The sequence below is a fragment of the Pelophylax lessonae genome, assembly GCF_965119305.1.
Source record: "Pelophylax lessonae genome assembly, chromosome: 1".
In the NCBI taxonomy this organism is placed as follows: Eukaryota; Metazoa; Chordata; class Amphibia; order Anura; family Ranidae; genus Pelophylax; species Pelophylax lessonae.
The window spans coordinates 430,282,733-430,426,911 of record NC_138768.1 but is presented as its reverse complement, the minus strand read 5'-3'; the positions used below and the strand labels follow the sequence as shown (position 1 = coordinate 430,426,911).

Sequence of the window (144,179 nt, the reverse complement as noted above, 5' to 3'; positions counted from 1 at the left end):
CTTAATGTAGCCAAGAACCCATTGATCGACACTTATGCTTTTTAAGGAGGAACTCTAACTTTTATCCTAAGGTTGATACTGTTTTGCATATTGTACCACGATTGTACAGTCAGGACCAGTGGTTTCAGGATTTTAGGGAGACATGTCAAAAAAGCCAAGAAATTTCCAGTCACAACTTACCAACCAGCCTGCAACCAACCAAATTAACCTGTCTAACAGTTTGCATTAAAAACAGGGGTTTAGTTGCACACATTTGCAAATACATGCGTAAGCTGCAGGCCCCGGCAAGGCACCCTGATATCTGCAGTCCCTAACTCTACCTTTAAAGAGTCTCCACAGTGGGAGCACATGTATTCTGATGGATAGATGGAGGACAGGTGATTGGAGAGAGCCCACCCCTCCTTAAAGGCGTAGGCACAATGGCAGCAAAGGTGTCAGTGCGTTGCCTGATCAATATAACAAAAATACAAAAAGTGGTCACTTCCCCCACCTATAACTGGTCTAAACAGCAAGGAGCACTGAAAGGGCAAACACATCAAAAAAAGCCAAGGAATTTCCAGTCACAACTTACCAACCAGCCTGCAACCAACCGAATTAACAGGGGTTTTGTTGCACACATTTGCTTACGCATGTATTTGCAAATGGGTGCAACTAAACCCCTGTTTTTAATGCATACTGTTAGAAAGGTTCATTTGGTTGGTCGCAGTCTGGTCGGTAAGTTGTGACTGGAAATTCCTTGGCGTTTTTGACATGCGTTTGCCCTACCAGTGCTCCTTGCTATTTAGACCAGTTATAGGTGGGGAAGTGACCACTTTTTGTATTTTTGTATTTTAGGGAGACAGACTGGCCTGCCACAACTCATCTCTGTTTCCCCTTTATGCCTGAGCACATAGGTCACATTTAAACCATTTAAGTTGGTTGAATTATGCTATTTATCATTTGCATGTGACTTTGTGCTATACTGTTCTATATCAGAGTTGTTCTATTTTTAACTACTCGGTTATACTATTACTGTTTGCTTCATGATAAAAAGTCTTTTAGTAAACATACTTTCTGGTATACTACAGTTTGTGTCTATTTACTGCTGTGTTCATAATAACCTTATCACGTACTCACATTAACAAGTACAGAACCAAACATACTCAAGCGGCTCCTTCCATATTTGAGGGATCCCTGTAAAAGTGGAGAATCACTGTAGTAGTAAGAGCTACTAGTGATCGCCGCTGTCTTCCAGGTCCGGTGCTGAGCAGATGTCCCAATGCACTCTAACTGCAGGAGGCGTTTACTTAGCATTGCCACCATTCACAGAACAACTTGTATTTTTTCAAAGAATACAAGGTGGCCTCTCATTGGATAAGATGGGGATTGTGCTGTCACTGCCACTCCTCTCCACCTTGTCCCATCAAAGTACAACTTGTATTCATTGAAAAAATGGTGGCCAAGGCAAGGAAGCAACCCATTGTGGTGTGCAGAATAGCAGCCAAGCGGCACTGTACCTGGAAAACTGCATTGATGGCTGTAGTACAGTACAGTGACTCTCCACTTTCAAAGTGGTCCCACAGGTATAGAATATGTATACAAAATGTAGATATGGAGCAATGTGACTAAAAAAAAAAAACATATCTGGAGTTCAGCTGCCCTTAAATACAACTATAAGGGTAGCCATAAATGCGCCAATTTTTCAAATTAGCCAAATCTGAACAGGCTGTGTATTTTATCCTACCCCCTGCTCCATCTGATTTTGACACTCTCCTTATTTCCCATAAGCTCTGGTCTGTGGGTGGGCCTTGACAACATAACATGCAATGCAAGGCTGTTAACCCAGCGCTCAACAAATCCCAAGCACCAGGTCGCCATGGCGACTTGCGTCCTGGGACCTTGGCTTTTGTCATCCCATTCACTGTTGGCACCAGGCGCGAGCAATTCGTGATTATCTATTTCTGGGTAGGGGGCATGCATGCGTGCCCACCCGGCTGCAGTCTCACTGGCTCCCTTACATGCTGATCACCGAGTCCCAGGCAGTGATTCATGGCCGGGAGTCACCGATCGTCATAGCGAGTGACAGGAAAGAGATCTGTGTTGTAAACAACACAGGTCTCTCTACTGACAGTGTCGATGTGCCGTTTTTTTTGCCTCCCTTCAAATCAGGCAAAACTATCACATCCCTTAGTAAAATAGTGCACAGTTAGTTACATTACACTCCCTAGGCACACAGTTAACCCTTTGATTGCCCTAGATGTTAACCCCTTCCTACTCAGTGTCCTTAATACAGTGACATTGCATTTTATTAGCACTGATCACTGTATTAGTGTCACTGGTGATGTCAGTATCAGTTAGCCAGTGTCAGAATGTCCGCTGTTCTATAACAGTCACGCCATAAGTCGCTGATCACCACAATTAATAGTAAAAAAAAATTCCAGTATACCAAACCAATTAATATACACTTATTGGGATTTTTTTTTTACTAAAGACATGTAGCAGAATACATTTTGGCCTAAATTTATGAAGAAATTCTATTTTTATTTTATTTTTTTATGGGATATGTTTTATAGCAAAAATTTAAAAAAGTATTAATTTTTTTTTAAATTGTTTATAGCACAAAAAAATAAAAAACACAGTGGTGATCAAAACCACCAAAAGAAAGCTCTATATAGCGCTGCATAAACTGTTGGCACTATATAAATCCTGAAAAATAATAATAATCATCTAAATTTCATTTGTGTACAGTGTTGCATGACCATGCAATTGTTAGTTAAAGTAGCGCAGCGCCGTATAGCAAAAAAGCTTTGTTAGTTAAAAAAAAAAAACTGGCTCCTAACTTTTTTTAGCTGACTTCTTGATTCAAAGAAAATTTGTCAAGCTCTGTATTGATGCTATTGTAACCTCATTGTATATGGTGAGGATGAGCATGCAGTCCCAGCCTGAAACACCTTGGAGAGGATGCTAGGAGGGACTGGTCACATGGTAAGACTGAGCCTGCCAAAGCCAGGAATAGGGTATTTCTCCTTCTCTGTGTAGACTACATGAACATTTAACCCTTGCATTGTAAATCGGAGGGGGACTACAGAAATTATTGTTTTTGTCACATTCCCTGAGTTCAGCTTTTCAGGCAATTTGCTTCAAGGGACAAAACGCTCCTATGTGAACAGGGGCTATTAAAAATGAATGGGGTTTTGCTTGTTGAGCGTTTTGAGACTTCAGAGATAAGCGTTTTACAAGCTGAAAAACGCTCAGGTGTGAACAGGGCCTAAAGCTTTTTGTAGAATAGCGATAGTGAGACAGTTCTAGAACGGGGTCAACCATTTGTTGCTATGGCTATAAATACTGTATAAACAAAATGTTATATATATATATTTATATATACTGTATATATATGTATATGTATATATATATATATATATATATATATTTACACACACAGTATAAACTTTTTCTTAATGGAAAAATAGCACTTATTTTAAGCAGATGATTTATATGCATTGTCAGATTGCCTAGGCATAATATTGCAAAGCTGGTTGCTTCTCATGGAAAATATCTACTGATACATTTCCCGTGCTCTGGCAGTTATTTTTATGGGTAAATGCTGGCTCCTAGCTTCTCTAGATGTAATGTTTTATAAAGCACAGCTCATTTATTTTTGAAGTCTGCTCATTAAACAGTTCAATTTTTTTCCTCAAAGAGATATATCACGAAAAGCTGAAAGAACCACTTGACTTCCGGAAGTTTTAACCCCCTTCATGACCAGGCCACTTTTTGAGATACGGCCCTGCATTAATTTAACTGACAAATGTGTGGTCATGCAACGCTGTACCCATACAAAATGTATCTAATTTTTTTCTCCACACCAATAGAGCTTTCTTTTGGTGGTTTTCCATCACCACTGCGGTTTTTTATTTTTTTGCACTATAAACCAAAAAAGATCGACAATTTAAAAAAACAAAAAAAAAACAATATTTTTTTGAGTTATAAACAAAAGAAGACTGACAATTTTCAAAAAATATATATATTTTTATTTCTGCTATAAAACATATCCCTTAAAAAAAATTTAAGAAAATCCAATTCCTTCATAAATTTAGGCCAATGTGTATTCTGTTACATGTTTTTGAAATTAAAAAAAAAATCCTAATACGTGTATATTGATTGGTTTACATGAATGTTATAGCGTCTACAAACTATGGGATATACAGTATACAGGAATCTGTATTTATTTATTTATTTTATACTGGTAATGGTGGCAATCAGCTACTTAGTGGGACTGCGATACTGCGACGGACATTTGGACACCAACTGACACTTTTTGGATACCAGTAACACTAACACAGTGATCAGTGCCAAAAATTTGCACAGTCGTTGTACTAATGACACTGGCTGGGAAGGGGTTAAACCTCTAGGGTGATCAAAGGGTTAAATGTGTGCCTAGCCAGTGTGTTGGTGTACACAGTGTGCTGTTTTTACAAATGGAAGAAATGGATTCTAGTCCCTGCTTTGCAGGAACACAGAATCCATCCCTTCCCCCTGTCAGAATGGTGATCTGCCTTGTTTACATAGGCAGATCGTCTTTCTGTGTTCTTTACGATTGATCAGTGGGTGCCAGAGGACATCGAGTGCCTGGCATTCGTTTATTGGCTTCTGCTGTGAATATTCAAAGCAGAAGTGGAGCGCCAGCGCACAGCTGCCACCCTGTAGCAGTAAATATGGCTGAGAAATGCCAACTACAAGCTTTCTCTGCACTCAATTTTTTAATATAAAAGTAATTTTCTTTGACTGTACTGCAGTTGAAACATACCTCTCAACTAAATCCAAGGATTTCAACAAAACCCTACAGATCCAGGCTGAGATACTATATGTACAATATAGTGTATATGGGGTAGGAGTCTGTAAGTGCAGGGGACAGGGGTGTGCAATGCACATTGTGCAAGAGTCAGAAGTACATAACACAAAGAGTGCTTCAGTAAGTGTCGATTTTAGAAATACATAACATAGAGTGCAGGGGTCCAGGGTATGTAATACACAGAGTGCATGGTCCAGGGTGTGTAATGCAAAAAATACGAGGTTCAGGAGTATGTAATGCAGTCAGTGGCAGAGGTGAGTGCTGCAGTCATTGGCAGGTTTAGAAAAACAAGACACACATACTGTGACTGTGCGTTACATACTCCTAAACCTTAAATTCTGTGCAATACACACCCTGAACCCTTGCACTCTGTGCATTACATGCCCCTGACCCCTGCATTCTGCATTATGTATTCCTAAACCCAACGCTGACTACAGCACTCTGACTATGTATTATTTACTCCTGACCCTTGCACTCTGCATTGTACACCCTTGCACTCTGCCTTAAAGACTCCTGCACCATTTACACTTTATTCTAAAACACATACTTCTCACCAAAGCGTTTATTGTGTTAACAGTTGCTGGTTACTAAGCAGTCCCTGGTTGCCTTAATAAAGTTCTTCTTTAAGGCAAGCTCAGACCAGGTGTTAGCTTTTTGTCTGTTTTCAATGTGCTGAGGTTTTTGTGTGTCTGTAAGACTCTTGCTTGTGCCACAGCAATCAAAGCATATTTTATAGGTACAAAGAAGCCTGAGTTTTGTTTAAAAATGCCTATTAAGTCCCTCCCACTGTCAATAACAGGTTTGCCACACCCACTGTTCACTGCCGCACATTGCTAACACTGCATTACTGCTCTCCCTGGGGTGCCCAAATGTGCTTATGTTTTTTAACCACTTGCCGACCCGCCTCCGTACTTATACTGTGCAGGTCATCTCTGTTACCTGAAACGACGTACATGTACGTCGTTTCATGTAGCTGTTAGTGGGGGCGCATGCACGCGCCGATTAGCTGAAGGGGGAGCTAATTGGCAGGTCTGACGAATGCAGTGTCTGCCGGGCACCCCCAATCGCTCCCCATGGAGACAGAACGGTGGCCCACCAATGTAATTAAGGCAGACCGCTGTTCTGTCGGTGATGAACACAGGGATCCCGTGTTCCTAAATAGGAGTCTCTGTGTTCATCTAGTAAATACAACCCACACACAGTTAGAAAGCATCCCCTAGGCACACATTTAACCCTTTAATCGCCCCTGGTGTTAACCCCTTCCCTGACAGTGTCATTAGTACAGTAACAGTGCATATATTTTTAGCACTAGTTACTGTATTAATGTAACTGGTCCACCCAAAAGTGTAAAAAGTGTCAGTTAGGTGTCCGATATGTCTGCCGCAATGTCGCAGTCCCTCTAAAAACCGCTGATCACCGCCATTACTAGTAAAAAATAAATAAATAAAAATTACATAAATCTGTCCCCTTATTTGTAGAGGCGATAACTTTTGCGCAAACCAATCAATTTCCCAATTATTGGGATTTTTTTACCATAAATATGTTTTTAATTTTTTTTTATTGGGAATGTTTTATAGCAGAAAATAAAAAATATTGTTTTTTGTTTTTTTTCAGAATTGTCGCTTTTTTTTGTTTATAGCGCAAAGAAGATGATCAAATACCACCACAAGAAAGCTCTATTTGTGGGATAAAAAGGACATCAATTTTATTTGGGTTCAATGTTGCAGGACCGTGCAATTGTCAGTTAAAGTAACGCAGTGCCGTATCGCAAAATCATATCGTATCGCCTGGTTATTAAGGGGATAAAACCTTTGGCCCTTAAGAGGTTACAATTCAAGCAACACCCCTAGTGCTAAGGAAATTTGTCCTCTACTAGCCACTGTAATTTGACCACACTCACTTTTTGCCACAGGGAGCTTAGTGAACTGCAGGACACTGTCTCATTGAAGTGTCTCTCATTCTCAGTTTCTAGACTTGGGAAGTACAGTATGTTGAAAGTCCAGTAGACTTCTGCAGTTGGAGACAACCTGTTGGTAAAGTTAGCTGACTGTATGTGTTTTGTACTGGATACCTCTGCAGGAGAGCTCTACTGTACATATGCTGTGACAGGAATGCAATGTGAAGAAAACTTGTCATGAGGACAAAGACAATGTCATTTCAGACTTTGCCTTATGAAAATGCTAGTTGTCTGGCTGTGCAATTGGCTCTCTTGCATGTGTGCTTTCTGAAGTACTGAACTGGAAGAAACATGAAGAGAAGTATGAAGATTTTGCTTTTACAACCCTGATCTGCATTCCTGTTCCATGTTGATGAGTTAGTAAGCACCGAAGCTGCTAGGACAGCCTAAATAAAAAGGTATTTGTCATTTTCACAAGAAGGTCAGTGATGGCAACCTCACTATCTTTCACATGACAGCTTTGCAGTAAAAATGTTTATTTTAAAGTTAGGGCCACGAAAAACTAGTCCTTGGAGTGGTACATATGTTGTGGACACAGGCAAAGCTGCCCTTTATTGCAACCTGTCACCACACCACATACACTACTTGTGCAGCAAAGTGGTGTGCACCAAAGCACCAACTATTTATCCTATGTAGCAGAGCGTCCCAGAGAGAGTCAGGAAAAGTCCTGTTCGGGGTTTATACATCACCCAGGCATCTCTCGTATACCTTTAGGGATCTCTGATCCATGATCCAGTTCAGATCTTGCTCCTCTTCACCAGGCCAATTTAAACTCACCTTAGACAGACAGCAGGGCTCTCTCAGCCTGGGAACACAGACAATGTTTGTCTAGGAGAGCAGAAGGTTGGTAACACTGTCAGTGTGTGTCTTTGGAAGCTGACAAGCTGTAGGCTTGCTCAGTCTGTGTTAGTTAGGGACTACATTGTGTGTAGTAAGCGCCGGGACACGACTAGGCTTTTGTTTATTATTATTATTCCTGTTTGTTTTCCTTAAAGCACTGTACAGCACCTGTGTATAAACTTGTATATAGCACCAATAAACACCGCACTGTTTGTCACTACCTCATAGGATTTGGTATCTGTGCCTGAAAGACTGCTCATCCCAGGGAGCTTTGCACCTGCTACCTGTTCCCCAGCTTAGCTTACATATGGTGGAGGATGCGGGCAGTGGTAGTAAGTTACTACTTAAAGGGCCAGTACCTGGAGTGACTAAACATGGAGGAAATCCTCAAACAGTTGGTGTTATCCAATGCTGCACAGCAGCAAGGCAACGCTGCACAGCAGCAAGCGAACTCTTTGATTCAACAACAGATTGGTGCTGTACAAAATCAAACCCAGATGATGTTTGAAAAACTGGCAAGTGCTGCAGAAGCAGACAGAAAGGTGCGGGTTGAGGTGATGCAGACACTTGCACAGGAGTCTGCTGTGAAAACAGAAACAGTTAGAGACCGCTCCTCAGCCATCCATGTTGGTCGCTTCCTGTCCAAAATGACTGCTGATGACGACCCAGAGGCCTTTCTGGTTACATTTGAGAGAACCGCTGAGAGGGAAGGCTGGCCCAAAACCCAGTGGGCAGGATTGATCGCTCCCTTACTTACTGGGGAACCGCAGAAGGCCTATTACGATTTGGAGTCCGTGCATGCAGGAGAGTATGAAAAGGTCAAGCAGGAAATCATGGCGCGTCTCCGTGTCAACTTGGCCGTTCGAGCCCAGCGGGTCAACAGCTGGTCATTCCGAGATGAGAGGCCCCCAAGATCACAGATGTTTGACCTAATCCACCTGGTGCGAAAATGGCTACAGCCGGAGTCCTTGTCTGGGCCACAAATAGTGGAGCGTGTAGTCATGGATCGGTTCCTGAGGTCATTACCAACTCCTTTGCAGAAGTGGGTGAGTCAAGGAGACCCCAAGTCGGCGGACAACCTGGTGGAGCTTGTTGAGAGGTACTATGCTGCAGAGAGCCTGGTCACCACCCCTACAACCACACGGACTTTCCACCCAAAGCCACGGTCTCCACAGGCAACCGGTAAGACTGTTCCAGGGGAAGTGGGTGGTCAGCTTGGCAAGGAGACAGGGGGGAGGACTTTTGGTGCCAGAGTTGAAGTTTGGCGTCCCAAACAAGGGAAGCCACTGCCTGTCAACAAGCCTAACTGGGGTAACATCAGGTGTTTCCGTTGCCAGGAACTGGGACATGTTGCAGCAAACTGTCCGTTGACAGATGAACCCATGCAGTGTGACATGTCTTTTAGAAGGCAGTCTATGTTTGCTGCTGTTTCATGTGCTGCTGCGCCAGGTGTAGGAAAACACATATGCCAAATGACTGTTAATGATAAGCCTATTGCAGCCTTGCTGGACTCAGGAAGTCTGGTGACTTTGGTTAAAGCAGAAATAGTTGAAAATGTAAATTTAAATGCAAAAAAAGTTGCTGTGATCTGTGTACATGGTGATACTCGGGAGTATCCTATAGCTACTGTTCGCTTTGAAACTGATTTAGGTACGGTGACCCATCCGGTCGGACTTGTGCCCCACTTAGTGCACGAGGCCATCATTGGTAGAGACTTCCCTAAGTTTTGGGAACTGTGGGACCGTCCCGACTCGGTCACCGTAACTGACTCAGTGGCGGAGCCAGAACTCCTGGCCTGCACCGACCCTATGGGTTCAAGGGATTCCTCTCACGGTTCCCCGGATTTTCCTTTCTCTGTTATGGCAGGAGAACGGGAGGAGCCTGAGGAAGTCCCCACAGCCAGTCAAGGTGGACAACCTTCTGCTGACCCTGAGGGTACATTGGAGTTTGCTGATCTTAATGTACACAAGGAAAACTTTGGTACCGAGCAGAGAAAAGACCCTACCCTTGCCAGGGCCTGGGAGAATGTAGTAATGGTTAATGATGTACCTGTCGAACCAGGGGACAGGCCCTGTTTTCCTTTTTTCAGCAGCAATGAGGATTTATTGTATCGTGTATATAAAAAGAACGATAAAATTGTTGAACAGTTGATGGTCCTTAAGCCTTACAGACGAGTGGTGCTGGAATTGGCTCATGGACACTTACTAGGAGGTCATTTAGGGGTTGAAAAAAACCACTGAAAGGGTGTTACGTAGGTTTTACTGGCCTGGGATACAGAAAGATATTGACAATTATTGTCAATCTTGTCCTGTATGTCAGATGTCAGCCCCACTACCCCACTTCCGAAGTCCTTTAGTGCCCTTACCCATTATTGAAGTGCCCTTTGAGAGGATCACCATGGACCTCGTAGGTCCACTTCCCAAGTCTGCCCGGGGTCATCAACACATTCTTGTAATCATGGATTATGCTACCCGTTACCCCGAGGCAGTTCCCTTACGCACTGCATCCGCTAAGAACATTGCTAAAGAGTTGTTCATGGTGTTCAGTCGCGTTGGGATCCCTAAGGAGGTCCTTATGGACCAGGGCACCCCATTTATGTCACGAATAACTAAAGAATTGTGCAAGTTATTTAAGGTGACCCAGTTGCGAACCTCCGTATACCACCCTCAAACTGATGGCCTTGTAGAACGCTTCAATAAAACATTAAAGAGTATGTTAAAAAAGGTTGTGGACAAGGATGGAAAAAACTGGGACTTCTTGATTCCGTACTTGATGTTTGCCATCAGGGAAGTACCCCAGTCATCTACGGGATACTCTCCGTTCGAATTACTGTATGGGAGACACCCTCGGGGACTCTTAGACATAGCCAAGGAAACCTGGGAGGGGGAGCAGACACCCCACAAAAGTGTCATTGAGCATATCGCTCAAATGCAGGACAGGATTGCAGCGATCATGCCTATGGTAAAGGAACACTTACTGCAGGCCCAGGCAGCGCAACAGAGAATATACAACAGGGGAACTAGACTCCGGGTTTTCTCACCTGGTGACAGGGTCCTGGTGTTAGTTTCCACTGTTGAGAGCAAGTTCCTGGCTAAGTGGCAGGGTCCCTTTGAAGTATTGGAAAGAGTTGGGGAGGTCAAATTTGTTAAAGCCCTGGAAGGATAGGCTGGCCTTGACTGCACGGTCCGTCCCTGTAACATCTAGGGGCCCCTCTGGTCCCTGAGGTCACGATTCCAGACACCCTGTCTTATTCCCAAAAACAAGAAGCTAGAGAGTTCCTGAAAAGGAATAGAGAGAAGTTTTCAGAGTTACCTGGTACGACTTCCAGGGTTCAGCATGATATTGTTACTGAACCTGGGGTCCGTGTCAAGCTAAAACCATACCGAATTCCCAAAGCTAGGAGAAAGGACATTAGTAACGAAGTAAAAAGGATGCTTGAGCTAGATGTCATTGAGGAATCCAATAGTGACTGGTCAAGCCCCATCGTTTTCGTCCCAAAACTGGATGGTACTTGGAGGTTTTGTAACGACTTCAGAAAACTCAATGCAGTGACAAAGTTTGACACGTACCCAATGCCCAGAGTGGACGAACTTATAGACAGACTTGGCAAAGCCCGCTATCTAACTACTTTAGACTTGACCAAAGGATATTGCCAAATACCCCTGACTGGTAGCGCCAAAGAAAAGACTGCGTTTGTTACCCCAGAGGGTTCATTTCAGTATAAAAAAATGCCTTTTGGGTTGCAAAATGCCCCTGCGACATTTCAGAGGGCCATGGACAGGACCCTAAGACCTCACCGACAGTATGCAACTGCCTCTCTGGACGATATAGTGGTACATAGCACTGACTGGGAGTCTCACTTGCCCCGTGTACAGGCTGTTCTGGATTCCCTCTTCAAGGAAGGTTTTACAGCAAACCCAAAAAAATGTGCCATTGGTTTAGAGCATGGGTGTCCAACCTTTTGGCTTCTCTGGGCCACATTGAGTGTAGAGAAATTTTCTTGGGCCGGTTATAAAATATATACTATAGTTAATGTATATAAGTAATAAAATGCTGCCGCGCCCTTCCCGCGCCACCGCGCCCCCCACACTAATTTAACACAACTAGAGGATGATCAAATGAAATGGAATCAGTATACAGAGGTTTACTTCTTCTGAGAGATAATAAAGGATCACTCTAACCACTATGGCCACTTCAGTGATTTGAAGTGGTCATGGTGGTAGGAGTCAGAAACACTGCACATGCTCCCCTCCCCTCTGAGGCAGCCTCTGCCTACCGTTAGTTGGAAGCTGTTGTGTCCGTGCCCCTGACCCGACTTCCGTCCTCCCCAGCAAAAAAAAAATTGTCAGGGGGCAGTGGGCAGTAATTGCCTGCGGTTCCGGGCCGCATGCGGCCCTCGGGCCAGAGGTTGGACATGCCTGGTTTAGAGGAAGCCAGGTATTTGGGCTACACTATTGGTCGTGGAGTCATTAAACCGAAGTTAAACAAAGTAGAAGCCATCCAAGAATGGCCACGTCCTGCAAACAAGAAGCAGGTCAGAGCCTTTCTTGGAATTGCAGGATACTATAGGAGGTTTATCCCGAATTTTGCAACTCTAGCTGCCCCACTGACCGACCTTACGAAAGGGAAAGAATCAGTAATGGTGAAATGGTCCCCAATAGCAGAGGAGTCTTTCCAAGTCTTAAAGAAGGCTCTTTGTGCACAGCCAGTGTTGTACTCCCCTGATTTCTCCAAGGATTTCTTGGTTCAGACGGATGCGTCTGATGTAGGTATTGGGGCAATATTGTCACAGGTACACAATGGGGAAGAACACCCTGTGGTGTACCTGAGCAGAAAGCTTAATGAACACGAGAGAAAGTATGCAGTCATTGAAAAGGAATGTTTAGCCATAAAGTGGGCCTTGGACGCGCTAAGGTACTATCTGTTAGGGCACCAGTTTGATTTTATAACTGACCATGCTCCTCTGAAATGGATGGCCCAAAAGAAGGAGACCAATAGACGGGTGAACCGGGGGTTTTTGGCTCTACAAGATGACTCCGTCACTGTAAAACACAGGCCAGGTGTTGAGATGGGGAATGTAGATGCCCTGTCCCGTGTTCACTCCTGTTGGGCCACAGGTGTTCCAACCCTGGGGTTGAAACAAGGGGGGGGGGGATATGTAGCAGAGCGTCCCAGAGAGAGTCAGGAAAAGTCCTGTTCAGGGTTTATACATCACCCAGGCATCTCTCGTATACCTTTAGGGATCTCTGATCCATGATCCAGTTCAGATCTTGCTCCTCTTCACCAGGCCAATTTAAACTCACCTTAGACAGACAGCAGGGCTCTCTCAGCCTGGGAACACAGACAACGTTTGTCTAGGAGAGCAGAAGGTTGGTAACACTGTCAGTGTGTGTCTTTGGAAGCTGACAAGCTGTAGGTTTGCTCAGTCTGTGTTAGTTAGGGACTACATTGTGTGTAGTAAGCGCCAGGACACGACTAGGCTTTTGTTTATTATTATTATTCCTGTTTGTTTTCCTTAAAGCACTGTACAGCACCTGTTTATAAACTTGTACGGAACCATGAACCAAACGTACAACAACAGATAAGTGAAAAAGAAGGCTTTATTGAAAATCAAGCTGTAAAGCAAAAGTCCAAACAGATGGCGAAACCGAAGCAGAGTCCTTGCGAAGCCAGAGGTCAGGAACCAGGAGGGTAGTCAGACGAAGCCGGGATCAGGAACCAGCAGGGTAGTCAGACGAAGCCAGGATCAGGAACCAGCAGGGTAGTCAGACGAAGCCAGGATCAGGAACCAGCAGGGTAGTAAGACGAAGCCAGGATCAGGAACCAGAAGCAGCAGCAGTCTTAGAAGCATGTGAACACAGGAGGACCAAGCAAGGAACTGAAGCCACAGACCTCCTATATATATGAGCTAGGCATCCAGCACCTCCCAGTGGGAAGGAGGAGCCGCAGGGTGGGAGGCTACAAGAAACCCAGAAACCAAGATGGCCGCCAGCACATGTCAAACGAAGGAGAACAGCAAGAAGGTAAGACCATGACAGTACCTCCCCCTCAAGGGCCCCTCCTCCGCGGAGTAAAGAACGGTTTCTGAGGGAAGCGTGCGTGGAAGGCTCGGAGCAAGGCAGGAGCATGGACATCTGCGGAGGGAACCCAGGAACGCTCCTCTGGACCATAACCACGCCAATGAACCAAAAACTGCACCCGACCGCGGACCAGGCGTGAGTCCAGGATATTGCTCACCTCATACTCCTCACGATTGCCCACTTGGACCGGACGAGGCCGAGGAACCGAGGAAGTGAAACGATTACACACCAGTGGCTTCAACAGGGAGACATGAAACACGTTGGAGATCCGCATGCCAGGAGGAAGCGCAAGGGCATAGGCTACCGGGTTTACCCTGCGAAGCACTCGGAAGGGACCAACAAAGCGAGGCGCCAGTTTGGGAGTGGGCACTCGAAGGTAGAGGTTGCGGGTGGACAACCATACACGGTCTCCGGCCTGGTAGGAAGGAGCAGGCGCTCGTCTGCGATCAGCCTGGAGTCTCTGGCGCTGCGCAGAGACCTCAAGGGACTTCTGGATCAGAACCCAAGAAGCACGTAGGACGGAAAGGTGATCCTCCACAGCCGGAATATCCTGGGGAGAGAATACCTCCGGTAACACGGCAGGTTGGAACCCATAATTGGCCATGAAGGGAGACGTCCCAGAGGAAGAGTTCACCGCCGTGTTCCTGGCAAACTCAGCCCAAGGCAGGAGGTCAACCCAATTGTCTTGGTGATCGGAGACATAGCAACGAAGGAATTGCTCCAAGGCCTGATTGGATCGTTCTGCGGCCCCATTAGACTGAGGGTGGTAGGCCGAGGAGAAGGAGAGATGAATCCCCAACTGGGAGCAAAAGGCGCGCCAGAACCTGGACACAAACTGACTCCCCCGATCCGACACAATCTCCTTGGGCAAACCGTGCAACCGGAAGACCTCCCTGGCAAAAATCGTGGCCAACTCCTGTGCAGAGGGTAACTTCTTGAGAGGAACACAGTGGCACATTTTGGAAAACCGATCCACAATCATGAGAATGACCGTATGGCCTCGGGATGCAGGGAGGTCCACAATGAAATCCATCCCCAGGTGAGACCATGGGCGCTCCCCGGTGGCTATGGGTTGAAGAAGGCCCAACGGAAGGTGCCGAGGGGACTTACTCTGGGCACAAACGGAGCATGCCGCTACATATGCGGCGATGTCGGAACGTAGGGAAGGCCACCAGAACAGACGTGAAAAAGCCCAGGACAGCTGATTCTTTCCAGGATGCCCCGCGGTCTTGGAGTTATGGTAGGTTCGCAGCAACCGAGTGCGCAACTCCTCAGGCACAAAACATCTGCCGTTGGGTCTCCCAGAGGGAGCACCAGATTGAGCCGCCAAAATCTGCTCACCCAGGGGAGAGGTCAGGCTGGTGCGAATGGCGGCCAGGATCTGATTCGGAGGTATGACCGAAGTCGGAATTGACTCCTCCCTGGACAGGTCGGAGTACTGCCGTGATAAGGCATCCGCCCTGATGTTCTTGGAACCGGGTAGGTAGGAGACCACGTAATTAAAACGTGACAAGAACAGAGCCCATCTGGCCTGACGTGGTGTCAATCTCTTGGCCTCAGAAAGGTAGGTCAGATTCTTGTGGTCCGTCAGGATGAGGACCGGAACCACCGAACCCTCGAGCAAGTGCCTCCATTCTTTAAGGGCCTGCACGATGGCCAATAACTCCCTGTCACCAATCTGATAGTTGCATTCCGCGGAAGACAGTTTCCGGGAGTAAAACCCACAAGGAAGCAGAGGACCCTCTGGTGTTCTACGCTGAGACAGAAGGGCGCCTACTCCCGTCTCAGACGCGTCCACCTCGAGGACAAAGGGCAACCCAGGGTTGGGATGCGACAGAATCGGAGCCGACACAAAGGCGGACTTTAGAGCCTCAAAAGCTCGGATGGCCTCGAGCGGCCAGACCTGGGAATTACTGCCCTTCCTGGTCAGATCCGTGAGAGGCTTGGCTAGCATGGAAAAGTCCCTGATGAACTTCCAATAATAATTGGCGAAGCCCAAAAAGCGCTACAGGGAGCGAAGACCACTGGGCTGGGGCCACTGTAAGACAGCCGAAACCTTCTCAGGATCCATGGAGAACCCCTCAGCGGAAATGATGTAACCTAAGAAGGTTACCTGGGATCGGTGAAATTCGCATTTCTCAAGCTTACCGAACAGCTTGTTCTCTCGTAACCGTTGCAACACTCGTCTGACATCCAGAATGTGGGTCTCCATGGATTCAGAATATACCAAGATGTCATCCAAATAGACCACCACACACTGCTGCAACAGGTCACGGAAAACATCGTTGATGAATTCCTGAAAGACTGCGGGCGCATTGCACAACCCAAAGGGCATAACCAAGGATTCATAATGACCGGTCATGGTGTTAAACGCGGTCTTCCACTCATCGCCCGCCTTGATCCTTACGAGGTTATATGCCGCCCTCTGGTCGAGTTTGGTAAAGACCGTGGCCCCTTTAAGGCGATCGAACAGCTCGGAAATCAAGGGTATCGGGTAAGCGTTCTTGATCGTGATGCGATTGAGACCCCTGTAATCGATGCAAGGCCTCAACTCACCGCCCTTCTTTTTCACAAAGAAAAATCCAGCCCCTGCCGGGGACGAGGATTTGCGAATGTGTCCGCGTGAAAGCGCCTCCTTCACGTACTCCTCCATGGCCTCATTCTCCGCTACCGACAGTGGATAGACTTTGCCACGAGGAGGAACGGCACCAGGTTGTAACTCAATGGCACAATCGTATGGGCGGTGCGGAGGTAGGGCAACCGCGCGCACCTTATCGAATACATCCCGGTACTCCTCGTATTCAGGAGGCAACAGAGATTCCGAGGAAGTACACAGCAACTTGACAGGCCCATGGATGCAACTAGCCCCACACTGCGGTGACCACGAGAGGATCTCGGCCGATCTCCAATCGAAAGTCGGATTATGCTTCTGGAGCCAGGGGTACCCCAAGACCACCGAGTAGTGTGGAGACGAAATAACCTGGAAGCAGACCGACTCTCTGTGAACGGCACCAATGGCTAACCCCACTGGAAGGGTCTCATGAGTCACGTGTGGCGGCAGAAGGGGTCTGCCGTCTATCGCCTCAAGAGCCAGTGGAGAACCTCGAGCCTGCAGAGGAATGGAATTGGCGGCAGCGAACACACTATCAATGAACAAACCACCAGCACCAGAGTCCACCAACGCCTGGGTCGTCACCGAGCCCCCGACCCAGGAGAGGACAACAGTGATCAGTGGTTTGTCAACACGGGAAACCGGGGACGAGGAGACTCCACCCAAGATCTGCCCCCGACAGGATCTCAGGTGCGAGCGTTTCCCGGACGGTTCGGACATGCCAACCGAAAATGCCCACCGAGACCACAGTACATGCATCGGCCCTCGCGTCTCCAGAGTACCCTCTCCCCCTCGGACAGGCGAGCAAACCCCAGCTGCATGGGTTCACCCCCAGCCAAGTCATCCCCAGGAGGCGTGGGAGGAGAGGGAGGCACGGGTGGGACAGCAAAGGTAGGCGCCAATCTGTTAGGAGGCCTCCGCAGACTCTCCTTAAAGGAAGGTCTCTCCCTGAGTCTGGTGTCAATCAAAATCAGGAAAGAAATAAGAGACTCGAGCTCCACTGGTAGGTCCTTAGCTGCAACCTCATCCTTCAAGGCATCCGAGAGACCATGAGAGAAAGCAGCGACCAGAGCCTCATTATTCCAGCCCACCTCTGCTGCCAGGGTACGAAACTCAATGGCATATTCAGCTACGGATCGTGAACCCTGCCTGATGGACATAAGGAGCTTCGCAGCAGAGGCAGCACGAGCCGGCACATCGAATACCCTCCGAAGAGAAGCAACAAAACCCGGAAAACTCGGCAACCACCGGATTGTTGTTCTCCCATAAAGGGCTGGCCCAGGCCAAGGCCTTGTCCGAGAGCAGCGAAATTAGGAAGCCCACCTTTGATCTCTCAGTAGGAAAGGCATGTGGCAGCAACTCGAAATAAATGCCCACCTGGTTAAGGAAACCTCGGCACTGAGTTGGCTCTCCCCCAAAGCGCTGTGGAAGGGGGGCAGAACCGGTCATACCCCAAAACACCGCAGGCGCAACAACAGGTGTCGGGGTAGACTCTGGCGCAACAACCGGAGCGGCAGTAGGAGCGGGCCCAGGAGCGACAACCGACCCATCGGCAACAGGAGCGAAATGAGCCGTGCGTTCAAGCAGGGTTTGCAACGCCACGGCGAACTGACCCAACAGGTAATCCTGCTGATCAAGTCTGGCAACCAGCGTGAGTAGCGAGGATGGCCCTGTACCGTCAGAATTCATGGCTTGGTCCTAATGTCACGGAACCATGAACCAAACGTACAACAACAGATAAGTGAAAAAGAAGGCTTTATTGAAAATCAAACTGTAAAGCAAAAGTCCAAACAGATGGCGAAACCGAAGCAGAGTCCTTGCGAAGCCAGAGGTCAGGAACCAGGAGGGTAGTCAGACGAAGCCGGGATCAGGAACCAGCAGGGTAGTCAGACGAAGCCAGGATCAGGAACCAGCAGGGTAGTCAGACGAAGCCAGGATCAGGAACCAGCAGGGTAGTCAGACGAAGCCAGGATCAGGAACCAGAAGCAGCAGCAGTCTTAGAAGCATGTGAACACAGGAGGACCAAGCAAGGAACTGAAGCCACAGACCTCCTATATATATGAGCTAGGCATCCAGCACCTCCCAGTGGGAAGGAGGAGCCGCAGGGTGGGAGGCTACAAGAAACCCAGAAACCAAGATGGCCGCCAGCACATGTCAAACGAAGGAGAACAGCAAGAAGGTAAGACCATGACAACACTGCACTGTTTGTCACTACCTCATAGGATTTGGTATCTGTGCCTGAAAGACTGCTCATCCCAGGGAGCTTTGCACCTGCTACCTGTTCCCCAGCTTACACCCCATATTGCCATAGCAGCCATTAAATCTGAACAATCCCCCTTAATAAATATGTTAGTTAAGCCTTAGGAGAGAAGCAGAGGTCCTGCATGCACAGGTAGTAGGGGCAGAGCAGGTTCGGCAGGACAAAACAGTGGTCGGACAACACCATCTAGAGCCAGGACACATCTGCCTTTTCTATCCCAGAATGGCTGTGCTATATAATCACAGTACACGCAGGAGAGAAAATGTCACACACACAATGCCTCCTGCGCTTAGGAAAATGGCCCCTCCGGATGGATGAGCTTATGTCTTCATTGCCCTTAGAAACGGGTAACCATGGTCTTGCTGCCCTCAAAGACTTAGGGAGGTCTAACACTGCAACTATACAAAACACACAGAGGGTGCATTGAATTTACAGTGATCTGTGATGCGCAATTTTCTGTTGCCTTTGTGAGTACAATACTTATCGTGTTTTTATTCAATAAATTATTTGTCTCGGGATAATGCACTAGGTCAGTGCGCCCTCTGTGTGTTTTGTATAGATACACGCAGGAGAGAGTTGAGTGCTCTGCCTCCAGAACATTCTTTTTCTGTATCCGCTACAACATCTGCAGCTTCTAGTAACGGGGGAGGAAGTCTCACAGGGGTTTCAGAGTCTTAGGATATGCCCCATCAAGTGAGGTAAAGGGTCATGTGACCACACTGAGGGTCAAGTGAAGGCAAGTTCTCCTACACTCACCCTGCCATCTCCATCAGCAAACCTCTGAAGGCATGTGTCTTTTCTGCGGCTACTGCAGCCAAGGAAAAAAATAGCCCCAAATCACCCCCATGCCCAACACCTTTTAGCCAGCTTCATGATACTGCTGGCTTTGCAGCTGCTCCTATTCCAGCTGGTGAATCAGTCCCCTTGTGCGAGTTTATGGCCTATTCTATACCAAAGTGGCAGATACTTGCCACCATTTTTCCTAGACGCCCATTACTGCCCTCCGTTAGCATGCAGAAGATAATATGTCTGTGTTGTTGGCTGTCAGTGACAGGGCACACATGACAATGTAGATGTGACCCAGTAGGTATGTGAAGGATGTTACACATCCCTTCACAGCACCCTGGGTCAATCTTGTGGTGACTGGGAAGGATGCAGGATAGGGCTCACCGCTGGAGCTTGTGGTGCCGCTACAAGCCTTGCCCTATCACCAGATGGCACTGTCATCCTCTGACTCCTTGAAACAAGTAGACCCCCCCCCTCCCCAAAGCTCCCTAGAAAATATGCAACATGCCAGGCTAAATGCTGCTATGCTGTGTTGCAACTCATATGCCTGAGTGAAAGGAGCCACTCTGGGCCAAAGATAGCTGATCCCATGCCATCTTCAGCCAGACAAGTTAATGTATGACAATGGCACTAACCTGCTGGCCAACCTTCACCTTGAAAAAAAAATCACAGCTTGCTTGGATCACGTCTGCAATCTTGTGATTATGGTACAAGAATGACCTCTGGGGAGCTGGGATTCTTTTTACAACCTCAATGCCTCATCATTCAGGACGTGTGCAGAATTTTTTTCACCTTTAAAAGCAACCATAATGTTAGACTGTGAAACAGCGGGTATTGGTGATATAATCTTTTTCATGTTTCTTCTGGAGCAAAAACGTAATTGTAACTGAACCTGCCGACTCACACTGTACTTGTGGTCTTGCATCAGTCATGGACATATTCCTTGCAGTCATGGACATATATCCCACATTTTCCCAGCTGCCCTCATACAAAGCTAGCCAACAACTTAGCTCATACAAGTTTTGGAACCTTCTCCTTTATTGAACAGTTTCACACTCAATTTATGCACACATGAGCACATTCCCCTCCTGATCAAATTACTACACACAGGTCAGGGGTTGCCTGACTACATTATCCTATGCAGATGAAATTGTATACAGAAATAGAATTAACATATCTAGAGAACACCCAACACAGTGTATTTCCACTCAGCAACTAATAGAAGACAGTGATTCAATCAACCTGAGGCAATTAAGTAGCAGACGGCCATCTTTGAGCTCCTGCAATACAATACACAAACAATAGGTCTAAATACAGAACCTATTGTAGATAACAGGTGAGTACATCGGCATATTCAACGATGTCTGGAAGACAGGTGGTTGAGCTGATGATATTAGCATATTGTCTGTCTTTCATTCCCAGTGACACTGAGTACTGTCACAGTCATGGCAGGAGGTAGAGTAGGACTTTCTTATGCCTCCGAGCCAGCAGGATTCTTTGCCTACGGTCTTAATTTTTGTTATTCTTGGCTAAGGAGGAATAAGAGAAGGAGGGTTGGGTGCTGACGGTAAGGAGAAGGAAAAAAAAAGGCTAGCTTCAAGGAGACATTTCAACCATCTCAAACCCCAGGAGTTGACATAGGGTGAGGTGAGATTGTTGGGGACAGTGGTTTCCTAAGTGATGCTGCAGGCAATTTGTGATGAATTTGGTCTTTTATGGGTTAATGCCTGTTCAAAGACCCCGGGATACAGGTCATCAAAGACAAGGACTTCTGTTAGGTGGTTACCCTATACAATCCCAGATACAAAGGTAAAATTGCCAGTATACTTGCACCATTCCAGAAGGAGCCCAAAATTAGGCACTTTGAGGAGGTGCTAAGTAAGAGCCACTTTACCGCATAGCCTGATGATGACAGGAACCCCTCTGATCAGAGCAGTGGTGGCTATGGCTGCCTCAGTGAGTTTTTACAACCCCAATGATCAGGCTCAGCTGCAGGCAGCACCTGAACCTTAAAATTGCAAAATTACTAAAAACATCAGGTCCAAGATGCAGACACTCTCAGAAGGACCCCATAGACTATAGGGTGTGCAGACTGGAACACTGGCAATAGCTTGCAAATCATTCGCCATAGCTTCTGACTTGCTGTCGAAGAGGGCCATCAGTGCAGAATGAGCTTTTGTCATGGAGAAGTGAATCTGCCTATCTCCTGACAGTGTGGACTGGCTAACTTTCATTAAAATGAACCAGTCTTGGATTAGCAGTGACTACAGAACTGCTGTTGCTGATGCTACAGACTAAACCTTTAATCGTAATGGAAGTGCCCAGCTCCCCATGACCTTTTTTGACAATAGCATGTCTATTAGCCTTGACAATTGTCAGCACCAAGAACTTTAATGGGATTTGCTGCTAAGTTTGGGTTTCACTAGTTTAAAACAGGATTTCATACACCTCTCCCCCCCCCCCCCCCATAAATTTTGCCTATCCAAAATCCACACGAGGCTACCTGCATTGTTTTTGCATGGTTACTTCACAATAGCAATGAAAAGGTTGTTTTGGGGGAAAAAAAAATCAGTATGCAAGATTTACATGTATTTTTTTTTTTTTTAAATCAGATATTTTTAATGAAAACTAACATCCTCCATACAACATCCATGTTCACAGCACTAAAAACTAAAGTTATATCATTGTCCATCACATTAATGTATGAACTAGAAATGTAATGCATTTAACGTCAGGACCTTGACTGAGAACACAGACTTTCCCATATCAAAGAATAGACAAAGTACAATGCCCTTTGTATCTGCCAGCATTTTTTTCTAAATTCAAGACAGAGCTTTATTTATTGAATTAATTTAATGTGATTTATTGGCATAAAAATTATTCTGACTAATCACTATAGCAACCATCTCCATAGAAAAGAGACCTCTCACTGTTACATTTAAAATTACTAACAGGGTCCTTTAGATAGGCGTACTGAACAATACATAACTGTATTTAACTGTCTTTATGTATATGCATGTTATTGCTCCAGATTTTGCCATGGTATTGTTCTGATTTTCATGCTTGAAGATGATAAAAGGTAGCCTAATATGACTAAAAATTAGCTAGATCTAAATGGCTTGCAAGCATATTGAAAATGTAGAATTTATATTTCTTGACATAAAAGATAATAAGGTTTAAATAGAGAGGCATAGCAAAGAGCCGAATTAAAACATTGGTTATACCCATGGTCCAAAGATTATACCTGACCTTACATGCAAAGCTTTCATATGCATTGGAAATGCTCAAGAAACATATTTTTCTTAGTAAATCACTGGCCTCAAACAAGGACATAGCCATTGAAATCACAATTAAAGTGATTGTAAACCCTCACCTTGTAAAACAACCCATTCAGTTTAAAATAGAAATGAAAGGCAAGACATTTATGTATACTGTACATATAAAAGGAAAACATTACAAATACCCTTTTCTCTTCTTTTTTTTTAGTGATCACTGGGGGAGGAAAAACAGCAGTACACTGAAATTCCCATTGAAAGACTTGTGCAGAATGGGGAGTGTCAGGACAGGTTTGATCATTGGAGGAGTGCACACTGAGTTTCCAGCACAGTTAGAAAACTAACCATGGTGTGTTGGGGAGGTCAGTTTTAATAGTAGAGGGACTTGCAGGAAGACCAAGGATTTCACAAAAAGGAAGCAATACAAGGAGAACAGAATACTTTTTCATACAAGTACATAGTACAGCAGGTACATATCAGGAATAAGAAACGTTGGGTTTACATATTCTTTAGGCTCCATTCACACCTGGGCGTTTTTGAGTGTTTTTCAGCTCCAAAAACGCTCAAAAAAACGTTCCAAAACGCCCAACAAGTAAAACCCCATTCATTTAAATGGCTCCTGTTCACATCTGAGCGTTTTGCAAAACGCCTGTAGCTGAAAAAAGTACATGAGCTTCTTTTTGGGCTGATTACCAGCGTTTTTGATAGAGGTCAATGCCTGCCTCCAAAAACGTCTAAAAAAAAATGCCTGAAAATCGCGGTAAAAAACGCGCGAAAACGCTACGCTCAAGTGTGAATGCAGCCTTACGGATGAACTTTGGCATCCCCTGTACTGATCTTTACCCAAACTCCAAACCTCAGCTCTTTTTTTATTCCAATGAGCTGTGGGCTGGGTGATTTACATCCCATAGCGAAACAAAGAGGACGGGCCGTAGAGCGGGAACAAACCAACCATTTGAGTTAAAAGAAGACACACATGCCGCAGAGAAGATCAGAGAGTGAAGTTGGAAGTTCTAGTCTGTATATTAGTCAATGTTAGGGACTTAGAAAATACTGACGATTCTGGATTTTAAGTAGAACTTTTATCAAAGGCTAGGTTCCCCTTTTATATAAATTTCCCCATGCAGACAAGCAGCCACAGTAGTTTAAACACACTGTGTTGTTTGTAAAAATATTGTTTCCTGCAAATGCCATACCTGTAGGTCTTTTCTGTCATCCATGAAGCCTAGATGAAATACTCCTAATGTTTACATTTCCACATACTGGCTTTTTTCATGACAAAATAGTCCCTCCGCCTTCTTCTTTGAGGAGAATAATCTCTAGCTGTCTTCAAAGAAGGAGGCTTGGAGTCAATTTTGCTGTAGCCCAGAGTATGCAATGTAAGGAAAGGGGAAGAAGGTTTCTAGGAATCCCTCTTTCCTCATGGGATAATGGTAGGGGTCAGTTTCAAGACTCCCCCATGCAAGCCTGAGGCATGCAGGGGAGCCTTACTTAGGTATAGGGTTGTGAGGTGAGGTCAGGTGACCTACAGGGTAAGGTCATGTGACTTCACTTAGAATATCACTCAGGACAGGGGCTTTTGGAGGGGACTGCAGGCTAGCCTCTTGCCTATTGACTTTGGGTCCTGGCTTGTGAAGGAACACTGCTCTTTGTGGGGTGTATGCTGGGGGGACCCCTGGAGTGTGGTTACTTTGGATTCAAGTCCACATCTCCCCATGACACACAGACTCTGGGATTCTAGGCCTAGGATGTTAAAAGCCTAGCTGCCTATTGCCAGTAGGGGACTGCTCCGCACAGTCAGACTCAGGGCAGATGCTAATGTTATCAGCTCAACCACCTGTCTTCCACACATTGTTGATTGTGCTGATTAACTCACCTATTGTCTACTGTGGGGATGTGTTTACACTTATAATAATGTGTATTGTACTTCATGAGCTCGATGACGGCAAGTCTGCTAGTTAATTAGCTCAAGTTTATTGTAATCACTGTCATCTATTAGTTGCTCTTGGGAAAGCAGAATACTGTTTGTGTTGGTTGTTCCTTAGATATGTTAATTATATTTCTGTACACAATTTCATCTGCATATTATAATGTAATCAGGCACCTGACCTGGTGGGGTATTTAGTCAGTGTGAGTTTGTTCAGTAAATGTTCCAGATCTTTTACAAGCTATTCTCGGCTAGTTTTCTATGGGGGGGCAGTTAGAATAGCTGATATCTATGTTCAAGATTGAAGGAAGCGGTATTCTGATGGAAACACACAAGCACATTGTTGGGTTGCAGTTCCCTTACATTGGTGGCAAGCAGTGGGATGCTTCCTGCAGTCTGGGACATCCAAACCTCCACTGGGATCCAAGGCCTGGATAACAGAAGAGAAGAGGTACAGATACCAGCCGCCATGGAAGAGGAATTCAGAAGGAGGTTGCGAGAGATGCGGATAGAGCACAGAGGACCAGTGTCAGAGTAAGTCCTGTTAGGATGGTATGATTAAATCCGCTTGGAACTCTGGAAGGAAACGCTAGCCCTTGAGCAGCGACACCAGGAAAAATCCTCCCCTCCTGGCTGTTCAGGAATGGGAGCTGGAGATTGCCTACAGATGGTTGCTAGATTCTGCTCAGCACCAGGGCTGGGCTCCCTTTGCCTGGGAATATCCAAGTCAGTCAGAGCAGTCTTCCCTCCCCAGCCAGGATCTGTGCACATGGGAGACAGTACCAGAGAACAGTTGTCCCAACAGCGAGATGAGGGTAAGGAAGATGGAGCAGCAGCAGATGGCGCCCCAGAATGATGACAGAGCAGAGTGCTGACTAACCTGTGTTAGAATCCTACGCATATATCTAGCTATTTTCAGGCCACTCTGGTCTGGTCACTTGATCTCCCCTGTGTCAGCCAGTGGCTGCTGCAGGGGAGAGAAGAGAGCTCTTGACAATGGCTGGAATGCCTGGGAGTGGTGACATTGCCCATCGGTTCCTCTGGTCCATCTGTTGTTGGCGTTCCCACCTCTCCCCTGCAGCTGCTGTTGGCTGACACAAAGAAGCCAGATTACGTGCCCGGAGTTTCCTGAAAATAGGTAACTACTGTACATCTTTCTTACACAGGTTAGTTAGCAAAGGTGCTGGGGTGAGCATTTTTGAAGATTGCTTAGGTTTAGCTTGGAATTCTACTTTAAATTGCTTTGCAATTACGATTGGCTGTCACGGTGGTAACATGAGAGCCTATTCCGCCAGCTTCCAATCACAATTAGAGACCATGAGCTGTCAGTGGTAGCATGCAGTGAGTGCACTCTCAACACAAAAACCCCAGCCGCCATGGATGCATTTGTGTGGCATGTGGGTTTTAAGGCCCACCCTCCTTGCTGATGCAAGTATGTGTTATGTGGTTGGCAAGAGGTTTTCATAAAAAATGAAAAAGCTAAACTAACTCCAAATATCCTGGGAGTCCCCCTGGACCCTGCTCTGCTACACATAGCGGTCGTGATGCCCCATGCTGCCAGTGTTGCAGTCCGTATATCACAATACACAGCCCCGGAGTGAGTATACGTCAAAATACTTGCAATGACAAGTGCTCATTGGTCAGCGCAACCATGTGAACATGGGCACCATCCAAAGCTTTTCTGACACTGGTCAGTGTAGAAATGACAATGGACATTTGCCATTGCGAGAAATTTGATGGTACTCATTCTGGGGCTGTACATTAGGCCTCATGCACACTGGGGCTTTTGTAAACCCTTTTCTCCTGGCAGAAGAAAAGCAGCTTCAGAAACGTGCCTAATTTTTGCAAACACATTTAGGCACGTCAAGCGCTTGGGTGTTTAATTAATTAGTAAAATAAAAGAACGCTCAAGCACTAAACACTTTTGGGCATGTTTTGTCGGTTGTTTCTGCCAAAACGTTTCTCTCTTGTTCAAATGATTTTTTTTTCTGCCTCTAAACGCCCTTGCCACTAAACTCCTGTTAACGCCTACAGGATGTGTGCATGGACACATAGGCTAACATAAAGGGGCATTTAGAAGCATAATAAAAATAAACAAAGCATAATCAAATGCCTGTAAAACAAGTGTTTTTGAGCTGAAATGCGCATGAAGCCTTACAGTATACGGGCTGCTACACTTGCAGCACAGGGCACTATAGCCTCTATGTGCAACTGTGTCTGTAGGGGTTGGCATAAAAATTGGTGTTAGTTCACTTTTCTCATTTTCTTGAAAAGGTGAACTTATCCTTTAGGCTGGGTTCACACCGAATGCGGATGCAGCGCACAGCAGGGGTCCGGTGCGCCCCTGTTCTCCAATTCAGGGATGAATGAGGCCTACATTTTTGCCTGAATTCAGACCTGAAATGGAGCCAAAGCACACAGGACCCCTGTGCAATGTGCTCTGCAGCCACCACGGTGATGTGTGAACTGCCATTGAGAGCCGGTCACAATCTCCTGTCATGCAAAATGGATGTGGGAAAAATTAGCCTTAAAGTGGGGAGTAAACTCTCATGAATGATTTTTACATATAGGTAAGCCTATGATAAGGCTTACCTATAGGTACTGTAAATATATGCTAAACATGAACCGTTTAGAAGATATTTACTTTAGATGCAGCCAGTGACATCACCAGTGCATGCATTCTGAAGAAATGTGCGCGGGAGTGACAGCTCGGTCATCCATATCACCGAAGTCCACGGTAAGAAGACCGGATCAAGATGGAAGAGCCTTTAGAAGTGACAGAGGGCTTTTATATGTCATAATGTGCTACTATGCGATGAATACTAGCACATTATGACTTAAAGTGTTACTAAACCCACAACAGTAAAATCAGTCTGTATATGCAGTAAAGCATGCTTCTTATTATACTCACTGTGGAACCTAAGGGGTCAATCCTCTGCATTGTGTATAAAGGCTGTTTGATAATGTCTCTCTGATCCTCCTCCTTCTTTCACTATCTCCAAAAAATAACCCGATATTTACAGAGCCAGGGGACAGGCTGCACATGCTCAGTTTGGTGTGTATTGCTAGAGGGTTTTGTCTTCTTGGGAGAGTGCATGTGATCAACACAGGGCCAATCAGCATTGTCCAGACAGAGGATCAGGGGAGAATGAAAACTCCTCCTACAAGCTTTACTAGAAACTGATATTAGTCACAAGGCTGGTATATACTGCTGATGAGAAAAGGTATTTATCCGTTTATATTTACTAAAATAATTGCATTTCCATGTTCTGTGTACTGTGAGATCAGATATAGTGAACGCAGGTTCTGGGCTTAGTAAGACCTTAAACTACCCAGGGCTCGATTTTTTTTTTTCTTGGATGTGGTTTACTACAGCTTTAACCACTTGCCGGCCAGCTGCTGCAGTGATATGGCGGCGGCAGGTCAGCAGGTTCCTGCAAATTGTCGTACCTGTATAGCGGTTCACGTGAGCGATCCTGGGGGTGAGCACGTGCGCCCACTTGCCAGTGGGGAATTCGATGCACGGGGCCGGCAGCTATTCCTCCTATTTAGGATCACAGGTCTCTGTTGATTTCACAAGCCCATCCCCCACAGTTAGAAAACACCCCCTAGGCTCACATTTAACCCTTTAATGCCCCCCTGGGTTAACCTCCTCCCTGCCAGTGTCATTATAACAGTAACAGTGCATGTTTTTAGCACTGATTACTGTAGTAATGTCACTGGTCCCCATCCCCCAAAAGTGTCACAAATGTCAGTCAGGGGTCCGATCTGTCCGCTGCAATGTTGCAGTCTCGCTAAAAATCGCCGCCATTACTAGTAAAAAAATAAATAAATAAAAATGACAAATCTTTCCCCTAGTTTGTAGACATGATAACTTTTGCGCATACTAATCAAAATACGCTTATTGGGATTTTTTTTTTACCAGAAATATGTAGCAGAATACAAATTGGCCTAAAATGATGAAAACATGTGATTTTTAAATATTTTTTTATTGGGAATGTTATATAGCAGAAAGTGAAAAATATTGTTTTATTTTTCAGAATTCATTTTTTGTTTATAGCGCAAAAAATAAAAATCACAGAGGTGATCAAATGCCACCAAAAGAAAGCTATATTTGTGGGAAAAAAGGACATCAGTTTTATTTGGGGGCAGCATCGCACAACTGCGCAATTGTCCTTTAAAATAACGCAGTGCCCTACCACCAAATAAATGGCCTGGTCATTAAGGGCCGGTTCACACTTGTGCGATGCGGGAACGCTGCGAATTTGCAGCGTGTTCCCGCATCGCATTCGCACAAGAGGCAGTTCACACTGCCATATGCGATAAGCAGGGGGTGTCAATTAAATGTTAACGACACCCCCAGTTTGATCGCATATCGCAGTGCGATCTGACAGTCCGCACAGGATCGGATCGCACAAGTGTGAACCACTGTGCGATCCGATCCTGATGCGGCTGAAAAAAAGGGTCATGTGCGTCTTTTGTGCGGGTGCAGTGCGAATTTCAGCCATACAAAATGTATGGCTGACTTCGCATCCGCACAGGAGATCGCATGTAATGAACGAGCTGTGTGCTCCGAATTACATGCGATCCCTGCAGCCGCACAAATGTGAACCGGGGCTAAGGGGGCAAATCCTTCCAGTCCAAAACTGGTTAAACTGCCCATGGCCCAATTTTTTTTTTTTTTTTTTATGCTGTTTACTACAGCTTTAAGAAAATTTGTTCAAATAAAATTTCTTTCACTGATATGTAAAAACAAAAAAAAGAAAATAGTAAAAAAACACATACTCTTGCTAAAATGTGGCAACTTCAGAAAACAGTAGAAAAAGGAAATTATTTTTTTATTCCGCAGCTGAAAAGTAATATGGAAGTACAGTAGAGAAAAATAAGCGTGGTTGCTGATGAAAAGGGAATTGTAAGGCAGAACCAGTGAGAGAGCAGTTTGTGTGGGTGTGCGCAGCAGAGGGGAGGGAGGATATAGTTGCATGCAATGGAGGAGGGATTCAGCTGCGTGACCCTGAACTAGGAAACACTATCTGAGCAGACAGGCTGGGAGAAGGGACTGGATCATATCACCATGAGAGTAACTACTAGTCTAATGAAGCTTGGCAGGCTCAGCTTCTCTGCTGTGAGTACAGAGTGCACCTGACACTACTGCCTACAATCAGCTTTGGCTGCAGCACACTATTTTAGGATGATAGCTATGTTCTATTACTTTGTAAGACTTGTAGCACCCAGAAAACCTAAAACATCTGTCTTCAACAGCTATACTTCTAAGAAACGTGTATGTAAACGTTAATGTATCTGTACAAAACCGTCAGTATTTTTCACTGTGAATGTAAAGGTACACATGTAACCTGCTGATAAATCGCATATTTCTTAAAAATGCATCTGTATAAGAGACACTATTACCCATGGCAGCAAACTTTCTTAGAGCTCGGTTACACTGTCGGTTCAGCTGCACCGATCTGCAAAGATCAATGCAAAGGCACAAAGAAAACAATCGTTTTCTACGTATCCTGTTCACGCCATAATGCTGCGCTGAAGTGTGCCGCATAAAAATGCAGAAGCGCTGCACTCGTAGGCAATGCAACACACCTCACCGCATGTCACCGCAGCGCATCGAAAAACACTGGGGTACGGAGAGTTAAATGAAATGTCATTTTGTGGCATTTCAATAAAGTTAAATAAAAATAGAAAAAAATCGCCCCCCTCTACAAAGCACACACCAGCGCGAACATAGTTGCTTAACGTGTATAACAAAATTGACCAGAGTTTTAATGTCTGATAGGTTGGGAGTTAAGGTGGACTTGCAGTTTCTCATAATCAGTTACATTTTGGTGTATAACAAAATTGAACCTTTGCACTGCTATGCCGTGAACAAAAGCGATTTAAAAAAAAAAAAAAAAAAAAAAAAAAAAAAAAAAGCTGCCCACACCTTTAAATAACTCTCTCATGTAAACATAAAACCACGTAAAAAAACATAAATAGTGCAGCGCTATTCCATATACCTATAAAAAAATCCACTTAAGTAGTGACTTTTTACTTCTATGCACAGACCAAAACTATATATCACGATTTATTACATTTTGCAAAATGTGCATTAAGAAACCGTGCCACGTGCAAGAAAAGGTAGGTATGTGGGTCGTGAATATAAGGTGAGAGCATGGCTGGTGTTTGTGGTGCACAACGAAGGAGGAAGCTTGAAGTGTACACTGTTTATTATTGTGGATACAGAAATTGAGCAAGAGAGACTTTCTTACTTATGCAACGGTTTTATTAATTCACATTTCACAAAACCTATTTCCTATGCACACAGGCGCGTAAACCAATGTCGTGCATTCTTCAGGAAAGAGAAAAACACAAAAATCAGATTTTTTTTGGTCAGCAATTTACACCTCATGCGTGCGAATATGTTCATTTACATATTGTGCAGAACAAGAAAGCTAGAATATGAACGTTCTAACGCATATACGCGAAAATGTGTGTAAATACGTGCAAAAAAAAATACAAAAGAAAGAAAAAAGGTCTGAAAAAGCAGATGCTTAAACAGGAGTATCATGTGCAAGAGGCCTAAAACGTCATCTAAATAAAGGCCCGTACACACGTACCGATCGTCGGCATACAAACGTCGGTGGACGAAGGATCTGCCGATTGTACGCGTGTTAGTATGGTACCTCCGACCGATGTCTGCGCACAATCCGCGGACAAAAGTCTTTCTTGCAAACATGAAAATATTTGTATGCCGACACCAGAACAGACGATTGTTCGCCTGTCAGTACACAATTCGGCCGACAGACCGCAGATTTGCAAGACTGGGCATGCTCAGAAAATAGAAAACACAGGGAAAGTTAACCATTACATGACATCACTTCTGCAGTCGGCGGACAAAATTCTTGTGCTGTCCTTGTGCTGTCTTTGCACTTTTCAGCAGACACCGACATCCCGGGGAGAAAAGAGGAACATTTGTAAGCCGACCATCGGTACGTGTGTACGGGGCTTAAGTGGATTTTATAGGTATATGACGTAGCACTGCACTATTTTATTTTAAAGTTGAAGTAAAGGCAAAACCTATTTAACTCTAAACCTACTCCCATCCACATTCTAAGCCTAATCTATCTAGCCCTGTAAAGGGGGGAAAATGCTATACCTACCTATTCTGCAGCCGCTCTGGTCCAATCTCCAGTGACGCCCTCTGTGTGCAAGACGAAGCCAACAACGGCTGGGAAGTGACGTCGCCCATAGACTTCTATGGGCTTCCGCTGTTGGCTGCTTCTCCTGCACACTGAAGCTGCAACTGACCGCTTAGCCTGGGACTGGACCAGAGAGGCTGCAGAATAGGCAAGTATAGCGATCTTTTCTTTACAGGGTTAAAGTAACAATAAACCTTTTGTGTGTGTTTTTTTTTTTTTTCTAAAATAACATGTTCTACTTACCTGCACTGTGTAATAGTTATGCATAGAGCATATGGCTGCTGCTGCTATCAATCTGCCCAATGAGGAGGGAGACCGCAGCGCGAGCTCCTGCACTCATGCATATCAGTGGACCTGATCAAGCTCCGATAAGAATTGGGGGGAGGGGGGCATAGAATGCATTGGGATAAAAAAAACCTTGTGCCTTTAGAACAACTGTAAACAGATTAAGCTTAGACTGTGGGTGGGAGTAGGTTTAATTGGGTTTTGCCTTTAATTCCACTTTAAGTTCTTAGCATGTATGTCAAGCCAAAAACATTTAGTTGGTTTTGGATAGAACGGGGAAAGAAGCTCTTGTTGGGTTTTACTGCTCTCCAGGACTCTATTAGGTTGATTTATCCTCACATTCTTTTCAGTTGGCTATGGTTTCACTACGGTAGACAGGAGGGAAACCATGCAACAGATAGCAACAAAAAAACTTCCAGGGGTTCTAGCACTCCACTGTTTTACAAAAAAAAAAAAAAAAATGTATTTGAGCAATCTTCTTGATGTGTCTTCTGCCTGGTTCCCTGTTGTGCTCTGTGGTTCCACCCTTAGGCGGCTACCCCACTGCAGACCAGAATAGTGACCTAAGGGCCAGCAGAAGGAACCACAGAAGGAACCACAAAGTGAAGCAAATAGACAGGAATTCAACAACCTTGAATGCCAAAGAATCCTCAACATGGTTAGAGCTTCATGGTAAGTACTTTTTTTTTTTTTTTTTTTTTTTTTTGTGAAAAAGCAGCAGGTTCCCCTTCACACAGGCTTTTCGAACAGGTTCGCCTGTCTTTTGTTCAGGCAGATTGGGAGCTCAATGTGGCTCTATTTGCAGGATGATGTAAATTGAGTTGTGTTCATTTAGGGTGAATTCATACAAGAAGGGACAGCTGCCGAAGAGCTTACCTCACCTGGAGGTGTCCATTCCCGACGTAGTAGGGGGCAGTGTAGTGCATGATTCATTGCATCACACAGCTCCCTTTTTTTTTTTTTCGTAGAAATTTTATTTTACCACCTCTGGGCCGGAAGGATTTGGCCCCTTAATGACCAGGCCATATTTCGCAATTCGGCACTGAGTTACTTTAACGGACAATTGCGCGGTCGTGCAAGGCTGTAACCGAATAAAATTGATGTCCTTTTATTTCCCACAAATAGAGCTCTCTTTTGGTGGTATATGATCACCTCTGCGATTTTTTTTTTTTTTTTTTTTTTTTTTTTTTTTTCGCTATAAACAAAAAGAGCGCCTATTCTGAAAAAAGAAAAAAAACAATATTTTTCCCTTTCTGCTATATAACAGTCCCAAAAAAAAAAAAAAAAAAAACGCATAAGCGTATTTTGATTGGTTTGTGCAAAAGTTATAATGTCTACTAACTACGGGAAAGATATTTATGTCATTTTTTAATTTATTATTTACTAGTAATGGCGGCGATCATTCCTTTTTTTTTTTTTTTTTTTGCGGGACTGCAACATTTCGGCGGACAGATCGGACCCCTGACTGACATTTTTGGGGGGACCAGTGACATTACTACAGTAATCAGTGCTAAAAATATGCACTGTCACTCTAATAATGACACTGGCAGGGAAGGGGTTAACACTGTGGGTGCTCAAGGGGTTAAATGTGTACCTAGGGGCGTGTTTCTAACTGTATTGGGCGGGGCTTGTGAAACAATCACAGAGACCTTTGATCTCTTATAGCAGGATCATAGGCGCTCTGTGATCATTACAAAGAGAACAATGGTCAGCTGTGTTTACAACAGCTGACCGTACTTCTCTCTCAGCGGGGAATGACCGCGGGTGTCAGGTGGCAATCGGAGCCGCCTGCCCCGTGCATCAGAGTCCCTGTTGACAAGCGGGGGCAGGAGCGAGCCGCCCCCTAGCGCAGGAGTATAACTGCAGCGGGCGGTCAGCAACCAGTTAAAGTGTGCAAAAGTACACTTCATGGCGCTGTACAGCAGTGAGAATGCGCTACTGTACAACCCCATACCAGTTCTGTACAGTGGATAACCTTATACAGACTATGCCGCGCTGGTACATCAAAAAATTACTAAGTAATAATATCAATATATCAAGAAAGAGTACAATGTGAGAATATAGCTGGCAATGTCAATTGCAGTGATATGAAAGACAATAGCAATGTGTAAATGTAAAAAAAAAAAAAAAAAAGAAAATTGGTGAAAAATAACAAAAAATAATCCTCCAACAAGTCCCATAAATCAAAACGAAGATTCTGAGCGCACATGGGGAAAAAAAATCATAATACGAGACTAAAATAGAATTATTTGGCAGAAAATCTATAAAGCTCACCATCTAAATAACCTAATTCCTGCAATAAAGCACATGGAGGTGGTAATATCCTGTTATGGGGTGTTTCTCTGCAGCAGGGACTGGAGCACTTGTCAGGATAGAAGGTAAAATGGATGGGGCAAAATACCATCACATTCTTGAGGAAAATCTGCTGCCCTCTGCCAGAAAGTTATCAATGGGAAGAAGGTTTACCTTCCAACATGACAATGACCCAAAGCATACAGCAAAAATGACCACACAGTGGTTGAAGGAGAAAAAAGGTGAATATCCTTGCATGACCTAGTCGGAGCCCAGGGTTTAGCCCTCGTTCACAGTGGATTGATTTGTCATGCGATTTGACCAAGTCGCAGCCTATGGCCAGCAATAACACAGTTCCAATTGCAGCGCCACACCGAATTGCAAAAGTAGTTCCTGCACTACTTTTGCCGATTTTTGGGTGCGACTGCAATAGACCTCTGTGCATGAAGCAGCACACATGTCTTTCAAGTGGCACCTGAAATCACTCTGATCTGCTACTTTGAAATCGTGCTAGTTCAAGTGAAGTAGCATGATTTCAAAGTAGCATCAATGTGAACCAGGGCTTAAACCCCATTGAAAATCTGTGGAACGACTTGAAGACTGCAGTCCACAAACAGTCACCATCAAATTTACCTGAACTTCAGCAATTCTGCAAAGAAGAGTGGCCAAACACTGTAAAGTCTAGATGTACAAAGTTAGTAGAGACATATCCCAACAGACTACTGTAATTTAAAGCAAAATGTGTTTCAACAAAATACTGACACAAGGGGGGTGATCCTTTTTTCCAACTCAGTGATTCTGTATTTGAATATTTATTTTTTTTTTTTCCTGACATGTTGGTGTTTATATCTTTCACTTGGATGTTATAAGTTGCAAATACAGAAACCGAGTATGCAGTAAGTACAGCTGGATAAAACCAACTTCTTCAAAAATTTCAGGCTGAAAAGCAGCAAAATTATATATTTTTGATTTTACCCACTTTTCTATATCCACCGTATGTAGTATAGCATATGTTCAAATTGTAGGTGTTCTTCTAAAACCCACACATTTTAGTGTGATTTCACCCAATAAACTAAAAATGTATAATGTTATCTAAATGTTTTTCAGAACTTTCTAGTAAATATTTCTCATGGGAACTTGAGATCACCCAGCACAGTATTGGGAAGAAAAGGATATGGAACCGACTCAGACTCACCCAGGCCAATCAGTCGCTACCCTGTGCCTTACAAAAAAGACTTGCCATATGATATAGTAGAACTAATGGAAGAAGTTGAGAAAAAGGTTTGTTTTTCTAATATGTGTGTGCCAAAGTTGGCAGATTGAATTATAAACACATTTATACAAAACAATTTCAGGAAATTCCTAATGGTTTTTTGCAAACTTTAAAATTAAATCCTAATAAACTATAAATAAAGCCTCTTTAACCACTTGACCTCTGGAATATTTACCCCCCAGGCCATTTTTTGCGATACGGCACTGCGTTATTTTAACTGACAATTGCATGAGATCGTACAACACTGTACCCAAATATAATGTATGCCCTTTATTTTTATTTTTTTTTTTACCACTCTGCGCTTTATTTTTTTGAGCTATAAAATAAAAGAAGACTGACAATTTTAAAAAAATATATATATTTTTATTTCTGCTATAAAACCTATCCAATAAAAAAAAAAATTGAAAAGAATAAAATTTCTTCATAAATTTTGGATAATCTATATTCTGCCACATATTTTTGGTAAAAAAAAATCCAAATATTTTGATTCGTTTGCACAAAAGTTATAGCATCTACAAACTGGGATATTTTTATTTTTTTACTAGTAATAGCGGGATTGCGATATTGCGGTGGACATTGTGACAATAACTGACACTTTTTGGGAACCAGTGACCCTATACAGTGATCTACTAATGGCACTGGCCGGGAAAAGATTAACATTAGGGGCGTTTAACCACTTTCAGACCGGAAGATTTGGCTGCTCAAAGACCAGGCCCTATTTTGCGATTTGGCACTGCATGACTTTAACGGACAATGCTAAAAATATGCACTGTTACTGAAAAAATTACACTGGCAGGGAAGGGGTTAACTGTACTGGTGATCAACCAGTACAAATGTGTCTCTGGGGGGCAGGATTCTAACTGTCAGGAGGCGTGGCTTGTGAAGTAATCACAGAGACATGCAACCCTATATAGCAGGATCACATAGCTTCTGTGATCACTTCAGGGAGAATGACATATGGCTATGTTTATCAGCCGTCTGTCTTTCTCCCTCAGCTGCGAGAGATCGCGAGTGGCCGGCGGCCATTGGAGCCACCAGTCACGCACGCTGGCTTCCCAGCTGACTAGAGTCTCCTGAGCGAGCGACGTAGTACTATGTCGCTTTGCCCAGGAGCGGCTGCCTGCTGCAGTAAAACTGCGGTGGGCAGTCGTTAAGTGGTTAAAGGATGCCTAGCCAGTGTATTCCTATACTGTGAGGTGCTTTTACTTGGGGAAAAGATGGAATTTATTCCCTGCTTTGCAAGAACACAAACTACACCCCCCCCCCCTTCCCCCGTCCAAACGGCAATCTATTTTGTTTTCACATCGGCAGATCACAGTTCTGTCTCTCTGCCTGATGATCAGCGGGTGCTGGTGGATATCAAGTAGCCGGCACCTGCCTGCTGATTAGCAAGCCACCATTGGTGCGCATGTGCACCCCCTACCCGGAAGTGTCGGATCACGTGTATATGTGTGTGTATATGTGTGTGTGTGTGTATGTATATGTATATGTGTGTATATATATATATATATATATATATATATATATATATATATATATATATATATAATGTGTGTGTGTGTCACAACAGTGAAATCAGTCTGTATATGCAGTAAAGCATGCTTGTTATACTCACTGTAGAACTTTGGAAGGGGTTAATCCTCTGCATTGTGTAAAAAGGTTGTTTGATCCTGTCTTCTCTTGTAAAACGAGACCGGCAGGAACATTCCCTCCGGGCGGACGTCGTATGATGTCCGCCCTTTCTCGCCGCTCTTGCACGCCCCTGGGGGTGTGCAGCGTGGTGATCGGGGATGAGGTGTGTCCCTCGGGACAAAGGACCAATGAAAATTGCTCTTTACCACGTAATCGTCTGTGTCCAATCCCAGCCGGTCACATGTGCTGTGCTGTGCTCGATCTCACCGCTCGTCCGCACCCCCGGGGAAAAAAATACGTTTTTATTTTCTTTCCACGTTTTCCAAAAACTTGTGGGAAAAAAATGACATGTTCAAAAGACTCATTATGCCTTGTAGAATATACGTTGGGGTGTTTGCTTTCCAAAACGGGGTCATTTTGTGGGTAGTTCCATTGTCCTGGTGAGCCAGGGCCGTCCAAAATGTGATAGGTCATCAGGAAATTATATGTGTAATTTATGCTCCTAAAACACCTGAAGGTGCTCCTTGCATGTTGGACCTCTGTATGTGGCCAGTCCTCACACGTGTGGTATCGCCATATTCAAGTACTAAAATATATTTTCGGGTGTAATTGCAAGTATGCATATGCTGCGTGTGAGAAATAACTTATTATGATTTTTGTATATAACAAAAAAAAATAATTTTATTTTTCCCAAGAATTGAGGGGGAAAAATTACAATGTCAAAAAACTCACCATGCCTTTTACCAAATACCTTGGCATGCTTACTTTTCAAAAAGGGGTCATTGGGGGGGGGGTATTTGTACTGTCCTGACATTTCAGGGCCTCAAGAAATTAAATAGGCCGTCAGAACATCAGGTGTGATTAGGTGTAATCATTTTCAATGATTGACACCATGGCTTGTAGACTCTATAACTTTATTATTATCCTCTAATTTGTGTTATTTTTTTTTACCAAAGATGTGTAGCAGTATAAATTTTGGCCCAAATTTATGAACAAAAATTACATATTTGCACAATTTTTTTTTTATAGGCTAACTGAGTAGATTAATGAAAAACAAAAGATCTCTCTCCTATACGGCTATATGAATGTAATGAATTGGAGCAGAGGGGGGGACAAAAGATCAACCCCTAGAAATGCTCTCTATACCACCTATTGCCCTATTGGGGGCTAATATAGTCCGTTGACCAAATTAATACATTTGCAAAAATAGAGGAGATGGGAAATTCTCCCCAGACAAGGGTCAACAATGGACACAAAATGTATTCAAAGGGAAAACTTTATTGATTGACAAATGTGGCATGCATAGACTCCCAAAACCATACAAACACTCAACAATAAAAACATGTACATAAAAACAACAAACAACTTGAGGGATAACTGCAGTAACCAACCCAACAATCCCCCAGACCTGTGAATAGATCAAAATTGTGAAATTGATGAAAAAAGGGAGGGGGGGGGGGGTTCACTTGTGAAGTGGGGCGCAGTCCCTGATAATTAATTTATTCCACAGGGGTGAGTGTTCGGTCCAAACATGGATCCACAGCATTCAGAGAGTCAGTTCAATATATGGACCAATATTCCAGGTAAACTGCACAGAGAAAATTCCCTATAGTAGAAATGGGCAGTATGAACTGAAAGCCTGAAAAAACACACAGTCCAGCAGTAATGGAGTAATTGGCATAGACCGGTATGTTGGCGGTTAGTTGTGCAACTGTTCAGCGTAGTAGCGGAGATCTCTGTATGATCGATATGTAAAGCACAATACCTCCTTTGAATCAAACGGTCTGTCACATTCTCCTGGCGCTGTGGTCATGGGGTCCGGGTGTTCGGCGTGGGTCTGCAGAGCTGCGGCTTCCTTGCCTCGCTTGGAGGCTTCCAGCTGGCTCCTGTGCTGGTACTGAGCATGTGCAGGAGGCCCGAGCAGCAAGCCGTCACTTCAAACTGACTTCCTTGACGGTTTCCTACTCAAGCAGATAAGCTTACTGACATCGGCATCCCTCATTCGTGTAGTAAAGATGACGCGTTTCACCAGCCAATGGATGCGAGTTTGTATGGTTCTGGGAGTCTATGTATGCCACATTTTTTCAATCAATAAAGTTTTTTTTCCTTTGAATACTTTTTGTGTCCATTGTTGACCCTTGTCTGGGGAGAATTTCCTATCTCCTCTATTTTTGCATATAAAGTTGCATGCTCAGAGGAGGTGTGCTTGTCAGAGATGGTATAATGCCAAAAACTGAAATTCATGAGATCACACAGGCAACCCAAAGATTGCACAGTGCATGACCACGGTACATGACTGAAGTCAGCTTTGAGTATCAACTGTAGGAAAGGAATGCATAAGTGTTGCCTGTAGAATACAATCGGGATATGAAAACAAGAGATTATTGTGGCCATAAACATTGTCAAAGGCGAAGTGTAACCGTGATGTGCCCTGCCACACTGTGTAAAGGTTTTTTTTATCACCCAGGATTCTCATACAAGCAGGTTGAGTGGCTGCAGGGTTGCTTGTCTCACATGGAGGAAACTGTTTTTTCTGTTTCTGCGCTGGTTGGTAAAACAAGGTTTGGGACCTGAAGTCTGAAAACTTCGTAGTCTTGGAAAGGAGGATATCCTGGGGCCTGGTTTTTACAGACAACCGGCACACTGATTGTCCAGGTGTATGCAGAGCATTTTTTTTTTTTTTGGGCTTCACCCCAGTGGACTGAGAAGGGCCCCCTCCAGGAGTAAATAAGGTTCCACCGAGGTGACAAGTGAAGCTAGTGCAGCAAGGGGCTGCCAGGTACATGCACCGAGGTTGTGTGAAAACTGTCTGGAGGATACAGACAAAACGACCTTAAGTGTAAGGCCAGCATCAGTGTTGCATGTGTATGCCAGAAGGCTAATATTTATTTGTTTGGTGGCTGAGAAATGCTGAAGAAACACCTGCAAGGGAAAACCATGTGATTTTCTTAGCCACTTGCTTACTCTGGGCACTTATACGCCCTTCCTGCCCAGGCCAATTTTCGGCTTTCAGCACTCTCACACTTTGAATGACAATTGCGTGGTCATGCAACACTGTATATTTTGGAAAAAAATAAAAAAAACTTTATATTTGCAAACAGGTAATTTTTCTCCTTTACTGATGTGGAGCAGATGAGACTGCACTGATGGACACTCATAGGCGGAACTGATGAGGCAGAACTAATCAGGAGGCACTGATAGGCACTACTGATAAGTGACACTGATGATGAGGCACTGCAGGGCACTGACTGGCTCTTTACCTGATCTGTGATCAGCTGAGTCCCAAGGACTCGAGGATCACCGAGCACGCCGCCCGTGCGAATGGGAGGACGTCTATGTACGCCCTCCCGACACTTTAAGTCCGCACTGTAGCTGTCTTTCGGCTATAGCATGTTCACCAAGTAGTTAAACTTTGTTTTATAAGAAGTGGGCAAGAAAAGCCTTGAAAAAGATTTGAGCGAGCGATTGCGACCCTAATGCGCTACAGTTTGAAGCCGGTTCTCACATAAGTTACTAGCCTTCAAAATGGCAGCATCCTTGTCTTATTTGAAAAAGACTTTATCTGTTTTCATAACCTCTGCGTGGACAAAAAAAACAAAAAAAAATCACACGATGCTTTGGTACTTTTTAATACCAACCATTTACAATATTTTCTTATTTCAGGGTGGATTTGTACCAAATGTTTTCAAAGTACTGGCTCACCGACCAAGTGAATTCAGAGCGTTTTTTGCCTATTATGATGTCCTTATGAACAAGGAAACCGGTAAGTGTAAATGTATGGGGTCTTAGACTGTCACTGTAAGTCCTAAAACGCGGTGCGAGAAACCCGCAATCCATGCATGTTGCACTACTTTGGTGTCATGTGGTGCAATTTTGAGCCCATTCAAAATGAATGAGCTGAAATCGCACCACACTGAATTGCATGTGAATTTCACAGGAATGTGAACCAGGGCTAAGAATTGCTGTATTTCCTCCACAAGTTGTTTGAATCTACTTGGTTCTTATGTGTTAGGCAGTACTTGTTTCAGAAAGTTTTAATAAACAAGGGACTTTTTAAAGTGGTTGTAAACCCCAATCATTAAATCTGACCTGGGCATGTACAGTATATCTGTAGTGTTTACTTATCTCTCTCCAAAGCTCTGCGTGCCACGTCGTTCTGCAGCTCTGTTTCTCTGTTATTAGCAGAGACCCTACTGACAAGCTCTCCGACACACGAGGTAAAAGCAGCTGGAAATTTGTGTTGGGGAGGGAACTTTGAGATAGGTAAGCAGAGAGCTTGTCTAGTCACAGTACAGCTCTGCAAATGTCTTTGTTCTTTCCTCCAATCAGCTCTTTTCCTCCAATCAGCTCTGACAGTGTATGCCTAGACTCCACACCCACTGCTGACTGGGGAAGCAAGATTTGTAACACAATGTGCACTTTCTAAACAGTGTAGAAAGCTGAAGACAGCACATATACATAAAACTTATGTAGGAGGATTTGCTGTTTGCTTTACTGGATATATGTAAGGGTTTATATCCACTTTAAAGTTACTGATGCGTGAAGCAATTGAGTGACTCAACTTTAATTTGGAACTAGCCATATATGCATACTGCCAATCTCATCAACACGCTCATTCAGAATCTATGCCAATGACTGGTCAATGTGAGAAACCAAAGGGGTATTGCACGATTAACCTAAAAATTCTCATAGGTAGCCATTATAACTCGACTTTCCATCTCACTCAAAATCTAAGCAGGAAACAATTTGGGTGAAGTCTTATTTTCTCTCCCTACACAATTGTTCTCTGCAAGTATTATTATAAAGTAGAAGTTCAGATAAAAACAAACTAACTCTACTGGCAGCCACATTCTAAAACTAATCTATCTAGCCCTGTAAAGCATAAATCCCTATACGTTCCTGTTCTGTAGCTGTTCCAGTCTGGTTCCACGCTTCTGTTAAGGAATGTGCAGGAGAGGCAGCCGTCAACGGAAGCCCCATAGTAACTCTATGGGTGATGTCACTTCCCAGGCATTTCCCAGCAATTGTTAGTTCTCTTCTGCACACAGCATCCGCCGCTGGAGACCGGACCAGATTGGCTTCAGAAAAATTATTGTAGCACCCTCCTAGGTAGGTGCTAGGGAAAAGCATATAATGGCCCTGTCTGCTTATCAGGGGGTCTGGATTTGTTAGCTGTGCTGTCACATGCCTCCAGATGTGGCCTGTGGAGTCTGGGGAGTCCCCCCCCCCCCCCCCAATGTATCCAATGAGGGATCTTGTTGGACAGTGGAGGAAACCTAGCCAATAGCACACCAGGGTTTATGACTGTCCCAGTGGGCGGGGTTTGCCACAATGCTCCCTGGGATCGGAAATCTGTGGGGAGCATGTGACAGTGTCTTTTGGCGGTAGAATCAGTCCCAGGAGTAGGTGACGGCTGTGTGTCCTCCTGCAAATGTGAGAAGGTGGTCCAGGCAGTCGGCCTAGGGACCGGAGCTTGAGCTGGGCTGCAAGGGATCCAGAGTTGCGGACCGAGTGGAGCTGCTGGGCAGAGATCTTCAGGAAAAACAGTATCGTGGGTACTCAAGATCTGCCCAGAAGTCTGTCTAGGAGAGGGGACCACTTCAGAGAGGGCAAAGGGGATCCAGGAGCCAGCTAACCAGGACTGCACAGTAAAGGGGGTGCCAAGTAGTAAAGCCCTGAAGTTTGGGGAGTAAAAGGGGGTGCCAGGAAGGGCCCTAAAGCATTCAGCAGTACAGTCTGCACTACAAGTCGGCTACCTCAGGAAAGAGTACCTTAGGGCGCTTAAAGGACTTTTCCACAGTCAGAGGTGAAGTTCTAGTAACTGGCCTAGCCGAGGCCAGCGTCAGTGAAGCATTAACCAGCGTCAGTCAAGCGCTAGCCAGCACCAAGCAGCATTTTCAGTGTCCCTGCCTAATTGTGCATAGTTCAGTTGTTGGAGTATCCCACTTCTCCCTTCTCCCATCCAAGTTCTCAAATAAATAAAAAAAAACAAAGAAACTGGACTGGTTCTTGCCTGAGGTGCTCACACTTGAAAACATGCTTAAAGGTACTGTTGTTGCTGGGGGGGGGGGCCCACACTCCACAGCTCCCTTGCATGTGCAGAACATTACAACAGCTGCAGATTGAAAAGAAAATGTTATTGTTAATAACATTCAATTACAATATGATTTGTGTCGCAATTGTATACGCTATATTGTTTTTTCTCTTTATTTGCTATTTAGCATTAACATGTCAGGAAAAAAACTGTTAATCTTCCCAGAAATGCAGTGCCTTTCCTGTGAATTGAACTAACTAAAAACAATCTCTAAGCTATCTTCTTAAACTACAAATACCCCACGTCCCATGTAATGATAATGAAGAGAGTAAAGTGTGTTCAAATCTAGTCCAAATCAGGAGAGCAGCCTAGTGTTGACAACCATGGCCCCTTCATAGATACAGTGGAGAAAGTGAGTGTTACCATCCTAGGGCAAGAAGTGAGTTGTTCTTATAATTATTAGGTGAAAACAAGTTACGAAAGGGAAAAAAAAACCCGGGAGAAAGAAAAATTAATGCAACCACCACATCCAACACCTCCTACATCCAAAATCCCACCTATTTTGGGATTTTCTCTCACTTTTTTAGCGACCGCAGTCACCATCAGGTTAAATGGAGAGAGTATAGTAAATCTTGCCAGAATAACCCAGACAGAAAAAAAAAGCTGTCAGGAATTCCAACCATCTATACACTCTCTCCTTCAAAATTAACTTCTTATTCATAAAGGCATTTTCCTCATTCTACTTTTTAAATAAAGCAAGGATATATGAATTATGAAAATTATTTCTTTTGCAGGAAACCTAACGAAAGCTGACAGAGAGCTCATAGTTGTGGCTACAAGTGCAAGTAATAAGTGCCCTTATTGTGTAACTGCTCACAGCGCATTGCACAGAATATACTCCAAGAATAGAATGCTGGCTGACCAGGTAATTCTAAAAAGTGTACTTGCAGAAATGCCTAAGTTAAATGAATCATGAAGCTTTAAAGGGATCTATTGTAAAGTCTCATGTTTTGTTTTTTTTTTTTAACCCTCCTCTTGTGTTAGGGTCAAAACTGACCCGTTTTCAGGTTTTGAATGTCTATAAGTATCACATAAATTTGTTTATTGCATCAAGATTTTTTTACTTTGTCAGGAACCTCTATTTAAACAATGTAATAGAAAAATAATTCTTTTCACTAAATTATAAAATACTGTGGTGAAAAATAAGACGTTCATGGTGTTGGGGTCAATTCTGACCAAGTTATAATATAGGATTTTAGGACACTAATAAGTGCCAAAACTGAAATCATAAACACTCTCTCTGCTTAGTAACAGTGACAGCCAATCACCTCTCAACCCTGTGAGCTGTAGTTAGGGAGGGGCCTATCTCTTTTCCTGCTTGTCTGCTTCTCTAAATAAAGTGAAGAAACATAGGACAAATTAATTTCAGAGTTGCTGACTTTATTTTACCATTTTTTAAATTTGACAATGAGAGGTATGCTATCAAAAGAAAGGTCTAAGGGGTTACACCAAAAATATTAAAACCAATCTTTTCAAGGATAAAGAAGCCTAACAAGGTAACCAAGAGGTAAGAAACAAATTTGATGATAAATAATTATTCAGAGGGTATTTTATGGCTGATTTAAAACACGGGTCAAAACTAACCCTAACATCAACGGAATTCTAACATAAGAGGAGGGTTAAATAACTAACATGTTATACTTACCTGCTCGGTGCAGCTGGTTTTGCACAGGGCAGCCCGGATCCTCTTCTCGGGTCCCTCTTCGCTGTTCCTGGCTCCCCCCTGTCGAGGGCTCCCACAGCAAGAGCTGCCGTTCAGCCCCTTCCCCTCTCTTCTGATTGGCTAACTGACTTTGACAGCAGTGGGAGCTAATGGTGCCGCTGCTGTGTCTCAGCCAATCAGGAGCGAGAGACCCAAGAGAGTCTCGGCTCAGGTATGTATTTAGGGGGGGCTGCGAGGAAGCTGCATGCAGAAGGTTTTTTTCCTTAATGCATATGATACAGTAAAGGTAAAAAAACATTCTGCCTTCACAAGCACTTTAAGATTGCCATATTTTATGTAATTCCCTAGAATTGTTGGCTCTATCTAGTGGCCAATATGCAGTTTTTGAATTTTTTTCCTTTTTTTGATATTTCAGAAAAATATGTATTATGGGCACTAGGTAGAGGTTAGCTTTTCATTCAACCAGCGAGTTAAATTAAAACAAATTAGCCGATTTAACCCATCCACACATTCAATGTGGATGGGGGGGAATCACTCCTGCTGAGCTATTGTATTCTGACTTCTGACCACTGGTAAAAAACAATGATCAGTGTTGCCAGGTATAGCCAGTGGTACTGACCATCCAAGAAAAACCAGACGGCAAATTGTACAAACATCTATAGACAGATCAACTTGTATACAATGAGCTAGCCCATTAATGGATCAAAATTCGTCTGGTCCCTGCTGAACCAGCCAAATTTTGATCCATGTATGGCCAGTTTAAGGATAAAATGCGATACTATATTTTTTTTGTAATAGGATTAATTGTGACAGACGTGGGTATCGGATCCCTGTCCTTCTCACTAACTTGTGACAAAGGACCAGCCAATCTCACACCACACTGTCACTTAGGTAACAATGCCACTCTCCGCTGCACCCTGCACAAAGATTTTCCAGCTTGCAGGACCACAATCTAGGTGCCAGCAGCCTGAGAGCGATTGTCACTGGGCTAATAAAGCCATTAACCTTTTTTATGCCACCAACTCTGTTTTGTCCGAGCGGGAGGAAGCTCGTAATTGTAGCATTATCAATTATGATTTTAGAATAAATTGGGGGAAAGGGGAGTATGAATAAAACGTAATGAGGCTATCGGCAGGGTATTGTAACATAATATAAAATTATTATAAAATAATGTGTGAGTCCTTTCACAACATGGTAATAATGTAATACACAGAGCCGATGCCTCCGTTACCCCAAATAAGGGGCAAGGGTAAAAAGAAGGGGGCAGTTGGGACTTTAAATGAAGTGCATACCAATGGTTGGGATAGGTAATATGGCTAAAATAATTGTAAAAGTGGGTCCAACAACATAGTAAAAGAAAACTCAATTTAATGATGCAGGTCATCAGCAATACAAATATCCACACGGAGCATGGGTACATACATATGGAAATGGGTAACCATTGCAGTGTAAACAACATAAAATAGATACATATAGAACAAATAATGACAAGCTGGTATAACCACTCCAAATTCGTAATATAGACAAACAGCAGAGCTGATTCCAAAAAATATATTGGATATGTTCACAACATAGAATATGGTAATTCCAGGTAATAAGGTAGTTGGATGTATGGAAAACATCATAGACTCGACGCGTTTCGTGGACGCACATTGCCACTTCATCAGGAGTAGATGTTTTGTAAAATTCTAAAAAATATATATAATATATGCATAAGTAAAAAAGGATCATGTTAATGAATGCCAATTAGAATCAGGAGAAGAAGTAGGAGGAGGAAACGGGGGGGGGGGAAATTGACCCCCATTTTGACCCCAATCACTTACGTAATGGTATTAAATTGGTACTGAGATTGTGTGGACCTAGCATGTCCCCCATGGGAGCTGAGGGCGCACCAGCAGGCGGGCAGAAAGGACATATGTAGAACATGGTGAAAACGTGCCAGGTTATAAGATATGACTAGCCCACAGTATATGAACGTACACAGTATCTGTAAAGGAAAAATATATATTCTCTATATATATAGGTATAATTGTAAACATAAATAAAGATAGTTGTATAAGGTAAAGGGCGTCATATTACTCATAAACAGAGTGTGATAAGAAAGGGGAGGAAGCTATAAGTGAATGTGACAAAGGTGTAAATGAGTAGACCGTGGAAACACCAGACAGGTATGCCATAGATAGGTAATAGGTGAGGAGGGAATTAGTGGTAACATTGTCCCAAGCCGATTGTGAAATAAAAATAGAAATAAAAAGACCTTGAGTATAACTATGAAAAAGCCAAGATGATGGTGATATTCCAAGCCAGTAAGGGAGAAAGTTAGAAATTTTAGCCAAATTTTGATCCATGTATGGCCAGTTTAAGGATAAAATGCGATTCTATATTTGTTTTGTAATAGGATTAATTGTGACAGACGTGGGTATCGGATCCCTGTCCTTCTCACTAACTTGTGACAAAGGACCAGCCAATCTCACACCACACTGTCACTTAGGTAACAATGCCACTCTCCGCTGCACCCTGCACAAAGATTTTCCAGCTTGCAGGACCACAATCTAGGTGCCAGCAGCCTGAGAGCGATTGTCACTGGGCTAATAAAGCCATTAACCTTTTTTATGCCACCAACTCTGTTTTGTCCGAGCGGGAGGAAGCTCGTAATTGTAGCATTATCATTTATGATTTTAGAATAATCTTCTGTAACACACAATGTCACCACTGACAGGTATGTTCAGAGGATTTATCCTATACAGTAGCACTCTTCAAGAGACAGGTTCTTTGTTAGCTTCCATTAAGAGCTTAGGGTCAAGGTTAACCCTTTTTTCTAAATAAGGTTTTAATAATGAAAAGGTCAAAATTGGTGCAAATAAAATATTTACAGAAAAAAAGGTGTGTTCAAAAAAAAAAGAGACATAATTCAGCAATAGAAAAATAAGGTAGAAATGAGGAGGAAGAATACTTGCAGTCGATGTCCTAGGTATTCTCAGAGTTCAATCGATGAGCCAGGTGTGAGCAGTTTTCATATTTGATAGATGTTCCTGCTTTGATGTTGCCATGATAACTGTTCACTCGTTGGGGGGTCTCCTTCTTTCTCTGGGATCAAAAGGGGTGTTGAGAGATGCCCCGGACCAATAAAACAGAGTGGCCAAGGGCTGTCCTTAGTTTGACAATATCAGGTGCCTCCTCTTTGGACCGTTTTTTTTATACCACTATTCATATCCTCCAATATATACCCGTTTACATTAGTTAAACTGATAGTTTTATCGTTCAGCATGTAATTTCGGATCCAGGGATCCTACACACAGAATATCTCAGATAAACTTGTCACCTAGGGAATATCTGATAGCTATCTTCCCTCCCATAAGTGCTAGTGTGGTCATGTATGACCCTAATTCATTCAGTATGACATTTCTCATCCAAATATATACTTATTATTAATGTGTCATGTTCCTGTCTGAGTTTATGAATCGTGTGTGTATTTGTTAAGTTTTGAATTGGGCAGGGCTCTGATTGCCTTTTACGATCCCCCATTAGTTCTGGTTATCCTTAAGCTCCCTGGTGGTCTGATTATGATAGAATTTTTTGGTCGTTTTTTTTTTTTTTTTTTTTTTTTTTTTATTTTAGGCCTGTAATTTTTAGGAATAGCTCACTTAAATCTGTCCAAACTTAAGTCTAATAGACATCCCGTGTATGATAAAGTTTGAAACACAAAATCATAAATTACAATATAATAATACATTTTATTCAAATGTCATCTTTGGTCACTGGTTCCCACTTTCTGCATCTTGCAAACTTCTGATGCGTAGCAAATTGTTGCTCTTTGTACCGTTTTGTCTTGATAACTATTTTCTCAATAACCTCATCGGTCAGAAATAATTGCAGGTATGCCAAGAGGTTGTCATGGTCAACGTCAACTTTCATACCAGGTGCTCCAGTAAATGGAAATCTTGGGGGCACTGCCTGATCCGGTCAATATAGCACCAAGTTCTCACATCGCTGAACTCAGTCGCAGAATCATCGCTGTCGTCACTTTCAGTGCCTGATGACGAATTTTCCCACTAATCACTGTCGCTCAGTTCTTCACACAATTCCGATTCATTGTCGCTGTTTTCCAGTTTGTCTAAAAGCGCTTTTAAGCTAAAAGAACGGTTTTTGGATGCCATGGACGGTCTCAATTTTCCAGGCACAAAGAACCGCAAAAGTACAGGTAGGACACTGGAAAAGTCACTAGAGATGAAAAGCTGGGGAAAAATGGCATGATACAAAGTTGTAATCCTTACCAACTACACTGTATCATGTCATTTGTTTTATTTACTTTTTGAATTTCCCACCGGTTCCACTCCCCCCCCCCCCCCCCTGCTTCGCTGCGCTCGCAGGTAAGGGAACCGGAAGACAGGTGACGGCCTCGGCCGGATCACACAGCTAGGACAGCGGGAGGGGTAATCCTGAGTGTGGCTCAGGGTTACTGCTTTTGGCACTGTATATTAACCCCAGCCACACTTGGGGAATACTGCCAGGGAGGTTATTGGATTTGGTCAAAGTTTTTTAAGATGGGCCTGGACAGAGGAAACAGACATCCTGCCAGGACTCAATTAGCAGTTTACAGCTCTTCACAGGCCCAAGTGCTGGTTTTTATGTCTCTGAGTTGAGATATGTCTGTCTGAAGTGTAATACCTATGTATTCCATGAATTAAAGGAGGTGGGAAGGGGGATAATATCGGTGCGTGTGTAATAAAGGCTTCTTACCTTCCTGTATAGTTCTGGGTCTACATGCTGGCATGTGCAGTCAGTGTATATTCCTGAAATCTGCCACCGCCATGCACATACGTGGGAGTTGCGTCATCCTGTGCCAGCTAATCAAGATAGCCAATACTGCCAAACCTGAAAAAAGCAGTAGAAGATGTCAGCACTGGCAAAATGGCTCACATTTTATTACTGTTGCGAAGGTGAGTACAGTTCCACTTTCAGTGAGTAATTTAAAGTGGTTGTAAACCCACTCTAATAACTTTTACCTATAGGTACTGTAATTATTTCCTAAACTTGCATCATTTGGGAGATATTTACATTTCATGCAGCCAATGACGTCATTGGTGCATGTGCTCTGAAGAAATGGCCGTTTCTTCAGAGCCCTGTGCTGTGACTGGAGCAGCATAGCCGGAGTCTGCAGACCAAGAAGGAAGATGGCTAAAGATGGATGCGGCCTCCAGCGGGCATGAGGTGGGCTTCATTTGGAGGTAAGTGTCACATAATGTGCTAGTGTGCGATGCATATTGGCACATTATGCACGCACTTCGCAGGGAAGAAAAAAACTAAAAAGAAGAAAAGGAAGAGTTTACTTCCTTTTGAAGTGTTCATTTTCAGGGTTGGGTAGGCTATAGGGTTTGGTTTAGGGGAGGTGAAGTGCTAGGTTCCACTTAAAGGTAAGGTTAAGATTATGAAAAAGTACCTAAATTGGTGTGTATAATTATACTGATCTCTCCCAAGTGATGCATTCCACAGATGCAACAAGCCTTCTGTTCTTCCTCCCAGAACAGGTATAATTTTTTCAGTGTATGCAATTATTATTTTTTTTTTTTTTTTTTAGAATCTTAACTTTTTTTTTTTTTTTTCTTTTTAGGTGGTTGTTAATCCTGAGCTAGCAGACCTAAGTAACAGAGAGCGTGCCATGATAGAATTTGCTTTGGCTATTGCAAAACCAGAAAACATAACTGAAACACACTTCCAGAAGCTGGAGGAACATGGATTTGACCGTGAAGACGCCTGGGATATTGCCATGGTTACAGCCTTTTTTGCTATGGCGAATCGTATTGCTCATTTAACTGACTTGCGGCCCAATGAGGAGTTTTATGCCTTGGGCAGAGTACCAAGAGTCAAGAATGAAGAAAAATAGTTTGTTACAGATTTGTTTCAGATCATGTACACTGATAACAACAATCTACTCTAAGCTGTCAGAGAACTAAATTGACACATACTTTTGTATTCTGGTGCTAAACACTAATTTTTGCATCCATGATCTAATTTATGCACTTATGCCTTTCTCTTGACAAGATTATTGGTATGGGATAATGGTATATATGTAACTCTGGAAACTAGTGAGCTGATTTGTCATTTATATGTCACAGCACGTTATCAGATGTGCAGTATGTGAAATCTGTATTGTTAAATAATAAAATAGAAAGCTGTCACTTTAGCCATGCTGAATACTCAATATACATTGGTTGACATTTACATACAGCATGCGGCTCTTCATAATTTGATAATATCGTTGTTCACGTAAGCTTGCCATTGCTAAACTCTTTTTGAAAATACTAGTTGCTTTCCTGTTCTGCTCACCTATCGCTTTCAGTCACAGACAAGGAGAAAATATGGAGGCCATAAAAGCGAGAAGTACTTATCAGCATATGTGTTCCGTTGAGTCAAAAAGTGTTGACATAGGAAGATCAGGATGAAAGCTGGGCAACTAGCATTTTTAGGAGGAGCCAGCAATAGCACACTCTTCCCAAGACTTTAAACTTCTCGCTTTGAACAGTAATGATATTCACAAATACAGCGGGCAAAATAAGTATTAAACACGTCACCATTTTTCTAGGTAAATTTCTAAAGGTATTGACATGAAATTTTCACCATAGGTAGGTAACAACCCATGCAATACATACATACAAAGAAACCAAAAATAAATAAGTTCAGAAATTAAGTTATGTGTAATAAAATAAAAGTATTGAATACACTAACTGAAGTGTATTTAATCCTTTGACAGCTTCAAGATGCCTCCTGTATGGAGAAACTAGTCGCATGCAATGCCTATTCTTCCACACAACAATCTTCAAATCTTGAAGGTTCTGTGAGCCTCTTCTATGGACTCTGATCTTTAGATCTTTCCATAGATTTTCTATTGGATTCAAGTCAGGTGATTAGCTGGGCCATTCTAGCAGCTTCATTTTCTTTCTTTGAAAGCAACTGAGAGTTTCCTTGGCTTTGTGTTTGGGATCATTGTCTAGCTGAAAGTCCACCCTTGTTTCATCTTCATCCTCCTGGTAGATGGCAGGAGATTTTTATCAACAATGTCTTGGTCCATTTTTCCATTCATCCTTTCTTCATTGATATGAATTTTGCCAGTACCATATGCTGAAAAACATTTCCACCTCCAAACTTCACTGTTGGTATGAGGTTTTTTTTTTGGGGTGATGTGCAGTGCCATTTGACCTTAAAATATGGTGTGTAGGCATCCAAGTTCCATTTTGGTCTCCTCTAACCAGATTATATTCTCCGAGTATTTCACAGGCTTGTCTAAATGTTGTGCAGCAAATTTAAATGAGCTTCAACATGCTTTTTCTTCAGCAATGGAGTCTTGCGTGAAGGGCATGCATACAGGCCATGGTGGTTGAGTGCTCTATATTGTTTTCTTTGAAACAATTCTACCTGCTAATTCCAGGTCTTTCTGAAGCCATCCACGAGTTGTCCTTGGCTCTTGGACAACTCGTCTGATAATTTCTTTTCACTCAGAAATCTTGTGAGGAGCACCTGGTGAAATGATGTTCTTTCCACTTTCAGATTATGGACCCAACAATGCTCACTGGAACATTCAGAAGCTTAGAAGTTCTTCTGTAACCAATACCATCAGTATGTTTTGCAACAATAAGGTTGCAAAGGTCTTGAGACTGAACCAGCGGATATTAATTTGTACTGACAAAGGGCAGGATTGCTTTCTAATTACTGATAGATTTCAGCTGAGGTCTTGGCTTTCCATGCATTTTTGCACCCCACCTTTCTTCATGTGTTCAATACTGTTTTTTTTCTGTCATTTCATTTTATTACATATTATTATTTTTTTTTTCTTTTTTTACGCCTTTTGTTTGTTTTTTTTTGTATGTATGGATTGCATGGGTTGTTACCGACATGTGATGAACATGTCATGTCAATAGCACCTTTAGAAATATATTTACCTAGAAAAATGCTGACGTGTTTAATACTTACTTTACCTGCTGTACATACACTTAGCTTATACACTTCAGAAGACTTGTTAGTAAACCAAGCAAGAGTAAAGTTGGGTATACATGTTTGTTGGGTTAAATAAAAATAAAAAAACCAAAAAAAAACCTGACAGATTCCTGTATCAACATAATGATGTGTGATGTGGGGATCTCTCCTGCTGTGTTATTGTATTCTGCCAGATTATACTGATCAGCGCGCTTGCAGCCATTGGCAGCATGGTCAGGCAGGAGATGGCAAGCTATCTGCCCACACTTCTCAGTAACTAGAACAGAATAGGACCAATGAACTTTCTCCCCAGGTGGGTTTAACCACTTACCGCAAAGTGACGTATATATACACGTCGGGTAACTTTGCGGGGGTATACGGTCGGCTTTCCGTCGGTAACGACTGATGCGGCTCGGGAGTCGCTCGATCGTTACCCGGGTGAGCGGGAGGGGACTGCCCCCCCCCCCCCTCCTGCTGCCTTCCGTGACTTTTACCGGGGCTCCCGTCCCACCGGGAGCTCCGAGCACCCAGCCAGCACGTCCGCCGGCTGGATGGAGTCCCGATCAGAGCTGAGTGCTTTTTAGGCAGATTAACAGATAATTGTCTATACTTGCAGGATTTTTATAGGTAGAAAGCACAGGGAAACAAATGTGCTTCTATTACAGATACTGCACTTTTTTTTTTGCCTTGACCAACTCTTTAAAGGCATTATAAGGCCCCATTTACAGTTGTGAATGGGGTCATTCGCTATTACATTTGGGAGACCCAGAGCGTGTTCCCTGCGATTAGCTGCGTGCAGAAGCCCCATTGAAAGCAATGGGAAGCATACTGCTCTTGCAGGTAATCGGAGAGGCTTGCATGAATTGCTCATGGAGTGATTACTTGCAAATCATTATCCCTGGATGCAGACAGTTTGCAGCCAAAGCAGATCATTTGCAAGTCATCACTGCCTGAGCTAATGTTGTAGTTTCATGGTGTCATTTGTTGTCCTTTACGCACAGCCTATAGTACTGTATAGTAAATCTTCACATTTTGGTGTCAGAAGTTTCTGTTTGTGTTCAAGCGTGAGGCATGCAGCATGGCACTGCACAGGTTAACCACTTGTGCCCCAGAAGGTTTTACCCCCTTCCTGACCAGGGCATTTTTTGCTATTCAGCACTGCGCTACTTTACCTGGCAATGGCGCGATTATGCAACACTGTACATAAAATAAAATTGCAAAAAAATAGAAATCCTAGTGGTAATCAAATATCACCAAAAGAAAGCTTACACAAATAGAACTTTATTTTGGTGGTATTTGATCACCACTGTTTTTTTTTTTTTTTTTTTTTTAAATACTAAAAGTTTTGAAAAACAAAGTTTTCTACTTTTTGTCATAAAACATATCCAATAAAATCAAATTTCGTCATAAATTTAGGCCAAAATGTATTCTGCTACATGTCTTAGATAAAAACAAATTCCAATAAGTGTATATTAATTGATTTGTGTGAAAGTTATAGCATCTACAAACTATGGTGTATATATACCGTGTATACTCGAGGATAAGCTGACTTTTTCAGCACAATTTTTATGCTGAAAAAGCCCCCCTAGGCTTATACTTGAGTGAGGGTCCCCAACCGCTCACATAGTGGTCCTGCAGTGGGCGCTGGGCACACGTGTCCTCCCGGCGTCTCCGCCTCTCCTCACCTCTCCTGTCCAGCCCCAGCTCTTTCAGGCTGCATTCACATGTCAGCGTATGATCGCGGGCAGAACCGCCGCGGTTCCGCCCGCGATTCAGAGATTTATTGCAAGTCGCGGGACGCCTAGCGTTGCCCGTTGATTTGCAAAAATCGCGGGACGCAATACGCTCCAAAGAAGCTCTTGTACTTTTTTGGAGCGTATTGCGTCCCACGATTTTGTTTGCGCGATGTTGCCGCGATTCGGTGGGCGTAAATCGCGGCAACATCGCTCGGCGTTTGGGGGGCTATTGCAAATCAACGGGCAACGCTAGGCGTCCCGCGATTTGCAATAAATCTCCGAATCGCGGGCGGAACCATGGCGGTTCTGCCCGCGATCATACGCTGACATGTGAATGCAGCCTTAGGGAATACGGAGCCACGCCTGAAACATCTTATGACCCCAAGTATGCCAGATGATCAGGGGTGGGGGGGATAGCCGCTGGACAAGGGTGGATGATCAGCAGGGTCTCTTCATATCAAATGCTTCAGCACATGCCCCAGATGGGATCTCCCGGAGCACCTCAGCAGCTCCTTCGTCAGGCCCCTCCCTCCCTCAGTGTGTCATTGACACTTTTGATAGTTAGGCACTGCAAATTATATAGAGGTATGTACATCAAATAAAAAAAAAAAGGGACAACTGAGAAGGAAAGAGAAAAACATTTGGTCCTGAAAAAGGTTGTAGTAACAATTAGCCACAGCTTGCTTGCTAAAAAAAGGTTAAGAAAGCTGGACCAAAAAAAATTTACCAGTAGCTGCTGCATTTCCCACCCTAGGCTTATACTCGAGTCAATACGTTTTTCCATTTTTTTGTGCTAAAATTAGGTGCCTCGGGTTATATTCGGGTCGGCTTATACTCGAGTATATACAGTATTTGAGAATTAATCATTCCTGATGCACTGACAGACTATCTCATTTCCTGAGGCCCTAAAATACTAGAACAGTACAAATTCCCCCCAAAAGACCCCTTTATGGAAAGTAGACAGCATTTAGTGAGAGGCATTGTGAGCTTTTTGAAGTTGTAATGTGTGTCACAATTTTTTTGAAAATTAGGAAATTGAATAAAAAATGTTTTTTCCAATTTTCTTTTTACATACTGTCACCAATACATTACAGAATCATCATATGACTGATGTGGTGGTGACTGGTGACAGCATGTTAAAAAAAATTGGATTTTTGACTTACCTTAAAATCTATTTCTCAGATCGCCTTTCAGGACAGCACCTGGAGAGAGCGCAGCTCCACCCAATCCACAGGAAACACTGCAAATAAAAACTCCTCCTCTTCCACCATGCCTCAGTCATTTGTGTTTCCTCCGCCATGGTGGAAGCATTGCAGGAGCTATGTGGAAAGGGCTGCACTCTCTCCAGGGGGAGAGAAGGATTTGTTGCCCAGTTTTGTATTTGATGTTTCAGCATGGAGACCATCCCAGCTCCCCTCCCTGGAGTGTCAAAGGGGGTATGCTCCGGAGCCTCTCACGTCGTTCGCTCAGGGGAGCTGAAACCCATCGGAGGATCCGGTCCGGGCGTCAGAGGTCCGCGCTTCGGCCGGTCGGCGGGCGGGGAGCCGCTTTTGGCTTTTGAATCTCCCGCACTTTCGGACTCTGATCCCGGGGACGCGCGGCGTCACTTCCGGTGGACGGGACTTCCGGTGGGGGCGTGGCGGCGTTTGCTCCAACCGCAGTACACGCAGGGGTCAGAGGCAGGTCACGAGGTCGGCGCTTCCGCTTCCGGTCCACAGAGGAGGACGCGGGAAGCGGTATTTAAATGGAGAGATCTGCCAGCAAGCTGCGCTTTTCAACAACATGGAGGAAAAGTCTGCAGCGACGGTGGAAGCAGGCACCGCCAGCGCCGGCCAAGCTCAGGTAGGAGAGGTGCAGTGGTGCCTCTTTTTTCTTTACTGTGTGAGCTTTTATTGTGGGGTTTCTTCCTTCCTCCTTTGGAGCCTGCCCTGTAGACTGAGTAACTGTTCCCAGTCTAACAGGATACATATACATAAGGGAGTCTCTTTCTTCTGATCCTTTTTTGGTGTGGGTCACGATTTTCTCCCTTGCAAGAAATCACTAGGTGGTGGTTTTTCTTTTATTAGTGGTTATTGGGCTTTCATGGTGGCTTTTTCTTTACTAGGTTAAAGCCACAGTGAAGACAAGAGCCCCAGCATCAAGGAAATGCCCTTCATGCAAGAATCCACTCAGAGATTCCTGGGTGAAGCCACTTTGTAAAGCATGTATTGCTGACCTTGTGAAGGAAGAGTCTAGTCAGCAGAATAATGAATTCATATCTTCATTTAAAGAACTCACAGACACCCTGTCCTCAGTTCGTTCCCTGTTATCCAGGACGCCACAAGTTCTTTCAGATTCCCAACAAACGGGTGGTACATCTTCCCAACCGTCTACTTCTAAGTCTGCAGTGTCAAGCGATTCAGAAGATGAGGGGGAGAGTGCTCTCTGTTCCATCAGGGATTCAGAGGAGGAAGAGGTGGCTAGTTCTTCCAGATACAAATTATCCTTGGAAGAGGTTGATGAGTTGCTGAAAGCGATTTACACCACGTTGGAAATCGCAGAAGAAAAGGTGCAGGTTTCACTTCATGACAGAATGTACCAGGGCCTTGAACAGACAAAGCGCAGGGTTTTTCCTGTTCATAAAGTCCTTACGGAATCTATTGAAAAAGAGTGGAAGGACCCAGAGAGGGCCCCTTTTTTCTCTAAATCCCTAAGAAGGAGATTTCCGTTTGAAGAGGATACGGCGCACCTATGGAACAAAAAGCCCAGAGTGGATGCTGCTTTTTCTCAGGTGTCTCGCCGCACGGATTTGGTGTTCGAAGACATGGGTGTTCTGAAAGACGCCATGGATAAAAGGGCAGATTCTCTCCTTAAAAAGGCTTGGGACTCCTCTACGTCCAGCCTTAAGCCGGCCATGGCCTCCACGGTGGTAGCCAGAAATCTTGAGTGCTGGCTCGAACAACTTAAAGGGCATGTGGAGGCTGGAACAGCAAGGAAAGATCTCCTGGATTCATTTCCGCTGCTCCTAAAGGCAGTAAAATATATGGCCGATGCTTCTGCTGAATCCATTAAAATGTCTGCCAGGTCAGCAGCCCTCGTCAACTCTGCCAGGAGGGCGGTCTGGTTGAAAACATGGACAGGTGATTCAGCTTCTAAGGTGAAACTCTGTGGTTTACCTTTTGCCGGTGACTTGCTTTTCGGGCCTGAATTGGAAGCAATTCTTGACAGAACGGCGGATAAGAAGAAGGCCTTTCCGTCAAAAAAGAAATCTCCTCCTAAGAAGAGATTTCGTTCTGTTCAACAAACCAACAGAGGTCGTGAACAAGATCAGAGATCAAGATGGATCTCCCATAAAGGCAAAGGGAAAGGTGGAGTCCTCTTTAGACCACCTGACCAGGCCAATAAAAGCAAGTGACAACAGTCTTCCAGTGGGAGGAAGGCTGTTATGGTTCCTCCCACGTTGGGAAGAGGTATCCGCAAGCCCCTTTGTAAAGAATATAGTGGCTCAAGGATACAAGCTGGAGTTTTCGGAGACACCTCCAAGCAGATTCCATGTTACCCCCCTTCCAAGGGAATCCGGAAGAGGCTTCCTCAATGATGTCTCTTTTACAAGAGCTGATTCAACAGGAAGTGATTATCCAAGTCCCCGAGGGGCAACAAGGCCGTGGGTTTTATTCTCAGATCTTTCTAGTAAAAAAACCCTCAGGCAAGTACCGAATGATTCTAAATTTGAAAATCCTAAACAGATCAATTCGGTACAAGCACTTCAGGATGGACACCATTTATTCAGTGACCAAACTGTTGTCCCCAAACTGTTTCATGGCATCCTTGGATCTGAGGGACGCTTACCTGCACATCCCAATAAATCAGGAGTGCCAGAAATTCCTAAGGCTGGCGGTCAATCTCGGGGAATCGGTCTGGCATCTGCAGTTCAGGGCCCTCCCCTTTGGCCTCTCATCTTCTCCAAGGGTGTTTACCAAGGTAATGGCGGATGCCCTAGAGCCATTAAGGCTGAAGGGTATTTCAATTGTCCCTTACCTGGACGATCTGCTAATTTTTGCAGAGTCCAAGAGCCAGGCGTTGGTACACCTTCAGGAGACTCAGGACCACCTAGAGAGTTTGGGGTGGCTCATGAATTTGGAGAAGTCCAGCTTGATTCCATCTCAGCAGATAAAATTTCTGGGATACAGAATAGATTCGGTTCTCCAGAAAGTGTTTCTACCTCAAGAAAAGATCGAGAAGACTCAGAACGCAGTTGCTCGATTACAAACCAATCATCAGGTTACTGTCAGGTCGGCCATGGCAGCTTTGGGCTTGCTCACAGCCGCTATCCCTGCAGTACAGTGGGCAAGACTGCATTCCCGTCTTCTACAGAGAGACATTCTGCAGAGTTGGTCATACCCGGAACATCTGGAGAAATCCATCAGAATCTCCACGAAAGCAAAGAGATCTCTGTGGTGGTGGAGGAATTCCAGAAATCTGGAAGAAGGTCTGCAATGGACTTTCCAGACGAACAAACGTCTGACTACGGATGCCAGTTCGTGGGGTTGGGGAGCCCACCTGGAAGGCCGGACAGTGCAAGGGACATGGTCCAAAGCAGAGTCCAGGAAATCATCCAACTGGCGGGAGTTGAAAGCCATCCTTTTGGGTCTTTGGTCCTTTCAACAGACGGTCAAGGGCCATCATGTGCAAGTTCTGTCGGACAACATGACAGCAGTGGCCTACGTGTCAAAGCAAGGAGGCACAAGAAGCAGACAGCTATCAGATCTGGCAATACAGCTACTCTCCTGGGCGGAGAAAAATCTAGCCTCTCTTGACAGCGGTGCATCTGAAGGGGTCACAAAACCTTCTAGCAGATCTGCTGAGCAGGAAAAAGGTGTTGGAATCAGAATGGAGTCTGAATCAAGAAGTATTCATGCAGATCGTGGAAGTCTGGGGTCTTCCCCAAATAGATTTGTTCGCTTGTCAACAGAACACCAAAGTCCAAAGATTCTTTTCCCTACACAGGGAGGATCAGGACTGGGGCTTGGATGCTCTAGCCCATCCATGGGACTTCCGTTTGTCTTACGCATTCCCTCCATTCCAACTGATTCCGTTGGTTCTCAAAAAGTTCAGGGAAGAAAAGACCAACTTGATTCTGATTACACCTTACTGGCCAAAGAGACCTTGGTTCGCCCTCCTGCTGAATCTTGCCTCAGAACCTCCCTGGAAACTTCCGTACAGGAGAGATCTTTTGACACAGGGGAACCTAGTGTACCCAGAACTGGACCGCTTACAACTGACAGCGTGGTTACTGAAGAAGACATCTTGAGAGCCAGAGGCCTGTCAGAAAAAGTTATCTCCACCCTTCTCTCTAGCAGGAAGAAGGTGACTAGGGATATTTACTTGAAAGTCTGGAGAAAATACAACTTTTGGTGTTCCAGCAGAAATTTTGAATTAAAAAATTTAATTTCAGTGCTTGAGTTCCTCCATGAGGGAATGGAGAAAGGACTAGCAGCAAGTACTTTAAAGACGCAAGTAGCGGCACTTTCAGTTTTTTCCGAAAAGACTTTGTCCCAAGAGACTCTAATCATTCGTTTTTTCAAGGCATTAGCCCGCAATAGGCCGATAGCCCTTAAAGTATTTCCCAAATGGGATTTGACCATTGTGTTACAAGGTCTAACTAAGTTTCCTTTTGAACCTTTAATAGAGGCTTCCCTGAAGAATTTAGTTTTGAAAACTATCTTTTTGATAGCAATTACCTCGGCCAGGAGGATCAGTGAGATCCAGGCCCTCTCAATTTCAGACCCTTTTTTGACAATTTTTGCAGATCGAGTAGTCCTAAGAACGGACCCAGCCTTTCTTCCAAAGATTGCTTCATCTTTTCATAGATCACAAGAAATTGTCTTACCATCTTTCTCCTCAACTCCTAGTAATACTCGGGAAGAATCCTTTCATACCTTGGATGTGAGGAGATGCTTACTTCAGTTCCTCCTGGTAACTAAGGAATTTAGAAAGACAAATGCATTATTTGTCATCTTCTCAGGGTCCCGTATAGGAGAAAAAGCATCAAAGAGCACTTTAGGCAAATGGCTCAGATGGGCAATTGAACAGGCTTATGTAGCTCAAGGAGAAGAACCTCCAGAAGGCATCTTGGCGCATTCTACAAGGTCTGTGGCAACCTCATGGGCTGAAAGGGCCGGTGCTTTGCCTGATCAAATCTGCAAGGCAGCTACCTGGTCCAGCTATTCAACCTTTATTAGACATTACAGGTTGGACTTGTCAGCTCAGGATCAAGCCTTCGGCAGAAAAGTTCTACAGGCAGTGGTCCCACCCTAAGTGTAAGTTACTCGCTTATCCTCTCCAGGTGCTGTCCTGAAAGGCGATCTGAGAAAACCTTAGTTACTTACCGGTGACGGTATTTCTAAGAGCCTTTCAGGACAGCAGCAGCTACCCCCCCTTGGTTTTGTTTATAATATAATTTGTAAATGTTTAACCTGTGGTAGTTTATGTTTTCCAGCATGTCGGAGGCTACTCTATGACTGAGGCATGGTGGAAGAGGAGGAGTTTTTATTTGCAGTGTTTCCTGTGGATTGGGTGGAGCTGCGCTCTCTCCAGGTGCTGTCCTGAAAGGCTCTTAGAAATACCGTCACCGGTAAGTAACTAAGGTTTTCTCTGATCTTCAGTGACGGACACAGCTCCTGATCTTCATAACCATTGGGTTTTACTGCCCCCTACAGGAGTAAGATACTAGGCAGAAAAAGAATCTGGCTACGCCTATGAGCAGTCCCAGAGGGTAAATTCTCTCTCTATGCTATAAGTACTTAGTTTTGTTACAAGCAGTGTCAGAAGAATTACAACTTCACAGAGTGGTGGGTGCTGTGTCCGTCAATAAACATCAGAAAAATGGATTTTACAGTAAATCAAAAATCCCATTTTCTCTTTCGTTCATTGACGGACACCGCTCCTGATCTTCATAACCATTGGGATGTCCCAAAGTAGTGTTAAACATGAGAGGCGGGAACAGCAAAACAATTCCCCAGGCTAAACAGTAGCCGACTAGGCAACAGGAGCTCAACCAAACAACTGGAGCCCACCTGAAAAAAACAATACACCCTCAAAGAGGATCAGGTCCTCTAAACAGCAGCCTGCAAAAACCTTGCAGCCAAAAGAAGCATCTGCAGATGCCAACATCCACTTTATAGAACTTTGTTAAAGTGTGCACCGATGACCAGGTGGCCACCTTGTAATGTTTATTTTTTTTAATTTAGTATTGGTACCAAATGCATTTTTTTTTTTTTTAAGTTAGAGCTGCTTAACCACTTAAGCCCCGGAAGATTTTACCCCCATTCCGACCAGGGGGTATTTTGCGATTCGGCACTGGGTGACTTTAACGGACAATTGCGCGGTCGTGCGACGCTGTACCTAAACAAATTTGGCGTCCTTTTTTTCCCACAAACAGAGCTTTCTTTTGGTGGTATTTGATCACCTGTGCGATTTTTTGATCACGCGCTATAAACAAAAAAAGAGCGTCAATTTTGCAAAAATAGCAATATTTTTCACATTTTTTTTATATGAAATTCCCCCCCAAAAAAAATGTAAAAATCAAAATTTTTTAACATTTTCGGCCAATTTGTTTTATGCTACCTATGTTTGGTAAAAAAAAATCACAAAAAGCGTATTTTGATTGGTTTGCGCAAAAGTTATCGCGTTTACTAACAAAGGGAAAGATTTTTGTCATTTTTGTTGTTTTTTTTTTTAACGCGTAATGGCGGCGATCTGCGATTTTTTTTTTTTTGCGGTACTGCGACATTGGGGCGGACAGATCGGACCCTTGACTGACATTTGTGACACTTTTGGGGTTACCAGTGACATTTCTACAGTAATCAGTGCTATACATATGCACTGTTACTGTAAACAGTGTACTGTTTACACAAGCTGCCTGACATTCTCCCTCTCCCCCGCCGATCGCCGAGTGACCGGCAGACATCGGGTCTGCTGGTCACACGCGCGGGGGGGTCCGTGACCACGCCTCCGGGGGCACGCGCGCTCGCTCCCTAGACCCTCACAAGCTAGTGACGTAGCCCTACGTCCCTTTGCCTGTGAGGGGCTGACTGCCGACGTAGATCGGCGTTAGGCAGTCGGCAAGTGGTTAAAAGCTGCGTAAATTCAAGTTTACATACCATATTTTGTAGATGCTCTAACTTTCACACAATCCAATTTGATATACACTTATTGGGATATAGATTTGTTTTTTTTTTTTTACCAAGACTTAGCAGAATACATTTTGGCCTAAATTTATGAACAAATATGATATTATTGGATATGTTTTATAACAGAAAATTTATATTTTTATAAAATGTTCTGCCTTTTTTTTTTTTGTTTTTATACCGGTAAAAAAAAAAAAAAAAAAAAACCCAATGGTGATCAAATACCACCAAAAGAAAGCTCTATTTGTGTAAAAAAAAAAAAAAATAATATAAATGTAATTTGGATACAGTGTTGCATGACCGAGCAATTGCCAAGTAAAGTAGCGCAGTGCTGAGTAGCAAAAAATGGTCTGTTACGAAGGGGGTAAAACCTTCCGGAGGTCAAGTGGTTAAAACAAGAAAAAGTATAACTTTCAATTACAGTGTACAAGGTCTTTAACCACTTGCCAACCGCCAGCAGTACTTTTACTGCTAGGGAGCAGCTCCCCTAGTCACCACGGCATACCCATACATTGCGGTGCACATGCGCACTGGCACGAACTGCAACTGCTGTGCCCACCAAACCCAGTGGATTGTGGTGCTACTTTCCAGGCCACTGTGAGCATTCAGAGTCACGCTATGGTGACGCCAATCTACTCTGATTAGAATATGTAAAAACAAGAAAAAATGTTTAAAAATTCAAAAATTTTTTTAGATTTCTCTTTTTGTTTTGATTGTCACCCATCAGTATCCCTGATCACCGCCACACCAGTCATATAATGATGCTGTATTGCACTGTAAAAAAAAAAAAAAATATTTTATTTCTTCATTTTCCAAAACAAAGTGACAAAAATTTACAACTTTAAAAAACCCTCCATGCACCTTACTAAATACCTTGACTGTCTATTTTCCCCAAAAATTTAATTTTGGGGGGTATTTGTACTGTCCTGGTATTCTAGGGCCTCAAGAAATTAAATAGGCCATCAGTACATAATAAATAAATATATATATATATATATATATATATATATATAACATAGTTGGTGGACTCTATAACTTTTACACAGACTAAATAATATATATATTTTTTTTTACTAAATATTTTTTTCATATAAAAAAATAAAAAAATTGTCGGTCACTTTTTGTTTATAGCGCAAAACATAAAAAAGCTGTGGGAGGAAAAAAGGACATCAATTTTATTTGGGTACAGTGACACATGACTGCACAATTGTCACTTAAAGTAACGCCTTGCCGTATCGCAAAAAATAGCCTGGTCATGAAGGGGGGGGGGGTAAATCTTCCAGAGCTGAAGTGGTTAAATAGAGCTATCAATTTATGCATTTCCGTTCAGTCCCTGCCCTCAAGGAGCTTACAATCTAAGGTCCCTAACTGAGATTTATACTTATACATAGTAGGGACAATTGAGACAGGAGCCAATTAACCTCCCAGCATGCCTTTGAAGTGTGGGAGGAAACTAATATGCACTCATTTCAGTTATTTTCACCAAAGAAATATAGCAGTATACATTTTGGCCTACATTTTTATGAGGAACAATTATTTATTTACAAAATTTTATAACAGAAACTCAGAAAAACATTTTTTATATATATATATATATATATATATATATATATATATATATTTTTTTTTTTTTTTTTTAAGCAGAGACCCTAGAGAATAATATGGCAGTCATTGCAATATTTGATGTCATACTGTGTGTATATGTATATATATATATATATATTTATTTAGCAGAGACCCTCTTAGCCTATAGTGTCAGAAAAAGGCTTGTACTGTACAGTACTTCAAATGGTAGAACAAAGCTATAGTGGACAATAGTAATCTCGGTTCAATATTGCCACCTGGTGGTTCGGCCTATAAGTGCAGACTGGAGTATTTTCCCTCGTAGAAAACCCACCCGCTTGCTGCATCCCTAATAGAGTTAATAAACCAGCACCTAGATATGACAACTTGTCACATAACAGACGGTTGAGGTGTCGCCTCTGCCTCACACACGTTTCTCAGTCCCCCCCAGGAATCCCGTGACAATGGTCCTCTATCGGAGCCCCCCCTTTCGTACGGTGTACCTGCTCCCCCTAGCGACCAATAGTGATATGATCAGTCTGCGGCGCGGCCTTGTGACGTTCACGTTGTTATCTGAATAAAATGACTAGAAAATGCTACGACCGTCTCCTGAGATGAATAAAATAGCATGCCGGAAATGGTGTAAGCGAAACAGCCATGGAATTAGAGCGCGTCTCCTTAAAAGAAATAAATAAATAAATGGCACCTTGTCGCTTGGGAGTGACGTCAGAGCATCCCCTCCCCCCAGGTAAGCGGTGCAGCGTACGATGTGTGTTCGGTGACGTGCGTGTGTCTGCTAGCTCATCACCCGGCGCCCGTGGTTTTCCATTTAGCAGCGATCGTAGCATCGGTGGGGAGGACACCCGGGTGTCATGTTCCAGTGCTCTGCTCCTCCACCCAGGCCTCGGCTAAGAACGGTGAAAGGCTGCCTGTATTCCCCCTCCGCCAGTCTCTGGTGAGCGGGATGAGCGCCACATCAGAGAACAGTCCGGAGGAGCGCAAGGAGGGCGGCGCTGGAGATGACTCTGCGGAGGAGGAGCCCCCTGCACAGGTCAGCCAGCCACCTTCTGTCCCCGCCCCTGAAGAGCCGCACATGGACTTCCCTGAGACTGAGGGCCAGCCGGTGGGCACTGGGAAGCTCTTCTACTGGCTGAAGGACAGGTGTTTGGGCCGGGGGCTGTGTGTGGATCCGGCACGGGACAATTACAGGACCATGACCAGCTTGTACAGCTCCATCCAGCCGGCGGACTCCGTGAATCTGAGCACAAGGACACATGGGGCTGTGTTCAATCTGGAGTACTCCCCTGATGGGTAAGGGGCGCAGCTACGGGGGGCTTCATCATGCAAACCATTACATAGGAAATGCTTGTAGCCACCAGAGATGGGTTTGGGATACTAGTTCCAACCCACGTGCCCGATCCCACCAGGAAGTCAACACTGTACACCGCTAATCACAGGCACTGTGACATTTCCCAGTCTGTGCAGCTGCGGACTGGGAAATGTCTCACTGCCTGTGATTAGCGGTGCGCAGTGATAGCTGCCTGGCGGGATCGGGCACATGGGTTGGGACTAGGATCCCAAACACACCCGAGCCTATCACTAGTAGTCAGATAACACCATCACAGCACACACTTAGGGGTCTATGAAACATTGGCTGTGTGATTAGGTCAGTCGTTGGAGCAGGCATCACAAACCTTCTTGGTCACACTCCTGTCAGATCTGTGTCTTGTGTTTACCAGCACACAGATCTCTGTGCTGTGATTGGCCACAGCTGATCAGCAGGTATACAGCCAAAAGTATTGGCTGTAACCTGCTGACTAATGTGTGCTGCATCCAATCTCAACACAGGTCAGCAGGGGGCCTGCCTCTAAACCAGGAAGTACACCACGACGTATGGGTACAAATAGGGATGCACCGAAATGAAATTCTTGGCCGAATAATAATGAAATGCTTGGCCGAATACCGAACGCGGTGTTTCGCATTTTTTCCTTTTATTTTGCCAATTTTTTGTCCTCTCTCTTGTCCTCTCGTGTGTGTGTGTCTCTCTCTCGCTCTCTCTCTCGCTCTCTCTCTCGCTCTCTCTCTCGCTCTCTCTCTCGCTCTCTCTCTCGCTCTCTCTCTCGCTCTCTCTCTCGCCCTCTCTCTCTCTTGTCCTCTCATGTCTCTCTCTCTCTTGTCCTCTCATGTCTCTCTCTCTCTTGTCCTCTCTCTCGTCCCCTCTCTCTTGTCCTCTCTCTCGTCCCCTCTCTCGTCCCCTCTCTCGTCCCCTCTCTCGTCCCCTCTCTCGTCCCCTCTCTCGTCCCCTCTCTCGTCCCCTCTCTCGTCCCCTCTCTCGTCCCCTCTCTCGTCCCCTCTCATGTCTCTCTCTCCCTAAATGTTACTGTAGGGAATGGGATTCAGTGCACACTGCAGCCTTGTACCATAGGGTTAATGTTACTGACACTGTAGGGATTGGGAAGGATGCTGGGAATGGAAATCAGGAAGCATTCTAGCTCCTCCTCCTTCACCAGTGCCCCCAGAGCAAGCAGCTTGCAATGGGGGCACTGGTGCGTGCTTGCTCCTGAGCTTGGCTCTATGCATCCATAAGACACTTAAAGCCATGGCTTAGCCTCCTCTGGTCTCTCCTCATTGGCTCACTGGCTGTGATTGAGAGCAGTGTAAGCTAATGGCATCTGCTCCTCTCTCAGCCAATGAGAGGGTGTCCAAGGACAGCTGAGTCTCTCGTGCACATCGTTGCTGGTTTAGGATGGGGCTCAGGTGAGTATTAGGGATGTGGAGGGGGGAGGGAGCACACAGGTGTGTGTTTTTTTTTTTTTTCCTTTCATGCATAGAATTGGGGGGAGGGGTGTATCAGCAATAATGTGACCACTGATTGATGGACTGTCACAGTAGTCACATGATCGGGAGCCAGTTCCACCAACTACTGATTGTTAGGGGAACTTTTGACAGCTTGGTCCTTGGACAAAAACAAAAGGCCTTAAGAAAGAAGAGTGTAAAGAAGAGGAAAAAGAGAGGAGGGAAGAGAACTGGAAGGAGTGGGTAGGAACCGCCATACCTCAGGACCCAAAATCCCTATTCAGTAACCAAGGGGTCAGAGAAGTAAGGTTCTCTGATCAGGTTGAGATAAAGTTAGCTATGGGGGTCCATATTTTGAGTAAATCTTGTATATCCTCCTAGATGGCTATCAATTTTTCATTGATACCATGTAGGCGGGTTTTAAACAACTGGCCGACCAACCGCTGTAGGTATACAGTGGCAGGTCCGCTGTACATACGTTTCGTGTAGCAGTTAGTGGAGGCACCCGCACAAGCCGATTGGCTCGAGAGGGAGCCAATCCGCGGGTCCAGCGGACGTGATGTCCGCCGGACACCCGCGATCACTCCCCATGGAGACGGTTTCCAATTTAGGAACACAGGTCTATGTTCATCCTGTGAATACAACCCCCACACAGTAAGAAAGCATCCCCCCAGGCACATATTTAACCCTCTGATCGCCCCTGGTGTTAACCCCTTCCCTGCCAGTGTCAGTACAGTAACAGTGCATATTTTTAGCACTGATTACTTGTAGTAATGTCACTGATCCCCCCCCCCCCCAAAGTGTCAGGTGTCCGATCTGTCCGCCGCAATGTCGCAGTCCCACTAATAATCGCTGATCACTGCCGTTACTAGAATAAATAAATATAACATACGTTTTTTCCCCTAGCTTGTAGACACAATACCTTTTAGCGTAAACCAATCAATATACATTTGTTGAGATTTTTTTTTACCAAAAATATATAGCATATTGCATATTGGCTTAAAATGATGAAAAACAATGGATTTTTATTATTATTTTTTTTTTTTTCTTAATTGGGAATGTTTTATAGCAGAAAGTAAAAAATATTGTTTGTTTTCTTTGTTTTTTCAGAATTGTTGCTCTTTGTTTATAGCGCAAAAAATAAAAATCGCAGAGGTGATCAAATACCACCAAAAGAAAGCTCTATTTGTGGGGAAAAAAAGGACATTCATTTCGGTACAGTGTCGGAGGGGGATTCCCATGATTGGGCAATAGTTTGGTTGGTGGCACTAATGAAGCCAAAAGGTTTCTCTGTTTTATGACTTGATGCCTGAGATGGCTTATTCAGTAAGGCTTCAGCAGGGTCTTTACTTAAATTACAATTGAAAACTATATATTAGGGAGTATGCTGTAATCCAAAGCCTCCATGCTGTAGGGCACCGTATGTGACCCCTCCTGTCCACCGCTCCAGAAACAGGGGGAGAGGTCCTAGGAAGGTATTCGGGAAGGAGTCAGGTTCCACCGCATTAAGATTTTATCCAAATTTTTCCAAAGCTAAAATGTTTTGAGAGCTCAAAGCTGTAAATGAGCAAATGTCTTTCCAATCCTCCTCCGAAATAGTGGTATTTAACTACTTTTCCAAGGTAAAGCATAACATTTGCCTTATGGCCTGATGTGGAGGAATTCAAAGAAGCCTGAATAAGAGACATAAGACCGGGAGATTGAGTATTGCTACGACATTTTCTCTCGAAGCATGTAAGAACATAGCGGGGAATTGCTTGTTACAGAAGAGAATTGATATAATACCCAAATGGTGTATAGTGCCAAGAGTACCTGTGAGGGCACTTCATAAGTTTCTCTGAAGTAGTCCTATGATTTGATGCTGTACAAAGTGAGGAAGGAATAGACATCAGTAAAACCTTCATTCTTCTACCACTTAAATCTAGAAGGGACTTTGAGTCCAGGAGAAAGCTTGTAGGAAAATAAAACAATGGAAAAAAAAATATTTGGAGAGGGGAAAAAAAAACCTGTGTGCAGCAGCCCCCTAAATCTTACCTGAGCCCCATCTTGATCCAGTGATGTGCACGAGAGCAGTGGCTCTCCTGGATCTCTTCCTCCTTATTGGCTGAGACAGCAGTGGAGTCATTGGCTCCCACTGCTGTCAATCATAGCCAGTGAGCCAATAAAGAGAATGCGGTGGCAGGGTCACGCCGTGCTCCGTGTGTGACTGGACACACAGAGCTGCTTGCTCTGGGGGCAGGAGGGAGAAGCCAGTAGTGCCAGTGGAGGACCCAATAGGAGGAAGATCGGGGCTGCTCTATGCCAAACCATTGCACAGAGCAAGTAAGAATGACATGTTTGTTATTAAAAGAAAAAAATCTACCTTTTTAATATCACTTTAAGGTGAAAAGAGTTGCAGTGATGAATATAAGCAGATCTTACACATCTGGATTGCTTAGTGTATGAATTTGCAGCATGTAACCTTTTTAATCTCTCTGTTTAGGTCTGTACTCACAGTGGCTTGTGAACAAACTGAAGTCCTGCTTTTTGACCCTGTGTCTTCAAAGCACATAAAAACACTATCAGAGGCACATGAAGACTGTGTAAATAATATCAGGTAAGTTGATCTTCTTTTTTTTTTATTTTTCGGGGCATTACCACAACATTAAAAAGATGCCGTCATAAGACCATTTAAAAAAAAAAAAAAAAGTCCCCCATAACATTATTCGTGCAAGGCTGTTGGCCTGATGTGTCCTATTGGGTGCTAGGTTATCCAACACCCTTGTTTTCAATATATTGAAATTAATGTCACCTATGGTATTTCTCTATTGATTTTTATTTAGGGATGCACCAAAATTTTGGCCGCTGAAAATAGGGTTATCAGTGTTTTGCCAATAGAAAAAAAAAAAGGTGCCGTAATGGCCACCGGAAACGCGCACAATTTTACCGCTCCTGTGTATTTTGCATAGCCATGTGACTCAAAAATCTTCCTGCGTTTTCAGTGCATTGCAGTGGGGGGGGGTTTGGTGTTTTTTTTTTTTTTTTTTTTATACTGCCAAAAAATGCAGCAAGCAGGATTTTTAACACGGAAGCACAGCAGACCAGCGTGGAGGCATACATAGAATGTAAAGGAATGTATTTTTCTTGAGCTCTTGCACTTTTTTTCAAACGCATAAGTGCTTCCAAAACTGTGTGAAAGCAGCCTATCGACCGAAAAGGTGCCGATAGTGGCCGAAGTAATAAAAAAAATCGTATTCAATTAAATTCATTATTTTATTTTATATTATTTATTATATATATATATATATATATATATATATACACAGTATCTCACAAAAGTGAGTAAACCCCTCACATTTTTGTAAATATTTTATTATAGCTTTTCATATGACAACACTGAAGAAATGACACTTTGCTACAATGTAAAGTAGTGAGTGTACAGCTTATATAACAGTGTAAATTTACTGACAACTCAAAATAACTCAACACACAGCCATGAATGTCTAAACCGCTGGCAACAAAAGTGAGTACGCCCCTAAGTAAAAATTTCCAAATTGGGCCCAATTAGCCATTTTCCCTCCCCGGTGTCATGTGACTTTTTAGTGTTACAAGGTCTCAGGTGTGAATGGGGAGCAGGTGTGTTAAATTTAGTGTTATCGCTCTCACTCTCTCATACTGGTCACTGGAAGTTCAACATGGCACCTCATGGCAAAGAACTCTCTGAGGATCTGAAAAAAAGAATTGTTGCTCTACATAAAGATGGCCTAGGCTATAAAACGATTGCTGAGAAACTGAGCTGCAGTACAGTGGCCAAGACTATACAGCGGTTTAACAGGACAGGTTCCACTCAGAACAGGCCTCATCATGGTCGACCATAGAGGTTGAGTGCACGTGCTCAGCATCCTATCCAGAGGTTGTCTTTGGGAAATATATGTATGAGTGCTGCCAACATGGCTGCAGAGGTTGAAGGGGTGGGGAGTCAGCCTGTCAGTGCTCAGACCATACGCCGCACACTGCATCAAATTAGTCTGCATGGCTGTCGTCTCCGAAGGAAGCCTCTTCCAAAGATGATGTACAAGAATGCCTGCAAACAGTTTGCTAAAGACAAGCAGATTAAGGACATGGATTACTGGAACCATGTCCTGTGATCTGATGAGACCAAGATAAACTTATTTGGTTCAGATGGTGTCAAGCGTGTGTGGCGGCAACCAGGTGAGGAGTACAAAGACAAGTGTGTCTTGCTTACAGTCAAGCATGATGTTGGGAGTGTCATGGTCTGGGGCTGCATGAGTGCTGCCGGCACTGGGGAACTACAGTTCATTGAGAGATCCATGAATGCCAACATTTACTGTGACATACTGAAGCCGAGCAGGATTCCCTCCCTTCTGAGTCTGGGCCGCAGGGCAGTATTCCAACATAACGACCCCAAACACCTCCAAGACGACCACTGCCTTGCTAAAGAAGCTGAGGGTAAAGGTGATGGACTGGCCAAGCATGTCTCCAGACCTAAACCCTATTGAGCATCTGTGGGGCATCCTCAAATGGAAGGCGGAGGAGCGCAAGGTCTCTAACATCCACCAGCCCTGTGATGTCATCATGGCGGAGTGGAAGAGGACTCCAGTGGCAACCTGTGAAGCTCTGGTGAACTCCATGCCCAAGAGGGTTAAGGCAGTGCTGGAAAATAATGGCGGCCACACAAAATATTGACACTTTGGGCCCGTATTGGACATTTTCAGTTAGGAGTGTACTCATTTTTATTGCCAGCAGTTTAGAAATTAATGGCTGTGTGTTGAGTTATTTTGAGAGGACAGCAAATATTCACTGTTAAACAAGCTGTACACTCACTACTTTACATTGTATCTAAGTGTAATTTCTTCAGTGTTGTCACATAAAAAGATATAATAAAATGTTTACAAAAATGTGAGGGGTGTACTCACGTTCGTGAGATACTGTGTGTGTATGTGTGAATATATAAGATATTTAGATACTAACTCCCCGCACCTCCTGCACAGGTGACATTTTGTACCGTTTAATGGAACAGACTTTGTTGTTGTATGTTTGAAAAACGGTTTAATAAAAATTATTTATAAAAAAAAAAAAATTATATGTGCATTTAATATATGAAGGGGCTGGGGAGTAGTCAGATTTTCTAGCAAGGTCAAAAGTACATTCCCTTTAATCGAGATTTAATAAGATAACGTGTTGGGGTCTAATCCTGCAGGTCTTGATTCCCAAAGGCCTGATTCCCAGTGTTCTCACCGTTCATGTTTCTGTTAGGAGTGTCTTTATAAACATTAAAGTGGTTGTAAACCCTCGCGTATATTTGATGAAGTCACTAGCCTTAGTGGATACACGGAAATTAAACAAATTCTTTTACATAAGTTGTACCTGTCTATCTGCAGCCATATGTCTTTTACAGCCTTCTATAACACACAGATGAAAGAATATTTCTCAGCAGCTAAATGCAGGGGATGGGGATGTCTCCTGGAAGGCTGAGGTGTCACCTTAAACTATTAGAAGTGAGTATTGCAGAAAGAGAAGAGATCAGAGTGTAACTAGACTTGGTGCTTTGATTTCAGCTAAGTACTATAGATGTGCTTTTTCTTTTTTTTTTTTTTTTTTTCATGTCTGAGGTTTACAACCACTTTAAGCTAGAACATGTTTTTTTGACAAACCTTGTTTTTTAAAAAAAAAAAAAACTGCCAGAAAGAAGCCATTAAAAAAAAAAAGGTTTCCCTTTGTGGAGCTACATCCCTTTCTAATAAGAATAATATCATCATACAGAATTTATATAGCGCTAAACGTTTACGCAGCACTTAACAAATGAAGGCAGACATTACAGTTACAATACACTAGGTACAAGAGGAATCGGAGAGGGATCTGCTCGTTAGAGCTTGCAATCTAAGACGTCATGGTAAGAGATCATGTCAAAGTAGAACTTTAGGGCAAAATTTAAAATGGGCGAACAGGTAGGAATTTTAAAGTGTTACTAAAGCTTTGTTTTTAGTAAAATAACAAACATGCCTATACTGACCTGCTCTGTTCAATGGTTTTGCACAGAGCAGTCCCAATCCTCCTCTTCTGTGGTCCCCTGCTGGCACTACAGACCCCCTCCTCTTCATTGGGTGCATGTTTGCTCCCGAGTCCCACTGCTGCTTTCATTGACACAGACAGCTGGACTTGGCCCTGCCCCCCCACTCCCACGTCGCCGGATTTGGTAGACAGCCTCTGCTATCTTCCTGTCCAATGAGGCGGGAGACGGCGGCGCGATCCGTTGCGCTTGTGCATATCACTGGATTGGTTTGGGCTCAGACAAGGAAGAGGTGGGGGGGGGGGTCTGGGGAGCAGCACAGAAGGTTTACTTACCTGCCTGTTTGCCCCTGTACAGTGACCAATACACGTGCAGCTCACTGTACAAATGCCGAATCTGACTGAAATCCTGCGCAGGAGTGCTGTTAACCCCGCCCAGCCAATGAAAGCGGCTGGCGATCGAGACCCAGGGACGCCACATAGCTGGAGCCGAGATGAATATACTTCCACTTTAAAATGTATCTAGAAAATAAAACAAATGCAGCCACCACATCTAAGAAAGGGTAGGCTGCAGTATAAAACAGGTTTGTTTTTGGGTTTGGATAACGATTAGATATAAGATTGACATTCTTCTAGTTTATACTTTCCTTAGTAAGGTAGAGTTCTCTGACCACACTAGAGAGTCTATCTCTCAAATGTGCTCTCCTGGAACATTCTATGGAAATAAAGATTTTGCGTTCGTAACTTTCCTCCTCTTTTTATATATTCAGATTTCTTGACAACAGGTTGTTTGCAACCTGCTCCGATGATACAACAATAGCCTTGTGGGACCTGAGAAAGCTGAACAATAAGGTGTGCACACTACATGGACATACCAGCTGGGTGAAGAACATAGAATATGACACGCATACAAGGCTTTTGGTGACTTCTGGGTTTGATGGCAATGTGATTATTTGGGACACTAATAGGTAAATGTGTTGTGTTTTCTTTATTCTTCTTCTTTTTTTTTTTTTTTCTTTTTTTCTTTATTCTAGCCTTAAAGCAACCTTGTCAAGGAGTTAAAAATGCCAACAGCACCTGTAGCAGACCTTCCCGCTCCAATCCTATCTCTTACAACTAGATGTGTAGTAGAGTGTGCCCCCCTGCAAGCTGTTGTGGTTCCTCCCAACGACCTCTACTTCACCCAACATTGACCAGGGGTCAGCAGAATGAACCACAGCAGCCAGCAGGGAAATCCTCTATTCAACACATCAAATAGGATAGGTATTGGGTGTTCAGCTACAGAGCAAGGTTTCAGCAAATGAGCCACCGGACAGGAAGGTATAAAATAGTTTTTTTCTCGGGTTGTGCTGTTTCCATTTTTTTAAATTCCATGATGTGGTCACTTCAGATTTATGATTGGTCTTTAAACCCATGTATGTGGCTTCTGCCAGCACCTGGAATTGTGAACAAAATGCAGATGGTGATGAATCTTGATATTTTACTTGCAGGACAATATTATGAGCCAGATTACCTATCAAAATAATGAAAGGGAGTTAGTGAAGGGCACCTTTCTTTTTAGTGCACCCTTTTATTCTGCCTAAGTGATTTAACTTGGACTTTTCAGAAACTCTTTACATAAGTCTGCATGAATACTTTCCTGATATGTTATAATATACAGCAACAGTAGAATTCTTCAGAAAAGTTTGAGCTCTAGTTCAGTGAGTTTGCCTTGGCTGAGATGAAATCAGCCTGCCTCAGGCAGAAGGAAGCCTTTACTTAGTCACCTCTTCCCCAGTTTGTGCATTGTAACTTGGTAGCAAGGTAAGAGGCTGGAGCATGGTGCTGACCCTGACAGACATTTGTGGCTACACCCAAGAACTGCACATGCACCAGAATTTACATGACTGTGTCATCTCTGAGCCAGCATCACCACTTCCAAAGTAGCAAATGAAGACATTATCAGAGGGAGTATTGTAATCTCTGTGGGTGGTAATGCATACCTGGAAGTGTTACACTTACCCCATTACATAGCATGTATGCAGCTTTTATAAAAGTATATGAGGCTAGGTCCAGTTTGTGTGAATTTAGAATGTAGCAAAGTTTGACCAGAATTCTGCCTGCCTTTCTCACTCCCTACTGCTCCCAATTAGGGAGTTGAAAAATCAGATATTGCATCACTAGTGGAACCTGAGTGAAAATGGTAATGTCGGACAGCTCTGATCTGTCATCACTGGAGTAGGATAAACAGGCATGCATGTGTGCCATATTGTGCAGTTTTTCTGTGTATATTTGTATATTAGAAATATCAGGCTTGGGGACAACATTGCTTTAGTGGATCCAGTTATGAAATATTTACTACAGTTAGTGACTCCAGACAGGAAGTAATTTTTACCGGTAAAAAGAAAGGAAAAGGCAGCGCCAATGCAAATATGTAATTAAAACATGGGGATAAATGATTAAAGTCCATTTAAAAGTCCATAGTAGAGGAACTTCTTCAACCACCAGTGAAAAAGGGTGAATGATTAGCATCAACCACACCACGTGAATATATGATGGACTCACAATATTGACCCTCAAACTATAGCGAGGTCCATAATAGCAGGATTCCTGTATGTAACCAGATCCCGGGAATGGCTGTATCAGATCCAGTGTATTCATATGGGGACATTGGATCACAATCACCCATGTCCAAAGATCTATTCAACGAATCACGTTAGCAGTGTCCTGGTCCAGATGGCAGGTCTCCTCAGACTCCCAGCCCTTCCGTTGTCAGTGGGAAGTACAGCACTAAAGCCATTCGTTTTTACCAGTGACCTGATAAATATTATGCAAAAAACATTATCACCATGTCAAAGTCAGAATATAACAGTTAATTCTTAGCAAGCAATTGGGAGGGTGTCGAGAAGTGATGTAATCTCTTTCCAGGGACTTTCAAGTGATTTGTAAAGTCTAGTTCTTTTTTTTTTCTTTCTATTAAAATAACAAACGTGTAATACTTACCTGCTCTGTGTAATAGTTTTTCACAGGGCAGCCCAGATCCTCCTCCTTCTCTGGTCCCTGGCTGGAGCTCCTGGCCCCTCTTTCCTGTTGAGTTCCCCCACAGCAAGCAGCTTGCGATGGGGGAATCCGAGCCTAGCTGTAGTTTTGTGTATCCATTCAGACACGGAGCTGCTGTTCGGCCCACCATCTCTCTCTCCTGATTGGCTAACTGAGTTTAATTGAGAGCAGTGGGAGCCAGTGGTGCTGCTGCTGTGTCTCAGCCAATTAGGAAAGAGTCCAAGACGGCTGAGACACTCATGAACATCGCTGGATAGAGAGGGGGCTCGGGTACTTTAAGTATTGGGGGGCTGCTGCACACAGAAGGCTTTTTATCTTAGTGCATAGAATGCATTAAGATAAAAAAAAAAAAAAAAAAAAAAAAAACCTTCTGCCTTTACAACCCCTTTCACAAGAAGGCATTTTGACCAGATGAATGGCAACATTGCAGTTTCAAACAGTCATGTGACCTTTTACACTACAGCTACACCCAACTAATTAATCAAACCCTTGGACTGGAGGGCTGTCTTCCCTGTATACATTTAAAGGCTTAAAGATTTAGTTCACCTTTTACCAAAAAAATCTATGCAGATAAGGGACACCTGTAAATAAAATAATCATGCAGCTCTGACCAAAGCTAATAATGGCCTTGCTATAGCTGTGGGCAGTTGCTATACCTCCTGAAGCCTGGCTGATAAACTCCCAGAGAAGGCATCATCCCACCCTTGTTGCTACAAGTTGGCTAAGACACTCCTAGCAAATTTATACCCCCTTGCACTGACTTTCACCTGTCGCAGTAGCGTTGAGCTCAGAGATGCTGCAATGGAGAAGTTGGTGAACCACATACAGTATCTCACAAAAGTAAGTACACCCCTCACATTTTTGTAAATATTTTATTATATCTTTTCATGTGACAACACTGAAGAAATGACACTTTGTTACAATGTAAAGTAGTGAGTGTACAGCTTGTATAACAGTGTAAATTTGCTGTCCCCTCAAAATAACTCAACACACAGCTAATGTCTAAACCGCTGGCAACAAAAGTGAGTACACCCCTAATTGAAAATGTCCAAGTTGGGCCCAAAGTGTCAATATTTTGTGTGGGCAGCAGCATTATTTTCATGGGCATGGAGTTCACAGCTTCACAGGTTGCCACTGGAGTCCTCTTCCACTCCTCCATGATGACATCATGGAGCTGGTGGATGTTAGAGACCTTGGGCACCTCCACCTTCCAATTGAGGATGCCCCACAGATGCTCAATAGGGTTTAGGTCTGGAGACATGCTTGGCCAGTCCATCACCTTTTTACTCTCTGCTTCTTTGGCAAGGTAGTGGTCATCTTGGAGGTGTGTTTGGGGTCCTTATGTTGGAATACTGCCCTGTGAACCAGTCTCTGAAAGGAGGGGATCATGCTCTGCTTCAGTATGTCACAGTACATGTTGGCATTCATGGTTCCCTTAATGAACTGTAGCTCCCATTGCCGGCAGCACTCATGCAGCCCCAGACCATGACACTCCCACCACCATGCTTGACAGTAGCCAATACACACTTGGCTTTGTACTCCTCACCTGGTTGCCATCACACACACTTGACACATCTGAACCAAATAGGTTTATCTTGGTCTCATCAGAACACAGGACATGGTTCCAGTAATTCATGTCCTTAGTCTGCTTGTCTTCAGCAAACTGTTTGCAGGCTTCCTTGTGCATCATCTTTAGAAGAGGCTTCTTTCTGGGACGACAGCCATGCAGACCAATTTGATGCAGTGTGCAGGGTATGGTCTGAGCACTGACAGGCTGACTCCCTGTTTACACTATGCCGGTTTCCCGGTAGCCACGTTTGCGCAGGTACGGCAGACTATTCATTTGAATGGGCTGCTGTACCTACAGAAAACTCAGGAATAAAGTCCTTTCCCAAAAATGCAGCAGATGGAAAATGGCACTGTACTGTGAGGTTTCCAATGTGTGGGGGGGCCATTAGGATGAATAGCTTTCCTGTCAGGCACTGTTCCTACCCAGCCTAGCATTTTGGGTATCCTGCTAACCTTTTGGGTCTTCATTTTCCATCTGTAATATAAAATGTACAAATCTGAGATTATGAAGTCTCACTAAGGTTGGGTCAGTTTTTTAGAGCTAGAATTGGTGCAGGAATCTTGCCACTGTAGTTTCCAAGTACGATAAAAAAATAAAAAAAAGAACAAATCCTTGAACTAAAAACTCCACTATCAGTTTTTGGTGGTGACACTTTTTTTTTTTTTTTTTTTTATTATTATCTTCACTTATGATTTACATTTCCCCTTATTCTAAGGGAAAAGACTAATTATTAATTTTATAAGTAAAAAGGGGTTGCATTTGGCAGTTAGAAATGCCACGAGACAGTATCTCATAATAGTTGCACTTTGACTCTTTAGAAAAGCTTTTTTTTATGGAATCTTTATTCATTTTCATGATGGAATGTACTGACCTTTTACATGTGCAGGGTGTGTGTTTGTATTGATACTACCTTTTTTTTTTTTTTTTTTTTTTTTCTCTTCTTTAATCACTGTTGCTTGTATTCACAGGTGTACAGAAGATGGTTGTCCACACAAAAAATTCTTTCACACTCGGTTTTTAATGCGAATGAGATTAACTCCCGATTGTTCAAAAATGTTAATTTCAACTTCCTCTGGATATCTGGTAATTTTACATGACTTAGACCTGACAAAATCCTTAGAGGTTGGTAGTTATCCTATCTTAAGAGCCAGGAGAACAGCTTCCACGTCAGGTAAATAGAATATAAAATATTTTGTCTACTTAAAAACAAATTCCACCCAAAAGATTTGGCTAGAGCCGTTAAGGTTTCTTTTGCTGCTCTGATACGTTGAATCTAATGATGGAAAGCCTTCACCTTATGGCACAGATGTGAGAAGGTTAAATAGTGCTACGGACCTACAGTGCATCCAGAAATTATTCACAGCGCTTCACTTTTTCCACATTTTATGTTACAGCCTTATTCCAGAAAAGGATTAAGTTCATTATTTTCCTAAAAAATTCTACAAACAATACCCTATAATAACAACGTGAAGTTTGTTTGCAATTTTACCAACAATAAAAAAAGGAAAAATCGCATTTTCATAAGTAGCCACAGCCTTTGCCATGACACGCAAAAGTGAGCTCCGGTGCATCCTGTTCCACTGATCATCCTTGAGGTGTTTCTACAACTTGATTGATGTCCACCTGTGGTAAATTCAGTTGATTGGACATGATTTGGAAAGGTGCACACACCCGTCTATATAAGGTCCCACAGTTATGTCAACAGTGCATGTCAGAGCACAAACCAAGCCATGAAGTCCAAGGAATTATCTGTAGACCTCCGAGACAGGATTGTATCTCAGCATAGATCTGGGGAAAGGTACAGAAACGTTTCTGCAGCGTTGAGGGTCCCAATGAGCACAGTGGCCTCCCTCATCTGTAAACTGAAGTTTGGAACCATCAGGACTCTTCCTAGAGCGGGCTGCCCAACCAAAGTGAGCGATCGGGTGAAAAGGGCCTTCGTAAGGGAGTTGACTAAGAACCTGATAGTCACTCTGACAGAGCTCCAGTGTATCCCTGTGGAGAGAGGAAGACCTTCCAGAAGAACAACCAGATCTGCAGCACTCCATCAATCAGGCCTATATGGTAGAGTGGCCAGATGGAAGCCACGACTCAGTAAAACGCACATGACAGCCTACCTTTAGTTTGCCAAAAGACACCTGAAGGACTCTCAGACCATGAAAAAACAAAAAATTGGTCTGATGAAACTGTGACTTTTTGTTATTTTTAATAAATTTGCAAAGATTTCCAACAAACTTTTACACAATGTCATTATCTGATATTGTTTGTAGAATTTTGAGGAAAATAATAACCCATTCTGCAATAAGGCTGTAACAGAACAAAATGTGGAAAAAGTGAAGCGCTGAGAATACTTTCCGGATGCACTGTATGTTCATTCTCCATATATTCCTGTGGTGGATCTAATTGTGTTTTATATTTCACTTTTGTGGTTGGTTTTTCTCAGTGGATATATGGAAAATCATCATGGCCTTTGACAGTGCATAGTCTTGACTGTGCCATTGGGGACCTGGAAAAGCTTTAACATCTATGTAAATGAAACCTATAAGAATTGGTGTATTAGAGCTGCCTTGTTTTGTTTTTTAAAGGTGTAAAGTCCAGGACTGTCATCCTGATCATGCTTCCCTATGTAGAAAGTAATTGATCCAAAACGGATACAAGAAAGCAAAATGACCTTTTAGAGTAGGTAGTGAAGGTAGGATTAGGATGACAACTATAGAGCTATCGTCACAGGTGTGTTTTGTATTGTTAGGCTGGCCATACACTATACAATTTTATTGTTCAACTTTCCTTTTAGATTTACCAAAACCATATAATATAAGGTCAAGCCTAGACACTTACAATTTGTATGCAATCAGGCAGGTCCTTGTACTATATAGTTAAAGGTAAATCTAAAGCAAATTGAATAGGAAAATTGTATAGTGTATATGGCTAGCCTTAGTCATTTACCAGTCCACCAAACTATGTAAATAAATAGTAAATGTTTGTCAAGCTTCCTTGCTTTTACTAATAGAGCTGACACAGGCTCCCTTTTGGTAGCAGCTTCTGAATGTTTGTGGTCTCTGCTGATGGGGAGGACTAATGTGTTGGCAGATCCACGGATTAGTCAGATTAGCTTAAACACCAGTCCCTTCAGGAGGCACCATCAGCCTTTTTCTTAAAAAAATTCTTAAAGGACTATTGTCACAATGCAATGATCCTACTCACTAGTGCATTCCTTTTTTTTTTTTTTTACTGCACATTTACCCGCAGACCAAGCTGTCCAGTGAAAATAAGTTGGGAGAAGCTATAACAGTGATGGCGAACCTTGGCACCCCAGATGTTTTGAAACTACATTTCCCATGATGCTCAACTACACTGCAGAGTGCATGAGCTTCATGGGAAATGTAGTTCCAAAACATCTGGGTTGCTAAGGTTCTCCTTCACTGAGCTATAACATGACTAGAGCTGCTTTAGCATTTGCAGCTACATTTTAAAAAAGCAAAATATGATTAAAGGTTAACTGCTTTAAGCACCCTTGGTAGTGTTTTAGTAATCTGTAGTTATGATCAGTGGCCTGGTCACCAAAAGCAAAGTTTTTCCTAAGAAATTTGAAAGTACTAAAATAGAGGGCTCCAGAAATTCCTATCAGAATGCACTATAGACCAGCATAAATACACAATTGAAAAAACGAGAGTGAGCTGTTATTACCAAGAATTTTTAATTTGCAGCCCTTGTCATTTACACACCTTTGGCACACCACACTGCCTACTCACGCTTCTACTCTGCTTCTATTTTACTGAGTTACAAAAACTTTGGCTGGTGAAATAAACAGCACACAGTGTATGTATTGCTTATGTGTATTTATCTGTTTACCTGGAGTGTTTCATTATGATGTAGATTTCACTGGTACCTGTCATTTAAAACAAAAAGTATAAGATACATGCCAAACTGCCGTCAAGTTTTTAAGGTGTCTGGTGTTTAATCGATTTAACAATATATTCAAAGTAGAACTGAACTTAAACAGTGAAACAGTGAAGATTTTTTTTATCTTCTTAAAAACTAAAATGGTAATTGTGCCTAAGCAGTACCCTGTAAAGTGTATCTTTTTTTTTTTTTTGGTCTTGAATTCCTTCTGAAAAATGACAGTGCACTTACTGGTATGTGATGGTGCCTAGACACTCCGGTGCCTTCAGCCTCATAACTATATCTCTGTATTGTGAGATTTAAGGTCCAGTTGTCTCTGACTACTAGTCTCGGGAGTGAGCGTGAGATTTTGGGATATCACTACTTTGCTGCTCACTTTTCTCCTTGTTGGAGGCTCTGGCCTTAGGAGGCAATAGCCCTGCCTCTACCAAGATGGCCGCCTACACACACACAAACACACACACACACACACACACACGTCTGACTAGTAGTTATTGGCTTCTGAAGCACTTATTACCTTTTGTGTGCTTTCCAACTACATACAGTATCTCACAATTTTCGTGAATATTTTATTAGATCTTTTCATGTGACAACACTGAAGAAATGACACTTTGCTACAATGTAGTGAGTGTACAGCTTGTATAACAGTGTACATTTGCTGTCCCCTCAAAATAACTCAACACACAGCCATTAATGTCTAAACCGCTGGCAACAAAAGTGAGTACACCCCTGAGTTAGAATGTCAAAAAAAATGCCCAACTAGCCATTTTCCCTACACAGGGTCATGTGACTCGTAAGTGTTAGAAGGTCTCAGGTGTGAATGGGGAGCAGGTGTGTAAATTTGGTGTTATTGCTTCCACTCTTTCATACTGGTCACTGGAAGTTCAACATGCCACCTCATTGCAAAGAACTCTGAGGATCTGAAAAAGAGAATTTTTGCTCTACAATAAAGATGGCCTGTGCCAGTAATGGCTAACCTTGACACCCCTGGTGTTTTTAGAACTACATTTCCCATGATGCGCAACTACACTGCAGAGTGCATTAGCATCATGGGAAAATGTAGTTCCAAAACATCTGGGGTGCCAAGGTTCGCCTTCACTGGCCTAGGCTATAAGAAGATTGCCAAGACCCTGAAACTGAGCTGCAGTATGCTCTCCTAGACCATACAGCGGTTTAACAGGACATGTTTAACTCAGAACAGGCCTCACCATGGTCAACCAAAGAAGTTGAGTGCACACGCTCAATGTCCTATCCAGAGGTTGGCTTTGGGAAATAGACGTGTGAGTGCTGCCAACATTGCTGCAGAGGTTGAAGGGGTGGGGGTTCAGCCCCTCAGTGCTCAGACCATACGCCGCACACTGCATCAAATTGGTCTGCATGGCTGTCATCCCAGAAGGAAGTCTCTTTAAAGATGATGCACAAGAAAGCCCGCAAACAGTTTGCTGAAGACAAGCAAACTAAGGACATGGATTACTGGGACCATATCCTGTGATCCGATGAGACCAAGATAAACTTATTTGGTTCAGATAGTGTCAAGCGTGTGTGGTGGCAACCAGGTGAGGAGTATAAAGACAGGTTTGTCTTGCCTACAGTCAAGCATGGTGGTGGGAGTGTCATGTTCTGGGGCTCCATGAGTGCTGCTGGCACTGGGAAGCTACAGTTCATTGAAGGAACCATGAATGCCAACATGTACTGTGACATACTGAAGCCTCCCTTTGGAGACTGGGCCTCAGGGCAGTATTCCAACATAATTACCCCAAACACACCACCAAGATGACCACTGCCATGCTAAAGAAGCTAAGGGTAAAGGATATGGACTGTCCAAGCATGTCTCCAGACCTAAACCCTATTGAGCATCTGTGGGGCATCCTCAAACAGAAGGTGGAGGAGCGCAAGATCTCTAAAATCCACCAGCTCTGTAATGTCATCATGGAGGAGTGGAAGAGGACTCCAGTGGAAAAATGTGAAGCTCTGGTGAACTCCTTGCCCAAGAGGGTTAAGGCAATGCTGGAAAAAAATGGTGGCCCCACAAAATATTGACACTTAGGGGTTTACTCACTTTTGTTGCCAGCGGTTTAGACATTAATGGCTGTGTGTTGAGTTATTTTGAGGGGACAGCAAATTTACACTGTTATACAAGCTGTACACTCACTACTTTACATCGTAGCAAAGTGTCATTTATTCAGTGTTGTCACATGAAAAGATCTAAAAAAACATAAAATTTACATAAAATGTGAAGAGTGTACTCACTTTTGTGAGATACTGTATGTAAGAAGTGAGTTGTCATTGCAGTGTTTTCCTGAAAGTAGATTTACAATGAGTTTCAATTACCTAAATGTATTTAGTCTTGTATATCCGCTTGATGGCCAGGCAAATATCATTTTATGAAGTAGACCATCTTCACGTTTTTTTATTTAGCACAGGTTTCCTTCAACACCGTTTCCTCGAAAGAAAGAACGTTTTTACACAAAGGGAAGAGCCATATACAAATCTAGCCTAAAGTACCCTTATTTGGGTAAAATAATGAGTTAATTTAAAAGAAAATGTATTATAAAAATAAAATTTGCTTGTTCCTAGTTAGAAAGGGTGGCCAGAATTTATGATCACACACAGAGCCTTTTCTCTTCAGCGCAGAAGAGGTGTGTAAAACCCAAGACTGGCACTCTTGTCACACATGGGCAGTTATTGGAGTTCCAGCAGTGTAAGGACCCATTCAGCTGTTTCTGATGCCTTACTGCTTCTGTGGTCATGTACTTTGCTACCAATGCAGCCAAATGGGCTGTCTGTGAAGTACAACACAAATTTTAATGAACCTGCAGCAAATTTGTTATGGCTGAGTAGTTGTTGCGCTAGTTCTGTAAGGTTGCCATTCCAAATGATGGCATTTCAATGCATCATGCATGGTGCTTTTTGGCAATGTGTGGAGAAAACATGTCTTTAACCAAGTGCTGGCACAATGCACAAATGTGAATCGAGCCTAATGCATGATGAACAGGTGTCCAGCATTTCATACTCTGGAAGCCTTTTGCTGGCCTAAAATTTGTGAGAGCGGATCAGGTTGGCCAGTCATTTACCCCTAAAATAAGATGCAGGCATATTATGTAAGTAAATATTAAGTAATAAAGCCAAACGATCAATGTTTTTCAAAGCCAGTCTAGTCGGCTTGCATTTCACGGTTTATTCTGTGGAAGAAAAGGATACTACTAATTAAGTGGTTGTAAACCTTAGGCAATAAATATAAACAAAGCATATCCCTCTATAGTGTGTACCTGTCTCAATCCAGAGCACACGTCATTTCTGTTGGCTGCCTTTCTTCTATCTGCATGAGTCCATTCTGAGATTTTCCTCATGCCAAGGAGGTAAAAAGGTAACGGAGGAGGGAGCTCCGGCACACAGCCTGTGATTGCCAGCCTCTGCTCTGTTCCTGTGTGCTGTATGAAGGGGTGTCCCCCTTCCCTCTAATCGGGTCTCCTCACTGAGCTCTGCAAAGTGTAACCTCATCTCCTTGCCCTTTGCATTCTGGAAGCTTAGACAAGCTGTAAAAACTCTGCACTTTAAATGGCTGTAGAGGAGAAAGGGTTGTAGATGGACAGGTACAACTGTAGGAGGATATGTTCCATTTCTGTGTATCCCCTGAGGCCAGTCGCTTAACTGTATGTAAGGGTTTACAATCACTTTTAATATAGGAGTCCCAAAATAGATGCAGTGCAACCAAAGATGACTTCAACAATCCATTGTAACAAACTGGTTGCATACTGAGCTTTTTTTAAAAAGAGTATTGTACCTGGGTTTGTGAGACCCAATGTATTCAATCTGAATTGTATTATTAGCCACGTACTGGGTTGACTAGTAACTGTCCAATGCTGATTTTAATTATCCTCTATTATCCACAGATGTGACCACTTCACCCACATCTTCTGACACAAGGTCATCTAATTCTCCAAGTCATCACAGTGAATTGGGCTGCCTGTTTGAGAAACCTAGTTTGCGGCCTTTACAGAGAGAAGGTACGTGCTATTGTGACTCCATTAAGCTGTACAATCTGCATATTCCCATTGGTCAGAATATACTGTCCTAGTAGGAATAGATAGTCTCTGCACTTCAGCAGACTTTAGGGGTCCTCTATCAGAAAATGTGTGATCCTAGTTTTTAAAATGCTTAGGTGAATGAAATATATTACCTCTTACTGTACAGTGAAGAGTGGCGTTGCAGTTTTCAGCCTTTACATGGGTGTAGGATACAGGAATGTTCGGCTATATTCTTGCTTGGGCAAAGTGATTCTTGTAATCCATCTATCATACCTAATCAGGGCCATTGTACACCTATCAAATGTCATTGATATGTAGCTTAGAATTCTTTCCTTGCTGATGCATACCAGCATTGTGAAAAAGAATGAGGCACATACTATCTAGTGATATGTGTATCGCGTGCTAAAATGTTGAAGCCAACTGTACTTTTAAACCAAAATCATACCAAGCTTTCCTGAACTAACCTACACTAACTCCTCACCGCAGGTCATTACATACCCTATATTACCAAAAATATTGGGACACCTGCCTTTACACCCACATGAGCTTTAATGGCGTCTCAGTCCGGAGGATTCATTGAGTTGGCCCACCCTTTGCAGTTATAACAGCTTCAACTCTTCTGGGAAGGTTGTCCACAAGGTTTAGGAGTGTGTCTATGGGAATGTTTAACCATTCTTCCAGAATCCCTCAGTGAACTCAGGCACTGATGTTGGACGAGAAGGTCTGGCTCGCAGTCAGGACTCTGTGCAGGCCAGTTAAGTTCCTCCACCCCAAACTCGCTCATTTTTGCTTTGTGCACTGGTCCAAATCATTTTGTGCAGGGAGGATTATGGTGTGGGGTTGTTTTTTCAGGGGTTGGGCTTGGCCCCTTATTTCCAGTAAAGGGAACTCTTAAGGCATCAGCATACCAAGACATTTTGAACAATTTTATGCTCCCAACTTTGTGGGAACAGTTTGGGAAAAGCCCCTTCCTGTTCCAACATGACTGCGCATCAGTTCGCAAAGCAAGGTCAATAAAGACATGGATGAATGAGTTTGGGGTAGAGGAACTTGATTGGCCTGACCGCAACCCGATAGAACACCTGTGGGATAAATTAAAGGTGGAGACTGCGAGCCAGGCCTTCTGGCCACATCAGTACCTGACCTCACGCTTCTGGAAGAATGGTCAAACATTCCCATAGACACACTCCTAAACCTTGTGGACAGCCTTCCCAGAAGAGTTGAAGCTGTTATAGCTGCAAAGGGTGGGCCAACTCGATATTGAACCCTACAGACTAAGACTGGGATGCCATTAAAGTTTGTGTGTGTGTTTGTTTGTGTGTGTGTGTGTGTGTGTAAAGGCAGGTGTCCCAATACTTTTAGTAATATAGTGTACTTCTGTAGCAGAGCCTTGTTCTGTGCATAGTTTTCATGTCTTCTGGCAGGAATCCTCTTTGGCACTAGGCATGTTTATGTGTTAATACTTAAAGATCTATTACCAGAACAAAAGACTGCTTGTAATGCCCCCAGGAGGGTATCCTGTGCACATAGCATTTGCCCACCATCTAAATCCGTGCAGGGGCTGGTGAGCTGCAAGGACAGCTAGCTAGGCCCACCCATCTGTCTAGCTATCTGACAACACTGATCGATCAATGAAGATGAAGTTTGGGAGGACAGCCAGTGCACACCCAGCCCCTGCCCCTTCTTCCTAAGCTACCAGACAGAACATCGCTGAGCTGTCTCCTCATCTCTCCTTGTTTGTTTACACGGAGTCTGGATTTGCAGCCTGCTTTTCAGGGCACAGGGAGTGGAAAATGTCAGCTTGTGTTGTGAATGATTTTCAGCTTGAGAAGAGGGCTTTCATTTACATAAACACAAGCGGTAAACGGCACAAGTTGAGTACTACACTAGGCTTTCTAAGACTAGTGTAGTAGTTGGTGTGTGGTTTTGTCAGCTTGTTTTTTGTGTTGGAAAGCTCATCTCAAGCTCCAATCATTCACAACATAAGCTGACAGTTTCAACTCCCTGTGGCCTGAATACCAGGCTGCAGGTCCAGACTCTGCTACCTGGTAATTGCCATATAATGCATTTAGAATAGCTTTTATTCTGAAAATGTTGTCGTCCTTAACGTGTTAATTCTTTACTTTTTTACTGACTTAAATTTCTGTTCAAAAAATACACTAAATGTAATCAGAAATGTTCTAAATGTAATTGGAGATAATGAATTACTGATGGATACCAGGAGCTGCTGCACACAGTGGCCACAGATATTTCTCTGTTGGCCTGCATAGGTGGTTATAAGGGTAAACTGCTTGATATTCATAGGTAAACATGTTTTACTATGTAACTGGTTGTATACACTGACCCTTTCTGTAGTGATGAATCTGCGCATCATTAATCGGGTAAATTGCTGGCTTGACAACAAATCTGCAGATATTTGGAGAGTAGTAGTATTGCAGCAATATTTTTTATTTTTTGCTAGACAATTACTTGGTGCCCCCAAACATTAATCAACCCCTATTGCAAAAAAAAGTTGGGACATTGTGTAAAATCTATATAAAAACATAATTCAATAATTTGCAGACCTCATAACCGCATATTGTATTTATAATAGAAAATATATCAAATGTTTAAACTGAGAAAATGTACCATTTTAAGGGGAAAAAAAAATAAGGTAATTTTGAAATTGATGGCAGCATCATGTCTCCAAAAAGCTTGCAAAGTGAAGTCAGGTACACACCATCAGAATAGCATACAAAAAATATTGTGATGGTACGATAATCTGATAGTTAGCCTCCTTGGCGGTAATCCCGAGCGTGACTCGGGGTTGATTTTTCATATCCGGAGTGGTAACCCCGAGTCACGCTCGGGGTGGATTGCAGAGAGCGCAGCGGTGTTCTCTTACCTTCTCCTGGCGATCCAGCGATGATCTCTCATTGCTGCGACCGCCAGCCGAGAGTCCCGCCGCTCCTCCGTCCCTCCGTCGGTGTGATCACTTCCTAGTTCCGTTCCCTGCAGCACCAATGCTGCATGGGAGCGGAACTAGGGAGGGAAATTCAAAAAAAAAAAAAACGTTGCACAAAACACATTTTATATTATATTACTATTTTTTATATATATATATATATATATATATATATATATATATATATATATATATATATATATATATATATATATATTATGCACACACACATATATCTATATATAATGCATGAATTATAATCTAATCAATAATATAATTTTATTATATATATATTATATATTAAATAATAAAATAATATTATTGATTCGATTATAATTCACGTGTTTGTGTTTCAAATTTATCACATCTGGGATGTCTACTAGACTCTTGTTTTGGTCAGGTTTAAGTCAGTAATTACTAAGAATTGTAGGCCTATAATACATAACGCCAAATTTCCATGAAAAGAATTGTACCGCTTTTGGTATGTAATTCCTGACATAATCATACCGCCAGGGAGGTTAGTATACAGCTTTTATCCAACATTTTCAGAAGGTACAAACACTAAAGATTTTCTCATTTAATACCTGATCATATGATTTTCGCTTAATCATTCAGTACAGTTTTTTGTCAGAAAATACAATATAACTACATTCCATCACTTCCGAATTTTTATTCTGTCATACGAGAATTTTCATACTTTAGTAACCTATTAATTTTTTAAATGGAGACTAGCATGCAAAAAAAAAAAAAAAAAAAATAGCGGACGATCATTCATCTGATAATTTCATCGTGTGTACTAGGCTTAAGTGGTATTAACAAGGTGGAGCTGGAAGAACATTTTGTAACTCCTTAGATTAAAAAGCAACAGGTCAGTAACCTGACTGGGTATAAAAAGAGCATCTTGGAGAGTCAGAGTGAGACCCAAAATTGGATGCCTGTGATTTTCAAGTCCTCAGGCTGCATGTGCTCAAGAATACTTCCAAAAATCACTATTAGTGAACACAGTTTACCGTGCCATCCAAAAATGCAAGTTAAAGCTCGATCACGCAAAGAAGAAGCCATATCTGAACATAATCCAAAAGTGCCACCATCTTCTCTGAGCCAAAGCTCATTTAAATTGGTCTGTTGCAAAGTGGAAAACCGATCTGTAGTCAGACTAATAGAAATTTTACTTTTTTTTTTTTTTTCGGGCAAACATGGGTGCTGTGTCCTTCGGACTAAAGAAGAGCGGGACCTTCAGGCTTGTTATCAGCACTCAGTTCAATAGCTTGTATCTCTAATAGTATGGAGGTGCATATGGAAAGGCAACATCGGTGCTGAAAGATATATCCAGGTTTTAGCGCAGCATATGCTCCCATCCAGACAATTTTTTTTTTTTCAGGGAAGGCCTTGCATATTGCAGCAGGACAATGCTAAACTGCATACTGTATCTATTCCAATAGCATGACTTTATAGTAGAAGAGTCCAGGTGCTTAACTGGCCAGTCTGCAGTCTAGACCTTTCACCAATTGAAAATATTTGGAGCACCTTGAAACATAAAATACAACAGAGGACCCAGAACTGTTGAGCAGTTAGAATCCTATTTCTGGCAAGATTAAGGCAACATTCATCTCTTAAAACTCCATTAACTGTTCTCCGCAGTTCCCAGACATTTATAGAGTGTTGTTAAAAGAAGGGGGGGATGCTACACTGTGGTGAACATGGCCCTGTCCCAACTTTTTTGAGACATGTTGCTACCATCAATTTAAAAACTGAGAAAATGTACCATTTTAAGAAAAAAGAAGGAAATTTTTAAACATATTGATGTTTTCTATTTTTTTTATTGTGAATAAAATACGGGTTGAGATTTGCAAATCATTGCATTCTGTTTCTATGTAGACTTTACACAGCATCTCAACATTTTTAGAATTGGGGTTGCATATTTTATGAAAGCAAAGGCCCTGGAGTATAAAATAATAGCTGTTGCAATTTTATGTTGTATATTTGTGCAGCAGCTTATCAAATGCAAATTAAAAAAAAATAAATAAAATGTACATCAATTAATTTTAGTGTACACAATATAATACCCAGTTCTGTGGTAAAATATAAAAGATGTTACGCCGAGTAAATAGATAACTGACACGTCACATTTAAAAATTGTGCACGTCTGTGGAATGTCAACAAACTTTGGTGTGTGTGTGTGTGTGTGTGTGTATGTATGTGTGTATATATATATATATGTATGTATATATGTATGTATGTATGTATATATATATATATATATATATATATATATATATATATATATATATATATATGCAACGCTTTAAAGCCTTTATTGGTTAACAGTTACACAGGAGGTTTGGTGCTAGAATCTTTGCTATGGCTGAGATCCGCAGCAATACCTCACATGTGGTGTGATCACTGTTTACATATGCGATTAGGGACCCACATATGCATTCGCACGGGGGAAAGGGGTGCTTTTTAAAAAAAAATTTGGATTAACTTTATTGGTATCATAAAGGATGAACAACATTCCTTGCAGTGACACGTCATTTTTACTGAGAGATCTGAGGTCTATTAGAGCCCAGATCTCTCCTCTGCCCTCAAAAGCATACAATCAAACCAAGATTTGTTGGACCAGATGATTTACCAGCCGGTAGCAGAAGCGAAGAAATCCTAGTCCAGTGATGACAAACCTTGGCACCCCAGATGTTTTGAGACTACATTTCCCATGATACTCAAGTACACTGCAGAGTGCATGAGCATCATGGGAAATGTTCCAAAACATCTGGAGTGCCAAGGTTCCTAGTCACTGCGGGTTTCATCAGTCACGGGGGGGGGGGGGGGGGGGGGAGATACGTGTGTGTGTGTGTATGTATATGTGTGTGTGTATGTGTATATATATATATATATAGCCTCGCGCTTATGGTATTGTGCAAAAATATTTTATATAAAGAAAGTGTCTGTGCACTAAATAGCTGCTTGCTGCAAGTTAAAAGTGCTAGTGCCTTTAAGTTATAGTGAACCAAATGTTGCAGCGCTGCTAATAACTTAAATATATAAACGTATAAAAAATTGATATCACTGTGTAACCTTGTGCAAACGTGTGCAAAGTATATATTGTGCAAAATCTCGCAAGATCACGCAGTAAATATATTCAAACTTCATAAATACATAAATAGTAAATCATAAGTCCATATAAAGTGTCCATCAGGTGCAAATAAGGTGCTTCTGTGCTTCAGGTCCGGTTCACACTTATGCGAGTGCGGGAAGGCTGCGAATCCGCAGCCTGTTCCCGCATCGCACACGCACCCCTGGCAGTTCACACTGCCATATGCGATACGCTGGGGGTGTCAATGTAATCTTAATGACACCCCCAGTTTGATCGCATATCGCAGTGCGTTCGTGCAGTTCGCACAGGATCAGATCGCACAAGTGTGAACCGATGTGCGATCCGATCCTGATGCGGCTTCCAAAAAGGGTCCCTGTGCGTGTTTGGTGCGGCTGCGGTGCGAATTTAGCCATACAAACAGTATGGCTAAACTCGCACCGCATAGCCGATCGCATGTAATGTCGGAGCAGTGCGCTCCGACATTACATGCGAACCCCGCACACGCACAAGTGTGAACCGGGGCTCACTGTGTGCATGTATGGGGGTGATCCCCTTGTGGTTATCTATCTACTTACCACAATACACTCGGTATAAGGAATTCCAAAATACTCCTGCAGTGTAGTCACAGCCTTTCTGCCAGCCTGGGATCCGCAATCATGTGGGAGAGATCCTTAATGGTGGTCCTTTCAACATATCCCGAGTCCCCTCATGGGAAAGAAAAGGCCATCCATAGTGAAGTACATCAAATAACATTTATTGCATCCAAAAAGAAATCTACTTACAAACATCTAAAAATTGCAGGCATAAGAATCTTGGCTCGGTGGTTCGCTGCTCCCGCAGCGTGCGCTTCACCGGCCGGAAATTACGTCAGGTCCGTTCAGCCAATCGCTAGACGCGTTTCGCTATCCAATCACAGCGTCTTTTGTAGCTACAGAAGACGCCGTGATTGGACGGCAAAACGTGTCTAGCGATTGGCTGAGCGGACCTGACGTCATTTCCGGCCGGTGAAGCGCACGCTGCGGGAGCAGCGAACCACCGAGCCGAGATTCTTATGCCTGCAATTTTTAGATGTTTGTAAGTAGATTTCTTTTTGGATGCAATAAATGTTATTTGATGTACTTCACTATGGATGGCCTTTTCTTTCCCATGAGGGGACTCGGGATATGTTGAAAGGACCACCATTAAGGATCTCTCCCACATGATTGCGGATCCCAGGCTGGCAGAAAGGCTGTGACTACACTGCAGGAGTATTTTTGAATGCCTTATACCGAGTGTATTGTGGTAAGTAGATAACCACAAGGGGATCAACCCCATACATGCACACAGTGAAGCACAGAAGCACCTTATTTGCACCTGATGGACACTTTTTATATGGACTTATGATTTACTATTTATGAAGTTTGAATATATTTATTGCGTGATCTTGCACAATATATACTTTGCACATGTTTTTGCACAAGGTTACACAGTGATATCAATTTTTTATACGTTTATATATTTTTATTTGTTTATTTAATTTATTAGCAGCGCTGCAACATTTGGTTCACTATATATTAGAAGATTGCTAAGATCCTGAAACTGAGCTGCAGCATGGTGGCCAAGACCACACAGTGGTTTAAAAGGACAGGCTCCACTCAGAACAGACCTTGCCATGGCTGACCAAAGTTGAAGTTGAGTGCACAAGCTCAGTGTCCTATCCAGAGGTTGTCTTTGAGAAATAGACGAGTGCTGCCAACATTACTGCAGAGGTTGAAGGTGTGTGTGTGTGTGTGTGTGTGTGTGTGTGTGTGTGGGGGTGGGGGGGTGTCAGCATGTCAGTGCTCAAACCATACGCTGCACACTGCATCAAATAGGTCTGCATGGCTGTCGTCCCAGGAGGAAGCCTCTTCTAAAGATGATGCACAAGAAAGCCCGCAAACAGTTTTGCTGAAGACAAGCAGACTGAGGATACTGATTGCTGGAACCATGTCCTGTGACTATCTGAACCAAATTAGTTTATCTTGGTCTCATCAGGTGTCAAGCATGTGTGGCGGCAACCAGGTGAGGAGTACAAAGACAAGTGTGTTTTGCCTACAGTCAAGCATGGTGGTGGGAGTGTCATGGTCTGGGGCTACATGAGTGCTGCTGATACTGGGGAACTACAGTTCATTGGGGGGGAACCATGAATGCCATCATGTACTGTGACATACTGAAGCTGAGCATAATCCCCTCCCTTCGGAGACTGAACCGCAGGGCAGTATTCCAACATAATGACCCCAAACACACCTTCAAGACAACCACTGCCTTGCTAAAGAAGCTGAGGGTAAAGGTGATGGACTGGCCAAGCATGTCTCCAGACCTAAACCCTATTGAGCATCTGTGGGACATCCTCAAATGGAAGGTGGAGGAGCGCAAGGTCTCTAACATCCACCAGCTCCGTTATGTTGTCAGTGGCCACTCCAATGGCAACCTGTGAAGCTCTGGTGAACTCCATGCCTGAGAGGGTTAAGGCAGTGCTGAAAAATAATGGTGGCCACACAAAATATTGACACTTTGGTCCCAATTTGGACATTGTCACTTAGGTGTGTACACTTTTTGTTGTCAGCGGTTTAGACATTAATGGCTGTGTGTTATTTTGAGGGGACAGCAAATTTACACTGTTCTACAAGCTGTACACTCACTAGTTTACATTGTAGCAAAGTGTCACTTCTTCAGTGTTTGTCACATGAAAAGATATAATAAAATATTTACAAAAATGAGAGGTGTATTCACTTTTGTGAGATACTGTGTGTGTGTGTGTGTGTATGTATGTATGTACAGTCAGGTCCATAAATATTGGGACATGGACACAATTCTATTCTTTTTGGCTCTATACACCACCACAATGGATTTGAAATGAAACAAACAATGCGTGCTTGAACTGCAGACTTTCAGCTTTAATTTGAGGGTATTTACATCCAAATCAGGTGAAAGGTGTAGGAATTACAACAGTTTGTATATGTGCCTCCCACTTTTTAAGGGACCAAAAGTAATTGGACAATTTGCTGCTCAGCGGTTCTATGGTCAGCTGTGTGTTTTATTCCCTCATTATCCCATTTAAAGGCGCAGATAAAAGGTCCAGAGTTCATTTGAAGTGTGCTATTTGCATTTGGAATCTGTTGCCGTCAACTCTCAATATGAGATCCAAAGAGCTGTCACTATCAGTGAAGCAAGCCATTGTTAGGCTGAAAAAAACAAAACCCATTAGAGAGATGGCAAAACATTAGGTGTGGCCAAATCAACTGTTTGGGACATCCTTAAAAAGAAAGAAGAACGCACCGGTAAGCTCAGCAACACCAAAAGACCCGGAAGACCACAGAAAACAACTGTGGTGGATGACGAAGAATTCTTTCCCTGCTGAAGAAAACGCCCTTCACAACAGTTGGCCAGATCAAGAACACTCTCCAGGAGGTAGGTGTATGTGTGTCAAAGTCAACAATCAAGAGAAGACTTCACCAGAGTGAATACAGAGGGTTTACCACAAGATGTAAACCATTGGTGAGCCTCAAAAACAGGAAGACCAGATAAGAGTTTGCAAAACAACATCTAAAAAAGCCTTCACAGTTCTGGAACAACATCCTATAGACCGATGAGACCAAGATCAACTTGTACCAGAGTGATGGGAAGAGAAGAGTATGGAGAAGGAAAGGAACTGCTCATGATCAAAAGCATACCACCTCATCAGTGAAGCATGGTGGTAGTGTCATGCCGTGGGCATGTATGGCTGCCAATGGAACTGGTTCTCTTGTATTTATTGATGATGTGACTGCTGACAAAAGCAGCAGGATGAATTCTGAAGTGTTTCGGGCAATATTATATGCTTATATTCAGCCAAATGCTTCAGAACTCATTGGACGGCGCTTCACAGTGCTGATTGACAATGACCTGAAGCATACTGCGAAAGCAACCAAAGAGTTTTCTAAGGGAAAGAAGTGGAATGTTATGCAATGGCCAAGTCAATCACCTGACCTGAATCCAATTGAGCATGCATTTCACATGCTGAAGACAAAACTGAAGGGAAAATGCTCCAAGAACAAGCAGGAACTGAAGACAGTTGCAGTAGAGGCCTGGCAGAGCATCACCAGAGATGAAACCCAGCGTCTGGTGATGTCTATGCGTTCCAGACTTCAGGCTGTAATTGACTGCAAAGGATTTGCAACCAAGTATTAAAAAGTGAAAGTTAAATTTATGATTGTTAATCTGTCCCATTACTTTTGGTCCCTTTTAAAAAGTGGGAAGCACATATACAAATTGTTGTAATTCCTACACTGTTCACCTGATTTGGATTTAAATACCCTCAAATTAAAGCTAAAAGTCTGCAGGTAAAGCAAATTTTGTTTCATTTCAAATGTGGTAGTGTACAGAGCCAAAAAGATTAGAATTGTTGATGTCCCAATATTTATGGACGTGAGTGTGTGTGTGTATTTATGTGTGTGTGTGTGTGTGTGTGTGTGTGTATATCTGCTAATCTGCTTTCTTCCGATTGGTCAAATTTCAGGTCATTCTGATGAGACAAAGCTCTTGCATGTCTGGTAGTGTCACCTGCCCTTTCCAGCCATCATATATGTATTAAACAATCAAGGAAATGTATAGAAAAATAACTAAATGATAACTGTTGAAACCTCAGTTGTGACAAGTGTGTGCTATACTAGAGTTAACATGTGAGTTATTAATACTTGTGATATAATCAGATGCTTCTTTTAAAAAAACAAAGTCCACAAATATTCAAATTTTATGTAAATATATTGTGATAATCCTCCCCGCCACCGACATCTGTGTTGTACAGGGTGCTCACTCTTCCTTCTCCTTTCATTCAGTTAATTGAACACATCCATGTGCCACCACGATAAGTGCCTCCCCCCCCCCCCCCCTTATAGTTGGGTTCTCACCTCAAATGTTGTGACCTCGCACCTAAGCTCGGCCTAAGAACGCCTTTTTACCTCTTCCTGGCCTGGGGATGAGTTTCCGGTTAGCCCCAAAATGTACTGCTTGTCTCCTACCTCCACTCCTCCACAGTACCGCTGCAATTGCACATACGAAGAAAGAATTCAATAGTGCTTACACCCTTAAAAGCATAACTAAAAACAATAATGTGGGTACTCCCATTTTGCTGGTGCTTCCAGTGCACCAGTCTAAACATACAAAATACAGTTGTGCTCATAAGTTTACATACCCTGGCAGAATTCCTGATTTCTTGGCCATTTTTCAGAGAATATGAATGAAACAAAAACTTTTTTCTTTCACTCATGGTTAGTGTTTGGCTGAAGCCATTTATTAATCAACTGTTTACTCTTTTTAAATCATAATGACAACAGAAACTACCCAAATGAACCTGATCAAAAGTTTACACACCCAGGTGATTTTGGCCTGATAACATGCACACAAGTTGACACAAAGGGGTTTGAATGGCTATTAAAGGCAACCTTCCTCACCTGTGACCTGTTTGCTTTTAATTAGTGTGTGTGTGTGTATAAAAGGCCAATGAGTTTCTGGACTCCTGACAGACCCTTGCATCTTTCATCCAGATGTTTCTGGATTCTGAGTCATGGGGAAAGCGAAAGAATTATCAAAGGATCTGTGGGAAAAGGTAGTTGAACTGTATAAAACGGGAAAGGGATATAAAAAGATATCCAAGGAATTGGGAATGCCAATCAGCAGTGTTCAAACTCGAATCAAGAAGTGGAAAATGCGGGGTTCTGTTGAAACTAAATCACGGTCAGGTAGACCAACTAAAATTTCAGCCACAACTGCCAGGAAAATTGTTCGGGATGCAAAGAAAAACCTACAAATAAGTTCAGGTGAAATACAAGACTCTCTGAAAACGTGGTGTGGCTGTTTCAAGATGCACAATAAGGAGGCATTTGAAGAAAGATGGGCTGCATGGTCGAGTCGCCAGAAGAAAGCCATTACTATGCAAATGCCACAAAGTATCCCGCTTACAATACGCCAAACATCACTCCAAATGACTTTAGGTCAGTAGGTTTGAGGCTTGTCTCTGTGCTGAGACCAAAATTCAGCTTTTTGGCAAAAATCATAAACGCTACATTTGGAGAGGAGTCAACAAGGCTTAAGATGAAAGGTAAACCATTCCTACTGTGAAACACGGAGGTGGATCGCTGATGTTTTGGGGATGTGTGAGCTACAAAGGCACAAGGAAATTTGGTCAGAATTGATGGCAAAATGAATGCAGTATGTTTATCAAAAAATACAAGCTGCGCATGGGACGTACTTGGACATTCCAACATGACAATGATCCTAAACACAAGGCCAAGTCAACCTGTCATTGGCTACAGCAGAATAAAGTGAAGGTTCTGGAGTGGTCATCTCAGTCTCCTGACCTCAATATCATTAAGCCACTCTGGGGAGATCTCAAACGTGCAGTTCATGCAAGACAGCCCAAGAATTTACAGGAACTGGAGGTTTTCTGCCAGGAAGAATGGGCAGCTTTACCATCTGAGAAGATAAAGAGCTTCATCCACAAAAGACCTCAATTTGTCATTGATGTTAAAGGGAGCAATACACGGTATTAAGAACTGGGGTGTGTAAACTTTTGATCAGGGTCATTTGGGTAGTTTCTGTTGTCATTATGATTTAAAAAGAGCAAACCCATTTGATTGATAATAAATGGCTTCAGCCAAACACTAACCATGATTGAGAGAAGTTTTCGTGTTCTCATTCATATTCTCTGAAAAATGGCCAAGAAATCATAAATTCTGCCAGGGTATGTAAATTTATGAGCACAAATGTTTGTTTCCTGTGACACTAAGGGAGTGGTGTATGCCATAAAATGCCCTTGAAACTTACTCTATTTAGGCAGAACTAAGAGAACACTCAGATGGAATGAAGTAGCATGTATATAATATTAGTATAGGGTTTGACAAACCTTTTTTGTCCTTCCACTTTAGAGACAAACATAATAAAGATTGCAGGGGCCTACAGTTTTAAGGGGTATTGAAGCCCCAAAAAAAAAAAAACACAGGAGGGGAGGCAATTTTGTACGGGAACTCAGTAAATGTGAATCGTGGTGGATATACGAATTAGGATCTTTGGTACCAAGAGGCTTGAACAAAGAGTTTGACTTGGGATGTTTTATTAGTAATCAATAAAAATAGGGGATTGGTAGTGGTATAATGTGTTTTATGATAACCCATAGTAATGTTAAGAATAATTGGGATGTTAGCCTGAGAGCATCCCAATACCTAAACCTATCGGCAGTCTTAATGGACCCCCCAAAAAAAAAAAAAAGGGATTCAGGTTATATCTAATAACTAGTAGGATTTATTATATATTCATTGTTAACAATATGGCTATGATATTTTATATTGATGTCAGTTGGTTTCATATCATGCACAAGCCGATCAGATGTTGCTGTCCTAAGTATATAAGAAGTGTAGCATAGCCGTGCATCTATTTGGCAACATAGTAGCAAATATAGATAGCATTGGGTGTTGTTACATTGGTGAATTTGATCACATAGAAAATGGCTGCGCTCAATGAGCTACAAGAAAATGGCGCATGACTCGGTATAAGAAGTCAGTCCTCTGTCCAATAGAATTTCTCTCTGATGAAGACACATGACCCTGTGTCGTTACGCGTAGGGGAGGGGCAAAGACAGTGGCCGCCTCCGGTGGCTAGGTAGAACCAGCTTCCAGGAGTGTGGACTGACGGCTTGCAGGCAGGAATGAAACTGCTGTTGGAGGATATTTTGTATGTTTAGTCTGGTGCGCTGAAAGCACCAGCAAAATTTGAGTACCCATACTATTATTTTTAATATAATCTATGCTTTTAAGGGTAAAGCACTATTGAATTCTTTCTTCATATGTGACATTGCAACGGTACCGTGCAGTTAGGAGATAAGCAGTACGTATTGGGGCTAACTGGATGCTCCTCCCCAGGCCGGGGAGAGGTAAAAGGCGTTCTTCGGCCGAGCTTAGGTGCAAGGTCACATCATTTGAGGTGAGAACCCAACTATAAGGGGGGAGGAGCACTTATCGTGGTGACACATGGATGTGTTCATTTAACTGCATGAAAGGAGAAGGAAGAGTGAGCACACTGTACAACACGGATGTCAGTGGCGAGGAGGATCATCACAAGATATTTACATAGTTGTGGACTTTGTAATTTTTTTTTTTTTTTTTATTTTTTTATTTTTTTTTTTAAAAAGAAGCATTTGATTATATCACAAGTATGATTAATTCACGTTACCTCTAGTCTAGCACACTTGTCACAACTGGGGTTGCAACAGTTATTTATATATTTCTTTGTTTTATATGATATTTAGTGCAGCACTAAGGTTTTTTTTTTTTTTTTGACACTATACACTTGAGAATGAGATGGTGATCAGTGCTTGCAGCTGGCTTGATTTGAAGTAGTATTGGTCATAGTAGCTCGCAGGAACCTTTTGATATTTGCATCATATTTTGTATTGTTCAGTAAAGCATGGTCATGTTTGAGGAATGGAGCAAGCTAAGCCAAACATGTGAAATCTACCTTTTTTATATATTCTAGTTGGCACAGGTGCTTCTCCTCGTAACAGTCTTGAGGTTCTAACACCAGAGGTTCCCGGAGAGAGAGACCGTGGCAACTGCATTACATCCCTGCAACTTCACCCAAAAGGATGGGCTACACTTCTTCGCTGTTCTAGTAATACTGATGACCAAGAGGTGAGAGCTCCCAGTTTCCTTTCCGTTTAGGGTAATATTTTTTAGTAAAAATAGTGCTTGGGTTTATTTTAATGACCTTTTGAATCCCAGTTTTGCTGCTTGTCTTCTATGTCAGAATGGATGGATTACATGTTTTATAGCAGGAATGCTCACACTTTGTAACAAATGGATAGTTTGCAATCCTTCATACTGTTGGGGTTCTGGATTGTGAGGGTAATAGAGTAAATGCTAATATATGTCTTTGCAGATTGTGAGATTTGACACACTTGACTTAGACAGCTTGCCCATAAACATTGCAGTTTGTCTTGTTTTCTATGTGTAGGTTGCTCAGGTTGTCCTGTTTCTAATGTAATTTGCACACAAATTTTAATTGGCATCAGCCCTTCAGTGCCTGAGCAACTGCAGACTTTGAGGACCTCCTGGCTTACAACACACACCTCAAAACATTGTGACATGTGTGCTGCATTGGACAACTAACAGTCTTGCATTAAATTAATAAGTAGCAGACCACCAGTAATGGCAATATGTTGTGGCAGCAGTCCACGACATACTGATGATACTTTTCCAGCCCCAAACTAAAATAATTAAACGTAGGACAGCTGCAGTAGCATTAAAGTGGTTGTCTGCTCAGCCCCTCCCTCTGTAGTCCTTAGATCGGGTGGTGAGAGTGGCGAGAGGTCACGTGACCACACAGAGGCAATCTGAAATTAGGTATTTAGTGGCTTCAGTTTAAAAATCAATAAACATCAATTAATTACACTATGTAGTATACCTTATTAGAACAGAGGGGCTGTCTGTAATCCTACTCTCTGACTTTACTGCCAGCTACTAATAGCGGCAAGAGGGGAGGGGAGGAGATCACTCACACACTAGGAGCTGACAGGTGCGAAGGGAAGAGAAACTCTTAACACAGCAGGATGGCGAAGGCACGCAAACTGACCACAATTTTATGGATATGGACAGCAACCATGATGACTGGTCAGCGCACACAGGAACAGGCAGGATCAACCAGGTATTTTACAGCATAGAAGGGGGACAACTTACACAGCGCAAGCACTGTGCTGTTTTACCTACTTTAGGGGGAACAGTTTTTTTTTTTTTTTCTAGGGTTACTACCTTTTTAAGCCTTACTGTCACTGCTGCTGTCCCACTACTAGAATTTAGTGTCAGGTTGTGCCAGCTGTCTACTGCACACTCCTATGGCTTGATGAGAATTTTTGTTATCCTTATTTTTCTGTGTGTTTTTTTCTTGCAGTGGACCTGTGTCTACGAGTTTCAAGAAGGAGCCCCTGTACGCCCAATCTCTCCTCGATGCTCTTTGCGTCTGACTCACTATATTGAAGAGGCTAATGTGGGTCGTGGCTATATTAAGGAACTCTGTTTCAGCCCAGACGGACGCATGATTGCCTCTCCTCATGGCTATGGGATCCGATTGCTGGGGTTTGATACCCAATGCAGTGAGCTTGTAGACTGTTTACCTAAAGAAGCTGGGACTCTACAAGAAATTCGCTCCCTATATTCTCATAGGGATGTTGTCCTGACAACCAAGTTCTCTCCCACCCACTGTCAGATAGCGTCAGGGTGCCTTAGTGGACGGGTCTCCCTGTACCAACCAAAATTTTAACTTCCACAATGCACTTGTTCTCCTTTCTTTAAACATCAGCATTTTGACTTTTCCTGAAACTAGAGGGAAAAAAAAACCTTTTGTTTACAACAATAGATTGTGAGCTTTGTGGTCATACAACTTCCAAATTAAGGGAAGTGATGTAACAGGGCTTGCAAAGGAAGGAAAAAAAAATTCTCACTGAAGAGATATATTCTCTAAGTTATCAGTCACACCAAATCCGATGTCGCATGTCATTGCAACTTCAAGTGCAACTTGGCTGACATCTGCGGGATTTCATGCACAGATGTCTATGTAAGTCGCACCTGAAATCTGCAAAAAAAATAAGTGTGTGAACTTTTTCAAATCAATGGGGGGACCGCAAAGTTGTTGCCGCATCCATTTGACCGCTTCAACTGCAGATAATAGGGTGCAACTTGTCATGCAATTGGAAACTTTCAAATCCCATGACCAGTTGCACCAGTGTGACCGGGCACTTAAGGGATATACAAAGTGGTTGATTTACTACAACTGCAGAGTGCAAAATCTGGTGCAGCTGTGCATGTTAGCCAATCAGCTTCCAGGTGTTTTTTTTTTTTTTCGTCGAAGCTTAATTGAACAAGCTGAAGTTAGAAGCTGATTGGCTACCATGCACAGCTGCACCAGATTTTTTGCACTCTCCGGTTTTAGTAAATCAACCACAAAGTGTGCTTACAAGAGAATGTCTAGTTGCCCATAGCAAGCAACCAGAGTCCCTGATTTATTTTGTACCCAGACTGTAGAAATTAGTTGGAAAGGGATTGTGATGGGCAACAAGACCTTCTTCTTCTTTTTTTTTTTTTTTTTTTTTTTTTTTTTTTTTTACAGCACCCTTTCATACATACGCCTTGGATTTTTTATTTTGTGCAAATCTCCCAGCAGGCTCGTCAGACATCTTGCTAGGGAAAAACACTGATCTAAATGTAAGCAAAACTCTTAAAATAATGTGCAGTTCTTGCCAATAAAACAGACACGGTACCTGTTCCCTCCTGATACACCAATAAACTACGTTATAATTTTAGCATGAAAGGAACTTTAAAATACCAGTTGCTTCACCAATGGATTTGGCATGGAATGGTCCCTTCCCTGTACCTATAATCTGGTATTCCTGGCGTACATCATCCGTCCTTACTACTTTGGCTGTATAGCCTTTCACCTGTTGTGTTTTTTTTGTTTTTTTTAAACTTTGTTTCCTTATGTTTGTTATGTTCTGTATCTGTTTTGGTTCATTAAAAGGAAAGCATATCCTATATTTAAACACACTTTTATCAAGCAGTCATGCTTTCCACTTTCTTTTTAACATGCTAAGAAAACAATGTTCTTATTCATTAAGACAGTATTAAAAGTCCATATGTAAAATGCCAGTCATAATTGGAAGTAGCTGTATATTTGGAACTATTTATTTAACAAATTATACGATACGACTGTGAGCTGTGTGTGATGTTCATCTTCATAAGCAGTCAAGTAAAAAAATAAAATAAAAAAAAAGAGTGCTGAAATATTACAAAAATCTTTTACTGTGTAAAATGGTTGAAAGATCATCCTTGCTACTTCATAAGCTGATCACAAGGGGATGCTATATCATTTTGCTGTTCTACCATTTGGTTTATTCAGTATGTTCTCTTACAATCCCCTTGCAGGGTTCTCTTTCCTGGAGCTGTTTAGATAGTGGAGGCCAAAATGCAAGGACCTCCTGTACCGGTCTCCTTGGCTACATAAATGAAATGCATTTCCTAGTGAAATATTATGTATTTTAAAAAAAAAGATAAAGATCTCAATTACTGTAAACTTTCTGGCCGTTTTAAATATATCTATTTAAATAATAAAATGAAAGTAGCATCTGCAAATGTGTATATACTGTATTTGATTGGTGTGGAACCCCAAATACCATCATAAACAGCACAGAAAAAAAAATGTATTATGAGCATGGTTTTATAGGTTTAATCCATCCTCATTCTGAATGTTTAGAAATAGAGGTTATCATGGTTTTTCTCTCTAGCATAGCTGTTGGCAATAGACTAAAAAAAAAAAAAATTGACATCAAAACTGTCTAGCCCTTTATGTAATCCAATGCATCATATACGCTCTAGAAAGGATAGGTTGAGGACAATCCTTTTTAGTAAGAAAATATTGATCCTAATACTAAAGTTGTTAATGTGAAATATTGCAGATGCTTTTTTTTCAGACTTCAACTGTGCTTTCTACACAACTAGAGTATAGATACTAGACTAATAAGCACACACACCAATAAACTGAAATGGTGTGATGCCACTATGAAAAGGACATGGCGAGTGGAGGACAATTTGTCCATGTTTACATGGTGAGGAAGTATTTTGTGCTTTAATTTTACTTCTGTTTTAAGAAGATTTTACTGTACATTCCAGTGGATTAATAGATTTTTTTTTTATTTAAAGCTAGAGTCACAGCTCTCCCACTAATATATTTTCGCACAGTATTTTGTGTTCTGCAAATGGGCAGTGGAGCAGCTGAAAGACAGGATTCCACTGTCCGTTCACAGAATATGATGTATTGTGGTACAATAATATTAGAAGTTTTGTGAATGGTAGGAGGTGGGTGAGCGGCTGTAGTTTATTATTAGAGTGCCAGAAGACTGTGGGCAGTATCCGGCAGATGTGAGGTTGCACAGCAGGGAGGATCTTTTAGTAGCAGCAGCTGCCAGGCATGCTGGAAAACAGTCATCTGATCAGCGCTGGCAGCCAATAACTGCGAGCATTGACTGGTGTGTGCCAGCAGGGGGTGGTCCCCTGGTCAGCACAGCAGTCTCCCCCTGAGCTAGTGTGTTCTAACATTGCATAGTTCTAGTTCTCGGTGAGCTCCTCCGATTTTTGTTTTTAACCTTCAGCCCACCGTGTTGAATGGGAAAAAAAACAAAGCAAAGCATATACCAGGCTTCAGACTCAAGCCAAAGCATCAGAAAGACAAAGAGGCAATTGACATTCTCAAAAGCAGGGGTCAGCAATTGCAGCCGGCATTATTCTTTCATAGATGTTGACCTTTGAGGGTCCTTTCACCCTGGTGTGGTGTAATGAGACATAAACCTTGACGTTACTTTTTAAGATGGAATTGATGCAATTATTGCTCTTTGGAGATCTCCCTCCAATCCTCTTAAGCTGGATACACACTATACAACTTTTGTTGTTAGATTTCCTTTAGATTTACCTTCAACTATGTAGTGCAAGGGCCTGGCTGATTGCATACAACTTGAAAGTGTTTAGATTTGACCTCGTATTATATGGTTTTGGTAAATCTAAAGGAAAAAAATCTATAGACAATTGTATAGTGTGTATGGCACATTAGTTGCAGTCAACACCAAAAAAGCACTACAAGTACATATGAAAGAGAAACATCACTAATGTGGTCTATGTATTGAGTAGTTTAATAAAGTCTACAAACACCACCAAAGGATTGACACATTGGGCTCTTTTTTTTTTTTTTTTTTAATATATATAGTTCATGCCCTTAAAACAAATCTATAAGAAACGGATCTACCAAGACTGTGCCATATGGTGTTTTTAAATATACACAGAATACAGAGTGAAAGGATGAATTGCTAGGGTATCTTTATCTTTTGGCAACACAGGGGCAGTTGGCAAATGCTGACATACGAGTTAAACTTGTATGTGCAATATGTTGAATAAAGTTTGATTTATTCAAAATACATATTGTGCTTTGCTTGCCACAACTGAATAAAAAAAAAAAAAAAAAACTCCTGTTTATATTAAAATAGACTTAAATATAAAACCACAATAACAGCAACATCACTGTAAAAACACATTTAAATATTTATATAGTCCTATATGGCAGTTTTTGTTCAATATTAACATTTCTCTATAAATTTAGGATAAAACACAAGGCATCCAATATATTTCTAAAGTAAAAAGTAAATGAATGAAATAAATACGGTAGTTGTTTGTGATTTTCATTTAGGTGTGTTCATTTCTATGATTTACACAAGCTTAATGAATACACTAGTGTAAATGCAGACAAAAATAATTTCCTATACTGTTTGAAAAGGCACCTATACATTCATATATCCCATTTGGTCTTATTTTAAATCTAGGTTTCCAATTTCCCATCCTCAGAGACCACAGGATGCTGAGTTATGTGACAATGATTGTCAAGGATAAAGATCAGACACACATATTACTGCTCTAATAGTTCTTCTATTTTGTAAACTGTACCAAAAATGCTATACACAAACATGTAATAAATGGATGATACATGGGCAACTCAGTGTTTTATACAACAAATGTATAGTACAAGATACATGGGAACATACAGTAGGTTTTTAAAATTGATTGTTGGTTTGGATAAAAGTGCATAAAGTATGGATAAATAATGCAGCAAAGTAGTAAGATATACAGTAGAAACAAAGATTTTTGTACTTGCCCTAAAATCTTTTTGAGGGACACAGGAATTCTAAAACCAGTTATATAGTGCCCCCTACAGAAGCAGGTTTGGAGACTGGCACACAGAAAAACCTTTGAAGTCCAGTCAATATGACATTGCCTCTAAACATTATATCTCAGATTTGTAAGTATGTGTGGTAAATACATCTAAAAAACAGAGTAATAGGACCTGCGACGCTCCAGAGACTTAAAATAATTTTTTTTATTTACAGTACTTTATTTTTCCCACTATTGAGGGCTACATGAAATCAGGAAAAAGCAGTGGTGGGCAATAGCCACTGATGGATCTAGGATAGAACTTTGAGCCATCTGAAAAAAACAGAAAGACCAATTCCCGAACCCAAACCAGTAGAGAAGAAATTCTCCACAGAACAAGTGAACCGCTAACAACACAGGGAAGAGCCACAAAGGATCAGACTGAGATAAGAAGTGCCACCAAAGAGAATGACTACTCCGAACAACCCCAAGTCTGCACCAGCAGAAACTGTGAGCCACAGCAAACACCAAGAGGTGGAGTAATAAAGCTATCGAAATGTGGAGAACAAACCAACAAGAATGGCTAACAAATGGAAAATTGAAGGTTTCCCAGCCTAAAAGCAGATTCCACAGAGAAAATTAGACAACAGATCCAAAAAGCAAGGCTGTCTGGTCTGAGAATAACAAAAGGCCTAAGCCTTAAATGACCTTTGACCCTAGGCATTAGAGAAAGTCCAAGAAGGAATAGGAAAGTCCTGTACAGCCATCCAATCTTTTGAGATAATAAAAATAGAGAGCTAGAGCACAAACCTTTCTCCCAAGAATGGAAATCACAAGATTGAGCTACCCAGAAGGCAAAAAGAATGCCTCAAAGGAGGAAAGTGGGTTTTAGAATAACATTGTTCAGTGTAGAAGTCAGGTCAATTGCCCTGTCACATGGAGCATTCCCAAGCTCTCTTATAGGTGAAGGTCTTACAAAAGCAAAATTATATCCATCAGAATCCAGGTCAGGGAACCTACCCACAGCAGGATCTTCTGAAGAGGCAGGCACCAGCTGCTGACTAGATTTGATTCCCAGAAAAGAGGGCAGTCTCAGACAGGAGTCCTCCTGCTATGGAGAAAAAGGACCACCCATAGACCCTAAGAAACAGAATTCGTATCCAGGACCGTAGAAATCCATAGGAACTGCCTGAAGTCCAGACTCCCGGATACTAGGGGGAGAACTAAAGACTGGAGGTCAACAAAAGAGGCGACCTGTAAAGTTATCTGTGGCTAACTAACTTGGACATAAAGGTCTGAACAATGCAGAGCCCAGTCCCTAAAGGTTACATTCCATACTAGCCTTGCCACTTTCAGAAGCCTAGTCACAGAGTGAGTGAGGCTGCGCCATGGCTCTGGACTGAGAAAGCATTGTGTGGCTAACAACCAGTACACTCAGGTCTGGAATGTGCCACAAAATAGAGTTCAGTGCCTCCAGGTCACATTCTAGGCTAGCCCTGCAATCTTCCCATTCAGCAGGGTCAAGCTGATGCCAACAGTCCGCCAACCTGAATAGCTGCTACGTGAAAACCAGCTCAGTCAGCAGTGTGAAAGTCTTAAATGACACACCCTCCAAAAAAAATGAAATAAAGGATCTGGATTGCAGACATTAAAACGAAAAAGCTAGTAAAACCTATAACTAGAGGGGGAAAAAAGCACCCAACCTCCTAGCACACTAGCAAAAACCTTAGGCATTAAGGTTAGAGGCAGGGTCATATGAGGATTGGGTTTCAATGGATTTTTCTGGTGTCAAAGCCTCCTGTATGTGGCAGCAAACTGGATTCTGGTGCCTTTCAATGGATGATAAAGATTATACATTTTTTCAGGGTTGTTATTATTATATTATTATAAATCTCTTAGTGCTCTTTCTTTGTTAATGATACCACAATCCAGAGATATTACATGCTTAGAGTAGTATTTGAGGGAAATGGTTTGGTACAAGCCTGAGCAACAGAAATGGTGTATTAATTTTAATTGCAAGACAAACCTTCAGATAGTTAATATACTGCAGAAGAGCATTTGTTAATGTATGCCGAGGATCATGCTACTAAAATTGTTTAAAAGAAAAAAAAAAAGGAAAACCTTGTGTAGTGTAACTTCAATATAAGGTTTTCTTATGTTTTTGCACATGTTCCTGTAATGTAAAAAAAACATTTATTCCCTGTTGTATGTGTCCTACTTTCAATTAAAGCTTACATTTCTTTTATTCTGTCTTTTCTGTTTCCTCCTTTCCCCCCCCTATCAACATGGCAATAAAAATGTTAAATAAAAACAGTTTTTATTACCTAATTATAGGCCCAGTGGTGTTGTGCCATATGCTTCTCTAATGCAATGCAGACAGATCAGGGCTGATGAGGTGCTGTATATAGATTTCTTGAAAACCTCACAACACCCTACCTTGGTATTCCACTCGTGTGCCCTAAGCTCCAATAAAAGTGGCGAGTTGGCTCTTCGGAGGAGTTATGCAAATCTGAAAATGCCTTGATGGGAGAGTGTCAGTCTGAAGGAGTGGCTGTTCCTAGGCAGGCTGTATTTGCATGCAGACCACTATTGAATAATAAACCCCGCGTGTGCTGCTGAGCCAAACTGAAATCCAATAAATGAGAATGGTGGGCCAGAAAACAGTAAGGGCTCTTTCACACGGGCTTTCCGTGTGAGAGCTCCACTGCGGTCCTTTTTTTTTTTCACGGAGCGGATGACATTTCTGTCATCCGCTCCGTAGGTCCGCATATCATCCCATCCGTTTGCGGATGATATGCGGACCTAATGCAAGTCTATGGGGATTGCGGATGTCAGCGGATGACACCACTGACATCCGATTTTCCTTCCTTTCCGTTTTTTGAACGGAGGAAAAATAGGGTTCTGTTCTGTTCGAAAAAACGGAACAGAACTGAAAGGAAGGAAATCGGATGTCTGCGGATGGTATTCCGCTGACATCCGCAGTGCCATAGACTTACATTATGTCCGCAAATCATCCGCAAAAAATAGGATGATTTGCGGACATACAGAAAGCTCGTGTGAAAGAGCCCTGAGGCTACGTTCACATTTAGGCGTTGCTATTTTATAGGCATTTTTACAAGCGTTTTACAGGTAAAACGCTCTATATTGCCTTTCCAGCGTTTGCATTAAGTCTATGGGGCAAAAACGCCTGTAATCTGCCCAAAAAGAAGCTCATGTACTTTTTGGAGCATCGGGCGTTTTGCTCAAGGTGTCAGAACGCTCAGATGTGAACAGGGGCCATTGAAATGAACAGGATTTTTTTTTGAGCTGGTCCTTAGAGCTAAAAAACGCCCCAAAACGCCTACATGTGAACGTAGCTTAATGGGCCATACACACTATAAGATTTTCTGAAGACTTTTTCCTTTAGACTTACCAAAACCATATAATATGAGGTCAAACCTAAACACTCAATTTGTATGCAATCTGGCAGGCCCTTCCACTACATAGAAAAGGTAAATCTGAAGGAAAAAGTCTTCAGAAAATCTTATAGTGTGTATGGCCCTTTAGTTTGCAGAGGAAGAAGCTAAATTAGGTCGTTTCAATCAGACTTGCTTTTAACTTGCATGCTGTGGGGCACTGTATGTAGTGAAATCTGAATAAGCAATTTTAGTACAGGAGAGGGTACTGCAATACTTGGTGATGCACAGGTGCCTTGTAAAGGATCCATTTATTGTAAATGGCATCTCAATGCATTGTTCAATAGAGAGCACGTGCTGCAAAAGGTTGGTGTACATTTTAGGATCTGTTCTGGTATGTTGACAGCTCATTCATTAAAAAAAAAAAAATGCAGAAAATTTTTAGGCTTCATTCGCACTTGTGCAACTTGTCATGCAACTTTAGACATCAAATTTGCATAAGTAATTTCCCATGTGTTCCAATGATAACCCATTTATATATGTATGACTTAAAGTTGCAGCAACTTAAAAAGTAGTTCATGTACTACTTTGGCTCAGACTTTCTTGCAACTGGAGGGCCATAGACTTCAATGTTGAAGGGTAACTTTACTTTTGTAGGGGAAAAAAATAGCAAATAAAGAAAAAACAAAGCGTATACAATTGCGACACAAGTCATATTGTGATTGAATGTTATTAAAAATTGCCTTTCCTTTTCAATCTGCAGCTGTTGTAATTTTCTGAAAATGCAAAACAATATGGCTACCTGGGGCTGTTCTGTACACAGAATGTGTACTGACCACACCCCAGAAACATCATTTCCTGCTTGTGTGATTGGCTCACAGATTTTCCCAGAAGTCTGCCTAAGATACAAGTCAGATTTCTGCCATCCCCTGCAACAAAAATGTCATTTTTGGTGAGATACTCCCAATAGGAACAAATCTAAAGGGATGCAGGCCCAGCAGCTTTCCTCATTCGAGCCCTGCAGCTTCCGCAGGTGATAGATAATTATAAAATCACTCACATTTGACCCACTCAGCACAGAGGCACAAACAGAGATAGAGATTTCTTCAGAAAAACAAAAAGGTAGGAATCTGCAACAAAGTTTGTTAAAATCCTTGTAAATGTACAGAGATCACCCAGAGGGGAATGTTTTTTTCCTCAACAAAAGTGGAGTTATGCTTTAACCATCAAAACTTACACGAACATCGTACCTGAATGTTATACAATGCAACAGCTGTCTATTATCACTTGTCAAAGTCGTATCCAAATTGCACCCATCCAAAGTTGCATCAAAAGTTACTCCAAAGTCTGCACAATTTTGGAGCTGTACAGGTGTTAATGGCGCCTTAAAGTGATTGTAAAATCTCATTTTAAAACAAAAAATAAATAAGCATGTTATACTTACCTGCTCTGTGCAGTTGGTTTTGCACAGAGCAGTACAGATCCTCCTTTCGGGTCCCTGGTTGCTACCCCTGGCCCCTCCCTCCTATCGAGTGCCCCCACAGCAAGCAGCTTGCTATGGTGCATCTGAGCCAAGCTGCAGCTCCATATGTTCATTCAGACATAGAGCTGCTGCTCGGTCCTGCCCCTCTCTCTCCTGATTGGCTTACTGACTTTGACTGACAGCCGCAGGAGCCAGTGGCGTCAGGGCTGTATCTCGGCCGATCAGGAGGGAGAGTCCTGGACGGCCGAGGGACTTTTGGACATCGCTGGACAGAGGGGGCTCAGATAAGTTTTAGGGGGTGCTGGGGTGGCTGCTGCACACAGAAAGCTTTTATCCTAATGCATAGAATGCATTAAGATGAAAAAAACCTTCCTGCCTTTACAACTCCATTAACCACTAGAGCATTTTGCTGTCTTACGTCTGGGCCACTTTTTGCGATATGGCGCTGTGCGAATTTAACTGACAATTGCGCGGACATGCGACGCCGTACCAAAACTAAATTTACGTCCTTTTTTTCTCACAAACAGAGCTTTCTTTTGGTGTGTTTGATCACCTGTGCGATTTTTACTTTTTGCGCTATAAACAAAAAAAGAGCGTTTATTTTGAAAAAATAACAATATTTTTAACATTTTTTTATATGAAATTCCCCCCAAAAAAGATGTAAAAACCAATTTTTTTTAAAATTTTTGGCCAATTTGTTTTCTGCTACCCATGTTTGGTAAAAAAAATTGCAATAAGCGTATTTTGATTGGTTTGCGCAAAAGTTATTGCGTTTACTAACTAAGGGAAAGATTTATGTCATTTTTGGTGTTTTTTTTTTTAACGAGTAATGGCGGCGATCTGCGATTTTTTTTGCGGGACTGAGACATTGCGGCGGACAGATCGGACCATTGACTGACATTTTTGACACTTTTGGGGGTACCAGTGACATTACTGCAGTAATCAGTGCTATAAATATGCACTGTTACTGTAAAAATGACACTGGCAGGGAAGGGGTTAATTTTATTGGAGAGGGAGGGGTTAATGTATGCCTGGTGCTTACTAACGTGGTGGGGGGGGGAGGTGACTGAGTGAGTCAGGGACAGATCGGATGTCCAGCTATGCTGAACACTCAGATCTGTGACTCCCTGTCACTTAGGAGATCTGCCTGCTCTGTTTACACAGGCGGGCGGATCTCCACACTGGATTCCCCGATTCCCCCCTGGATCGCCGCCGCTCCTCCCCTGGCCCGACTCCCGCTGTGAATGAAAACAGCGGGAGCGCCGCCTACAAGGGAGGAGTCTGGCGACGTAGGTCTACGTCGTCAGACCTACAAGAGCCACTTTGCCGCAGTAGTACTACGGTACTCAGCGGTAAAGTGGTTAAAGTCTGGATCTAGCCTTAAAGGCCCATTTACTTCAGGGTAGTGTATTCCAATTAACATTGGAATAAACTACTCATTTGATTTGGCTGCCTCGTGCACCACAAACAGACCTAAATTGGTACCTGATGCATTTTTCTGTATTAAAAAATTCAAGAATGGCACTGCAGCAGACCAACAAATGTAACCTGCATTACTACAGCACAATGGTGTGAAAAGGGGCATTAGTGTTTTTTTTGCCCTTAATGGCACGGTAACACACTACGATAAAGCAGCCCATTCAATATAAATGGCTAGCCGCCGCGTGTGCGCACACACACACACACACACCTTTTATTTTTATAATGCACCACACCACAGTGCACAATATATTGTGCATTGCCATTTATTCTTACCACAACACACCAGTAGCCCCTCACATGGACGGATGTTCTTGTATTTAAGATGAAGAAAAAAAAAAAAAAAACTCTACTCATAACTGGATGTTTTAAAATAACAGCTCACATCAAGCCTGTGTTAATTTACATCTATATTTTTTTTTTCAGTTTCCCTCTCACAATTATGCTTCATATTTAATTGGAAATGCATGAGAGACAAAAACATCATTAGCTTTATTGTGAACATTTCACCTTCACTTAAGTGTTGGTATTTAATGAGGAACTAAAATACCATGCAGTGGCACTGTGCCCACACTGTATGAGTTAACTACTCATTTTCTAGGGGTAGTTAAAATTTATACTCACCCAATCCACTGATCCTCCAGAAAAACCGCACTCCCCCACGGTCCAGCAGTGGACTGTTCCGGTGTATGGAGTGTGCTCTGGGCATGCTGACGTCAGGAACAGTCCCATTTTCAAGACTGCTGAAGCACAGGGGTGCCGGACTGGTTTGGCGGATCAGGCAAGTATATCTCCACTGTCCTCTCCCCTAGAAAAAATGAGCAGTTAATCAGTGCAGTGTGGGCACAGCCCCCTACACGGGAAAAAAAAAAAAGGGTTGGAATTCAGCAGTTAAAGACACCTGCTGCTGTAAAAGGGATCTATATATATTTTTATTTATTTATTTATTTATTTATTAGGGATAGACCGATTATCGGCAAAGCCAATATATCGAGGGCCGATATGCACTTTCCCCGATATATATCGGAATTGGCACAACCACCTAAATCAGTGAACAGGGACGCACCTGACCCCCTACTGTGAATCGGGGCCGCAGCAGGTGTGAACCTAGCCTTAAAGTGTATATTCCAGCCGAAAAGTTTTTTCATAGTTTTAGTGTTGAGAAGGGTGAGAACTTTCAGTTCTATTAGGTGGTCTGTTAGGCCAGCCGTACACGGTTGGAATCTCGTCTAGTTCAGCAGAAACCAGCCAAGATTCGAACAGGTAATGAGTAGGCTGAATGTACCAAGTTGATCAATCGGCTTGGGTACAACCTGCCAGCCAGTTTCTCTTACGATTATCGCTAGTGGCTGCTATAGCCGCTAGAGATAATTACTGTCTTCTCCTGACACGGGTGGCTTCCCCCACCAGGAGCAGACAATTGCTCGGCCGGAGGGATTCCCCTATCAGCACCGACTGTTGATGCGGGAATCATGCACAATTTCTTTACTGCAACCCCTAGTTGATGGAAAGTAATTTGTACAGTGTATGGCTTACCCTAGAGATGTTCACACCTTCACTTGCTATCTTGCCGATAATGTTTAAACAGTAAGTTAAGAGTTAGGGCTCAGTTTTTCTCAGCGGGGATCAATCCGCCGATCCCCCGCTGAGCAGGAGAATGACAGCTGTTCTCCGCGCTGTGTGCGGAGACACAGCCATCAGTTCCCCATACATCTCTATGGGGGAATCGGATGAGAACAGACCGTCGGTCCTTTCTCATCCAAGCCACTGGACAGATGGAAAATAGGGTTTCCATCTGTCCAGATTTGACGGATCAGATGTCAGCGGACTTGTCTCCGCTGACATCCGATGCCCCATAGAGATGCATGGGGGGATCGTTCAGATCCGCTAAAAAAATGGACAGGCGGATCTGAACGGTGTGAAAGGGGCCTTAACCACTTAAGCCCCGGAGGATTTGGCTGCTAAAGGACCAGGGTTTTTTTTGCGATTTTTTACTGCGTGATTTTAACGGACAATTGCGCGGTCGTGCGACGCTGTACCTAAACGAATTTGACGTCCTTTTTTTCCCCACAAACAGATCTTTCTTTTGGTGGTATTTGATCACCTGTGCGATTTTTTGATCACACGCTATAAACAAAAAAAGAGCGTAAATTTTGCAAAAATAACAATATTTTTCACATTTTTTTATATGAAATTCCCCAAAAAAAAAGTAAAAATCAAAATTTTTTAACATTTTTCGGCCAATTTGTTTTATGCTACCTATGTTTGGTAAAAAAAAAAAAAAAAAAAATCGCAAAAAGCGTATTTTGATTGGTTTGCGCAAAAGTTATCGCGTTTACTAACAAAGGGAAAGATTTTTGTCATTTTTGGCGTTTTTTTTTTTAACGCGTAATGGCGGCGATCTGCGATTTTTTTTTCGGTACTGCGACATTGCGGCGGACAGATCGGACCATTGACTGACATTTTTGACACTTTTGGGGGTACCAGTGACATTACTGCAGTAATCAGTGCTATACATATGCACTGTTACTGCAAAAATGACACTGGCAGGGAAGGGGTTAACTTTATTGGACAGGGAGGGGTTAAGTGTGTCCTAGGGGCGTGATTCTAACTGTGTAGGAACATTCCTATTGGTGTAAAAGCAAAGATCAACCGTTCTACAAAGTAGAACGGTCAGATCTTCACTTTTACACAGGGAGAACTGACAGGCAGCTTGTTTACACAAGCTGCTCTGTCTTTCTCCCTTCACAGGAGCGATCGCAGTGTGACTGGCGGACATAGAGTCCGCCGGTCACACGCACTGACTTGTCTGTGAACGAGCCGCGGCGGGCGCGCGCCCGCCCGCGATAGGCTCGCAAGTCAGTGACAGGCGAGTGACGTACCGATACGTCACTCTGCCTGGCCGGGGCTGACCGCCGCAGTATATAGTCGTGCGGCGGTCGGCAACCGGTTAAGGAAACTTCAGTTTTTTTTTTTTGTGCAAGAACTGCAGTCACAATTTTTTTGTGTTGGTTTTAAATAAAGGTTCTTGGCTTGACATATTTTCATAAACCAATATCTTATAAGTCATCTTATGTTATCTACACCTGGAATGGCTCCCCCAATGGACCCCAAATACTTACCTAATGGCACTCAGAAGGTAGAAACAAAAATCTGTACCAACTGTGCTTTTACATAAAGCCAAAATCAATATAAAATCTGCATGCAATTATTTCAGTAGACTTGTGCAACAAATTCTTTAACCTCCCTAGCGATATTCCAGAGTGTGGCTCAGGGTTAATATAAAGTACCAAAAGCGGTAACCCCGTGCCACACATTCGGGATTACCCCAGAATCAAACTCACCTTCCCGTGCGATCCCCCGCCATCCTCCCACTGTGTGCTCGGCCAATGCCGGCACCTGTCTTACTGTTCCCTTCCCTGCGAGCGTTGCGATGCAAATTCAAAAATGTAAATATACCAAATGACATGATACAAAGTTTTGATCCTAACGGATCACACTGTATCATGCAGTTTCACCACAGGATTGCACCTAGTGGCTTTTCCAGTTCTTTGTGCCTGGAAAATTGAGAACGACCATGGCATCCAAAAAGCGCTTTTAGATGAACTAGAAAACAGCGAAACTGAGTTACTTGAAGAACGGAGGGTTATCGATTTGTGGGAAAATTCATTATCAGGTACGGAAAGTGACAACAGCGACGACGCGGATGTCTCTTTCTGGCACATAGCTCTGTTGGAAATTCTGAAAAATCATTTGATATATTTCCCAAATTTTTTTTTTAGTTTTGGTGCAGAATGAGTAGTTTGAAAATAATGAAGGATTTGATGAAACTACTCATTCTGCACCAAAACTAAAAACAATTTGGGAAGTATATCAAATGATTCTTCAGAATTTCCAACGGAGCTATGTGCCAGAAAGAGACATCAGAATAAACGCTGACGTCACTTTCCGGACCCGATGACGAAATTTCCCCACAAATTGCCATCGCTCAGTTCTTCAAGCAACTCAGTTTCGCTGTCGCTGTTTTCCAGTTCTTCTAAAATCGATTTTGCGCATAAAGAAAGATTTTTGACGCCATGGTCGTTCTCCATTTTCCAGCCACAAAGAACTGGAAAAGCACAGGCAGGGCACTGGAAAAGTCACCAAGTGCAATCCTGTGGTGAAATGGCATGATACAGTGTAATCTGTATCATGTAATTTGGTGTACCTACATCTTTGAAATTGCCGATGGTTCCACCCCCCTGCGACGCTCGCAGGGAAGGGAACCGGAAGACAGGTGCCGGCATCGGCCCGAGCACAGGGAGGATGGCTGTAGAAGGGCGGGGGAAATTGCAGGGAAAGGTGAGTTTTATTCTGGGGTAATCCCGAGTGTGGCTCGGGGTTACCGCTTTTGGTACACTATATTAACCTCAAGCCACAATCTGAAATACCACAGGGAGGTTATTCGAATTTATGATTTCGTGTTTCAAGCTTTATCATACCCGGGATGTCTGCTAGATTCTTGTTTGGACAGATTTAAGTGGGTTATTTCTAAGAATTACAGGCCTAAAATATAAAACAACATATTTCCATGCAAAACAATGTACTGCTTTTAGCACAAACATTCTGACATAATCAGACTGTCAGGGAGGTTAACGCAGGACTAAAATGTCAAAAAAGAACACCTGCCAGTAGGTGGAGTTCTTTGTAGATCAGACTGTGTATGTCCTATTAGCCAAAAAGTTGCTTTACATATCTGCTAGCAAATTTTTTTTTGTACACTGTCTGTGGTGTATGTGCAGCACAGTTTACACTCCCAGCATCTGTAAGATGCTGATAATAGAGTCTGGTGTTGGAACAATAACAACTCCAGAGTGAATGTTACTAACAGGGGCTACCCAATGGCCAGAGAAAGTCTGCGATAATGTGCTGTGCATACTTGCACATTAATGCAAGAGCTGCCATGAAATTAGCTTGTTTCAGAACAAAGGTCCATATGCAATATTTTCCTTAACCTTTCTGTCCAGAGGTACAGGGGTTGATTTACTAAAGGCAAATAGACTGTGCACTTTTGCAAGGAAATAGCTCCAGCGCTTAGTAGATATTTCGCTTGCACACAATTGGATGATAGAAGTCAGAAGAGCTAACCCTAATATACTAAACTTTGTGCATTATTGGCGGACAAATAAACAAAATTGAAAAAAAAAAAAATTCTAAGTACACTGCTTAAAAAAATTAAAGGAACACTTTCAAAACACAGCAGATCTCAATGTGGAAAAATCTCATGCTGGGATATCTATACTGATATGTACTGGGGAACAAAAAGGATGCCACATCGTTTAATGGAAATGATCAACCTACAGGAGGGCTGAATTCAAAGACACCCTAAAAATCTAATTTGAAAATGATGCAGCAGGCTAGTCTTTTGCTGAAATGCCATTGCAGCAACTCAAAAATTAGGACTCAATAGTTTGTATAGCCCCCATGTGCTTGTATGCATGCCTGATGTCAGGGCATGTTCCTAATGAGGCGACAGATGGTGTCCTGGAGTATTTCCTCCCAGATCTGGACCAGGGCATCATGGAACTCCTGAACAGACTGAGGTGCAACCTGGAGGCATCAGATGGACTGAAAGATAATGTCCCAGAGGTGTTCTATTGGATTTAGGTCAATCGAGCGTGGGGGCCATTCAAAGGTATCAATTCCTTCATCCTCCAGGAACTGGCTGCATACTCTCACCACATGAGGCCAGGCATTGTGATGCACCAGGAGAAACCCAGAACCCACTGCACCAGAGTAGGGTCTGACAATGGCTCCAAGCATTTTCGTCCCAATACCCAATGGTAGTCAGGGTGTCATTGTCTAGACTGTAGCAGGCTGTACGTCTCTCTACAGATATGCCTCCCCAGACCATCACTCACTCACCACCAAACCAGTCATCGTGAACGATGTTACAGGCAGCATAACATTCTCCACGGTTTCTCCAGACCCTTTCATGTCTGTCACATGTGCTCAGGGTGAACCTGCTCTCATCTCTGAAAAGCACAATGGTGTACCTGCCATATCTGGTGTTCAATGGCAAATGCCAATCAAGCTCCATGGTGTTGGGCAGTGAGCACAGGGCCCACTAGAGATGTCAGGCCCTCAGGCTTCCCTCATGAAGTCGGTTTCTGATTGTTTGGTCAGAGACATCCACACCAGTGGCCTGCTGGAGATCAAGTTTTAGGGCTCTGGCAGTGCTCATCCTGTTCCTCCTTGCACAAAGGAGCAGATACCAGTCCTGCTGATGGGTTAAGGACCTTCTATGGCCCTGTCTAGCACTCCTAGAGTAACTGCCTCACTCCTGGAATCATGAGGATTTTCAAGAGGTAACACATAGAAGATATATAAAGTAAGGAGTAAGAATAAGTAGCCAATCGACTTCTGTAGCTCACTCACTCAGCGCTATGGAGATACAATACTGCATTACCACAGCAATATATTAAAATACAATATATATATATATATATATATATATATATATATATATATATATATATATATATATATACATATACAGTACACACGAACACAGCAGCTGCTACTAATAGCATATATGTCAAAGAAATAGTTTGTGTAAATATTCAAAAACCAGGTATCCCCTGAAAGAATAAATTAACACTAGCAGCGCTAAATGACTCCGTCTCTTAAGTCCCAATAATCAGATCAATAAACGGGAGATCTTCAAAAACAGTAATATTGCAGTCTTGTGAACAATTTGGTGGAATAATCCTCCGTGCTCAATATGCAAAATAACCACCTTCACCGCACCTCTGTGGCCCCCCTGGGTAGTACTCACGTACCCGTAGGCAATGTACACTGCGCCTTGTAGGTTAGTATACTGGCATATCTCCCAGACACCGATCCCTTTAGCAGCAACAGACCATGGACCACTTGTCATAGACAGCACCAACTCTCAGTTTTTAATGTAACCGACAGGCTGGTAAAATTAGCTGGAGAAAGATCGAAACAGTCGTCTATGGTGTCCATTGGTCCTTAAAGATGTTAAGCAATTAAACAAATCCATCCCACATGTACACTGGCAGACAGTGCTGTGTTCTGTGCAGGCGGGGGAAGTCTTTTCCCTGACTGACCACTCTGGTCGTGATGTGACACCAGAGGAGGGCGAGTCCCCTCTGTACATCCCCGCCCCGCCTAGTCCACCTCTCACCACTCCCCTACCATCAGCTACTAGGAGCAGAAGGACGGAGCTATGGCGATCAACACGAGGTCTGGGAGATATGCCAGTATACTAACTTACAAGGCGCAGTGTACATTGCCTACGGGTACGTTAGTACTACCTGGGGGGGCCACAGAGGTGCGGTGAAGGTGCATGTATTTTGCATATTGAGCACGGAGGATTGATCCACCTATATTGTCCACAAGACTGCAATATTACTATCTTTGAAGATCTCCTGTTTATTGATCTGATTTTTGGGACTTGAGAGTAATTTAGCGCTGCTTATGTTAATTTATTCTTTCAGGGGATACCCGATTTGTGAATATTTACACAAACTATTTCTTTGACATAGATTAGAAGATATAGGCGAAGGTTACAAGGAAGGCTTTTACTTTCCAAGTATGCTGGGGGATAGGACCTGACCACAAAAATATCTATATCTATTTTCATCTTAGAGGCACAGTATATAAATCCTTACTGCTTTTATGTACGAAAAAAAAAAAAAATTATATATATATATATTTTTTTTTTGATTATGGGATCATCATAAGGCCATTATTGTACAAAATATCTGACACCCTATTTTACAGCTACATGCCCAATAATATCAACAAATGGTCCAATGTCTCCCAGAGCATGAACCCAAACTATGACATGTGAACCTCACCTACCACTACATGACAGGACACTACTGTCAGCCTGCATGTGGTGTCATCTACTGACTGCTCCTTTTGCCTAAATGTGAAAGGATGGCATTTGTCAAATCTGATCAACTTGGTGGAAAATAACATACCGGTGGTGCTGTTGAGCCAAGAGATTAGATATCTAAATAGATATACTAAAATGTTTGAACAAGCTTTAGAATTGGATTTAAAGCAGATCTTCACCTTCAAAGGACTTCCGTCCTATCCCCCTATCCCAGTATCTCACCAAGAGCCCCATATTCCATGCTAAGAATCAGGAACAGGAAAGCCTTGTTCCTGAGCATCTGATTGCTGTGAAAGCCTCAGACTAGCTATCACAGTGAATAAAGAAAAAGATACAATCTATTTTTTTCTCCTTGCTAAAGAAGAAAAATGTAAACTAAAACAAAAAATTTGTGTAAGAGAAAAAAATAAAAAAAAAATCATCATCAGGAGATTACCATATACCACCAAATGCAAGCCCAATTTGTCCTAATAAGAAAAGAAAAAAATAAAAAGGTATAATTCTTCTGGATACACTAAGATGCAATGATACTATGTTCAGGTGTTTTAGGATTTGTTTTAATCGCTGGAAACAGATGTTGCCACTGCAAATGCTAACTGCCTGGCTGTCATTACTGTGCTCTTAAATTCTTAGAGAGACCAACAAAAACAAAATGTACATAAGGGCTTCTGACATTCCCAATTTGTAAGATTTAGTGTCTTAGAATGGATAAAAGCATACCATGCCTTCCTTCCATTTCCATCAGTGGTTGGTCATCTATTAGAAAGAGGACCTTTTTTTTTCATTTTAATTAAATTAAAATCCCATTACACATTGTACTACAGAAAACCTGCATTCCAAGGCTGCAACACACTCAGGAGGTGCATTTTCCATTATTCAGGCCCAATGCAAGCGTTAAAGCAAACCTATACAATAAATCACATGAAAACCTGAGAATGGTGCGCCTTCATTACAGCAATGACTACACTTTAAAAATTTAGAGAAGAAGGTCTCGAGGATACTTACTGGGTCACAAGCCTGATCGCTGATGTCAGCAATGCAAACCTTGTTCATACATTGATGAACTCGCCAAGCAACAGGAGTGCACAATTTATTTATGTACTTCAGATTCTGACCAGTCAAACAGAAGAGAAATTATACCAAGCTATGGAGCATGTTCTGGGCAGCAACAAAAAGGCTGTAATTTGTAGGTAAACTGGCTACCTGAGACTTATCCAGCCCCAATATATATCTTAAGGGTAAGGTGGATTAGAACAGAATATTTGTGAAGGACATGGTACAAAAAGCATGTTTCTTTAATTAAAAATGTGAAAATTTGATTATTCAGCTCTGAAGGAGTTTTAAAATGATGAATTCACTTTTAAATATTATTAAAAAAAAAATTACATTTTTATATATTAATTAAAAACACCAAAAATGTGTGTGTGTGGGGGGGGGGGGGGGGGGAGAAAAACAAAACACCTTTTGTACCTGACAGGAATTCTTTAATTCCCTTTTCGTTAGAATGATCAAAAAGCTGTTTTATCAATGACCATTTACAAAGAACATTGCAGAAATTCATAAATCCGTACTCTCCAATTATGTGTAGCAACAGGTATAAAGTGCAGATGACAAGTGCCTCGTATAAGGTATACTTTTAACACCACCACCCCCCCCCCTTTTTTTTTTCCGGTGTCATATAATTTTGGCTTTATGTGAGTTTTTTGGAAAAGTAAGAAAAAAAAAAAAAAATAAAGCATAATAAAATTTCAGAGGACGGCATTTCTCAAATACAAACCATAAAACCATACACCAAAAGCGGAGAAAGCAACTGTCAGTTTTTTTTTTAAAATCAGTGTAACACTGCCTGCAAATAGGATGGCACAATGCAGTTAACATATTTACAAGAACAAACCTAATAACAAAAATAAACCCAAGAACAAAAATAAAAAATAATTCCCTGTGTTCAGGGAAAAAGGAGCAGCTGTTGTGGGGGGAGGAAGGGGGATTTTAATATATAGCAAAGGACTTCTCCTAAAACGTGGTGGCTGTATTCAGATTTATGTGGTATTAAACACGAAACTGTAAAATATAAAATATTGCAGCTTACCAACATTCGCTGTGGAGGCTACATTATTGTTTCAGGCTCCCCCCCCCCCCCCCCCCGTTTTCACCTGGTGATCGGCCCAGTAAGACCTCCTGTATTAGATTGCCTCCACTCTGGATGAAGGAGCACACTAAAGAATCAGAGCCATTTCTGATTCACCCAAACTCTTTATCTTTTCTTAGATGATCAGATAGGTAACTCCATACTACTCCTTTGCAATAGGCGGGTTAACCCAGCTTTCCCTTCTTCTCTTTTCTTTCCAACCTGTCTCTTCCCATCCCCTAAAGCAGGGATATGCAAACTGTGGCCCTCCAGATGTTGCAGAACTACAAGTCCCATGAGGCATAGCAAGACTGACAGCCCCAAGCATGACACCCAGAGGCATGATGGGAATTGTAGTTTTGGAACAGCTGGAGGGCCACAGTTTGCATATCCCTGCCCTAAAGTATCCCTGGAAAAGTGGCAGGTTCTGAAAAATGACATTAGACCTTTGCAGACATTTCCCTATTGTCGAGAGATACAGATCTCTCATAGCTTACCTGGGGCTGGTGATCGCATATGGCTTGGTCCCTTTTTCCTACATTTACCCAAACCAAATAAAGAGGCCCGCCAAGTGGATGCTTGAGCATGAAGCCAGTGGATGTTCCTACAGTTCTCTTGTACATTTCCCTTACATTTTAGTGCCATTTGCTTTTTTTTTTTTTTTTTTTTAGTGGAGAAGTATTTCTTTCACCTAATGCGATGTTGTTACTGTAGCAATATGCTTTTTTTATCATGCGCCAGCACCAAATTACATTCTTTAAAAAAAAAAAAAAAAACTGAAACCAAACTCCAGCTAAGGCTAGGTTCACACTGCCATGACCTAAATATCACACAATTTGCAGTGCTACTTTGTCAGGCGACTTTAATACTACTTTGATAGTAGTAAAGAATAGAAGTTGATCAGAAGTAGTACAGGAACCTTTTCCGAAGTCAGAGCGACTTCAGTAGGGCTAATTAGGACAGCTCTCATTGACTAACATGGGATTTCACATGTCACACGACTTGGGGTCTCACAAGTCAGATCCCAAGTTGTGGCAGTGTGAACTGAGCCTGTTACCTTATAAGCAGTTACAGCAAACTGTTTTTTTTTCCCTTTTGGCTGAGAAGTTTTACATAAACAAATCAAAGCTGATCATTGCAAGTACCCTGCTAGTGTTAAATGTTAAATGGTTTGTCTCATCCCTGTAACGGATACATTCTGCTGGAGAGCTTGTTCTTTTGAAAAAACAGACTTACTACCTGGATCACCAGATGAAAATAGAAGAAAGAAAGCCTATTAAAAAAAAAAAAAATAGAATATGAATGCAGCCATCACATCGAAGAAATGGTAAGTTGCAATATAATAAACATTTGCTTTTGGGTTTAATACTGCTTTAATTAAATCCACAAGTAAAAAAAACCCAACAAAATACCAGATGCCAGAGTCCTTCTTGTAATTTTGTGTACAGAACTGACATTTTAAAGCGGTAGTATCCCGCTTTTTGTGACTTTTAACTACAGGTAAGCCTATAAAAAGGCTTACCTGTAGGTACAATTAATATATCCTAAACCGGCATGGTTTAGGAGATATTTGCACTGCATGCAGCCGCTGATGCGAGCGGCGCATGCGCTCTGAAGATCCGGCGGACCTTTAGAGTTCCTTGCCGGGAAGTGCCGGAAAATGACTCCCGCGCGCATGTGCGGGAGTGATGTCATCGCGGCTCCGGCCACTCATAGCGCCGGAGCCGCCGAACCCGGAAGAGACGCCGAGGGATCATGTCAGCTCCCACAGCGGTGTCCGGGGGTCCATGTCGGGGGTTCGTTCTAAGGCAAGTATTTCATAATGAGCTTATGCCCTTCTCTTGCAGTGTTTTTTTTTTTTTTTAGTATACTACCGCTTTAAACATCAGCTTTCCCAGCTATCCTTTGTTAGCTACAAAACCCAGTGTGTGTGTCTAGTCCAAATCAGGAGTGAAGCTGACGGTGAGAACGCTGCTCCTCTATAGATACAGTATGGTGAGAGTGGTCAACCCAGGACAGGAATCAAGATCAGGAAGCAGCATCTAAGGACGGGAAAGTTAATCTATTACAAATTTTGCTTTTGGGTTTAGATACATTTTAAATATAGGATGGTACAGAATGGGAGGTAGCTGCTGGAATTTTTTTTTGACTACAACAAAATATAAAAATGGAGAGAAACAAGGTCTGCACAGAAAAAAAGTAGGAGCTGCAACAGGGTTCTAAGGCCTCTTTCACACGGAGCAGGCCGTATTGCGATCAGCTCCGGCACTTTTTTTTTTTTTTTAACGGACATGGATGACACTTGTGTCATCCGGTCCGGATGTCCACATATCATCCCATCCGTTTGCGGATGATATACGGACATACTGTTTGTCTATGGGATTGCGGATGTCAGCGGATTTTGCGTCCTTTCCGTTTTTTAAACGGAAGAAAAATAGGGTTCTGTTCCGTTCCAAAAAACGGAACAGAACTGAAAGGACGCAAATCGGATGTCAGCGGATGGTCATGCGCTGACATCTGCAATCCCATCGACTTACATTATGTCCGTATATCACCTGCAAACGGATGGGATGATATGCGGACATACGGAACGCCCGTGTGAAAGAGGCCTAAGGCAGCATCTGCTTCCTTCTTCCTTCGCCTTAAGATACTTTAAGTGGTTAATGTGAACTTTTTATCTATAAACAAAGCATATATGAACATAGACATGTGGATCAACATGAGTACCCCAAGAAAAAAAAAACACAACCTCTGGCAAAAGCCCACTTTCCAAACACTAGTCCTGTTGGTTAATATATAAAATGTGATCCACAAATGCCTGTAATAGATAGAACCTGAATACATAGAACCTGAATACATATAAACACAACATTGAAAATGATGTATATTGTGTGGCCTCCTGAGACCGAAGAACAGACTGCATACTTTAAAGCTCTTCCATCAGATATATAAAGCTCTCTGCTAGCAATATTCAAACACGTATACAGTCAAATGTCAGCGAAAAAGGCTTTGTCACTTACACACATAGAACAGACAGGCACTTTGTTAACCCAACATAAAGACTTAATAGTATTTTGAAGCACCTGTCTGTTCATACAAGTCGAGATCAGCAGTAATATTTAGTTGTGTATATATACAAATCACTGTATTTGGTTTTGTGAAAATGTGATCCCTACTCTACAGAAAATGATAGAACAGTGCTTAATCTTACAGCCTGCCTCAGAAGAGTTTCAATAACAGCTCATACGTTGCATTGATGATACCCCAAGACAGAATGGATCTGTGATAATTTAGGTGGGCACCACGGAATAGGTGTGTTAGTTTTCCATCACGTTCTGTCCAAATGGTCATGAGGATTTTTCCAAAGGAGACAAACTCTCCTCCAATCTGTGACTGCATGCGAGCCTTCACCACATTGACTGGAAAAAACAGAAATCCCAACATGGCTCCAAGCAGTCCACCACAGATGAAATCATTGATTAGGTTAGCACTAGAGCTTTTAGCTTCTGGCAAACACTGTTTGATTGGCTTGCGGAGACCAAAAAATAAAGCATTGCTTGGTCCATTGCGGACCAGTATGGGAATTAAACCACGGTAATACTCCCTAAATCCATAGGGCCGAAGCACTTTGAAAGCCTGATAAGTATTAGTGAATCGATCGTGATGCTTGTAATCCTGCAGCAAAGTCTGAATTCTCTCAAAAGGCGTAAGAATGGCTTCTGTAGTTCCTGCAAGGATTGCTGCTACACTCCTTGTAACAATCTCAGGGGTATTTGTATGCCTTAGCAAAAGGCTGGAGAAGTCCTCATAAAGGCCAAACATCAGAGCAAGAGTTGTTGTTTTCTGCATAAGTGGGGGGAGTATTCCCCTGTACAAAGTACGGATCCCATCTCTCTCTAGTTGTCTTACAGCATCTCTGGTTCTCAGGCCATACAGCTGTTGTCTGAAGAGCACTTTCTGGATGGGAAAGGTGATTGCAATGTTTGTGAAGGCAGCAAAGTAGCCACACACATAATGCTTACTAGTTCCAATAGATAGTTTATGATGCATAAAGTCTGGTTTTGATTTTGAGAGGCTCAAATCACTTTTTCGTTTTTCATGTGCCTCTGAATCCATCACAAATAGAAGGTGCGCTTCCCGTCATGCAGGAAACATCAGGTTACCTAAAAGCAAAAAAAAAAAAAATGTAAAAAACAAATATTTAAAGGGATTCTAAAAACACAGCGTTTAATAGACATTGTCCCTTCTATTTCTGTATATGGATAAGGGCACTGTAATTACTGTATTTTAAATGAAAAAAAAAAAAAAAAAACATCCAAGTACCTTTTTCCTAAATCGCTATACAACTGTCACATGACTCAGATCTGTAGCAGCCTGTCTGCAGAGAAACATAAGTAAGGAGGAGCTTCTAGTCCTCTGCTGTTGGTCACGTGTTCCAAAAAAAAAAAAAGGGCTTTGGAATACAGAGTAAAAATATCAAACTTTTTTTTTAAATTGTCAAATATATATTTGAAACTAAATCTTTATTATTTTTTGGCAATAACATGGTGTGTATAAGATATAAAAACAATCAATATAAAGTGCTTCATAAACCATAATGTCTCGGGCTCAGCACAATCGATGGACATGAAAGAAAGTTGCAAGAGATCTAAGTGCTCACTGCAATTCAACCCTTTATTAACCGCTTGCCGACTGCGCACAGTATATTTACTGCGGCAGTCGGCCCCGGCCAGGCAGAGTGACGTAGGTCTACGTCGCTCGCCTGTCACTCCTTCCAGAGCCAATAGCGGGCGGGCGCGCGCCCGCCGAGGCGCGCGCCCGCCTCGGCTCGTTCACGGAGGAGTGCGGGAGTGTGACTGGCGGACCCGATGTCCGCCGGTCACACTACGATCGCCGCTACAGCGGGAGAAAGACAGAGCGGCTTGTGTAAACAAGCCACCTGTCAGTTCTCCCTGTGTAAAAGTGAAGATCAAACAGTTCTACTATGTAGAACTGTTGATCTTTGTTTTTTACACTAGTAGACCTGTCCCTGCACAGTTAGAATCACGCCCCTAGGACACACTTAACCCCTCCCTGTCCAATACTGTTAACCCCTTCCCTGCCAGTGTCATTTTTGCAGTAACAGTGCATATATATAGCACTGATTACTGCAGTAATGTCACTGGTACCCCCAAAAGTGTCAAAAATGTCAGTCAAGGGTCCGATCTGTCCGCCGCAATGTCGCAGTACCGCAAAAAAAAAAAAAATCGCAGATCGCCGCCATTACTCGTTAAAAAAAAAAACACCAAAAATGACAAAAATCTTTCCCTTTGTTAGTAAACGCGATAACTTTTGCGCAAACCAATCAAAATACGCTTTTTGCGATTTTTTTTCCAAACATAGGTAGCGTAAAACAAATTGGCCGAAAATTTTAAAAAATTTTGATTTTTACATTTTTTTTTGGGGGAATTTCATATAAAAAAAAGTGAAAAATATTTGTTTTTGCAAAAATTACGCTCTTTTTTTGTTTATAGCGCGTGATCAAAAAATCGCACAGGTGATCAAATACCACCAAAAGAAAGCTCTGTTTGTGGGAAAAAAAGGACGTGAAATTCGTTTAGGTACAGCGTCGCACGACCGCGCGATTGTCCGTTAAAGTCACGCAGTAAAAAATCGCAAAATAACCCCTGGTCTTTTAGCAGGAAAATCCTCCGGTGGTAAAGTGGTTAAAGTTTAAAAATGTCACTCACATAATGGGGCACAATCGGGCTTGTGCAGACCATACAGGCAATAATGTATACGAGGAGGAGCCGTGCTGTGAAATCGCCGCTCGTCCGTCGGAGTCTCCACCCCCTATACGCGTGGCGTCATACGCTTGCGCGTCACGACCTCGTCAGTAGGGGTCATCTACGTCAGTAGGGGTCGACTGACGAAGTCGTGACGCGCAAGCCACTTTATGCTTTATGAAGCACTTTATATTGATTGTTTTTATATAGCTCTGTTTTATATAGCTCTGTACTTTTATATCTTATACATTTCAGCACTTCTTTCAGTCAGGCAGTTTTTGGTATAGCTGCTGTATATTATTTACGATTTACACAGATTATTGTTAATTTGCACGTTTCACACCATTTTTGAACCGTGTGAATGCACGGTGTCACTTTATATTCAAATTAGCACTCTATTTATTTCGTTTTTAATTGCGCTAATTTTATCACTTTGCACAATAACATGATGTGGGCAGATTTCTGCCAGTCACAGGCTGTGTCACCCTCCTCCAGTTGGTGTCTTAGAATGAAGCCTCCCATCAATCTACATGCAATATCCCGCCCACATTGTGTTTAGCTGGTTAGTGGTCATGGAGAAGGAGGGAAGTGGGCTGTCATTTACCACTGTGTATTAGAGCTGCACAATTCTGGATAAAATGAGAATCACAATTTTATGGATTAGAATAAAGATCACAATTCTCTCACAATGCTCTGTGTAACATCTTTCACATTACAGTTTTTTATTTTTTAATGTATTGAAAGACCACTGCCCAAATACAGTGTGACTTAAAATATTGCAACGACCGCCATTTTACTCTCTAGGGTCTCTGCTAAACAATGTATATAATATTTGGGGGTTCCAAGTAATTTTCTAGCAAAAAAAAAAAAAAATACTGATTTTAACTTGTAAGCAACAAGTGCCAGAAAAATGCTTAGGCCCCTTTCACATAGGGGAGTCCGTCGGCGGACTCCATTTTTCTCAGCGGGGGATCGATCCGCCGATCCCCCACTGAGCAGGCGGATGGCTGCTCTGTCTCTGCGCTGTGTGCGGAGACAGAGCTGTCAGGTTCCCGCTGTTCTCTATGGGGGAATCGGATTGGAACGGACCGCCTGTCCGTTCTCATCCGATCGACGGATGGAAAATAGGGTTTCCATCCGTCCAGATTTGACGGATCGGATGTCAGCGGACATGTCTCCGCTGACATCGGATGCCCCATAGAGATGCATGGGGCATCCGTTCAGATCCACCTGAAAAACAGACAGGCGGATCTAAACGGTCCGCCTGTGTGAAAAGGGCCTTAATCTTTAAATGGTTAAACTGATCTCATTTTCAGACCAAAGTTCATCCCTTCTAAAAAGAACCAAAAAATACAATGTTTCTTAAAATATCTCAGCAAAATTGTGATAAACTTTGCCGGTGTCCTGCCGAATAATGCCTCGTCAGATAATGGATAATGCATCAGACGGACTGCGCCTGCGCAGTACGTATCATCACTCCAGCTGATATCTCAATCAGCTGGCATGACGATGACACTGCGCATGCGCAGTTTCTTTGAGACATTATCCGTCAAGAGACAAACCGTGGAGAGTGCAGAATCTAAAATGTCAAGATTCTGCTTCGCTCTCTGCACAAGCGCGCTACGGAAAACTATTCTTATTAGGGGGATTATTCTTTTTTGGGAAATTGTGGGAATATTGTCGTGAGTACATGTACACACAGCCCAGAGGGGGATAAATCAAAGTATTTCGGGACATCGGATGTAAGGACATCTGTATCAGTCCTTGGGACAGCAGATCCTCCCTGGGAGGAAGCTTCCAAGGAACGTCTGAGATTAGCAAAACCAGATCGGCGTACTAAGCCCGACAAGGCCAGTCAGGAGCCACTAAGATGCTTGGAATCCCTTCTGCCTCGACCTGACGTAAAAGACTTGGCAGAATTTAGAGAGGAGGGAAGGCGTAAATTAGTTGATACTGATCCTAGGGGGCCACCAGAGAATCTCTTAATTGAGTCACAAACCTCTGCACCTTTCTATCGAGCCAAGGCCAACAGATCCACCTCGGGGGTGTCCCACCGGAGACACAGCTGATGAAAAACACCTCCGGATGAATGGACCACTCCCCTTGGTTTAACGCCTGCCGACTAAGGTAATTTCACCCCGGGAATGTGCACAGCGGAGAGGGCTGGAACAAACCGTTCCACCCACCTTAGAATGCCGGCTACCTCCAGAGCCGCAAGGATACATCTTGTGCCCCTTTGTTGATTGACATAAGCCACGGCCATGGCATAGTCCTATTAAATGCGCACTGGACAACCCTGAAGACAATCCGTCCAATGATCCAGACCCAGTCTGATCGCTCTGAGTGCAAAGACATTGATCGGCAGTCTGGAGTCTCTTCCAGCATCCAGATCCCCTGAGCAGAATGCTATCAGAGGACACCTCCCCAGCTGCGGGCCACAGCCTCTGCCTTCTGGATCCTTAAAGGCAAAGGACTCAACAGGAATCATGGTTGCCTTGTTTAATCTGGAAACTGGAGGGTCCACCACCAGTGGCACAGTCCACTTCTTAAGAAGGTACTCCTCATAGGGGTAGCGCCTAGTAAAGCGCATGGGAACCCCACTGGGGGGGCGCTTAAGAGACACTTTGGTCGTCCCAACTCTTTAGCGACAATTCTGTCAAAATAGATAGGGAAAAGAAGAACCTTTGCCGCTCTGGATGGCTTGAGAGTGCCAAAGGGCACCTGCGCCTCTGTCGCAGCTTCAGCTGTGTCCTCCATCTTTAGGGTCTCACGCACAGATGCAATCAGTGCATCCACTAGCACCTTTTCATGCACGATTGCAGATGTGGAGGAATCATCCTCACTATCAGAGGATTCCAGGCATGTGGTTGCAGACCCAGCAGAGTGACCCACGTACACGGCTGCTGAATCAGATTCAGGATCTGATGAGACAGAGGAGGCAGGGGAAGGCGGGGAGCGCTTTTTGCTCCAAGAAACTGCGCATACGCAGTCATCATCATGCAGTTCGCCGGATGCAATTTTCGACGGGACGCATTATTAGTTAGAAAACACTGCGTGCCTTTTTTTTTTTTTTACAGCTCTGAGCAGAGAACGGCTCTGCACTTGTTTAACATGAGTTGTAGAAATGCCAGATCAAGATTGTGAGGGGGATTGAATTGAGATCGCGATTCTGTAACAATTAATTGTGCAGCTCTACTGTGTATACGCCCACATGTGTGACTCTATAGTCACATGGGCTGCTCAAATGGGATAGGGAGGAAATGCTCAGCATAGGAATTCACTAAAAACCGAGCAAGTGCAGCATTGCCACAACAGCTGCAAAATCCCTAGCTGAATTGGGGACTTGGACAGAAGTTGGAGATACAGAACAGCAGGATCAACCAGTTTTTTTTTTAAAGAAAACAGAAAACAAATCTCTAATGTATGAACCGCATGTAATACAAAATGTGATTTTGTATTTTTTTACGATGAGGATTTAGTGACACTTTAAGGTCTCCAATAAAATAAAACTGATCTTGTATAAAAATTAGGAGCTACTTTAGGCTCCATTCACACCTGAGCATATAATTTTCAGGCTTTTTTCAGGCAGGCATTGACATCTAACAAAAACGCTTGTAATCTGCCAAAGAAGAAGCTCATGTACTTTTCAGCTTCAGGAGACAAACGCTCAGTTGTGAACAGGGGACATTGAAATTAATGGGATTTTGCTTCTTGGGCATTTTGAGACTTCAGAGATGAGCGTTTTAGGAGCTGAAATACGCTCAGGTGTGAACAGGGCCTAAGGCTGGCCATACACTATACAATTTTCTTGTTAAACTTTCCTTTAGATTTACCAAAACCATGTAATATAGGGTCAAACCTAAACACTTTCAATTTGTATGCAGTCAGGCAGGCCCTTGCACTACACAGTTTAAGGTAAATCTAAAGGAAATTGAATAAGAAAATTGTATAGTGTATGGCCAGCCTAAGTCACTGTAAATATCTAACAATTTGTCTTCCCAAACCTGCAATGGAGAAACAGCTATCCAGTACCAGGCAACCTTAAAACAATGTGCCTGTACAAGCCTCTCTAAAACTTGTGGACAAGACACTGCAATCCCCCTTAAAACAGAGCAGGCAAGACTCGTCGCATATTGGGAGCTACTCTACTTTCTGATTAATACCAGCTTCCCTGTACCATAGAAGAATGGCAAAGAACAAACGTTCGCATTTCTGCACTTCTACAAGACAATGGGAGGCATGCGACACTGCAAATTCTCAATATTCTAGGTTTTAATATACACAATTTGGAGTATATAGTTCTTACGGTAGTAAGCAATCTTAGTAGGGCACTTTAAAGTGAAGAAGTCATGACTGCAAGTTTGCCGTTTTCAAATGTGTCATGAGGAAACTTTGTAAAGAGCAATAAAAGATAACACGCGAAAAAGCAAACAAATTACATTAGAACAAGGTAAAGCATGCCAAATCTAAGCCTGGACATCTGCCATAGAAGTCAGCAGTCATCACTGGATTCATCGGTTAATAAATGTTTAGCTTACAGTTTTGAATCAGATTAGGCAAAAGGATGTCACTCAAATGCACATTTTACAGTCTATCTACTACTAAAAAGTACAAGGGTCTTTGTGCCCATCATTTATGGTGGTGTTATGTTTTTTGGACAAGGAAAACAAAATTGGTTTGCTCATTAGCCACTGTAAAAGTCAGACTTCACAAGAAATGGTGTTTACTCCTCCCTGTTGTCTTTTGCTTAATGACCTCTACCCATCATCTTTGAAACAGGGGGAGGTGTTCCATAGTTCAAGGGAGGGCTGATTAGACTCCTTAAAGTGTAACTCCACTTTTGTGGGGGAAAAATAAAAAATAGGCAAATATAGCTTATACAATTGCGACTCAAATCATATTGTAATTAACTTTCCTTTTCAATACGCAGTAATGGTCTGTAAAATGCAATGCAATATGGCTACCTGGAGGCTTTCTGTACACAGATGGTGTACAGAACACCCACTGAAAATGCAATTTCCTGCTTGAATGATTGGCTTACTGATTTTCCCAGAAATTTGCACCAAAATACCATTTTGAGCTCCCCCTGCAATAAAAATGGTTTTGGTGAATACCCCCAAAGGGAAATTGCATCTAAAAAGGGATGCAGACCCTGCAATTTTCCTCATTAAATCCTTGCAGGTGCAGCAGCGGATTGATAATTTTAAAACCACTCTCATACAGATTCACTTTGCACATGAACAAAGACAAACAAACCACTATTTATTCAGAATAACAAAGTTTGTAAAAAAAAAAAAACCCACACCTTCTGGATGTTCCATGTACATTGCAGGGATATCTCAACAAAAAAGTGGAGTTACAAAAGGATTTGTAGATCTACAGAAGGTAAATTGCGTGAATATACACTACCGTTCAAAAGTTTGGGGTCACCCAGACAATTTCATGTTTTCCATGAAAACTTACACTTTTTTTTCATCAAAATGAGTTGCAAAATTTATAGAAAATATAGTGAAGACATTGAGGTTAGAAATAATGATTTTATTTGAAATAATAATTTTTTCCTTCAAACTTTGCTTTCATCAAAGAATTCTCCATTTACAGCAAATACAGCCTAGCAGACCTTTGGCATTCTAGCGGTCAATTTAAAAAGGTAATCTGAAGAAATTTCTCCCCACGCTTCCTGAAGCACCTCCCACAATTTGGATTGGCTTGATGGGCACTTCTTACAAGAAATACAGTCAAGCTGCTCCCACAACAGCTCAATAGGGTTGAGATTGGTGACTGCCCTTCCCTGGCCACTCCATTACAGGCAGAATACCAGCTGACTGCTTCTTCCCTAAATAGTTCTTGCATAGTTTGGAGGTGTGCTTTGGGTCATTGTCCTGTTGTAGGAGGAAATTGGCTCCAATCAAGCACTGTCCACAGGGTATGGCATGGCTTGCAAAATGGAGTGATAGCTTTCCTTATTCAAAATCCCTTTTACCTTCTACAAATCTCCCACTTTACCAGCACCAAAGCAGCCCCAGACCATCACATTACCTCCACCATGCTTGACAGATGGTGGCAGGCACTTCTCCAGCATCTGTTCACTTGTTCTGCATCTCACAAATGGTCTTCTGTGTGATCCTAACACCTCAAACTTAGATTTGTCTGTCCATAACACTTTTCCAATCTTCCTCTGTCCAATGTCTGTTCTTTTGCCCATCTTAATCTTTTCCTTTTATTGGCCAGTCTCAGATATGGCTTTTTCTTTGCCACTCTGCCTAGAAGGCCAGCATCCCAGAGTCGCCTCTTCACTGTGGACATTGGGACTGGCATTTTGTGGGTACCATTTAATTAAGTTGCCAGTTGAGGACCTCTAAGGCATCTATTTCTCAAACTGGAGACTCTAATGTACTTTTCCTCTTGCTTTTTTTTTTTTTTTTTTTTTTTTTTTAACAACAAGGAGTGCTTTATTGAGAGAAAATGTAAAAATACAAAAGCATGAAGTAAATAAAAGCCATCACATTACAGGTGTCAAGAGCATTACAGCATAGTGTACAGTATCACACAGCAATCAACCAGTTAGAATTAGAGGGTTAGTAAACAACTAAAATAGAATAATCAACAGCTAAACCATAGCAATTGTATGCCAGGGGGAAGGAAGGAGGGGGGAGAGAAGAGGGGGGGGGCCTTTTCCTCTTGCTTAGTTGTTCACCAGGGCCTCCCACTTCTCCTTCTATTCTGGTTAGAGCCCATTTGTGCTGTTCTCTGAAGGGAGTAGTACACACCCCGTTGTAGAAAATCTTCAGTGTCTTGGCAATTTCTCGCATGGAATAGCCTTAATTTCTCAGAAGAATAGACTGTAGAGTTTCATAAGAAAGTTCTCTTTTTCTGGCCATTTTGAGAGTATAAGCGAACCCACAAAATGCTGATGCTCCAGATACTCAACTAGCTCAAAGGAAGGCCAGTTTTATTCTAATCAGCACAACAGTTTTCAGCTGTGCTAACATAATTGCACAAGGGTTTTGTAATCATCAATTAGCCTTTTAACATGATTAGCTAACACAATGTACCATTAGAACACAGGAGTGATGGTTGCTGGAAATGGGTCTCTGTACACCAATGTAGATATTCCATTAAAAAATCAGCCGTTTCCAGCAAGAATAGTCATTTACCACGTTAACAATATCTAGACTGTATTTCTGATTATTTAATGTTATCTTTATTGAAAAAAAAACCAAACAGTGCTTTTCTTTCAAAAATAAGGAGATTTTTAAGTGACCCCAAACTTTTGAACGCTAGTGTACTTCAAAAGCAAAGTCATTTTTACATATTTCATCTGCACATAACTAGATACATGTAGAAGAGGCCTCATGAACATTGGACATTTTTAAACATGGCTGTTAGGGGCACCGGGCAGTTTTTTTTCCCTGCCTCGAGTGACGGTTCACACTTGTGCGGTTTGCGAGATCGCATGTAATTCAGAGCGCACTGCTCCTTCATTACATGCGATCTCATGTGCAGATGCGAGTTCAGCCATACACTTTGTATGGCTGAATTCGCAGCACATCCGCAGCAAACTCGCACATGAGGCTTTTTTTTGAGCCGCATTAGAATCGGATCGCACAGTGGTTCACACTTGTGCGATCCGATTCTGTGCGAACTTGCAGATCGCACTGCGATATGTGATCGCAACTGGGGGTGTCGTTAACTTTTAATTGACACCCCCTGCGTATCGCATATGGCAGTGTGAACTGCCATATGTGCGGATGCGATGCGGGAACACGCTGCATATTCGCAGCGTTCCCGCATCGCACAAGTGTGAACCGGCACTAAATGCCCTGCATGTTGGCCTATGTGTCAATGCACACATTAGGTACTTGGAGGAATTAAGAGGCAGGTTTAGGTACAGAAACAAAAACTCCCAATGTATCCAGAAGCAGCAGCATTTTGACAGAAAAACACTGTTGCGTGTAATGTAAAAACATAACACATGTTTAGCGCTTGAGCGTTAATTCGTTTCAATGGTTAAGAATAAATGATTATTCTGCCCAATAAAATGAAGTAATGCCCAAGCGTTGCCACGCCTGAATGAGTTACATCCATTTACAAGCGTTTTTTCTGCCAAAACTCTGCTGTCAGGAGGAAAGGCGTCTAGGAAAGATGGCAGTTTGTGTGAAGATTCTTAACACTTAAGTCATTTTTTTTTTTTCTTTAAATCAACAAACCTGGAGTTGGGTTTAAAAACTGAACCTCAGGGTAAAGAAAAAATGCTCCCTTTGCAATAGAGTTTCCCTGCAATGCAAGGGTTAAATGCTCGTTTATGCTTGGGGTACCAGCAAAAATGACTTTTACTTACCTAATTAATCCCTTGCTTTCTTGACAGCTGGCGCACTCCTCTTCTCCCCAACGTACCTGCTTGTGGGCGCTCACTCATCATTCTCATAGGCCCTTAAGCATACCATTTGAAGCTTCCATGGCCAATCCCCTTCTGAACAAGCTAGCTGTTTGGCTAGTAAACTGATCAACTGGGTAAGGATTGAGTCACTGACCTGGAAGAAGTGACATTAAAGTCAGACATTCTTATTTGCATACTTACTGATGAAACATGACAGCCAAAAAGCGAGCATTTTCAGAATAAGTAGTGATAGCAACCTCCTTTTCCCCCTTAACAGAAAAGGCTTCCTGTATAGAAGCAGAATGTTCATTCATAATGTGTAGAAAGGATTAACCCAAAGCCATTTAGAAGAATAGCAAGGAATACTCTATTAGAACAATCTGGATAAAGAAATCCTTACCCAGTCAAAAGACCCTGCAAAACAGAATAATCCGGTTTGCTTCTATATGACCAGCAGGACACAGGTAATCTCTCTGCCTGATAGAGAGTTATATAATGCAGACAGATGAAGTCGGGTCTGTTAGCAGTACGTAAAATATTTGTATAATTAGGTAAACAAAATTCTATCCTAGATCTTGGAAAACGTGTCCTTTGGATACAAGTCAAACAAAGCATATAAAAAAGGTCAATGACAAACATTGAACAAAGCCACCAAATTCTACTCCATACTAGGGATGCACCGAATATTCGGCGGCCGAACATTATTCGGCCGAAAATAGAGAAAATGGCACTTTCGGTGCTAAGGGTATGCTAAGGGACATGCTGATGAGCATATTTTATGTTAAGGGGCACTCTGATGAGCATATTTTATGTTAAAAAATGCGAAACACCGCGTTCGGTATTCGGCCAAGCATTTCATTATTATTCGGCTTCGGCCAAGAATTTCATTTCGGTGCATCCCTACTCCATACTATAAATATTATTCTTCTACATTACAGCCAGCATCACATATTTTACAAAGAAAATGGAGCTGTGACAATATTAGTATAAGAGCCCATTCACACTAGCGCGACTTGTGAGGCAACTTGTGTTGCCCCAGGTCGCTTGACATAACAAAAGCAATGTTAATCAATCGGTGCCGTCTTAATTGGCACTACTGAAGTTGCTCCGACTTCAGAAAAGGGTCCTGTACTACTTTGAGGCGACCAGTGATCCGACTGTCCCATATACTTCAATGGGAGTTGCCTCCTTATCTTAATTGACACGACTTGTTATCAGACTTTCCAGGAAGAAGAAAGATTAGCCAGGCATTCCCCACAGACAAAGTCGCCTGTCTCTTCAAAGTAGTGCACAAGTCTCTAAACAAGTCTCTAAACAAGTCTCTAAACAAGTCTCTAAACAAGTCTCTAAACAAGTCTCTAAACAAGTCTCTAAACAAGTCTCTAAACAAGTCTCTAAACAAGTCTCTAAACAAGTCTCTAAACAAGTCTCTAAACAAGTCTCTAAACAAGTCTCTAAACAAGTCTCTAAACAAGTCTCTAAACAAGTCTCTAAACAAGTCTCTAAACAAGTCTCTAAACAAGTCTCTTCAAGTCACGGGGCGACTTTCTGGTAGTGGTAGTGTGAACCAGCACTGATACTTGTATTGTTTTTCATATTGTGAAATCAAGATCGGTTACCAGGAATTTATATAGAAAACTTTAGCTACAACCCTGTGAAAAAAAAGTTAGACCTCATAGAAAAACATTGACTTTTTCTCTGTTTCAATGTTTTTATTGAAGCATTTCACAAGAAAGAATACAAAACGATATATGACAAAGAAGGCATATCTCCCGCAATAAAAAATACATACTGAATAGGTAAATGGCAACATGTTTAACACTTGCCGACCTCCCGTCGCAGTTTTACTGCGGCAGGTTGGCTTGGCTGCGCAAAACAACGTAGCTTTAAGTCGGTCAAGCGCGTGGTGCTGGAGGGCAAACGCGTGCCACCAGCAGCATGCTCCCACTCCCACTAGAAGGTGGAGATGCCGATCCATGGGTGTGGCTGGAGAATGAGGGGCGTGATTTATGTTGAAGTAGTCGAGTTCAAATTTAACATGTACAGGCCTACCCACCCACATTCACTGCAATTCTCAAAGGTTTATGGGAAATGTGGCTCCTTTTCCTGCAGAATGATGGGCCTCAGTTAGCAATATGGGAGGACAACCAATTTTCCACCATAAGGAAAACAGTTAGAACAAAACAAATATCTGAACAGGAGAAAAATAAATCAAAAACTTGGCCCAGCAGCTAAGGTAGTCAACACGAAGTAACATATACTAGAGTAAAGGCCTAAGCCTAGCATACTAAACCTAAAAAGGAAGGGAGGCTTGGATAGCAAGGTATGCACAGAAGAAAGATCAATCAATCTTCAGGGCCTGAAATATGAGGAGTCATTACAGCTCACACTCCTAGGCGTTTCAAGGGATTGATAGCCACACTATCATGTGTGGCTATAAAGCTCCTTGACCAATGATAAAAATCTGTAATGCTAGGAATCATAAAATCTAGCCTTTTAAAGGGGTTGAATCTTCTGTGGAGGTACCAAGCTTTGGTTATAGATCTGGGAGGAAGTATCAATGGACTACAAATATGGTCACGCATTGGCATCTAGGAGTACCCAAAATATGGGTGTACCATAAAACATGGTCAAAAAGGTGGCCTTAGTCTTTAACATTTTCCAGTGTTTCAATCTTCAGTAAGTGGCCGTATAAACAAACTGTCTAAGAATTACTGAACCCCTCAATTGAAGATAAAGTAAAGACAGCCATACATGGATCAAAATTTGGCCAGTTCTGCAGGGACTGTCTGACATTTGATCCACGAATGGGAACTGCGGTTGTACAGAAGCCGATCTGTAGAACCGCACGGTCAGATTTTGCAGGCTATAGCCAGCAATGCTGATTAGTGTATTCTAAACAGAGTTTAGTGTATTCTGGCAGTAGGACTGTGTGGATGGGGGAATGATGCCAGTTTTTTCCGTTCAACCCACTGGTTGAAGAAAAAAAAAAAAAAAAACCTGGCTCATCTATAGGATGTCTAAGTACACCACCGGTCTAAGCGAATATTTTCTTCTTTAGCAAAACTTGCTTTTTGCATAACTGCTAACCAGCATTGGACATTGAACTGGTACATTTTTATAACCAATCCTCCATGCAAAATTCCTTCATTTGCAAAAGGTTTTGGGGGGGGGGGGGGAAATTATAGGTGAACGTACGATCTGAGCAGAAGTGGGAGCTGGTACCTGTCAAAACTAGGTAACCACTCCTCCCTAAAAAAAAATGATGTTCCAAATAAGGGGGGGGTGGGTAGGGGGACTGGTTCAGTGGGTTAAGCATGTGGAAGAGGAAATTCTCCTTCTGAGTGAAGTTCCTCTTTATAAAGAAAGAAGGATCCAGGATCATTTAAGGTCACATGTCCTGCCTGACTCATAACTATGATAAATTATTTATTAGCCTGTACACTGTTAACACAGACAGACTTGTATTAAAAATGGCTACATGGGGAAGCATATATGCGTAAGCTTATTCAGTAAGGCATTGCAAGGAGTAATAATTTGCAAATCGCAGCAATCCCATTTTTGTTGGCAGATTTGGGTCCTCTGAGCTACTGCACTTTGCCATTGCACACCTTACTGAACATTAACCCTTTCATGCCCGGTGGTCGTGTAAAGCTTAGCTGCCCAAGCCAAATTTGGCAGCATCCATATTTCTTAAGAACATGGAAGGCTTAATTTTCATAGACAAAAACATGAAATAATGTTCAGCAACTCCCTAAAGAATTGAATTCCTTCCATAGTATAGATGCTAGGAGTGTGGTCCCATTCAAGTCTATGAGGTATTACTGTGCACGTGCAGCCAGTGCTGTAAATATCGGCACCAAGGATGAACACTGGCGGAGGCTATCCCTGTAATGGACAGGCAAGTATGCACCTTGGTGATGGGATTCTAGCATTGGGAAGGTAAGCTGAGGACTAGGTTTTTTTAGTTTTTTTTTTTTTTTTAAAGTGAACCTGTACTTTAAAGAAGAACTCCAAAAATAGAAAGAACTGCAGGAGGTAAGTAAAATTCAACACAGGAGACGTCTACAGAGCTGACTATTTTAAATTCTCCAATGCACTGGGATCAGAAGCTTCCCGCACCTGTGGTCACATTTTTAAAACAGCGTGGCTGTGCTGAATGCCTGCAGGAGCTCAGCATTGCATTGTGTGAAAAGACCTGAGTAATGTTGAGCATTGGCGAGTAAAGGTGTGCAGGCATATAGAAAAGTAAAATTCTTCTTCATTGCGAGTATTGTAATATACTCACTAGACTCAAATGGAAAAAAATGTTCTATTTTACAGCTCTGTACTCAACTGTGTGCTAGGTCTCATGAACAACAATTCATCTCATTTCAGATCAGCATTTTTTTTTTTACTCCCATGTACAACAGGTCCTAGTGTCAGTTAGTGACCGTCACAGCAAGGGTGTTAGCGGCAGATTTACCACCACCCTCCCTTTTAAGTCGTTGATCACTGCCATCACAGTATAGAGCAGGGGTCTTCAAACTATAGCCCTCCAGTTGTTCAGGTACTACAATTCCAAACATTCCTAGTCATGTCTGAATGTCAGAGATTTACAATGCCTCATGGGATGTGTAGCTCCGCAACAGCTAGAGGGCCGTAGTTTGAGGATCCCGGCTATAGAGTCTAAAGCTGCGTAAATTCCAGTATTTATACACACCATAGTTTGTAGATGCTATAACTTTCACACAAACCAATTAATTTACACTTTACCGTGTTTCCCCGAAAATAAGATCGGGTCTTATATTTATTTTGGCTACAAAAAACAGAATAGGGCTTATTTTCAGGGGATGTCTTATTTATTTATGGTATGTAAAAAGACGATCTTAAAGGGATTGTAACTCTAAAATAAATAAATATCCTGATCCTTTAAAGCATGGTAGACCGCACAGTGCTTGTGTTGTGTCATTTAGCCCTCTTTATGTTCTAAAAAATCTGGAAAAAAATAATAAAAATGTTAAAAAAAATAAGTTCTCTCCTATGACATTCTGTAATCCCAAAAATAAACCTTGGATAAAGTAATTGTAAAAATATGTAATCGATTTTGTAAAAAGATTATGTAATGTGCAGTGTGTCTCCTTTTGTAACTTTATTGTGGAAAATACCTTATTTACAGCGCTGCTGGGCACTCCAGAGCTCTACTTTCCCTCTCCGAATACTGCAGAAGGAGGGGCTGAGATCAAGGATTTTACTAGGGCTTATTTTCGGGATAGGGCTTATTTTCAGGGAAACAGGGTATTGGGATTTTTATTTATTTTTTTAAACAATGATGTAGCAGAATACATTTTGGCCTAAATGCATGAAGAAATTCGATTTTTTGATTGGATAGGTGGATAGGTGAAAAAATGATTTGGGTACAGTGTTGCAGGACTGTGCAATTGCCAGTTAAAATAGCATCAAATGATCTGGTCATGAAGGGAGTAAAACATTCCAGAGAGCAAGTGGTTAAAGAATAATTCTAGCATGGTATAATTAAAAAAATAAAATAAATCGTTGATCGCCACCATTACTAGTCAAAAAATAAATTAAAATGGCATAAATCTTTCCCCTAGTTTGTAGACACGATAACTTTTGCACAAACCAGGGATGGGATTGAGATTTTTTTTTTTTTTTACTAAAAACATGTAGCAATGTAAAAATTGGCCTAAAATGAAGAAAAAAATGGGATTAATTTTTTTTTTTTTGGGAATGTCATATAGCAGAAAGTGAAATGTTTTTTTTTCAGAATGGTCACTATTTTTTTGTTTAAAGAGCAAGCAAAATCGCACAGGTGATCAAATACCACCAAAAGAAAGCTATTTGTGGGAAAAAATAACACATTTTATTTGTGTACAGTGTTGCAGGACCACACTCTTGTCCGTTAAAGTAACAGTGCCGAATCGTGAAAAAAATGGCCTAGTCATTAAGGGGGAAAGTCTCCTGGTTCAGAAGTGGTTAGGGGAGTCCCAGCCACTAAAAAAAAAAAAAAAAAAAAAAAAAAATACAAATAAAAGCACCAAAAACCTTTTGGGAGGAAGTGGGAGGAGGAGAAGTGCTCAGCTATGGGCCCCTGCTGTTTGCTCCCTCACACCTGGTGAATGTAGAGTAAGGCGCAGATGGAGATCGGTGTACACTTCCTGTCCCTCGTGGGTGAGATACCTTTTTACCCCAGCAAGCCAAGCTAGGTACTGCACAGACCCCCAGCTCCCCTATCACGTGTGCAGCCAAGGACTGGAAGCCTTCTGCCCAGCCGCACTGGCCCCAGCACTGTGATTGGGTCAACTTGCATGCACTAGCCATATAGGTCTTATGTGTTTATATATTTGTCCCCATAATAATGGCACTGTGTTATTTTTAGCTCACATGTTGCAAGAGATTACTGATTTAAAACTACTGTTTAACCTACACACAAGATAAGGTCTTTACCAAATGAATGACAGTCATGTGAAAGTGGAATAAGAAACCACATTCCAAGGTAAATTTGAAGACATAGACCTAATCCAAGTATAAGTAGTTCACTTAGTCTGTATTGTTGTGAAAACAGTCCACACTCCACAATATAATGAAAAGAACATGTGTTCTATACGTGTACAAAGTTCACAGTGCCTATAAAGCCACAACAGTTCTGTTTAGGAAGGAATCTTGTAAGATCCAAGAGAAAATAATGACAAATTTGCAGTTTGAAGAACTGTACAGTACATTATCACAAAGTACACTTGACACACACAAGAACCCGACACAAGACTGATTGTGAAATGAGAAAAAAAAAAGCTGACATGCCTAAATATACCGGGCTGTTAAAACTAACAGTCTGCACTTTGACTCCGATAAAAACTGTACTCAGACAAAATAGCAAGACATACAGGCTCATCATGCAGAGTTAACTTGTTAATCGGTTTATTTCATATTTGCGTTAGCACTTGGATTTTCTCACTCCACAGCAAACAACGGTGCTCCAGGTGGAAACAGGACCAATTTTATATTTTCACAGTTTAATGGGGGGTTCTATTTGTTGTTTAAAACTTAACTTTTACTTAGTAATGAGCCACAAACCCAGAACAAGCAAGCAGTTAGCA

At 42.5% G+C, this 144,179-nt stretch overlaps 3 protein-coding genes across 3 annotated transcripts; 2 read left to right on the top strand and 1 right to left on the bottom strand.

The window, feature by feature from the left end:
* Positions 1-29,560: 29,560 nt before the first annotated feature.
* LOC309545094 (uncharacterized protein) lies at positions 29,561-50,946 on the top strand. The gene is made up of 5 exons (XM_082244228.1): positions 29,561-29,692; positions 35,442-35,615; positions 40,903-41,002; positions 44,068-44,198; positions 50,608-50,946. The coding sequence occupies exons 1-5, from the start codon at positions 29,642-29,644 to the stop codon at positions 50,878-50,880; spliced, it is 729 nt and encodes a 242-aa protein (XP_082100354.1). The 5' UTR covers positions 29,561-29,641; the 3' UTR covers positions 50,881-50,946.
* Positions 50,947-65,161: 14,215 nt separating this feature from the next.
* Positions 65,162-102,135, top strand: DCAF10 (DDB1 and CUL4 associated factor 10). The gene is made up of 7 exons (XM_082268598.1): positions 65,162-65,745; positions 69,713-69,826; positions 74,010-74,207; positions 78,817-79,019; positions 85,645-85,758; positions 100,353-100,498; positions 101,754-102,135. The coding sequence occupies exons 1-7, from the start codon at positions 65,399-65,401 to the stop codon at positions 102,120-102,122; spliced, it is 1,491 nt and encodes a 496-aa protein (XP_082124724.1). The 5' UTR covers positions 65,162-65,398; the 3' UTR covers positions 102,123-102,135.
* Positions 102,136-126,152: 24,017 nt separating this feature from the next.
* On the bottom strand, positions 126,153-127,083 carry LOC309544449 (mitochondrial nicotinamide adenine dinucleotide transporter SLC25A51-like). The gene has a single exon (XM_082243363.1). The coding sequence runs from the start codon at positions 127,051-127,053 to the stop codon at positions 126,157-126,159; it is 897 nt and encodes a 298-aa protein (XP_082099489.1). The 5' UTR covers positions 127,054-127,083; the 3' UTR covers positions 126,153-126,156.
* Between the last annotated feature and the right edge of the window lie 17,096 nt (positions 127,084-144,179).

What these genes read in the sequence shown, in the direction of transcription:
- LOC309544449 (XM_082243363.1), bottom strand. Translation starts at nt 127,053, where the DNA reads ATGGATTCAGAGGCACATGAAAAACGAAAAAGTGATTTGAGCCTCTCA.
- DCAF10 (XM_082268598.1), top strand. Translation starts at nt 65,399, where the DNA reads ATGAGCGCCACATCAGAGAACAGTCCGGAGGAGCGCAAGGAGGGCGGC. An exon ending in CTGGAGTACTCCCCTGATGG is followed by an intron (nt 65,746 to 69,712) that starts GTAAGGGGCGCA and finishes CTCTCTGTTTAG; the next exon opens with GTCTGTACTCACAGTGGCTT. An exon ending in GTAATACTGATGACCAAGAG is followed by an intron (nt 100,499 to 101,753) that starts GTGAGAGCTCCC and finishes TTTTTCTTGCAG; the next exon opens with TGGACCTGTGTCTACGAGTT.
- LOC309545094 (XM_082244228.1), top strand. Translation starts at nt 29,642, where the DNA reads ATGAGAGTAACTACTAGTCTAATGAAGCTTGGCAGGCTCAGCTTCTCT. An exon ending in GCAGGCTCAGCTTCTCTGCT is followed by an intron (nt 29,693 to 35,441) that starts GTGAGTACAGAG and finishes AATGTTTTTCAG; the next exon opens with AACTTTCTAGTAAATATTTC. An exon ending in CCTTATGAACAAGGAAACCG is followed by an intron (nt 41,003 to 44,067) that starts GTAAGTGTAAAT and finishes TTTCTTTTGCAG; the next exon opens with GAAACCTAACGAAAGCTGAC.